Source organism: Lissotriton helveticus, chromosome 4_1 (assembly GCF_964261635.1).
Source record: "Lissotriton helveticus chromosome 4_1, aLisHel1.1, whole genome shotgun sequence".
In the NCBI taxonomy this organism is placed as follows: Eukaryota; Metazoa; Chordata; class Amphibia; order Caudata; family Salamandridae; genus Lissotriton; species Lissotriton helveticus.
In genome coordinates this window covers 161,358,914-161,503,092 of record NC_136063.1, presented here as the reverse complement: position 1 = coordinate 161,503,092, position 144,179 = coordinate 161,358,914, and positions in this window count along the sequence as shown.

Sequence of the window (144,179 nt, the reverse complement as noted above, 5' to 3'; positions counted from 1 at the left end):
GAATTCCAGCAGCGAGGGTGCGGTCCGAATATGAAGAAGGAGGTTGTTCCAGGACTTGACCATGAGGTAGGAGAAGGAGCAACCTCCAGTGTGGCTTTGATGTATGCGAGGGGTGTCAGCGAGGTGAAGGGAGGCGGAGCACAGGAGTTTGGAAGGTTGGTGGAAGTTCAGGCAGAGGCTGATATGCTGGGCCTTGGTTTTCCAAGGTTTTGAATGTGTGGATCAGTGTCTTAAAGTGGCATCTCTTCTGAATGGGGAGCCACTGGAGCTTCCTGGGATAAGAGGTGATGTGGGTCTGCTCGGGGAGGTCAAGAATGAGTCTGGCCACAGAATTCTGTACAGTCGGTAGTCTCTTTAGGAGTTACAAGGTGATTACTGCATAGAGTGCGTTGCCGTGGTACAGCCGGCTGGCGACCAGGGCTCTGGTGAAAGTTCGTCTGCTGTTGGCCAGAAGCCATTTGAAGATCTTGCAGGGCATGCGAAGAGTGAGAAATAAGGCGGAGGAGACAACGTTGATCTGGCTTTTCATGGTGAGTTTGCTGTCCAGTATGATGCTGAGGTTGAGAGCATGGTTGGTTGGCGTGGGTGAGGGTTCTAGTTTCGAAGGCCACCGGGAGTTGTTCCACTGGGAAGTTTTGATCCCGAAGATCAGTACTTACATGTTTTCATTGTTCAGTTTCAGGCAGTTGTCTTTCATCCAATCGTGATGCTTGTCATACACCTGTGTAAGTTGTCCCTCGTCATGGATGGCTCTTCTGATAGCGAGAGGATGAGCTGGGTGTCTTCGGCATAGGATATGATGTTTAGTCCATGGGTTTTGATAATGTCAGCCAGGGGGGTCATGTAGGTGTTGAACAGGGTGGGGCTCAGGGGTGATCTTTGAGGGATGCCACAGATGATGCTCTTGTCTTCGGAGGTGTAGAGAAGAAGGCGGATTTTCTAGGTTCTGCCTGAATAAGTTCCTCATCCGTGCCAGACCTGTTACTAATTGCACTCCGGACAGCATCTACCTCCAAGAGGAATCACCAACACAATGCCTAAGTATAAGACAGTGCTCTGAACGGCCCTAAAGGGACACAGTTAGCTCTATAATCTCTGTACAGAACATGATGGTGCCTATTTGTAAAGGTATTTTGACATACTTAAAGTAGTACCCCTATAGCACTCTTGTACATATTCTTACATACCTTTGTGATTTAACCCCAAACATCCTAAATGTGACTACAATTGGATTATTCAGGAAATATTCATAGACAGTTAACACATTTAGAAATCACAATGCCATCTTTGCACTTTTTTGGGACACAGGGCTGGGCTGGGAACTGAAACCAGCCCTGGCAAACTGCTCGATGCCCCCCCCCCCCTAGTGGGGAGAGAGGGTGCGGCTGAGCTGTTTGCTAGGGCTGGTTTTGGATGATTTTGTTACAGGGTGGGGGGGGCGATATTGCCAGCCCCTGGTAATGAAAACCACCCCCCCCTGCCCAAAACCGTCCCCCACTATGGCGGTCCACCAAGAAAATGTCGGCTGCCCACTACAGCCAGTGGTGGGACATTTCAGGGCCGACTCACAAAGGCATTAGAAGCACGCAAAAGAGTACTCCTGCTGTAGGGCTACTTCCTGTAATCCTAAATGCGTGAGTGAATTGGCCCCTTAAAATACAGAACAAAAAAAGACACAAGTGCACACCGATTAAATACATAAATGATATACATGCAGGGTAAAGATAAAACACATAATGTAATAAAAACACACTTCTTTCTAAATATGTATTCTTCTTTAAAAGAGGCAGGACATCTAAATGCTCAGCATTTCTACTTGATTTCTGTTGCTGTATTGTGGGCATGTGCAGCTCCTAATTTGGACTTCTGCCTAAAATGTAACCATCAAATCAAGACCCACTAAACATAATGGCCAAAATGACATAACTTGAGATTAAAGGTCCACTTGTAATGTGGCGACACCATAAAAAAGAAACTGCAGATTAGTTTAAGCTTAGAGAAAGTAAAAGACAGCAAAACACGTCAGCTGTTGTATGGAACTCTACTGTGATTATTCATATGAAGAAATGCCATAAAAGGGAATAAATAACGAGAAAGAAGAATACATGCTCACGAACGTGGTTCTTTTAAATGACTTTGGAATATTAAAATATGAGAGACTCCTACATGTTTCCCACAGAGAACTAGTTTAGCCATGTGGGGTACCTGGCTTAGAAGGAAGAGAGCTAGCACCGTCACACTGTACTCCTGCTTCATCAATTTTGGAAACTTTCTGTACAAACAGAAACACACTTTACATTTGTGTTCATTTGCATTTCGGGACATGTAGAAAGCGGAGCATTCACAAAGATGTGCATGTAAATACGCACAGATTTAATTGTTAGAGGGCTGTCAGCTATGCAGTGATTATACACCATAGCTTATGCATATTCACTAACCTACCTACAGCAGTTATACTAATATACAGAAATATATCACCCTGCCCTGCACCAGAAGGAACACCTTTCTGCACCAAAATAATAATTTGAGGCATTTTCCTCTTTTGATGTGTGCTGTACAATGCAGCACATATAGAAAGAGGGGGAAAAAGAGAAGAAATACAGATATTTCTCTTCCTTACGCCTCAACTGGGGAGTTGTAGCATTTTGACCCATTTCCAGGTCAACCAGTAATGGTAAATCGGGGAAATCGCCAAAATCCATGGGTGGATGTGTGGAAGTGCCACAAACGTACCAGCGGTCTGAAATATTTATAATGTTTGAACCTTGACTTCACAAAAACTACTGAACAGATTTACACTAAATCACAAAAAAACCCACTTTCTGTCTCAAGATCTAGCTTTCTGCCAAATTTGGTGTAATTCCATTCAAGCATTTTGGCTGTAGCACTGTACAACATACTTATGGAAATTTGTATGGTGAAAATGTGCCCCCCCCCTTTTTTTTTTTCTTGGGCCCCACATGACTGATCACCTCCACACTCCAGGAAGGAGCTGAGGTGGATGAACCTTTTTTGCAATAAAGTGCACATTGGTGTCTCTACGGGGCATATTACCAACGATTAGAGAAATTTATCGCTAACGATGCTTAGCAACAAATTTTTTAACGCTAAGCATCGCCGGAAATTATCGCAGATAAACCTTGGTATTACCAAGGTTTATCGCAAATGCGATAAAAAACGGCCGCAATGCATGAATATCGCTGAAAAGTCAGCGATATTCATGCATTATCGAGCTAATGCTCTTAGCCATGTTATCCACCTCCCATTGGATAACATGGCTAAGAACTGCTCAGGGCAGGTGTTAGCTTTTGGAGATATTCGCGCTTAGCGCGAATATCTCCAAAAGTTGGTAATAGGAGATAGCGATGTTAGCGGTCGCTAACATCTTGGCACGCCCACTTTGCATGTCATTAGTGATAAATATCACTGACATGCAAAGTGGGGCCCAAGATGGTCGCTATCTCCTACTAGCTGTCACTAACTGGTGTTAGCGACAGCTAGGTAATAGGGAGATAATTTTATCTCCGCTTTCTTGGCTTTTAAAGCCAAAAAAGCAGAGATAAACCCCCTTGATAATATGCCCCTACGTTTGTTGGTCTTTGCGCTAGTATCTCCATCCCCATTGGGTGTTTGACAGCAGGTTGGTGGGTGCCTCTTGTGAACATGCAGCGTGCAAGCATATTTACTTTGTTAACGGGTGTGTGAGTACATCTTTTGCAAAATCATTGTTTCCCAGTTTTTGGGAGATTCGAGTTTGCTTATTCTGCAAAGCGAATGAAAGTATCCCTGGCCACGCGACACCCGTCCAATGGGCACACGTTTCCAAAGTACAGAACACAGGGGCATAATTACCATGTATACTGCAGACGGAAATGGCATGTGGTGTGCTCAGCACGCCTGTGCATTGTGCCGCACACACAACCTTACCCAATGGTGCTGAACAAATCTGCCCCCCCCCCCCTCCTCCTCCGCGGCCGGTCCTCGGGCGCGCACTCATTAAGTTCCCTCCTTCTCGCGCTGTCATTCCTTTTCTGCTTATCCAGGGCCTGGGAGCAGTGAAGCTGCGCGCGAGGACGTCTTTCTTTAAACGCTCCCTGAGTCTGTCCTTAGCGCCGGCGCGGGCCAATTACAACCGCCGGAGTCAATGAATCGGAAAAGCTCATTAATTGCTAATCCATTGTTCATGACTCCTAATTGCTCCGGGCTGAGGAGGAGACAGCTACGAGCCTGTGAGCGCTGCGCGCGCTCAGCCGGGCCTGGGAGCGCTCAGGTCTCTGGCCTGCAACAGGGGCTTTGGAGAGAGCATTTAGAATACCTTCACAAGCACCCTGCCATCTAGAACAAAATGTCATGCTAAGTTACACAGGTGCATTAAACTGAAGGTACTCAATGTACACAACACATCAAACAGACCCATAAACATGCATTTGACGAGGACGTCATCAGCCCCCTGCGTATGCATAGAGGTTACACAATATATGGACCCAGCACTGAAAGATGCTGACCAAGGAAGACCCGAAAGAGCACAGATTGGTCATTCTACTTCGGAAAAAGGTAAGATATTAAATAGAGCACACATCAGGTGCGCATGTCGTTGCACACAGACCGTGTTGCATCATTTGCTACAGGCACTAACCTTAGATGCACGATTTAATCCAAAGCATGGGGGCAGTGCCTGAGGTAGAGAGAATTCCGGGCACATTCATTGGCTTTCCTTAAAATATTAGCATATGGGCAGGTACAACAACCCAAAGCGCCTTCAACTGTGATGAAAAACAACTGCCAAACCCAGAATGAAAGCCGAGAGGCAATGCAAGAAAGGAAAAGGGCCATCACCATGTCCTCATCTGTGTATATCTGAATCGTGGAAACCACAAAACCCCAATGTAAGAAGGACAACCCTCATTCAGGAATGTGGACATTACTATAGAAGAGTGCACAGTGAAACAACTCTTGCAGACGACCCACAAGCACACACCACGCAGGTGCTCTAACAGAACTAGAAGTTGGCCATCAAAAAGGTACAATAAGTTGTATGAGCTTGATGGAGTGTTTCCCTACCAAGTGCCTGCTGCACATGGCCCTGGGCAGCAGACAGTGAGTTACGAGGGTGCAGGGTTGGGTTGTAGGGCCTGGCTGATGGCCACTATTGGTGCCCAGAATCCTTTGCACACAGGCTAACCAGAGCTCGTCTGAGCGATGAGTCCAAAGCCCAAGGATGCAGCGCTCAGCCTAAAGCTAGGCCCAGGACTTTCTTTCTCTGGCCATGTGTAAAAAGGAATCTGAGAAATCACTGACATAGGAAGTTATTCTTTATTTAGGCCATTGAAAATCCCCTTGAAATATTTCAGGCCAAGGATCATTATAGCCATGATCTAAAAAAACAATGGAAATTTGCTAGTTATGGTGAACAACATAACCTTAATTCCTCAAAGCGGTGCTCATAAATGAGGTGATGTATCACATCATAAATACCATAATTTGCCTTAGAGATGCTCCTATCGGAGCTCAGGTATCTGTGATTAAAGCACAGAGTAAATTTAAAGGCCAGGTCAGGTCTAAATCCCAGAGCACACTCGGATTGGACTACGATCATGCCCATTCACTTATGGGACGGAGGGAGTTCAATGCCTGACCCGGTGAAAGATATGCCCTGCCCTTAAAGTGCGGTCAAACATTCAGAATCCAAGTAGGAGGGCCTGTCCGAAGGCCATGTCCTGCACCCACTTACAACATTATACCTCCATGTCACCGGTGGATGATAAAGGCACTCATCAACTTCAATAACAAGGACCAGGAGTTTGGGATAGACAGAAGATCAGGAACCGCTTTCAACTCAACCCGCACAGCCACGGCTGATGCGGACCAGAAACAGCATCATACTGAACGTGAACTTGTTACTGAGAAATAAGCATATCCTCCAAGAGGTTGGTGACCCATTACAACACCGTCCTGGGTCTAGTCATAGGTATTAGGTTGCCTATAGAAATTGTCACAATATCTGTTAATATACATTCCTTCAAGGCGGTGTATCTATATTAGATCTTGTCTAGAGACAATTTTTGTTGTCTCCTCAGCCTCAAGTAATAAAAAAGCATCGATAAAAAATATGTAAATATATACATACATACAGGGACTTTGGACCATCCTTCTTTATTCATTCAGCCACTGGCTCTTTTGAGCTAGGACGACGGCTGTTTTGCGGATCACGTGATTATCCACCTAAAAATTACACTTCAGTGCCAGTGATGATGGGATAATACTTTGCCAATTACCTCTTTCTTTCCATTCTTTAGTCTTTTATTATTGATTTTAGTTGTTGTGTGGCTGAAGTATGTGTAAAGGTTACACTAATTTAAATACCGTGGTGCCTTATCTTTACCTCAAAAGGATTCATATTTCAAGCAATGTGCATTAAACTAAAAAGGTTTCCTACAGGTGTTCAAAATGCACCTGCCAGCTAGAAAGCAGTTCTATTACTATTATGTGCAAATCAACATTTATTTTAAATATAACATTTTTATTACAAACATATGGATGCCACAGTTAAGTTGCATCATATATTCTATACCAAGGCCAAGTCTATTGGATTTGCCTATGCTTATTGTCACCAGTTGCAAGCAGAGGTCAGCTCAGGCAGCCTCAGTCTCAGCTTTTAAGGGGTTCTAACCTTTATTTAGCAAACTGTTGACGTCATCTTCACGGGCCAGAGAGAATCGCAGCAGGAGTGAATGGATACACCTACACCTATATGTTGACGCCCATGGTGAACTTTAAGAACCATGGGTGTGATTCACAAAGGTAAACATACACTTTGGAGTACGTTTATTACTTTTCAGCATTCGCAAAGGTAAACTTAGACCAAAAGTCTAACTTTACTACTCTTTGGTATTCACAAAGGTAAGTTACTACTAATGAAATTAGACTTTTGGTCCAAGTTTACCTTTGTGATTACAGAAAAATAGTAAAGTTGGACTTTGGTCTAAGTTTACCTTTGTGAATACCGAAAAGTAGTAAATTTACACAGAAGTGTAAGTTTACCTTTGTGAATCGGTCCCCAGGATCCTGCAGTCAGTGCCTCACCCCCTACCCCCATAGCTCCCTCTTGCGGATGCTGCCATGTCCGGGTGGAGATAGGAAGGGGAAGGATGGAATAGCCAAGGCTGCAACATGCATAATATCTGTCTAGTTTTGCGAGGTTTTCATGCTTTGGCCTTTCCGTATGTTGGAAAATATGAGTAGATCTCTCATTCCAATGGTCAAACATGTCGTTTGGAGGAAATCCCACACAGTAATTGCCACAGCCCAGGTACTGATAGTTGCCAAGTGTGGGACTTGACACCGAATTACCTCAGTACTTGTAGAAAGGCTCCTATTTGTTCTGTGAAATATATCTTATGCAGATTATTTTTGTAAGTGTCAAGCCTACGCACAACATTGATTGCCTCATTTGCCATGATGCTCACAGGTATGGGACAAAGCAAAAAACGTTGCAGGCTTAATGAAGCTGTGAAGTTTTTGTTAGAACTTTGCAAAGGTTGTAAGCAAACACAACTTCACACACCCCTAGTTCATGGTTTAATTGTGTTGTTTTAGCATGTGTAATTTAGGGGGCAGACACCTGTTTTGGGTCATGGGAAACTGCTATCTGTAGAAGTATGTACAGATGATGTTTCAGGCATCTTTGTATTTTGTGCAATTAGTCCTTCTTCACAGTTATCATTACATGAAAGTACTGTCAGAGCCCCTGAAGTTCTCTTGCCAGTGACAGCCAGACCCTCATCTTGTCAAGTCACTTGGGTTGATGAGGAGAACCTGCTGTCTGTGCCTGTCTTTCATTGGTTACTTCCAATGAAATATTTGGGGTTTCTTGCCTTCCTCTTAGAACAACATGAATACCAATATGCACAAAGCGGTAGTCAATGTCACCCTATTACCCACAGCCCCTTGAAATGAGAAAATAAGACAAGCAGTTCATTTGTTACACCCGATAGGTGAGGGCTGCCCATCAATACACCTTTCCCTGCTAGGAATGAATCACCTGCTGTCGATTTCTTGCATTTCTTAGTTAAGCTGTGTGCAAATGGGTTTTGCAAATGAGGCTACACAAGTGAATTGGTCAAATTAGCCATCCGAGGGTCATCACCATAAATCTACACATGTCCAGATATCTCTCTCAGTCCAATCCATGACGGACAGTCAATCCCACCGGATGTGTGTTGCGTATATCTGTGGATGTGAGAGACACTGGCCTGTCTCCCACGAGTAAGGGAAAACATTGTGTTTGGTCCTTGAAGCATTTCCAAAACAAAACTATATAATACTCACACCCGGAGTGTGGGTATACAAAACCCTATGGTAGCATGAGGGAACCGCATATTCTTTTACCCCGCATGCTTTTATACAGCAGTCACTACCCGACTGCGACGTTACCATGCGTTAGTTTACTACACAAGTTGTTACAAAGACTTGCTTTTCGGGGCACTGGACTTTGGAATAGTATAAACAACTCTAGTCTACACAACAGTAGGGAAGGTGTTCGACTTAACAATCCAACACCAGTCCAACAACATGCCCCCTACAGCAAGTCATTGTAACGACTTGCGGGTTAAAGTAACGGGTGGTAACATCGCAGTTTCGTTAGTGGCAGCTTTGTAGAGGCTGGTCGTTATTGAGACTGCGGGTTAAAGGATGTTTCCCAAGAGCCATATGTGGTGCTTGCACCAGTATCTTTTCTTCATGGATATCATAGACACGGAATCCAAAGTTGCAGAGTTTCATGGTATTTTAAAACTAGTATTTTCGTCTTTTCCATCAAAAACTGATGAGATGTCCTTTCCCAAATTGTTGCTCTTCAAGCCCACGCAGATATTAGTTACACACTCGCTTACGATATCTAAGGTGCCTTGGTAGATCGCATAATTCTTCATCATGCGGTCTCCCTGCCTTCATGCACACTAAGACAATCAGTGATAGAGACTTCAAGTAGCCTATTACAGACAAAATTCTAAATTTCTCTCAAAACTAGGGGTTTAATGTTATACCACCATTCTGAAGCTGTTCTCCACACCATCATCAGAAGACACACTAGATCAGTGATTCTTACAGTTTTGACTTCTGTGAACCCCAACTAAATCACTGCTGGAAGATGGGGACCCCAGCCCTAGCAATTTCTAGGATTTGAACCTTAAAATAACACAAAACATAAAGAACCATGTATGCATCAAACAAATACACAAATGATGAAATGTTTTTTAAATCGCAAACAAAAAATGTAAACATTTAAATATACATTTTAATGAGAAGGATGGAGCTTTTCAAAATGTGCTTTTATTTTTAAGAGACAAGATGATACGCTAGACTCTACCATCTCATGTTGTTTTTTTTGCTGGCAATACATGTTCTTTGTTTTGTCATTGCATATCAGTGCCTCAATTGAGCCATCAATAGTTGGTATTAAATTCTGTGTGGTGTGGTTGCAATGCCTCCATGAATGAATTATGCTAAGTGTACCAACTTAATTTTTAGCCTTCAGTTTAAAATTCCTTCACATTTACAAGAACATTTATATTTTATCCATTGTCTATTTTGCTTTTTTTGTGTACTAATATGCAAATAATATTACATTTTCTAAAAAGTTGTGATCCCTTGAGTAGGTTTCTCAGATCCCCAGGTTAAGAACCGCCGCTTTAGATGCCTCAGGAATATTGTATATCGTCTTCCTACCCAAGTTTGGGGTTGCGGAAGATCTCACAGGTTCGCCCTCCTCCCCTTGTGTCCTCTTCCACTGAAGAAGAAGCCTTCCAAAAGGCTGTGTAGGCTCACTCTGTGGAAACATTCTGTGGCAGGAATACAGGAGCCTCAAAGATAGGATCAGGTCTGCTTCCATTTCTGGAGGCGACTCTAAACATGCATGCCCTAAACTTGAGAATGTAGAGTTTTCCCCTTATAAATTTGCTTCTGAAGCGAGGGTGATTTTGCTAGCGGCCAGTTGATGGGCAGCCTTTGCATCTTGGCATCACAGAGTTTCAGTAGACCCCCTACTTGCGAAATTAGTTAAACTTTGCAGTTTAGCTGTCTGAAAAAAGGTTTACATTAAGAACTGTCAAAGGCTACTTAACAGCTATTTCTACTTCTATCTTCGACTGACCAAGACCATATTGTTATAACTTCCAGTACATGCTGGATTCCTATAATGGTTACATTTCTTTTCCAAGTTCCCACTGGACGTGAATCTAGCTCTGATATTCTTTTTTATGGCAAATGTTATTAGGTTGATTTTCTTTATGCTATAAACAGAAAAAGGAGTCATCAACACATGGAGATGAACTAAAAACAAAACTACATTGACCACCCCTGGACAACGCTTCCCTTTACAGACCAAATTGGGAAGCAATATAATAATTAATGCAGACAAGCACATCTCTGTTCTACATACCAGGTTGACATTCCAATATTCTTAAAAGGTTATTTGTTTGGGATCTTCAAATGGTTGCCTCAGAACACCAGATGGACTGTCATGCAGGCCCTCATCACTAGCAGACTGGACTGCGGCAACAATCTTTACGCTGGAATCACCAAACTGCTTCATTTCTTACTTGGAAGAAGGCATTCTCTTTGGCAGTAACCAAAGTAGGGTCAGAGAATTGCAGGTCCTTTCAGCCCTCATTCCATGTATCCTTTACTCAAAACATAAAGTAGTGCTTAGGCCTAAAATGTCTCCCCTAAAGCAGTGACATAATTCCTTGCAGCTCAGGTACTTCTTTATCATCATCCTTTTCATCCCCTCACCCTTCCAAGAACTAGGAGAGGCTGCACAGACTAGATCAATCAATCAATCAATCAATCAAAGCATTTGTATAGCGCACTACTCACCCGGGGGGTCTCAAGGCGCTAGGGGAGGGGGGGTCCGCTACTGCTCGAATAGCCAGGTCTTGAGCTGCTTCCTGAAGGCGAGGTGGTTCTGGGTCAGGCGGATGTGGGTCGGGAGGGAGTTCCAGGTCTTGGCGGCGAGGTAGTAGAAGGACCTTCCCCCTGTGGTGGCTCTTCGGATGCGTGGGACGGTGGCGAGAGCGTGGCTGGTCGATCGAAGCTGGCGTTTGGGAGCGTAGAAGTTGAGGCGGCTGTTGAGGTATCCTGAGCCTTGGTTGTGCAGGGCTTTGTGTGCGTGGGTGAGGAGACGGAAGGTGATTCGCTTGTTGACCGGGAGCCAGTGCAGGTCTCTCAGGTGTCCGGAGATGTGGCTGCGGCAGGGGATGTCCAGGATGAGTCGTGCTGAGGCGTTCTGGATCCGCTGGAGTCTCTTCTGGAGTTTGGCGGTGGTTCCGGCGTAGAGGGAGTTGCCGTAGTCCAGTCGGCTGGTGACGAGTGCCTGGGTGACCGTCTTCCTGGTCTCGGTGGGGATCCATCGGAAGATCTTGCGTAGCATGCGTAGGGTATTGAAGCACGATGAGGAGACAGAGTTGATTTGTCTGGTCATGGAGAGGGAGGAGTCCAGGATGAAGCCCAGGTTGCGTGCGTGGTCCGTTGGTTTGGGTGCGCTGCCTAGGGCGGGGGGCCACCAGGAGTCGTCCCAGGCGGAGGGTGAGGATCCCAAGATGAGGACCTCCGTCTTGTCAGAGTTCAGTTTCAGGCGGCTGTTCTTTATCCATTCGGCTACCTCTTTCATCCCTTCGTGTAGGTTAGCTCTGGCGGTGGCGGGGTCGTTGGTGAGGGAGAGGATCAGCTGGGTGTTGTCGGCGTAGGAGATGATGTTGAGGTTGTGCTGGCGTGCGATGGCTGCGAGGGGACTCATGTAGACGTTGAAGAGGGTTGGGCTGAGCGAGAAGCCTTGAGGAACGCCGCAGATGACTTCGGTGGCTCCTGATCTGAACGGGGGGAGGAGGACTCTCTGTGTCCTACCGGCGAGGAAGGAGATGATCCACTCCAGTGCCTTCTCCTGGAGTCCGACGTTGCTGAGGCGCTGTATTAGGGTGCGGTGGCAGACTGTGTCGAAGGCCGCGGAGAGGTCTAGGAGGATGAGGGCCGCCGTTTCTCCGTTGTCGAGCAGGGCTCGGATGTCATCGGTTGCTGCGATCAGGGCGGTCTCGGTGCTGTGGTTGGCTCGGAAGCCAGACTGCGAGAGGTCGAGGGATCCGTTCGTCTCGAGGAAGGCGGCCAGCTGCTTGTTGACGGTCTTCTCGATGACTTTTGCGGGAAACGGGAGCAGCGAGATGGGTCGGTAGTTCTTGAGATCGGTGGGGTCGGCTGATGGCTTCTTCAATAGGGCGCTGAGTTCTGCGTGCTTCCAGCTCTCCGGGAAGGTAGCGGTGTTGAAGGAGGTGTTGATGATGTCCCGTAGGTGGGGTGCGATGATAACGTCAGCTTTGTTGAAGACGTGGTGGGGGCAGGGGTCGGTCGGAGATCCGGAGTGGATGGAGTTCATCGTGCGGATGGTGTCTTCGGTGCTGATCGTGTTCCAGGCGCGGAGGGTGGTGGTGGGGGGCGGCGGTTCGGTTGTGGCGTGCGTCGGTTGCGTGCTGAAACTGTTGTGTATGTCCGCGATCTTGTTGTGGAAGTAGGAGGCGAGGGAGTTGCAGAGGTCTTGCGAAGGGGTGATGTCGTTGTTTCCGGCGTTGGGGTTGGAGAGCTCCTTAACGATGTTGAAGAGTTCCTTGCTGTTGTGTGCGTTGTTGTCCAGTCGTTCCTTGAATGCCGTCTTCTTGGTGGTGCGAATCTGTTGGTGGTGTTTTCGTGTGGCGAGTTTGAGGGCACTCATGTTGTCCGGGGTGGGGTCTCTGCGCCAGGTGTTCTCAAGGGCTCTGCAGTTCTTCTTGGAGCACTTGAGTTCGTCGGTGAACCAAGGGGCTTTCTTGCTGCCGGGTCTGCTAGGCGGGGTCCTCAGAGGGGCAAGGTCGTCTGCGCAGTCGCTGATCCACTTCGTGAGGTTGGTGGCCGCTTGGCTGGGGTTCGTTGCGTTGGTGGGTGGGCTCTTGTTCAGGGAAGTTGCGAGCTGTTCGGCTGTGATCTTGTTCCAGCTTCTGCGGGCCACCTGTTGCTGATGGTGGTGGATCGTGGATCGTGGTCCTTCTGAAGCTGAAGTGGATGCAGCTGTGGTCCGTCCAGTGGAGTCCGGTGGCGTGGCTGAAGGCGATGTCCTTGCTGGATGAGAAGACGGGGTCGAGTGTGTGTCCGGCGTAGTGGGTGGGGGTGGTCACCAGTTGCTTGAGACCGAGGTTGGCGAGGTTGTCCAGCAGGGTGGTGGTGTTGCGGTCGTTGTTGTTCTCCAGGTGGAAGTTGAGGTCCCCGAGGAGGATGTAATCAGCGGAGGGAAGGGCGTGCGGGGTGATGAAGTCGGCGATGTCTTCGCTGAATTGTGTGCGTGGTCCCGGGGGTCTGTAGACGAGGGTGCCTCTGAGGGTGGTCTTGGGGTCGATGTGGATCTGAAAGTGCAGGTGCTCAGCGACAGCGAAGGTGTCGTCGGTGTTGGTCGTGATGCGGATGGAGTTCCTGTGGATGATGGCGATGCCTCCTCCTGTCTGGTTGATGCGGTCCCTCCGGATGATCTTGAAGCCGTCCGGGATGGCGATGGTGATGTCGGGCGCTGAGGAGGCGTTCATCCAGGTTTCCGTGAGGAAGGCGACGTCTAGGGTTGTGGTGTTGATCAGGTTCCAGAGCTCGACGGCGTGTCTGTGAACGGAGCGGGTGTTGAGCAGGATGCACTTCAGGTGGCTGCTGTTGTTGCTCGTCGGGGTCTTGGGCACTGCTGGAGTGGTGCGGGTCCGGATGCAGGTGAACTTGCATGAGTTGCAGCAGAAGGGTCCGTGGGTGCGTCTCGGGGTGGCATGGTAGCAACCCGGGAGTCTGCCGGCGTTGAGTGCGTAGAGTTCGGTGGCGTTGTAGGTCCTGCGGGTGGTCTGGTGTTGGCGGGAGCCAGGGGTCCTGGCGCTGGGCGCGGTCCGGTCGCGGACCGGCGCAGACGGGCTTGCCTTTGGCGCGCCTTCGGCGCACAATCGGCGCGCCCGCTGCGCTTGCGCACGGTCGCCATTTATGGCGAAGTGCAGGGAGGGAGGGGCAGCTGGGAGGCGGGGAGGAAGGGGGCGTGGCTACACTCCCCGGCGGCGGGAATCGGCAGCGGGGAGCGGGTGCAGGGGTCAGCAGCACAGGAGGGGGAAACCAGGTACAGAGGGCAGCACGGGGACAAAAATAAAGAAAGTATCAGGGCACAGACAGTAAAAATACAATACAGCAGAAACAGGCAGACAGTGGTACACAACGCGGAAGTAACAACAGGCGGAGGGCGGACCCGAGGGCGGGAAGGCTCTGCGAGGCAGGCAGAATCGGCACAAGCAGCAGCTGGTGGCCGTGCGGCGCGGGGGTGTCCTACAAGTAGGTCACCTGTTAGACGTTCAGTCAGTGCATTCACAGGGCACAGCTATTCAGAACTGATAACAGCCTGCTTTCAGGTCTTAAATGGAGTAAGCTGGGCAGAGGTATCAGAAAAACAATTGTGATTAAATAGATCCCACTGACAGTGAGGCAGGCAATGAGGTAGGAAACAAACCCCCCATTAAATCCCACTCAACTATGATCTTTCTAGAAGTGCCCAAGGCCACTAATTGGTCCACTCTGCACTTCCTTACTAAACATTATTCTTCACAGAGAGACAAAGGAGAAAATGTTCAGTTAGACATGGCAGTTTTGCAATCTTCCTTGGTTTACATTCAGTTTCAGTTTTAATGGGGTGGTAAGGAAGTTGTTCAAGCAAGAATTGCTCTTTTGGTACTGTTTTTTCTGATAGATGATTACGCTCGTGCAAATTACTTACCACCATCTCATCTCCCCTCTCTTTTTATTTTAATGGCATTACCTCTGATCTTTGCATCTCAAGACTCTGTTAAGACACGGATGAAACGAATGGCACCTGCATCAGAGGTACCTTATATATCGTATGTATTGCATGTGTAACTGCTGGTGGAGTTGCACGGCTCCACATACAATGTTATTGAGCACCATCTGATGCTGGTGATTTCCTATTACAAAAAAATCCAGGTCCAACTGGGTGCTTGCTGGCAAGTTTCATCGGTGGGAGCTGTATCGTCCATCAGAAAGAATATTACCAATGTAAGTAACACCCTGTCCACTCTAATGAATCTCACTTCTTACTGTCTCTAACTATCTTATCTGTGCCCGACGCACCAAGCCCTCTTTTTTATATACTCTTCTTGATCTGTCTAATTTTTTTATGTGGTTTCTTCCTATCTAGTCTTTCCTTAGTCTTTCCAGCATGGTTGTATTCTGGTTCTATTCGATTTTTATCGTTATGATCATGCTTATTCTGTCTCTTGGTAAACCTTTTCTTCCATTCCACTCCTACACTCCTATATAGGGTTCCCCAGGGGTCTGTCCATGATTCCCCCATCACATTTCCATTTATTTTCCATTATTTTGTATGTTGATGTCACATTCTACCTCTGTGCCAGGGCTATACATTTGTCATCCCCTTTTCATATTTTTCCTCCACCTCTCTGGCATCCATTTTAGATAGTCTTTTCATACACGGCAATTGAACACTTAAGCCGAGATTCTCTTCTTCCTGCAGCTTCCCCTCATTCCTTCCCACCATTCTCAATTTTCTTTTGTTCCTCCCATCTGAGCCTTTCTCTTCAGCTCACAATCTATGCCATCAATAACACTACACTCCTTCCCCTTCTCCCGGACCTACTTTCTAGCAGCTGCAACACGGACATGAGGCAGGCATGCCGAAGGCGCATCAAAGGTAAGCCGTCTGCACCAACTGCGCATGGACAGCACCCAGCACCAAGCACGGGGTACCCTAGTCCGAACACCGCCCATCGATACTCCACATCACTCCTTACTTTACTAGGCCCAGGATGCCATTACCTCAGCTGCTGCTGTGCCGCACCTCACTTTACCGTAGGAGCTTTCACCTTGATCCACTCTCAGTTCTCCAGTACCCATCCACTCACACCCCTTATGCAAATACTAACAATGCCCTCAACATTACCTCCCAAAACACATGCCACACAAGCACCAATAATGCCTACGCCCCCAACCTACACCACACTCCACAGCAAACCCCCACATCAACACCCACTCACATGTATACTTCTCAATACACATTCACTTAGCCAACACACAACCGAGATATGGGACCTGCTGTGCAGCAAAGCACTCGACATCCTCTTCTCTTAACCACAGAGACCTGGCTCAACCACTCATTAGCTCCTGGAGTTACCATGGTAATCCCAGCAGGCTACAGGATCGCTCAACAGGACCTCCTTCACAAGCCAGGAGGACGACATGCTGTCATCTCCAAGGAATCCATCAAATGCAGAACATCCACAGACAATGCCACCCCATTCATGGGACACCTGCACATCAAGCTGCAAAACTCTGAAAACTTCACCCTGAATGGAACCCTCACCTACTGACCACCCGGACCACGAGTCACCTTTACCAACCTCATCACAGAGTTCATCGCTCCACTCACCATCAACTCCAGAGCCTACATTCTCCTCAGTGACCTCAACTTTCAACTGGAAGACCAAAATGATCCTTGCTCCACAGCACTCCTCGAAAGCTTGAGCAATGTCGGACTCACCAAGCTAATCTAAGAACTAACACACACAGCAGGACACGCACTGGACCCTATCTTCATCACATGCAACAGTATGAAATACAACTCCACAACACGGCTCACAGGGACCGACCACTCCATCATCCACTTCCAAATCAAAACACCTCAAGTCAACACCCTTACCAGGTTCAGCATTCCAAGCTGCAGCTTGGGCAAAATCACAGAATCAGACTGGGTCAGGGCCGTCAGCACAGATCAAACTAGCCCCACAGACAACCTTAACAAGTACATCAACAACGTCAACAACTTGATCAAGAACTGTTCGGACTCCCTCGCACCCATCAAACCCAATAAGCATAGTAGATCAAACAAGCAGGACAGCCAACACGGACATGCACAGAAGACCTGAGACACCAAACAACACCTTAAACAGCTAGAAAGCAAATGTAGTGCCAGCCACAACATCACCAACAGAATTACATACAAGGCTGAACTCAGACGCTATCACCAGCAAATAAGACACCTAGAAAAAAGCACTAGTGGTTTTCATCGAAGGAATCTCCAGCAGCTGTAAAAAGATCTTCTTTATCGTCATGGATTTCACCTCACCCGCAGCCACTGTCAATAACATTACTGCCTCCCAACAACTCTGCAACAACCTATCCAACTTCTTCCACAGCAAAATCGCAAACATCTACAGAACTTCGCATACCAACCCAACCCCAAAGAACTCATTGTTAACCTACTCACTACCAACCAAGATGGCCACCAGACCGAAAAGACAACCTTGCCCATAAATGACATAGCAGCAATCATGCAAACCTGCCACACAGGGGCCCCACCTGACCTATGCTGTACACCACATCTAAAACCAGGAAACATCACCAATCAGCACCACCCTGACCCACATCAGTAACACCTCCTTCATGTCCACCACTTTCCCTGATGAATGGAAACTTGCAGAAATCAAGCCCACTCAAGAGACCACAGCCAGCCTAAATCAACTGAGTAAGTGCCGACCCATCGCCCTGCTCTCCTATCCATCCAAAGTGCTTGAGAAGGCCATCAAGCAAGCAAATCACAATCCACTTCGAAAATCACCATCCTCTAGACAACACTCAATCAGGATTCAGAAAGAACCACAGAAATATAGGGGGAGGTAGGTGTTTGTGACAGCATACAATCTGAGTATGTAGGAATATAGAAACCACATTATTTATTGCTTTATGTCCAGGGCAGATTCCTTAAACATGCAAGCCCGATTGTGCAGACATCAAGAGCCCGTGCCTGCTACATGCTGAGCCAGAGTATGAGGGGAGACTGTTGAAGCATAGTCTGCAGTTTTTTAAGCATGGTACATGCTCTGTATGCTGAACATGGGGTGAGGGTGCGGACTCTTTCACTAGGAAAGGCCTCATTTAAAGATCTTGTTTTACTATTTTAACATCAACACTAAAAGGTTGTTTCACTAACTAAAAAAACTTCTTTCCAGAGAAGCAGATATCCTTTTTAGGTCTCGCTAGACGAAAGCAAAAGCGAAGCTTTTGCTGTCTAGCGAGACAACTTATGTTATCACTTTTGGGGGAATGTGGACAGCAGACTGCCACGCGCTTTTTCTGGCAGAGATTTGACCTCGTGGGCGCGCACGCCCAGCCCGGCGCCGTGCACGTCCCCTACCACAGATTCCCTGAACACACACATGCACACGCAGGCAGGAAGGCGCACACACACACACACGCGCATCCCTCCCTACTCCCCCCCCCACTTACCGCCCCCCCACAGGAGCGCACCTACACACACTCACATACAGAGCCCCCCCGGGCCGCCGCCGCCGCCACCGCCGCATACATACAAGCGCCCCCCCCTCCCTCCCTCCCCGCCACCGCCACCACCGCCGCCGCAAACATACAAGCCCCCCAGCGCCCCCCAGCCCCACTTACCGCCATTCTAAAGTCAGTCTTGCAGCCTCCGCGGGGCTCTCCCTCGGGCATGGGAGCCCCACGTCACCAGCACTGCTTCTCTCCGTGGGCGCGTGCGCGGGCTTCCGAAGACGGAAGTCCCGCCCCATGGAAGGTTTCGGTTTCGTGCACGTCGCCCTGCCGGACTAACCATGCTAGCACGGTCAGATTGCGCTAATTGTTTTCAGGTCTGCGAGTGGCTTGAGTAACTGAGCTACCGACTGAGAGTAAGTGAGGGCATGGCGAGTAGGCTAGGGAAGCGACTGAGTAAGCGAGTGGAGGAGTGAGTGTATGGCGTGAGTGAGCGAATCAGTGATTGAGTACATGAGGTTAGCGAGCGTGTGAGCATGGGCTGAGTAAGGAAGTGAGTGGATAGCTGGAGCGAGGGCACAAGGAACAAATTGAAGGACTGAGTACTTGGATGCGCTGACCGTGGAAGTAAACACCGGGATGGTGAGACAGCCGACGCCGTGTGTGAGTGACAAAGATAGTGAGGACGTCGTTACTAAACGGAGGAGCGAGAGGCGCTAGTATCACTAAATATGAAAAGTGAACTATCTCCAGGCGCTGGCTGGTTGAACTGAACAAGAAAATAAAGCCGCAGGTTCAGGGGTGCAGGCGACAAGTAACCTCTCTTGGCATTCTAAGGAGTGACTGCCATGCGCGGGAGTTCAGAGACGAGTCCCTCTGCTCCTCGTGCCCCGTTAGCTGGGCGTGGTCCGGCCCTTTATCATTGACATAATACTGTTTCGTCTCCTTAAAGCACCCGCAGCCGCCGAGCCTCCTCGACCTCAGAGCGGAGACGCGGTGCAGGCAGATCAAGTCTGCGAGACTGCTGCATGGAGGGGCGTCGGCCTGCTCACAAGCCCTACGCCTGCCCCTGTGCTCACTTCAAAGCTGAGGCGCCTTGATGCGCCGGATGAGATCAAGGCACCTTCGTGTTTCCAGACCGTGCGAGGCGCCAACCGTGCCACACGTGGGATCGCAGCAAGTGTATGTGAGGGACACCAGCGCTATGCGGGAAAACTACAGCGACAAAACGACATGTGCCCCATCTGTGTGCCCATCTATCTATCCACCCATCCATTCATCCGCCCATTTACCCCTCTGTCCATCCATTCACACCTACATCCATACAAATGTTCATCCGTCAAGTGTTTCTGACCGTCTGTCATAGATGTATTAGTGTTCGTATTTATGCATTCATCCAGCATGCAGTCTCATTCCAGTGTTTGTCATTGTTCCGCCCAGTCTGCAATATCCACCCATGCAGCCAAACAAACCGTAGTCTAGTATGTCTGTTCAGCCATTCTGCAATTTATATCAATCCATCATTCAAACATCCATTCAACATGCTTTACCCATTCTGCCTGACCAGCTCTTCAATCAACAATATCTATCCCTCACGCCATCAGTTCATCCATCCAACCATGCGTGCAATATGTAGGATCGAACCAATGTGGTGTTCTGTAGGCAGTATGGACAATCTACCCTATCCACCCAATCAAACATCCGTCCGTCCGTCCATCGATCCAGCCATCAGTACATCCGTCCATCCATCCATCCGTCCGTCCATTCATCCATCCATGTATTCGTCCGTCCGTCTTTCCATCCATCCAGCCATCTATCTGTTCATCCAGTATGTAGTATCCTTCAAGACAGTTTGTCTGCTCTTTCTACAGTATCCATCTAGATGTCAATAAGCTGCACCAACAAACCCACCACATCTGGTACCCTTTGTTCAAACTACAAAAACCATCCGCATAGCCAATAAGCAATATACATCCACTCTGTCTGCTCTCTGGCCACTCCATCTATCCATCATCCCATCCATCCATTTACTCATCCTATCCATCTATCGCCCTCACTCTGTCTATAGCCCTCACTCTATCTATAGCCCTCACTCTATCTATAGCCCTCACTCTATCTATCGCCCTCACTCTATCTATCGCCCTCACTCTATCTATGTATCGCCCTCACTCTATCTATGTATCGCCCTCACTCTATCTATGTATCGCCCTCACTCTATCTATGTATCGCCCTCACTCTATCTATGTATCTCCCTCACTCTATCTATCTATCTATCAATCACCCTCTATCTATCTATCTATCGCCCTCACTCTATCTATCTATCGCCCTCAATCTATCTATCGCCCTCACTCTATCTATCTATCGCCCTCACTCTATCTATCTATCGCCCTCACTCTATCTATAGCCCTCACTCTATCTATAGCCCTCACTCTATCTATCGCCCTCACTCTATCTATCGCCCTCACTCTATCTATGTATCGCCCTCACTCTATCTATGTATCGCCCTCACTCTATCTATGTATCGCCCTCACTCTATCTATGTATCGCCCTCACTCTATCTATGTATCTCCCTCACTCTATCTATCTATCTATCAATCACCCTCTATCTATCTATCTATCGCCCTCACTCTATCTATCTATCGCCCTCAATCTATCTATCGCCCTCACTCTATCTATCTATCGCCCTCACTCTATCTATCTATCGCCCTCACTCTATCTATCGCCCTCACTCTATCTATCTATCGCCCTCACTCTATCTATCTATCGCCCTCACTCTATCTATCTATCGCCCTTACTCTATCTATCGCCCTCACTCTATCTATCAAATGGTTAAAATAAGTTCTTCAATGTTTCAAGCTTTATTACAAATGTCACAAAAAAGATGTTAATATTTCACTTCTGTTCTTGTATTTTCGTCACAATAAAATACACTGAACATAATCACAAAAGTTGTTTACAAAAGTTTAAGCTATTGCCATTACAAATTACAATAACTTTTATTTAAGTATTAATTATTAAAAAAAATAAAAGCCATTGTTATTTGTAATATCAATACATCCAAGTCACGTAAATACAACACATATTGCATTACAAATGCTATAGGTGTCACATTTGCAAAAGTAAAAACTATTGCCAAAGCTATTAATTTCGCTATTTTCAAAACCAACACATAAATAAAAAAATTGTCATTCACAATACCAATAGCTCAAACTTTCCTAATGCGAGACCTATTGCATTGCAAATGCTTGTTTTAGGTCGAAGCCACCCAGACAGCAGAGCTGTCTGGTTGCAAAGACATATTAGGGACATGCTAGAAGCTGACCTAAAAATGCATTCGCCCATTGCTTACCATTAGCTTTGCCTTTTGGAATTTGCATGCTTTCTGTTCTCTGGTTTTGTTTGTTTTTGGCAGTCCAGTTTGGATTAGTCCATTCTGTGGAACATTGCCTCTTTACCATCTGAGAAGCTTCTTGTATTCTTTCACAACTGTTCGCTTTTTGGGAAATCTTTTTTTGTGAAGCACTGCATGTGAATGCATGTTTTAAAGATGTCTGTCCTTGCATGCTTGTCCTCCCCACTGCTCTCTGTATGGCTTCTGTAAGGTGTTTTGGGGATTCTGCAGTCACTTTTACCAGAAGCTGTTTTGTTTGTTACCTCAGTTTTTGAGGCACATATTTACGCCTGAAAGTGTATGTTTTGTTTAGAGGCCACTTTTCAGTGTGTGCTTCACTAGCTGCCACAACATGCCTTCCACTGAGATGCCAGAAGATGTCATTTTGTGTTTACAACTGCTAAGGTTTGTATGTCAATTAGCCAGTGAAAAGAGCATGGTGTTATCTTTATAGCATGCAAACAAACATCCCTGGCAAATTTGCTGCTTGACCAGGGACAGTGTTTCCTGTTTCCACTTCTGTCTGCATTCAAAGTTCTTAATGCTGGTAATAAAATGTGCTTCTCTAACTCGAAAGAAAGCATCTTAGCACAAGTTGTTATTTCTTTGGGAAATCTACTGATAATTTGCAGTAATTAACATTTCTGTTTAGCTTTCTATTGGGATGTCTTTCTGTTGGATGCTTAGGCACTGTGAGAAAGCTTTCTTTTGATCTCTTGGAATGTGCTTTCCACTATGTACATAACTGTAGCAAAAGCTGGATAACTCTGTTACTTTCATTTATTGTTTGGCAATTGAATATGCTGATTATTATCCTTCTGCATTTAATAAAAAAATCGCTTAAATGCATATCGTTTTGTTTTCATGATGGTAGCTTTTTCCTAATGCACTCCTAGCCTGTCTTTAGTGCTACCCTGCCCTAAACACTAAAATTACTCTCTACACCCTTTACCACTACCAACTCCTAAACCTGAAGAGTACCCTTTAACACTAGCGACCCCAAAACAATACAATTACCCTCACCACCCTTCACCACTGCCCACTCCAAACCCTAAAATTACCCTTACTACCATGTACCAGTACCCGCCCTTAAACTGTAAAACTACCCTTATCACCCTTTGCCAGTTCTCACCCCTAAACCCTAAAATTACCCTTACCGCCCTTTACCACTACCCACCCCACAACCCTAAAATTGTCCTTACCACCCTTTACCACTACCCACGCCTAAACCCTAAATTTACTCTTACTGACCACTACCCACCCCTAAACCCTAAAATTACTGTTACCGCTCTTTACAACCACTAACCCATAAACCCCAAATTTAGCATTACCGTTGACTATCTCTGCTCTTTCTGTGTGTTTTGTTGCCCACCAGAAAATATTATTTTTATGGTGGGGTTTCCAGACAGCACAAGTTATCTGGATACAAAAGACATATTTTGGGCTTTCCAAGAACATACAGGGGCTTGGATCCCAACCATTGTTTACAATTAGTTTCTTTCCTGTCACTCGATTCGCTCTACCTCTGATTTGATATTTTTTGTCCGTTTTCTGTTTATTCCTACCATGAAGCATAGCCTCTTTAATCATATCTTAGATTGACTCTGTCCTATATATGTCCTCTGCTCATTTTTGGGTTTCGCCTGCCGAAGGCTGCGCTCTGCGCAGCTCTTCAGCGCAGGTGAAATCCTATGTCGTCAATAAGGACTCCTGGAACGTCCCCCGGCTCTCATTGGTTAGCTCCATAAATGGAGGCTAGCCATTGGGTGCCGGATCTGTCCATCAAGGCTGGACCAGATTCGGGGGCGTTCCGGAGATTTTTTCCCAGGGCAGAGTTACGTTTTTTGCCGTTCCCTCCCCTTTCACTGAAAGTGAATTCAGATGCGTTGTCCATTCCCGCCCCCTCCGTGTGCCTTTCCGCCCCCTTGCTGTCCTGTGCACGTTTCCCGCCGTCCGTGTCCTCTCCCGCCCCCTCCCGCCGTCCGTGTCCACTCCCGCCCCCTCCCGCCCCCTCCCGCCGTCCGTGTCCACTCCCGCCCCCTCCCGCCCCCTCCCGCCGTCCGTGTCCACTCCCGCCCCCTCCCGCCGTCCACTCCCGCAGCCCGTGTCCTCTCCCGCCCCACTCCCGTCGTCCGTGTTCTCTCCCGCCCCCCTCCCGTTCGTGCAACTCGAGTCAGCTGTGCCCATCAGCGAAAACAGGCAAGAGAGAGACTCTGAAGTCGGCAGTCAGGTAAGTTTTCTTTTTTTTTTTAAACTTTTCTTTTTAATGCCCCCAGCCTCTCATTCCAGCGCTTCCCCACCAAATCCCCCCCAACCCCTCCGCAGCCATTGTGCTGGATGTTGGGTGCGGACACAAGCAGACGACTGGAACCCATCCACCCACTCCCACGGGACTCGCACAGAGCACGAGGAGAATCCATCCACCCACCCCCAGGGGACTCCCCCACGGCACCAGAACTCATCCTCCCACTCCTAATGGACTCACCCACAAATCCGATAAAACTCCATCACCCACTCAGCGTCAGGACTCACCCACCCACTCCAATGAAACTCACCCACAGCTCCGATAGAACCCATCCACCCACTCCCACGGGACTCACCCACAGCAACAGGAGTCTTCGTCCACCCTCTCCATTGGACTCCCCACGGCACCAGAACGTAGCGTCCCACTCGCAAGGGACTGGGACTTACCCCAAAGTACCAATTTAACCCATCCTCCCACTCCCAAACGCCTCACACACAGCACCGACAGAACTCAACCACCCATTCCCATAGGACGCAGCACAGCACCAGCACATACCCGCACCTCCCACGGGACTCACCCACAACAACTGGAGAACTCACCCATCCATGTCCATGACTCACCAACTGCACCGCCGACTCACCTGGAGAACTCATTCGCCCACAGCAAGAGAGGGCTGTGTCGTCGCCCACATACTGACCGATAGGATAATTCACCCACTGCCATTGCGCCCACCTACTGTTCACGCAGGACTGACGCCCCCGAAGGCTCACCCAACACCCCATCTCCACTCAGGGGAGGTCTCCCCACTTCCGCGTGCACTCACCTAGCGCCTTGAGTAGCTCATCGAAGTTCTCCGAGTGCTTCATCTTCCATTTCCCGTTGAAGTTTTCAGGATGGGTCCGGGGCTGTGCGAGGCCGAGGGCTGGTGGCAGGTGCGCCCGGGGAGGTGCCTCCTAGGGCTGGCTTCTCGTGCCCTGTGGCGGGGGTCTGTGGGCGCAGCACCCTGATATCCCTCTGTGGGCACCCTTTCAATCACCCGAGCACCAGCCCCTGTCTGCGGCAGGGCGAGGACCTGTGCCTCTGCAGTGCGGGCCGCTCCCCCGTCTGATCTCCGTGCTGCGGTGCTACAGTCACCGGTCTGTGCTGCCCGCAGCCATGCCCGCTGGCTGCTTCCTGGGAGAAGGCGACTCGGCGTGGACGCTGTACCCTCTACCGCGCTCCAAGCGCCATGTGTCTTTTTATTCCTCGCCGAGCCCCGGCCTCCCAGCTCGAGTCCCTGCCCCCTCGGGGAGGAGCCCGCCAACAAAACCTTTCTCCATCCCACCTGTGGAGTTTGATTCTCCCCACCCCCTTGTTGTCCCCCTCTGCACCCTCTCCCCACCGAAAAGAAAATCTATCTATTTTAAGGTGACACTTAAGACTGCGGGTGGCTGCTGTGTCTGCAGATCGCCCTGCTTCCTGCGGCGCCTGGTCAATTAATGTCTTTTCTTCCTGGTGAATGCCTCGCCTGCCTCCCGGATTCCTTCTCCCCCCCGTCTCCTGATGGGGTTTATTCACTCCTGTCATTTCTGCAGTTAATCTGCCCTCGAGTCTTGGCCAGAGCTTACCCTGGGTGGCCGGTCTGGCTGGGGGCTAATGGCCGGCAGGAGCGCGGCTTGACGACTGACTCTGCCCCAACCCAACAGACTATGAGGTTATGGAGACACTGGCCGGAGAATGGCTCTGATCTAGCCCTGCAAGCACTTTTTATCACCATTAACTCGTAGTCACTACAGTCTTCAACAGCACAGTCAGTTAGCTCAGTACAGGGGGGTAGTAGCTCTGTTAGCGCCTAAAAGCAGCACTATTTAGCATTCGCCGCTAAAGACGTCTGACATCCACACATAGGTAAACACAATTATCTAGGCACGTGGCTTTTTACTCAAATGACTAAAAGATGTAATTCATTTGCACTCAAATAAATGAGTGACTGAAACCTTTATATCGAAGGCAGTGAAGCGATTCGCCTGTAGTCGTCCCTGCTAAAGAAGATAAGCCTTGGTGGTAAGAGGTTTTGCGGGCACACGCGAAGTGCGGAGTCAAGCCTCTGTAGTCTCAGCAAAGAGGCCAAAGACTGTACTTCTGACAATCTGCGCTGCTTCCGATGCTTCCTGGCTTATTTTTTTTGCAGTGAGCTCATGAAGCGGAGGCCAGAGGTGACTCGGATAAAAGCATGACCCAAAAGTGATCAATTTAACACGTGGCCTGGAGGCGGGAGACTCGACACCTAAACACGGAAGTGAATCGGCAACTCCAAACCCTGTGACTTGTGACACCTCAGTCTCCACTAGTGCCCAGAGTAGTGCTTAGATGTCATTCCTTTGGCACTACGGTCCAGAAAAGACGGATTTGACCGAATTCGGGTCCCACTGCTGTATGGAAAGGGGCTGCACTAGAGGGATTACATAACACGACGTGTGGCGCTTTTGATCGGGCAGTGTGTGCTGCCCAAACACTGGGCTGTGTATTGTGTAGATAACTTTTATCTTCCCATCTGGTCGGTCTTTTTACTCTTCTGATATCGTTTTTGGGTTTCGCCTGCCGAAGGCTGCGCTCTGCGCAGCTCTTCAGCGCAGGTGAAATCCTATGTCGTCAATAAGGACTCCTGGAACGTCCCCCGGCTCTCATTGGTTAGCTCCATAAATGGAGGCTAGCCATTGGGTGCCGGATCTGTCCATCAAGGCTGGACCAGATTCGGGGGCGTTCCGGAGATTTTTTCCCAGGGCGGAGTTATGTTTTTTGCCGTTCCCTCCCCTTTCACTGAAAGTGAATTCAGATGCGCTGTCCATTCCCGCCCCCTCCGTGTGCCTTTCCGCCCCCTTGCTGTCCTGTGCACGTTTCCCGCCGTCCGTGTCCTCTCCCGCCCCCTCCCGCCGTCCGTGTCCACTCCCGCCCCCTCCCGCCCCCTCCCGCCGTCCGTGTCCACTCCCGCCCCCTCCCGCCGTCCGTGTCCACTCCCGCCCCCTCCCGCCGTCCACTCCCGCCCCCTCCCGCCGTCCGTGTCCACTCCCGCCGAATATGCGAACTGCAGGTTTCACATTGAACTCCACGGAGCCACTCAACAAATGGACCTAGGCTGGAATAGGCAAGGGGTGTTGGTGCCCAAGCCACGGTCTGTATAAGAGGCAGCAGTTAGGACCCAGAAGAAAGCTTTCTGCCCTCTATCGGCTTCTCCCTTGGCATCATATTATCCAGGCAGATTCGCTCTGAAGCAAATGCATTGGTTTCGCGCGGCCAATCAGAATACTTCATGCTAAAAAAAAAAAAAACACTCAGAATTATACGCCCCCTCCCGCCCCCTCCCGCCGTCCGTGTCCACTCCCGCCCCCTCCCGCCGTCCGTGTCCACTCCCGCCCCCTCCCGCCGTCCACTCCCGCCCCCTCCCGCCGTCCGTGTCCACTCCCGCCGAATATGCGAACTGCAGGTTTCACATTGAACTCCACGGAGGCACTCAACAAATGGACCTAGGCTGGAATAGGCAAGGGGTGTTGGTGCCCAAGCCACGGTCTGTATAAGAGGCAGCAGTTAGGACCCAGAAGAAAGCTTTCTGCAACAGGATGTACAAAGAAAAAGATTAGAGCGATCCAGTGGTAAGTTGTTGTTAGTTTAAAGTCGACGAGGCAGCCTGCTCCTAGGGTTCTAACAATACACTTCGAAAATCAACTAGTGAGGCACGGAATGCTGCTATGATTCTATGGTGGACTGGAATTCTCTTAGCTAGGAAGAACGATAGGTTGGTGCTACCCGATCTAGAGAGAAGCAGGTCATATTTGTGAGAAATGTCTGTTGGATAAGCATTGTATGTTGTCTAACGGGAGGTAGCTGTTAAAGCAGACGTGCTATTTCAAAACATTGCATTTACTTAAGACTAGCATTGGGCTATTTTTCTCTGCCTTTTAATGTTCGGCCCTCTGTTTTGCTATCCCTGTGTTTCAATAACAGATGCTGAGCTGCCGTCTCGTGAATTATATACAAGCACTAAGCTGATAATTTGAGTTTTTGTCTCAGCGGCAGGGCAGCTGGCCCAGCGTTAGGAGTTGGGCAGTCGTTGTGCATACGTGAGAAGTGATTGCTCCTATGTTTATTTCTCTTTGGTGGTGCTGACCCAGTGTATATAGGTGGAGTATTGCACTGTTTCCCTGCTGCAGGCCACATTGTTTTACCGACACATGCTTTCTTGTTATATCAGTGTATATTCAAGGTCAGATTGGGGTAGGAAATAGGCCTGGGCACTAAAATAAAGGTGGCCCATTTGGCGATTAGATGGCTAAAAAAAGTGCCCTAGGTTATCAAATCGGGGCAGTTTTGAACTTATAAAGATAGGTGTATATGTGTATTGCAAGGTATGGAACACTGCATGCATTTGTGCTTGCTGCAGGCTCAATTTTGTCCATGTAGTGATGTCAAACAACGTGATGCTGATCTTTAATTTTAGTGGGAGAAAATGTCTTTATACATTTGTGCCTTAGGCCTAGGTGATGGGTTGTCTGTGAGCTTAGTGTTAGACGATGATGCCATTGGGTACTAGGTGCCGGGCGCTGCTGCCCTTAGGTTTTAGTGTCAGATGATGTGTTGATATGCCTGAATTTTATTGGCAGACTAGGTTCAGCCTGTTTTACCGGCGTGCATGATGCACTGCCATGCGGCCTCTTTCCGTGACAGTCCTTGTGCCACTGTCCTCGAGCTTTGTGTGACGCAGTGCGTTACTGCTTCTGAGTTTCACTATGAGGCACCTTACTCCCTCAGTCCCTCTGTCTTTTAGTGCGGCTCACTGTACAGATTTCCGTTGGTTACAGTCGCCGCGAACTGCTTTGTGGTGCCTGGGTCACTCACTGTGCAGATATCCGTGGGCTTAGTGTCGTCAGGCTTTAGCTTGTACTCCCTGTATTTTAAATGTCTGTATTTTTGTAATGTGTCGCCTGTGCCTAAAGTCAGGCTGTGCTGCTTCTATTTCAGTGAGCACGCACTGTGCTGCGGTCTTTGCACTTCTATCTCGGGCGGCGTGCTGCTGCCTCAGTTTGGCGTGCTGCTGCTTCTGATTCTCAATGACATGAGTTGTCCTACTCCTGCCTCTATTTTACTGTCATGGCCTGCACTGTAGTCTCTGCCCCCGTGCGGCGGCTGACCTGCTGCTGCCGTCCCCAGCCCTCCTTCCTTCCTTCCTTCCTAATATTCCTTCCTAGTTGTACTTATTAGACCTTGTTCATCCATTCATACTCTCACCCACTAGTCCAGCAGCCCATCTATCCCCTCACTTTTCCATCTTTGCGCTCAGTCACTCACCCAGCACTAACTTGGCACGTGTTTAATCCCGGGGCCCTCAGGATTGCTGTTGGCAATCAAGCGAGTTGTAGTGTTTTCTGTATTTTGTTGCCAGTGGTAGTGTTTCCTCTATTTACGTGCAAGTGGTAGTGTTTTCTGTTCACAGTCAAATGGTAGGGTTTTCTGTTTAGCCGCAATTGGCAGTATTTATTTTGTTTACGTTCTGGTGGTTGTGTGTTTTCTGTTTTACATTCTGGTGGTTGAGTGTTTTCTGTTTTACATTCTGGTGGTTGTGTGTTTTCTGTTCACAATCAAGTGGTGTGTGTTCTGGTTAAATACAAGCTGTAGTGTGTGCTCTGTTTACGTATAAGTGGAAGTGTGCTGTATTAGCGTGTATGTTTTCTATTTGCATGCAAGGGGGGGTGTATTTTCTGTTTAAATTGGAGCGTTGGTGTTTTTTTTGTTTACTAGAATTGGTAGTGTCCTCCTCATATATTAGTAGTAGCGAGTTTTCTGTTTAGGTGGTAATGCAACTTTTTTTTTTGTTCTTTTTTTTTTATATCGGGAACTTGACCCAAAAGCATTAAAGCCCTTTATATCGTATCAGATTTTTTTTTTTAAACCTGGGGAGCCGGGATGAGCTGGAAACAACCCACACCTTCAGTGTGAGAGACATTGTGTATGAGAGACAGCAGTGTCTGTAAGAAAGACAGCAGTGTGTGTGAGAGAGACAGCAGTGGGTGTGTTCAAGGCAGAGTCAGCAGTGTGAGAGACAGCAGTGTGAGACCTTTTATTTATGTTTTGGTTTTTTAAACATAAATAAAACGAATTATTTGCAATGTCAATAGCATAAACTTTCTTAAATACGTGACCTATTGCATTGAAAATGCAATACAAATCGCATTTGCGAGAGATTAAGCTATTGCCATTGTAAATGACAATGCCATTTATTTATCTGTTTTCAAAACCAACACATAAATAAAAAGTTTGTAATTCACAATGCCGATAGCTCAAACTTTTCCAAAGGCGAAACCGTTGCATTGTAAATGCTTGTTATTCTTTTCGTTTAAGCACTCCATGAGAATGCATGTGATTTCCAGCTGTCTCCCTCATGTGCTTTTATCCCCCCTAGTCCCCTCTCCATGTGCTTCTCTCCCACCACCCACACTTGTTTTGCTCTCTACCTCCCACACTCCAAGTTGCTCTTTTACTGTGTGCTTCTGCCCCCACATTATGCGCTCTCCTGCACCGATGTTCTCTCCTGCTTGTTGATTCTCTCCACCTACCGTGTTGCTTCTACCCCGCCAACTCCTGCAACTAGCTCATCCATTTTTTTAAGCACTTTGAGCTCCATCTTAAAATAAAGGGGCAGATTTACAAGCCCCCTGCGCCACCAGTACGTCATTTTTTGTGACGTACTGATGGCGCAGGGGGCTCCTCCATATTTACAAGGACAGGAAAAGCCACCCTGCGTGACTTTTCCTCCCCTCGTAAATACGGCCCCTTCACACGCAGCATTATGCATTGAAGGGGCGTGCCATGGGTGTTGCTGTGGGTGTTCCCTCGCAACACCCTTGGAACAAGACACATCTTCAGATTTACGAGAAATCATAAATCGGGAGATGCGTCTGAATGCTACGCCATCCTAGAGGTGGCGTAGGGAGGCGCAACGAGGAGAAATGTTTTAATTTCTCCTCGTTTTTCCTCTTTCAATGCGTGCTGCATTCTACAGCCCGCATTGAAAGACGAAAAAGCCTTTTGTGATTTTTTTTGTGCAGGAAGGTGCCCCTTCCTGCACAAAAATAAAAAATAATCTCCCCATGGCGCAGGCATCCTGGCACCATGGTGCAAGGGTGCCTGCGCCGGTGCTTCGCAGCTGTTTCTGCACCAGCGCAGGGGAGAGCACAGGAATGCGACATATTCTTGTAAATATGTTGCATTCCTGTACTCTGAAAGTGTGGCGCCGCCAAAGGGCTTGCGGTGCCACGCTGCGGCACTTTCTTGTAGATCTGCCCCAGAGTTTTTGCGCTACTTATTTCAATTTAACGATCCATCTCGGATTTGTAAATAAAGAGACAAAACAGTGCCTTTTGTAAGTACGTGCATGTGTGTTGAAAGCGTGACTGCAAAATGGCGCAACATTCTCGTCATTAGGTCTTTTTTTTCACCCTGGTGCACAGCAGCCGTGATGATGTTCAACGTGGCTAAAAACATTAACAAAGCCAATATGTCTCATCAGGGACGCAACCTATTGGTTTTGTCAATGCCTGTTTAAGTGTCTCACCAGCTGTGACTGAGTCATGTTCACTTGCATGCCAGACCACTGAATTACTGCAGTACTGCAGTTTTGGGTAAAGAAAATTGTTTCTTTTTTCCACTAGATAGCCCCTTTAATGGGGGTGTCATTCAAAGTGTGAATATAACGGTGTAATGACAGGATCAACGCGTGGTTTCCTTGCTCACACCTCGCTTGTTTGGAGTCTTGCAGTCTGCATGACGGTGGCTGAAAGGGATATGAATTGTTGGGGGCCTAATACAGGCTGCAATAGATCCTGCAGGAAGCCTGGACTCAACCACCCTCCACAGACGTGTATTCTAGAATGCGACGCCCTGGTTGGACAAAGATTTATATACATGCTTGCTCAAGGTGGGTGCTGCTGTGGGTTATAAAAGAGACAGAGGGGGTGGAAAGGACGCCCTATGGCCCACCGAGGCTTTAACGTCGATTTATTCCTCTCACCATTCGAAGGTGCACGCAGGTGTCAGTACCCATGCGCACGTAAACATGCAGCCGCCATTTTCATTTTTTTATTACCTTTCCCCCCCCCCCCCAAGTATGGCGTCACTCAGAGTGGTAAACAAAGAAAGATAATTTAAAGCGTGGAAACATGTTTTCAAAACAGAGCCACTTGGAGCAAACGGCCTTTCAAAAAACGAACAAAAATATATATTTCTTTGTAGTGGACCTCGATGGGAGGAGTGGGATGCATCAGAGGTGTCAGTGAAGAAGAAGACAGTACGAGAAAGCAACGGAGGAGCTTGAGGCAAAAGAAGGAAATATATTAAAAAATATATAAATAAATATTATTACAATTAAAACGAATCAAAAAAAGTCAGGTTGGAGAACACATTGGTGGTAGAGGGTGCAACAAAGAGCACACAGGAAGGTGGCAATATTTTAGGGGAAAGCAGCACATAAAGGAGAGAGCAAGAAAACAAATGCACTTCAAGGAGTTCTGGAGGACAAAAAAAGTAGTTCCCTGCGCTGAACTTCAAGGAGAAGAGGAAGACTTTGGCGTGGGAGGAAGTGATGAAACAGTAGCCGGCCTGGATTGACATGGCTGCATTCCTCCATGCATGGAGAGTAGAAGGAAGTGCCGTCTGCCAGAGACCCACCACCCCATCCAACATTTCCTTTCACTACCTTACCTCACTGTGTACCTCACCATTGGTGGCAACCTCACCTCTTTCTTCCTCACTGCTCTCTTTACCTGATCGCTCTCTTTACCTCGCTTATCATTTTACCCCTCTCTCTCCCTCACCAGCCACTCTCTACTTTGCATCTGGCTATGCTTCTCTGAGTCCCACACTTCTTTGTTCACCTCATAGAAATGGCCAATGAGGACCCAGATATTTCAGCCAATATCCGCCCAGCTTCACTACTCCCTGCAAAAATCTTGGAAAAGTGTGTAAACACACAACCTAACACTTCCTTAACAGGAGGAGCGTCGCCCCACTGGCTCAGAGCCAGCAGGTGAAAAATAAAACGATATACTATAATTGTTTTATTTTTCATTTGCCAGCTCTATCCAGCTTGTGCAGGGAGGGCCGGCCGGGGCCATGGAAGGGGGAGGAGGACTGGTTTGTGCACTTATAAGTGTGCATATGTGTTTGGCTGGCCGTCTCAGTCCTGCCAAACACATATGCGCACTAAAAGCTTCTCCAACCCGGCTTTATTGAACAGCTGAGTTTGGGAAACAGTACAGACTCCCTGTCCTGAGCAGAGCGTCAAGCCAGCCACCTCAGGCCAATCCCTGTGCTGCTTTCATAGCATGAGAGCAGCATGGGAATTGCACAAGGAGTCTCTGCTGCAGAACACCGAGGCGTGAAGAGCGATTACCCCCCCTGCGCTCCCCACAACCTCTTCATTGTGTCGGCCACCACTGCCTAACAGTAACAACGTACCACACCCATCGCAGTCCGGCTTCCACTCCAGTCATAGTACGGACACAGCGCTACTAGAAATCACGGGAGCAATTAAGCTGAGTCTGGAGGCCGGCCTTAATGTGGCTTTGGTACTGTTAGAGGTGGACCACAGTATCCTGTTAAAAAGGCTGGACCACTTGGGTATGGCAGACACTGTTCTCGGTTGGGCTCTTTCCTGGATAATAGAGAGTAGGGTTTTTTTACTTTTCCTACTTTTATAGAGCGCAAACGAGTACTTTACATGTGCACCAGTGGCGTTACAGACGGACACATTCATTTTTGTTAGGCACTGGGAGATTAAGTGATTTGCCCAGAATCACAGGATGTTGAGCGTCCCTGCTGAGACTCAAACAGGGTTCCCCAGTTCCGAGGTTGACGTCTCTAGCTGCCACGCCACATCCAGGCCCAGACTGGCCATAGCGGGGATCGGGAAATCCCCCAGTGCGCCGCATGGGTGGGGGCCGGTTTTGGACCTCTGGGGGCCGTTCTCGTTACAGGGCCAGTTTTGCAGCATAGCTGCAAAATCAGCCCCTTCCAAAATCGGTCGGAAACCGGTCCCGGCACAGAGCTCGGCGGCACCCCCAACCCCCCCGAGTGGGGAGAGGGGCCGGCCAAGCACTTTGCCGGGGCCGGTTGTGGTTCCCAGTCCGGCCCTGGCCACATCCTCTCCTTGAATGGTTGAAAACAGCTGATGGGGGGTGCCTCAGGGATATGCCCTGAGTCCCACCCTTTTTACCATTTACCTTGCCCCACTGGCGTTTCTGGTGGAATCGTTTGGTATTAGGATTATTTTCCTACGCGGACGATACATAGATACTATTAACCTACGAAGGAGACTCGGCCACCACCAAAGAAGCATTCACTTGCTGCCTGAAAGCATTCTTGGCTCAGAAAGAATAAACTCCAGTGCAACTCAGATAAAACCGAGGTCTTGTTGTTCGGGCCAAATCCATCTCCTGGTTAGTTGGGGGCTTGACCTAATAACGTTCCACCTCCATCGCCCCCCACAGAGGTGGCAAAGAATCTGGGCGTATTGTTCGATGCTAAGCTATCTTTTAAGGCCCAAAGTCTCCACAGTGGTGAAATCCTGCATGTGTGTTTCTGCTTATGCTTCGAAAGTTCTTGCATCTGATCCCATAGGAGGTACTGGTGATAGTGGTGATAGCACTGATACTTACCTGACTGGATTATGCCAATGTCCTTTATCTGAGTATCCCAGATTTTCTAACTCACTGAATACAGGTAGCGCAAAATATGGTGGTTCGTTCACTGTATAAACTCCCTACACATTCATCTATATCACTCTTTGGTGAAAAGCTGCATTGGCTACCAGTGCGAAAGCGATTAATATTCAAGCCATCATCTCCTACTCATCAAGCACTCTACAGTAAGGTCCCAACCTACCTGAATGAAAGGCTTAAGGCTTACAGACCCGGAAGAGTGTTGTGTTCTAGTCAGGCCGGGTTCCTAATAGTACCCGCTACAAATAACAGCATAGAGGGGGCCCTTCCTTTACAGTTTCGGCTGCAGGTCTATGGAACCAGCTGCCAAGACAGCTGACAGCAATAATAGAAGAAAGTTGTTTCAAGAAATCATTAAAAACACATATTCAGGAGTTAGAATATTGGGGGCATTGGCTCAGGTTTTCGCCTCCTTTCTCCATCTGATGCTAAAGCACCGGGACACTCTGGGAGTAGCTGTGCGCTATATAAAATCCCATCATTCATTCATTCATTTACCTGCCTACCTCTACCTTTCTGTGCATCCAACACACTCTAATGTGCCTCTCTTGCTACCTTAGCTATCTCTTTATCTCACCACTCATTGTAACCTACCCTTCCCGTCTAACTACATTTTCTTCTCTGTATCTCCAGCTCTGGCTATTTCTCTATCTCACTCTTTAACCTTACGTATCTCTCTACCTCACTTTTTCTACTTATTTATTTCCCTCTCTCTCTCTCTTCATCGTTCTCTCCAGCTACAGCTCATTTCTTTATTTACCTTACTTCTCTCTCCATCGCACCTATCTCTCTACCTCATCCATCTGAAACTTGCTTCTTCTTTTTCATTGCTCTAGCTGTCCCTTTTTCCTTACCTCTCTCTCTTTTCCCTGTCTCTCATTCATTTCCATTTCTCTTACTCTAAGCTCATCGGATGGTCTGACTCAAAGCATGATGAGCTTGAAAACAATTGGGGCCTCATTTACAATATTTTGCCGCAGGGCAGTGGCGCAAGCCTTCCTGCTTCACAGCCCTATGGCAAAAGAAAAGGGCAGAAATGTGCTGTATCTATCAGATATGTCCTCTTTTCCTGCGCTGGCACTCGATTGGCTGTCATGTGCCAATGCAGGCATCCTTGCACCATGGTGCAAGGGTGTCTGCGTTGCAGGGATGATTTTTTTCTACAGAAAGGCACGCCTTCCTGCACAAGAACAATCAATGGGAGCAATTTCCTCTTTGTATTTGTGCTGCAGAAAAAGAGGAAACAACGGGGAGCAATAATGTTATTTATCCGAGTTGCGCCTCCCCTACGCCACCTCTAGGCAAGTGTAGGTTTTTGACACATTCCCAAGTGTACAGCTTGTTGTGAATCTGGGCGTGTGTCAAACACCATGGGTGTTACGTGGGTACATCTACCGTAATCCCTACAGCACGCCTCCCCATCATAGTGTGAGGCAACGCGGCAACTTGCACGCGTTGCCTCACTCCATATCTACAAGACTATGAAAATCCACACAGGGTGGCTTTACGTGGTGTTACTTTACCTTTTAGGGTATGAAAGGACAAGTAACCTAACACTGTGCAGACAAATCTGCCAGTCAGTATTTTATTTGTATTTTCGGACACCTGTGCTCAAGTTCTTTTTTCCACCAGGAGAATGAAAAATGTCCTAACAAACGTAGGGTGAGCATTCTCCAGTTCACAGATGTTCTTCCCTAAAGTGACTAAGGCTGTTGTTATAGTCTTCGCTTGTAAGGGCCTTCAGACTGAAACCCCCCCCGCCTTAACCCCTTCTCTGCGGCGGCTATTCCGCCGCAGTGCTAAGGGGGCGGGGGGGCCGCGTGGCGGGCACATGCTGGTGACAGAACCGCTCCATCACCAGCCGCGGTTGCGCTGTGCTCATGACGGAGTGGTTCCGTCACGGCCCCGCCCGCTCAATGGAACGCTCAGCGCAGGCGTGGAATCCGCGCCGCGCAGGCGCTCCGGGCGGGCCGTGACGGAACCGCTCCATCATCAGCACAGCGCGACCGCAGCTGATGACGGAGTGGTTCCGTCACCAGCAGGGGAGGGGTTAATGTTCTTCCCACATTTATACACCCAGATCCAGGTCCCATTATATTATTGCTACCAGGTTACTCCTGCATTAACTGTGTGAAGCATTTACTCTGCATGCATGATATGCACTGTAACTTTCTTTTCTCCTGGGAGGAGCCTATAATGGGTGCTCGTAACCAGTGCTTGTCCATAGGCCATTCTTTTGTCACTACTAGGTTGCCCGTATAGCCCACTAATCATGGTTCCTTTTTACCAAAGGATCTGCTGATCTTGATGGACCCTAACGAGCATTGGCATGGCCAATTGTCAGCACAAAGGGCTAAATGTTATTTGTACAAGCAGGCATTAGGTCATAGTCTACCTGGTGTGTGAGTTACCACATTTGTTTCATTTTCTCTTTGCTTTTGGGCCTGTGAGCCTGATCCTGACTTGGGGCCTGGTCTCCCTGTAACCAGTGCATGCCTACGGATTGCCCCTCGATATTTCCTGGACGACTGACTGCAGTTGCATCTCTTTCATATAAGCGGTTACTCTGTAACTCCTGGAGAGACTCTTTAGATCGTTTACAGCGGAGGCCTGCGCCCAGTGCGCGGCCCAGGCTACTCCTACGTCGCTCCTGCGCAGCTTCTTTATATCGCTTACAGCGGATGCCTGCGCCCAGTGCGCGGCGAGGCTGCTCCTCCCTTGCTCCTGCACAGCCTCTTTACATCGCTAACAGCGGATGCCTGCGCCCAGTGTGTGGCGCAGACTGCTCCTCCCTCGCTCCTGCACAGCCTCTTTACATCGCTCATAGCGGATGCCTGCGCCCAGTGTGTGGCGGTGACTGCTCCTCCCTCGCTCCTGCGCAGCCTCTTTACATCGCTCATAGCGGATGCCTGCGCCCAGTGCGCGGCGCAGGCTGCTCACCCCTTGCTCCTGCACAGCCACTTTACATCGCTCATAGCGGATGCCTGCGCCCAGTGAGCAGCCCAGGATACTCCTCTGCCGCTCCTGCGTAGCCTCTTTACATCGCTAACAGCGGATGCCTGCGCCAAGTGAGTTGCGCAGGCTGCTCCTCCCTTGCTCCTGCACAGCCTCTTTACATCGCTAACAGCGGATGCCTGCGCCCAGTGCGCGTCGCAGGCTGCTCCTCCCTTGCTCCTGCACAGCCTCTTTACATCGCTAACAGCGGATGCCTGCGCCCAGTGAGTTGCGCAGGCTGCTCCTCCCTTGCTCCTGCGCAGCCTCTTTACTTCGCTAACAGCGGATGCCTGCGCCCAGTGAGTTGCGCAGACTGCTCCTCCCTCGTTCCTGCACAGCCTCTTTACATCGCTAACAGCGGATGCCTGCACCCAGTGCGCGGCGCCGACTGCTCCTCCCTTGCTCCTGCACAGCCTCTTTACATCGCTAACAGCGGATGCCTGCGCCCAGTGAGTTGCGCAGACTGCTCCTCCCTTGCTCCTGCACAGCCTCTTTACATCGCTCACAGCGGATGCCTGCGCCCAGTGAGTTGCGCAGACTGCTCCTCCCTTGCTCCTGCACAGCCTCTTTACATCGCTAACAGCGGATGCCTGCGCCCAGTGAGTTGCGCAGACTGCTCCTCCCTTGCTCCTGCACAGCCTCTTTACATCGCTAACAGCGGATGCCTGCGCCCAGTGAGTTGAGCAGACTGCTCCTCCCTTGCTCCTGCACAGCCTCTTTACATCGCTCACAGCGGATGCCTGCGCCCAGTGCGCGGCCCAGGATACTCCTCTGCCGCTCCTGCACAGCCTCTTTACATCGCTAACAGCGGATGCCTGCGCCCAGTGCGCGTCGCAGGCTGCTCCTCCCTCGCTCCTGCACAGCCTCTTTACATCGCTAACAGCGGATGCCTGCACCCAGTGCTTGGCGCAGGCTGCTCCTCTGACGCTCTTGCGTACCCTCTTTTCATCGCTAACAGCGGATGCCTGCGCCCAGTGAGTTGCGCAGGCGGCTCCTCCCTTGCTCCTGCGCAGCCTCTTTACTTCGCTAACAGCGGATGCCTGCGCCCAGTGAGTTGCGCAGACTGCTCCTCCCTCGCTCCTGCACAGCCTCTTTACATCGCTCATAGCGGATGCCTGCACCCAGTGCGCGGCGCCGACTGCTCCTCCCTTGCTCCTGCGCAGCCTCTTTACTTCGCTAACAGCGGATGCCTGCGCCCAGTGAGTTGCGCAGACTGCTCCTCCCTCGTTCCTGCACAGCCTCTTTACATCGCTAACAGCGGATGCCTGCACCCAGTGCGCGGCGCCGACTGCTCCTCCCTTGCTCCTGCACAGCCTCTTTACATCGCTAACAGCGGATGCCTGCGCCCAGTGAGTTGCGCAGACTGCTCCTCCCTTGCTCCTGCACAGCCTCTTTACATCGCTCACAGCGGATGCCTGCGCCCAGTGAGTTGCGCAGACTGCTCCTCCCTTGCTCCTGCACAGCCTCTTTACATCGCTAACAGCGGATGCCTGCGCCCAGTGAGTTGCGCAGACTGCTCCTCCCTTGCTCCTGCACAGCCTCTTTACATCGCTAACAGCGGATGCCTGCGCCCAGTGAGTTGAGCAGACTGCTCCTCCCTTGCTCCTGCACAGCCTCTTTACATCGCTCACAGCGGATGCCTGCGCCCAGTGAGCGGCCCAGGATACTCCTCTGCCGCTCCTGCACAGCCTCTTTACATCGCTAACAGCGGATGCCTGCGCCCAGTGCGCGTCGCAGGCTGCTCCTCCCTCGCTCCTGCACAGCCTCTTTACATCGCTAACAGCGGATGCCTGCACCCAGTGCTTGGCGCAGGCTGCTCCTCTGACGCTCTTGCGTACCCTCTTTTCATCGCTAACAGCGGATGCCTGCGCCCAGTGAGTTGCGCAGGCGGCTCCTCCCTTGCTCCTGCGCAGCCTCTTTACTTCGCTAACAGCGGATGCCTGCGCCCAGTGAGTTGCGCAGACTGCTCCTCCCTCGCTCCTGCACAGCCTCTTTACATCGCTCATAGCGGATGCCTGCACCCAGTGCGCGGCGCCGACTGCTCCTCCCTTGCTCCTGCACAGCCTCTTTACATCGCTAACAGCGGATGCCTGCGCCCAGTGAGTTGCGCAGACTGCTCCTCCCTTGCTCCTGCACAGCCTCTTTACTTCGCTAACAGCGGATGCCTGCGCCCAGTGAGTTGCGCAGACTGCTCCTCCCTTGCTCCTGCACAGCCTCTTTACATCGCTAACAGCGGATGCCTGCGCCCAGTGAGCGGCCCAGGATACTCCTCTTCCGCTCCTGCGCAGCCTCTTTACATCGCTTACAGCGGATGCCTGCGCCCAGTGCGCGGCGAGGCTGCTCCTCCCTCGCTCCTGCACAGCCTCTTTACATCGCTCATAGCGGATGCCTGCACCCAGTGCGCGGCGCCGACTGCTCCTCCCTTGCTCCTGCACAGCCTCTTTACATCGCTAACAGCGGATGCCTGCGCCCAGTGAGTTGCGCAGACTGCTCCTCCCTTGCTCCTGCACAGCCTCTTTACTTCGCTAACAGCGGATGCCTGCGCCCAGTGAGTTGCGCAGACTGCTCCTCCCTTGCTCCTGCACAGCCTCTTTACATCGCTAACAGCGGATGCCTGCGCCCAGTGAGCGGCCCAGGATACTCCTCTTCCGCTCCTGCGCAGCCTCTTTACATCGCTTATAGCGGATGCCTGCGCCCAGTGCGCGGCGCAGGCTGCTCCTCCCTTGCTCCTGCACAGCCTCTTTGCCTCGCTTACAGCTGATTCCTGCGCCCGGAAGCAGCCCCTTTGTTCATGCATGGGCACCATTCAAATTCAGAATCCATGATTAAATAATAAAAATAAGGTGAACTGGACCTGGCACTGGGGGTACGTTAAGCTTAATAAATAAATAAATTAAAAACAATATTGTGTCACCCTCTGAGTATGAGTCAAACAGCCATTTCCTATTGAGCTGTGTCACACAGACCTCTCTAGCAGGTACCACTCAGTGCCTGGATACCCTCACAGGTGACAAGTAGCGCTCTACAAAACTACTGATTGATTAATTGATTGAACTATTCCATTGCTTGGAATGCCGCACCTGTGGTCACTAAGGACATGGTCTAGGCCTCTGACCTCTGGTTGGTAAGTATTTTCATTCAGTCAGTTTACGTCTCTAACTCAAATAATTATTGGTATTGCAAACTTTGGACAAGTCTTACCAGGGCTAAGGTCACTTTCTTTCACCCTAGGTGGTATGCACTACCCGTCAGTCAGTTCTTGGACTAGCTTTACCAGGACTAGTGTCACTTTCTTTGACCCTAGGTGGTATGCACTACCCGTCAGTCAGTTGACGGTCCCTAGCTCGATGGTCATTGGAAGCAAGCATTCCATTGCATTAAATCCGTCTCTGCACACTTTGGACTAGCCTTACAGGACTACGGTCACTTACTTTGACCCTAGGTGGTATGTACTAGCCTTCAGTCAGTTGACAGTACCTAGCTCGCTGGGTGTGTAGTCTCTGGTGCAGACAGCCACGGTGCAGCGGTGTGCGCGAAGTGCTGACGCGCAGTTTTTGGAGAATCAACACAAGATGTTCCGAAGCAGACGCAGCCGGGGAAGTGTTGCTAATACACCACTTCATCAGATTTAAAAACAAACACTTAAATGATGGCTCTTTATCGCTCGGGGCTTTAATGCTAATAGAGTTTTTGTCTCGGAATCCCATTAGGTGTCCATGTTCTCTCACCCCCTTTCCTTAAGAGTTCTATTGATCCAATTTCCTCAACGCGCCAACATGCCCAATAAAAAGAAATCAGTCAATAATGACGAATGGACGATTGGAATCATTAAACCTGTTGGCCCGTGGATTTGAATACTTTATGTGAACAGAGTTTACCTCATATGCAGTGCAGCGGGAGAGAGGGGAGCGGGGAAGGTCTGTCCCGGTACAGCTTACCATGCCGCAACACCCAAGGCGAAAGCATAGGGCCTCGCGGAGAGCATCTCTTTTCAATGCATCCGCCATAGGATGGGCCAAGTATGATAGATTCACCATATGATCGAACAGGCCTAATGTGATAAAATGGACCTCACATATGACAAATTGTCCATATGAAGGAAAGGACCCTATGTGATGGAATGCACCATGCATAATGTGCATGTTATAGAATGGACAACACATAAAAGAATGGGCCGTGTATGAGAGAATGGACCACACGTGGAAGAATGGGCCGTGTAGGAGAGAATGGATCACACATGAAAAAATGGGCCATGTATGAGAGAATAGGCCACACATATGAACCACACATGAAAGAATGGGTCATGTATGAGAGAATGGATCACACATGAAAGAATGGGCCATGTATGAGAGAATGGACCACACATGAAAGAATGGGCCGAGTATAAGAGAATGGATCACACATGAAAGAATGGGCCGTGTATGAGAGAATGGACCACACATGAAAGAATGGGCCATGTATGAGAGAATGGATCACACATGAAAGAATGGGCCATGTATGAGAGAATGGGCCACACATATGAACCACACATGAAATAATGGGTCATGTATGAGAGAATGGATCACACATGAAAGAATGGGCCATGTATGAGAGAATGGAGCACACATGAAAGAATGGGCCATGTAGGAGAGAATGGAGCACACATGAAAGAATGGGTCATGTATGAGAGAATGGACCACGCATGAAATAATGGGCCATGTATGAGAGAATGGATCACACATAAAAGAATGGGCCATGTATGAGAGAATGGGCCACACATATGAACCACACATGAAAGAATGGGTCATGTATGAGAGAATGGATCACACATGAAAGAATGGGCCATGTATGAGAGAATGGAGCACACATGAAAGAATGGGTCATGTATGAGAGAATGGACCACACATGAAAGAATGGGCCATGTATGAGAGAATGGGCCGCACCAGCTTACATGTCTTACATTTTGGACATACGAACCATACATGGTAGGAAAGGCCAAAAATGATAGTATGGGGAATATATTGTACGGTGCGCCCTATATGATATACGAACGATTGGGTCATATATGCTAGCTGATACCAGAGGAATGGGAAGCGAAGTTAACAGAATCCTCCGCACCTCTCTCCTCGGATCCCAACACGGCGGATAGAGAATTTAACGGTTGGCTCACCCACTCCTTAGACAGTCTTGTCCCACTAACCAGCACCCTTAAACACATCAAAAGGATCAACCCAGCTCCATGGTACACACCCTCCCTGAACGCACTAAGGAAGGAGTGCAAAAGGACAGAACGCATTTGGAGGAAAGATAAGTCTATGAAGGAGAAAGACGCTTATCAGTTATCCATGAAAGCGTACAAACTAGCACTTCGTAATGCCAAAAGTGCCTTCTACGAGGATAAAATAAAGAATTCCTCCTGTTCAACCAAGGAGACCTTCCTTATCCTTAAAGAGCTCCTCCATGTCCCTGACCCCCCACAAAAACCCATGGACCCCAAAGCAGCAGAAGAAAAATGCGTCAATCTAGCTACCTTTTTTGACGAAAAAATTTAAAAAATCCTTGCCTCTCTTCCCGCTGCTAAACCTGACACCACTGGGAAAATTAAGGACCCACCATCCTTAAAGAGGAATTCCTCCGCGAAACCCGACACACCCCATCTGGCGTTATTCGGCCCGGTTACTATAGAGGAAGTTGCAGCAACATTTGCGTCAATCAAGAGTGACGCCCCCAGTGACCCAGTACCCATAAGATTTCTCAAACATATCACCCATACCATAGTGCCCCCGCTGACCGACCTAATCAACACCTCTTTAGCCCAAGGTGAAGTCCCTTCGAGCTGGAAGGAGGCGGTCGTGAAAGGGCTTCTTAAGAAACCATCACTAGACCCTGAGGATCTTTCTAATTATAGACCAATTTCTCTCCTCCCCTGGATAGGTAAGGTCGCAGAGAAACTTGTAAATAAAAAGCTGTCTCAATTCCTGGAAACCAACCGTCTCCTTAAGAACTCTCAGACGGGTTTTCGAACAGGCCATGGCACTGACACCGCTCTCCTCGCAGCAGTGGAGAAGACCAGAGAAATTCTCGATACAGGAGGATCAGTGGCAGTGGTCCTCCTGTATCTGAGCGCGGCCTTCGACACTGTCAGCCACCAGGTCCTAACCCAACGCCTAGAAAACATCGGAGTGAAAGATACAGCGCTGAAATGGCTCGCGTCCTTTCTTTACCAACGCTCTTTCCAAGTCTGGGAATGTGAAAGCCGCTCCTCCCCCATCCCCCTCCGGTGTGGTGTGCCACAGGGCTCATCACTAAGCCCCACGTTATTCAACGTGTACATGGCCCCACTGGAGGAGTTGGTCTCTCCATTTGGAGTCACCATCGTCAGTTATGCTGATGATACTCAGCTGGTGGTAACTCTCTCTCACCCCAAGCTAGAGCCTTCCAATCTCCATGACTGCCTCTCCAATATCCATCATTGGATGAGCGACTCCGACCTGAAACTAAACGGGTCAAAAACGGAGATCCTTCTCCTAGGGCATAAAACACAGAACTTACCCCCAAACATCTGGCCCGCATGTATGGGTGAACCCCCTGCCCCTAAGATGGAAGTTAAGAGTTTGGGAGTATGGTTAGAGAAAGATCTCACCTTCAGAACACAGGCAAGGAAAACGGCCGGCACCTGCTACGGCCTACTAAGATCATGTAGAAAGGTGCTCTCCCTACTCCCCTTCCAGTCTCGACTACTACTGATCCAAGGCCTAATTGTGTCCAGGTTGGACTACAGCAATGCCATTTACTTAGGAGCCCCGGAATCCACTCTCCAAATATTACAGAAAACCCAGAATGCCGCTGCCCGACTGCTCACGAATACCCCAGCCAGAACATCAGCCAAACCCGCACTGAAAAAACTACACTGGCTTCCGATCAGGGAAAGAGTGAGATTCAAGGCCCTATGCCTGGCTCACAAAGTTCTGCACAACGCCGGGCCACCAATCCTCAGCAACTGGATCACACCCTACAGACCTACTAGAGCGCTTCGATCGGACCATGAAAACCTTATTGTGGTTCCCAGGGTGAAAAAGGCCCGCGCAGGAGGCCGCCGTTTCTCAGTCCACACAGCAAAACAATGGAACGCGCTCCCCTTGAAACTCAGATCAGAACCTAACCTCCTGCGCTTCAGGAAATCTCTCAAAACCCTTCTTTTCCCTTAATCCACTCTCACCCCCGCACCTTCATCCATCAGGACCATGAGGTTTAGCGCTGGGATACCCGTGGGTGACTACGCGCTTTATAAAAACCTAAAATAAATAAAAAATAAATAAACAGACCAAATATTCCTATGGGCCATGTATAACAGAAAGGCAGACTGTAATTGAGTAAAGCGTGAACAGTACACCGACCATACATTAAATGGCCCTGGTTCGTTTTGATTCTCGTCACAGGAACTCGATGCCACAGTTTAAACACACAAGAATGACTAACAACAAGAGAGGATAAAGAATGGAAAAATGAAACGATTGTCGAAGTAAAACATCGCCCTGGCACTGAAAAACGTGTCTTTTAAGGCAGATCTGTACACGGGATCAGATCAAATACTCCGTTGGCAAGAGTGCCAACAGCAGAGGTGGGCGGAAGCACTATGTGAGTGACGGTTGACCAGACCAATAAATAAATCGGCTGACCCAATCATTTCACACATGAATATGGAGGTTATGGTGACAGAGGTGCAGACGAGGAACCTGCAGTTTTTGGCGGTGTATCCACCAACACCGTCCTGTGAAACAGACCAGAAGTGCTGTACCCTGTGTAAAGTGCTATGTTTCTAGCACAACACACAACGTGGCAACTCCCGGTACAATAGATGTGACGCCGCAAGGGGAGGCCCGCCTTTCTCTGTCACATCAGAGATTCCCCGCCTGCTCCAGACAGGTGTTTATGTGTTTCCCGTGGCAAAGGCACGGCAACCGACGAGGTGATCAGGAGAAGGGAATATGGAAAGTGTAGGGTTCCGTTCGACGGATGTTACTCTCATTAATGTCAATCATGTTTAGGCCCATGGATTGCACCGTACTCCATTATTCAGTGGCTGCGTCAGCTGGAGCTCAAGGACCGCCTCTTTCACACGCCCTGCGACTGCTGGGGCGGTGGGGGGGGGGGGGAGGTTCAGCAGTCTGTGATGGTTATGGCAGTGTCTAGTAGGCAGGAGGGCCCAGTTCTCCCAGCATGTGCAGGGATCTGAAAAAAAAGATACATTCAACTGCAGGTAGGCAGATTCAGCCCTTCATCCTTCTCAGGTGCGTGAATTCAGTACCACTACATTCGGTAATTGTAATGTTTGTTATTTACAGTATCAGCTCAAAATAAATGGATATGTAAGAACAAATTAGCATTAGTCTGGCAAGTCCGTCCCCTACACAGCTCGCCTCACTGGTCCTGGGATGGATTACGTCATGAAGGAGCGGCACATCCTATGCGGCACTTGTCAGAGTGAAACACAATCAAGTGATGGACGGAGTAGTTTAATTAACCTCAGATACTAGCTGCTACTTGGGCAGCATTCCAGTCAATCGTTTTATGCCCTGTGTGCCCAGGGAGACAGGGACCAGCCATAGACAATCGGTCTTGCATGAATAGGGACAATGCTGGCAAACTTGCCAGGTCATGCCCTCTTTAAAAGGACTCACACGCATCTTATTTATTTCTTTATTTAGAGACCAAACCATTTCGATTGGCCACGTTTTCTTAAAATAATAGGTAATACATAAGGCTACACAAAAGTGTAAGTTTACCTCTGTGAATAAGGCCTTAAGAGTCTGAATGAGGAGTAGTTGCCCCATTTGTATGGATATCCTAGGCGAAGACAACCACACATGTAAGATGAAGCGTAACATGGAACTCACTGATGAGGCCCACAAAGCCGTAAAGCAGATTGCTATTCCATGCTTCCTCTGCAGAGGTCATGTGGCCTAGTGGTTTGGGCTGGTACATCAGATCTTGGACACGCCACGACTGATTTACAGATGGTTGATTTCTGCTTCTAGTCAAACAGGAAGGCTAAAACACGATGGAAGAAATGGTAGCCCCGAGTAATTACCAGTGGCTGAGATTAAACTGCATTGATTACATTTTGTGGAGGTGCCTTTCACTAGCATAATGTGCATATACTGGGAGGAACCTCCATGGGAACATTGTGTGGCCGCTCAATGTTGAGATTCCAGCATCTGGCAGAGTCAAAGGCTTTAGGGCGGGCGACTCCTGCGACTTGGACCACAGGTCTGCAGTGGCCTAGATTAAGCGCCTTGAAAACATCTTCTCCAGGTAAACGAGCTAAATTTAGGAGCATCCATGTAATCCTGCTACAGAGGATGAATTGACAACAAGCACTGGGGCCTTGCAGACAGTCACATGCTGCATGATCGAAGGAGTTCACACCAAAATCAAGACCCAAGAAGAAGCTAGGATTATACCTTTTTTTTTTTTACAGAGAAGTGGACAGTTTTTAATTTCCTTCCTTCATGGAAAATTCTAGAAAGACAATCTAAAAAGTTATCTTTAGATGTTTAAATGCCAAAGAGCCAAGAGAGACGTCACTTAAAAATGTTCAACAATCATAGGTGTGCTTCATCATCCATGTTTGTATTTATTTATGTTTTACCACAGCACAGACATTATCCAAAAGGACATTACAGCACTTTACATAGAGTACAGGCCCTGTTATATTTCACTTCTTAATATTTTAATTGGTCATATGTAGGACATGTACATAATATGATATTTAGACAAGGGGATCCAGTCACAGTAGTGAAGGACCACATTATGAGTCAGTGTTGGCTAAATTATGTGTTACAAAAAGGCAAATAATGCATCAGATGGTCTAGTAAATTCATAACGGTGTGGAAAACTTAGCTGCCGCAGAATCACAGAGTTACAGTAGCCCTAGATAGGTTTCTGAGGTGTTGACAATTTCAGAAACTGCAGAGGTGGCCACCAGTTTGTTTCAAGAGTAAGTGATTTTTGAGGCAGGTATTGAAGAACATGAATAACAGCTTCTGCCTGATACTTAGCTGAATTTTCTTTCTATGTCTTTCAACAAAATCAGAAAAGGAGCAGGTTTTGTGTCAGCTTTGTTGCAGGTTTTTCAGCTGGAGATTGTAGTGCCACAAAAGCTGTGTCTATCTGAAATGTTTAGTTTGTTTTTCAGGTAGTGGGGAGTTCTTAGTTTCAGAGCTTTCGATATGGTGTCAGTGAAGTATCTGACATGGTTTTCAAGAACTAACATCTAGCAGAAACTCGGATCATTTTCGGTTCAAAGCATGTAGCAGGGACTTGTCATTGTGAATGCAAACGCAGAAAAGCCTATTTAGAAACACAATTTTAGCATTTATGATAGTTTTGCCGAAAATCTTTCTAGGTACGTTGTCAGTGAGGAAACCCTTTCAGTGCTTTTGTGACATACAACCATCATATGCATGCTACTAGAAAGCCATATTTGAATTTAGTGTTGGAGAAGTGCAACATTTTACTGTACTTTATATTCCTGAGCCAAACAACAGAGGAGGTGTCCAGCACAGGCCTAAAAGGACTGACGTATGCCAAATTATCAGGATATACCCATAAGGCAAATTTACATGCAGTGAACCTAATTGTAAAGCATTTGTAGTTGGTAGTTGTGCTGAAAATCAATTGTCAATGGTAATGCACTCTACCTATCTGGGAACCCCAAACTTTTAGAAGCTTCACACCCTGGTGGAAGGGCACAAGTCCTAAAAAACGAAGTGGGGGAACGTTGATGTTTCAACAGGAAGTGACGTCACGAAAGATGGGTTGCACCATCAGACTCATTGCCTCCCCATCGCTCACCCCTTAGATGCGATTGCATCAGAGAAGCCAGCGCATGAGAAGCATTCTGAATGACCTCCGATCTCGCCCCAGAGAGGCCATAGAGTGAATGTGTGGCTCCATTTGCTCCAGTTATCGAGCTCCCGGTAAAATCAGTGGGGGGGACGCCGTCCACCCGCGAGGTACCCTGACTCGAGCCCTGCTGGTAGGCAAATAGACTCCACTTTTGGAGAATATATTGAAATTGGACCGTGTGATATTCGGAGGGCGTGACTTCCCCAGGTTACAATTGCTGCGTACCATCTTCTGGGTGTACCTAACTAACCCCACCAGAAGTTCAGCCAATAGTCACTAAGCAGAGACACTCTGGGGCCTGTCATAATGGTATTAATGTGTACAAGAGGTATTACTCCTGCAGGACTGTACTACTAAATATCGACCCCAGAATATTGTGACACAAGAATATAGAGGATAAAATATTGAAAGGTAAGTGTATATAGGGAGTTTAGATTTACTATTCCTAACTCCACATCTATATACCATGAAGGTATATGTACCGCGTAGGTACACATATGTGGAGTTAAGCATACAAATCTAGACTTACTTACCTGTTGATATTTTTTCCATATTTTGTGATCAATATTGTGTCACATCTTTAGTCAGGGGTGGCATATTTAGGGGGCACAACCATCATATACTCAAGAATCCTTTTGTGAGCTGGTGCCGTAGTTTGGCATATAGATAATTATGAAAATATGTGCTCTTGTGGGCCAAAAGAGTTATTATTAAAAAAGGAAGCCACCTAAATCCGAACATTAATTTGGGATTAGTGTAAAATGTATGGACAGAATTCACAAAGGCATCAATGAGTACATGTAGTAGTGCTGATGTAGTACTACATCACCAGCCTACTCGTGGTATTATTAGTCCCTAATTCCACCTGGCTGAAAATTCACTTTTGTTGGGGCTCAGACTGCTGTAGCATATGCTTGCAACCTTACGAATCCCACGGTTGTACTAATTACTTGGAGCCCTTTACTACACCTTCCCTACCACCACCTCCAGTCCCTCTAGACTACCAAAGACCTAACTCTGAGTAGGAATGAACTACTTTGATACAACTGACTCATGAGCTGTTAGCAGTGAGACCTGCAGCAGTGCTGTATATATTTACCAGTTGTTTTATAAACAATTTCCCCCAGTACAGGATCAAAATCTGAGCCTATTTGCAGTGCTTTGTTGATGAGTATGATTTATGCTATTATATACTTGCCAGAATTATGCAATTTCTGTCCGCTGCAAATTTAGTTACCAGTTCATCCCTATTTTCTTGCGAATCCTGTGCTTCTGAATTCCCTGATCATGTTCAGGCAGAAGAGGAGAACTCTGTGCAAACACCTCCAGAGTTTGTACAGAGTTTGTACAAACACCTACAGTGTTTGTAAGTCAGAATATCACGTTTAAAATTATATTGGATAAAGAAATGCTGTTTGTCTTTTTCGGCCAAAAGGGTTATTTTGATAGGTTTGCTTGCATGTTTTAAAACTGCAACAGTAGGACACAGCGGGAGACCTGAACAGTGCATAATTTGTCAAAACATAAGTGCCAGGGCTCCAATCAGGAAGGATCCGCAGCTTTGTACCCTGCATTGCCACTGCCAGTGTTGCCAATGACAGTACCTACACAACTACTAACCAGCTCACTGCTACAACTATGACAATTTAGATTTTTCACAGCCCGCTGGGCAGAAAATCTAGATTTTATTAAGGACACGGAGGCTAAGATTATGCAAATCTCCTTTATTGCGTAACTCACAGCAGCAACAATGAAGAGATCTAGAACGTCAAGAAACATTCCAACAGAGTATATAGTCCGTGTCCACACAGGGATCTCCCTTCTTTGTTGCTGCTGCTCACAAGATAAGTACTTTTATTTTATCTCTGCATGGGGTATGCTTTTTTTAGCTGGTTTGTACTTCGCTGTGGGAGCTTCATGATTGGGTGATTGTTCCACCTTTCCCCCTCCCCAACCTCTATGCAGCACTGAAATTCGTTTGCTCATGTTTTTTTCCTTCTTATTGCGTGGCTTCCCCGACTGTCGGGTGAGGTGCCGTCTTCTTGCTCCCCCGCCCTTCTAATTATGGGCTTGCCCATTTCTTTGATTCCCTCATTGGGAACTGGCGGATTCTGTCTCGCCGTAATCCCCGCATTGGGACCTTGAGAACTTCGCTCTCGCCGCATTGCCGTATCGTGCTTTCCCCCTGGAGACGGGCTGAGGCATTCTCCCCTCCACCCGCCCCCACCCTCTTTCCTTCGCTCTTTCCTTGACTCTTTCAGGCCGAGGAAAGCCCTTCTCGGATGGGACCCGCGTATTTCAAACGCGGGTCCCGTGCTAAGAGCCACCGCTCCTCTCGTCTCCATGGCGACCCTGCGGCCTCTCCCAAGATTGGCGAGGCCGCGCGGGGTTGCCACGGGGTCGGGAGTCAAAGGAGTTCTCCGTTTTAGACCCCGGAGACCTCCTTTGATGTGCCGATTTCTCGAGCACAGCATTTTCTGCGCTTGTGGAGGTTCTCTCTTACCACCGGCGAACTGACTTCAAAGCTCCGCTCACATTTTTTTTATTTTTTAAAAGGAAGAGTCATGAGAGTAGAGGAGGGACAAATAGCTCCTTACTGATACAAACAGAGAAAGGACTTACATAACCGAGACAATTGAGAATATTCCAGGCCGCCGAAGCTATAAAAATGGCTTGGGCAGCAGGTATTAGTTGTTTTGAATGTATACTGAATTAATAAACAATTGTTGTTCTGCGCATCTCTAAATTATACAGACAGTGCCACCATGTGGCAGCTGTCATAAGTTTTGGTGTTGGCAGTTGAGTGCCGGTGCCGAGTACCGGAAACCACTGGCTCAAATTAAGTGCTGGGCCTGAAGCAATGTTTTATTTGTCAGCCTAGTAGATGCCCCGTCATGTACTGGAGTCAACAGGTGACATTTGACTTACCACGTCATTGGTGTATTTTACTGTGCCATATACTATAGCCTTACTGAACAGTTGAGTATGCTCATTGTGGATAAGTCAATTTGACCATGTTTTAGGGGTCAGAGCACATACTCTGCGGTCTCGATGGCATTTCCCCGGTGTGCAGAGTTCAATAAAACAACAATAACATTCAGCAAAAAATGGTGGTGATCACTCAAAAAAATATTTTCTCACAGGAAAACATGGATACACCAGCTTTCCCAAACAGCAACACCCAGGTGCCACATAAGCTTCGCCCATACACATTGTGCAATATGTTTTTTACTTCACCTGGTGCAAACATCTGTGTACAACCTAGCGGTCACCATTTTGAATCCTGGAACTTTGGGTCTGCCTTTTTATCCTTCCAAGGGAAACAATGTAGGTGACTGAACAGATGTTTTTTCATGACCTCCAAGCTGAAACTTGAAATGTATTTGTATGATTTGGGGAGGAACTCAATGGCTTTTGGCACTGTATTTTTGAAGCTGTTGTGAAATCGGGCACTACAAGCAAAAGTTGAGAAAAGAGCGGAAAACAAATCGTCAGGAATTTAGTGCTCATTCCCATAAAATATATTATTTTTTTACCCTTTTTGCCTGGCTGAGCCCACATCCTCTCTGCAGACTATGGGCCATATGAACACATTTTCCTATAGACACAGAATGGGTAACCCTTTGATACATCTGGCCCTATGAGAGCAGTGCCTCCAAGAGCGTGGGGGAAACTTTTGTAATCAACAAAATGTCATTATGCCAGTGGTGCCAGAAAGCGTGAGTGCTCCTGCCTCTGTCACCCCAATGGGTGACCAAGAACTGGAGAACTAAAAGCAAAACGAGCCTGCAGCTGAACACTAATAACAGCTCTTTGTTGAAAGGAGCACTTCCCTCCGCACTAAGCATGCAGTAGAAATAGTGCAGTATTTGCAGTCCGATAGGTATATCATAAACAAGGCCCCTGGTTTTATGGTATTTATTATATTGGCACTGCCGTCTGTATTCATCCATACTCATTTTCAGCTCATGTTATCAGGATTTATCCATATTTGTTTTGTGTTTTATGAAGAAATGATTTTGCAACTAGTATATATAAACATCACGTACACTCCCACCTAGAACGCTGGTGGTTTTATAACTAAAGCAGTTATATGTAATGCAACAGTACACTTACCTTTGAAGAACGTTGTAATACAAACACAGCAGCTTTTTCAAGAAATCCTTTGCCTTTTTTTTAACTCTTCATACTCTAAATGTACCTAAATATTGGCCTTGAATCATGAAAGACTGCATGGAGAGTCACTCATACGACGAACTTCTGTATATTTTCGTTTTTAAATATAAATACGGACAGCAAAACACATTGGTTTATTTATGTATTTATCTGTATATATCAGTAAAAAACATAAAACTGGGAGACCAAGGGCCTGATTTAGAGTTCGAAGGACAAGCAGGGGCGTAGTTTCAGCGGGGTGTTTGGGGTGTTACACCCCTTAATTTTCTGGTAAATAGTTGGGTACAGGTGCTTTCAGTCCGGTATGGTGAGGTGTCTGTGGGATTTCACCTGAACTTTCTACATAGAGACAAAAACACAAACACTCCCTCTCTGTTTTGAAAGCCTTCAAAAATAAAGTTAGTTTACAAAATTTTACATAGTACCCCTACCAATCTGCATTCCTGTCCCTTTCCTCTGCCCCTAAAGCCCCTCTCATGCACCCTGCTTGTTGTCTATAATGTAGTTTAACATTCCATGGCAGCGTGAATGTTGGAAAATCTGAAGCCCACACCCGCACAATCTTACTGACCAAGCGACGCCTCTGAGGAGACAAAATTCCGTCACAAACGTGACAGATATCCTGTCCGCCCTATTACAAGTGCATTACATACTATGGAACTCGTGATATAGTGGACAGGATATCCGTGAAGTTTGTGATGAGTATCCTGGCCTCTGAACTCTAAATTAGGCCCTTAATCAGTGGCTGCTTCTCCACTACAGAGGAGGAGCGTCGCCAATCTGCCAGCAGCCACAAAAAAAAATGAAAAATAAAACGATAAAAACCCCTTGATTATCGTATTTTATTTTTTCTCTCAAAGCCAAAGCTTGGGAGCGGGGCCAGGGTGATGACAAGCTGGTGGATGAATCTTGCACTGCAATTCAGTGCGCATGACGGTTTGGCCGGACCTCTCAGCCCTTAATGGTAAGCTAGGCATATCATTTAAATCATACTTGTAATAAAGTTGTAAATATAAATAGACACCTATTGGCTGTGTGAACATGGCCCAAATTATTGGTGGGGCCCAGCCCCAGGGAGGCAGTTACCAAGCTCTGAGGGGCCTCTTGACTGCGAGTGCTGTAAAAATACAACACATAAACCAGATACTATCACACAGAGAAATGTGAAAAGAACACTTAAAAGTCATTTAATCTATTGCTGTTTCACCATGCATCTTTCACATACAATAATTGGTAATTGAGTTTATGTTTCAGTCAAATGTCAACATTTAAAAATAAAGGGGAGGGAATCTTGGAATTGGGCACTTATAAAATACGGTGGGGCATATTTACAAAGAAAGTGACTGCACGCAGCGCTAGCCATCTCAATCAATCAATCAGCCGTTTGTTAAGCGCAACTACTCAAGGCATTGGGGGAGGGGGTGCAGGTTCAGTCCATTAAGGAGGGGTTCTGTCGAAGAGCCAAGCTTTGAGGTTTCTTGCGAAGATGGGAAGCGATGCAGTCTGTCTGATGTGGAGCAGAAGGGCGTTCCAGGCTTTGGCCGCAAGGAAGGAGAAGAAGCGGCCTCCCAATCTGGCTTTTCTGGTGCATGGGTCCACGGCATAGGAGAGCTGGGCTGTTCGTAGGTTCCTTTGTAGTGCATGGAATTTGAGTATGCTGCTCCTGTGTCGTAGAAGGACTTGTGTCCTTGGGTGAGCATCTTGAAGGAACCTCTAGCCTCGATGGGGAGCCAGTGGAGTGTGCGCAGGTGCTTGGAGATGTGGCAGTGCCTTGGCAGGTTGAAGACCAGTCTTGCAGCGGCATTCTGGATGTTCTGTAGCTTGCGGGTGAGATTTTTGTTTATTCCGGCGTAGAGTGCATTGCCGTAGTCAAGTCGCCTGGCGACCAGGGTGTGAGTGACAGTCTTTCTGTGTTCGAGGGGGATCCATTTGAAGGTCTTACATAGGCAGAGGGTGTGGATGCAGGAGGACGAGAAGGAGTTGATCTGGCGGTTCATTTTGAGCTCGGAGTCCAGGATTATTCCCAGGTCGCGTGCGTGGTCCGTGGGGTGGGTGGGTTTCCGAAGGCGGGGGGGCCTCAGGTGTCGTTCCAGGAGTCGGAGTTTGGACCCATGATGAGTACTTCTGTCTTGTTGGTGTTTAGTTGAAGGCAGCTGTTTTTCATTCATTTGGCGACGGCTTCCATGCCTTCTCGAAAGTTGCGTCTGGGAGAGTTGGTTTCGTTGGATAGGGAGAGGATGAGTTGGGTGGGGTCTGCATATGACACAATGTCAAGTCTGTAGGTTCTGATGATGGGGGCGAGCGGAGCCATGTAGACGTTGAAGAGAGTTGGGCTGAGGGTGGACCCCTGAGGGACTCCGCAGGTGGTTGGTGTAGGGTCCGAGAGGAAGGGAGGGAGTCTGACCAGCTGCATTCTGCCAGAGAGGAAGGAGCGGATCCAGTCGAGGGCCTTGTCCTGGATCCCTGCGTCGTCTAGTCAGCGTGTTAGGGTGCGGTGGGAGACTATGTTGAATGCAGCTTAGAGGTCGAAGAGTATGAGGGCTACTGTTTTTCCTTTGTCCAGTAGGGTGCGGATGTCATCTGTTGCGGCGAGGAGGGTGGTTTCTGTGCTGTGGTTTTTTCTGAAGCCGTATTGGGAGGAGTCGAGGATGTTGTGCTCTTCGATGAATGTGGCAAGTTGGCTGTTGATGTCTTTCTCCATGACTTTCGCTGGGAACAGAAGCAAGGAGTTAAGTCTGTAGTTTTTTAGGTCGGTGGTGTCCGCTGAGGGTTTCTTTAGGAGGGGGTTGACCTCAGCGTGTTTCCAGTCTTCGGGGAATGAGGCGGTCGCCAGGGAGCGGTTGATGGTGTGGCAGAGCATGGGTTCGATGTTGTTGGAGGCTCTGTTGAAGATGTGTTGGGGCAGGGGTCAGTGGGGGCCCCTGGAGTGGATTAACTTCATTGTCTTCAGTGTGTCTTTGGTGGTGAGGGCTGGCCAGTTGTCAATCGCTGGCTTCAGAGTGTTGGGGTGCTTTGTGGTTGGTGGGGTGTCAGTATGTTGGTTGTCTTCCACGAAGTTGTCGCAGATGCTCTTGAATTTGTGGTGAAAGTAGGTGCTAAGTTTACCCCAGAGGTCTTGAGAGGGAGGGATGTCAGTCAACTCGCTGGTGGATTGGGCGAACTCCTTGATGATGTTGAAGAGTTCTTTGCTGTTGTGTTCATGTGAGGAGATTCTGTCTTCAATCGCTTTTTTCCTCATTTTTTTATGAATTGTTGGTGGTGTTGGTCGCGGCTCTGAAGTTGATGTGTGTTTCTGCGGCTTTGGTGTTCCTCCAGGCCTTTTTGAGGCAGCGGCAAGTGCGTCTGGACTCCCAAAGTTCGGTGGTAAACCATCTGGCTTTCTTGCGTGTTGTTGTTTTTCTTGAGGGGGCTATGGTTTGGGCACTGTCGGAGATTCATCTGTGCAGGGTTCGGGCTGCGGTGTTGGGGGTCATCGTTTTCCAGGATGGTTGGGGTGGAGTTGCTGAGTGAGGAGGTGAACTGGTCATCGGTAATTCTGGTCAAGTTTCTTCTTGGGAGCAGGTGCTGGTGTCTGTGGATGGTGGGTGTTCTGAAGGTGAAGTGAACACATCGGTGGTCAGTTCATAGGAGTTTCCTGTTGTGAAGAGGGGGTCGAGGGTGTGTCCTGCTGAGTGCGTGGGTTCGGTCACAATCTGGCGAAGTCCAAGGTTGTGGAGGTTGTCCAGAAGGGATGTGGTGTTGAGGTCCAGTTGGTTGTCGAGGTAGAAGTTGAAGTCTCCCAGCAAGGTGTAGTTGGTGGATGCCATGGCATGCAGGGAGATGATGTCCGTGATGGAGTTGGTGAACGGTCCACAGGGTCCGGGGGGTGAGTAAATGAGGGTTCCTCAGAGGGTGATGGTGGGCAGGTTAGAATCTTGATGCGTAGGTGTTCCATAATGTCTGTGGGCTCGTGTGGGTGTGTGCTCAGGCGGAGGGTGGATTTGTGGACGATGGCGATTCCTCTTCCTGGGCGGGTGTGGCGGTCCTTCCTGGAGATCTTGTATCCTGGTGGAATAGCGATGGCGATGTCTGGACCCGAGGTGGTGTTGGTCCAGGTTTCGGTGTAGAACGCTACGTCCGGGGTGGTGCTGTCGAGGAGGTTCCAGATTTCAGTTGTGTGTTTACGGAGGGAACGGACATCGAGGAGGATGTATTGCAAGGTCTTCAGTTCAGGTGTGTTCTTGCCGTCCGGGTGTGCTGGGTCCGTGTTCTTGGTGGTGCTGTAGGTTTGTCGGCAGAGGTGACAGCTGAAGGGTCCGTTTGTGTCAGCTGGTGAAGCTAGCTTGCAGTTGTTGTTGCCGCCTGGGTTGACTTCGTGGAGTGCCCCTGGTTCGTAGCACCTTGGGCGCGCCGGCGGAATGGCTGCCATTAAGGAGGGGTCGGGGAGAGCTGGACAGCTGGGAGGCGGGAGCTGGATTAGGCCGGTCGCGCTGGTCGTGCTGGGAGGGAGAGGCTGCGGGGGCAGCAGCGGCGCAGAATCGAGCAGGAAAGGGAAAAGGAGGGAAAGGGTGTAAGAAACGAGAAAGGGGGTAAAGTGAAAAAAAAGAAGAAAAGTGCAGAAAGGCAGAAAAGTGCAGAAAGGAGGCTGGAATTGAGGGTAGAAAAACAAGTGAAAAAACAAGTAAAAGGCAGAGCGAGAGAAAGGAGACAGAGGTCCACTGGACCACCAGGGATGAGGCGCAGGTAAACCTGCGGGTGGAGGAGGGCCTTGATCACCAACACTCGAGAGTGCAAGTGCGGGGGCAGCCCTCACTTAATGGTGGAGCTGCGAGGGTGGGAGACCAATTTCACTGACAATGAGTCAGTGGTCTTGCTCCTTGACTTAACACCATGCTTTGCTACTTCTGAAACGCAGGGCTGCACTGTATTTACAACAATACAGTGCAGCCCTGCATTTCCACCTGCGCTAGTGCTAATTTCAGCTGCCTAGCGGGGATATTATTGTTTATGTGCAGGAAGGTGTACCTCGAATTGCCGGATCACGTATTTTGCTTGTTGGAAATAATCTCGAGTAACTACGTACTCCATAAGTATTCCAACATTGATGCTGGGTCTTTCTTCTCTCTGAAGAATATTAACTTTGACAGATCGACAGTGACAACAATGCAGCCCTGACTGCCATCTTGCAACTAAGGTTTCATATATTGTGTCTTTCCGCATCAACCTCTATTCCAATAGAAGGGGCTTCTCCTGCAAAAATCAATTGTCCTGATGACGGTCTTATAGACTAATGCTGCAAAGACCGAAACGTCGACTCCCCCGTCATCTCCAAAGAAATTTATTGTCTGAAGAGTAACGTTTATTCACTGCTGGTTTACAGTTGCTCTCTGTTCATTTTAGGAGCTGATGGATGTTATGAACTGTCTGTTTAAATGACTGATACATCTTTTCATGAAATTTTTTTGCTGTTGGTTTATTCCTTCTTATGTATCCCCTTGAATCAATTTTTGATATACAAAATATATAAATTACTTCTATACAAATAGGACTTTACGTGTGCTTTCTATTCTTTATCCACATTTTGGGGGGATGTTGTTGTCCTGTGGACATGTCTGAGTTTGATCCTATTTGACTCACTCGCCTAATTGAATTGAAACAACCAAAATTGATCCAGAAACAAAATCCCTTGTAGACTATTTTTACATTGTACTTTTCATTGCCCAAGCCTACAAGGGTTTATTGGATTTCTCGGATCTCTCAACGCCTTGTAAATAAGGCGACGCCCCTATCACCACTGGAACGTCACAAAAAATGACGTTCCTGTGGCAATAGGGGGTTGTAAATATGCTCCACTTGTTCATTTATCTGAGTTTAATGCTGCTAAATGATCCTATAAAAGTGAGAGATGGCATGCATTTGCAGAGGTTCACGTGCCTCCTGCTCCAGTCACTTGCAGCCATGCTGATTACCTATTTAACCCCCATGGCCGTTCTTCCAGAACGCTGGCACCTAGCAATACACTGAGCTGGCTATGAAAGGGTTCTTTCTACAGCGGCTACGCCCCCTCTCCAGCTGCCACGCCCCCTCTACAGCTGTCATGTCTCCATCCCCTTCTCTGACATTACAGCGGGGAGTGGTCACAGACGAACGGGTTAACGAACCCAGCATCTATCAGCCGGTGGCAAGTAGCCACTAACCAGGAATGGCTTCTGGTGTAGGTTTCAGGCCTTGCCTCCACGACAGGTGGGCGCGAACAGCTGGGAAGGCCCTCGAATGCCCCGATGAACCTGCCACCACCCGGGGATGCCCTCAGCTGTCACCTGACAACACGTGCTCTATTGTATGACGGGGATTGCTTTGGACAACTGCTAATTTTCTCCACCTTTCATCCCCGGAAAATCGTCGGATCCTGTTCTAAATCCACATTTCTCAAAGCGTCTCCTGGGGCAGTTTTTGTATTTCCATGTGGATTCAGACAGGTAGCGCTTGTTTGTTTATTTATTTATTACAGTTGTGTTTCCTCGCCGTTTTTTACCCTGGAAAACTAATATTTCAGATTCTGCTTCTGATATTTATATCGACCCTAGTGTAGTCTTTTTTTAGAGGAAAGGCCACGCGCCTTATACCCGTATGTACGGTAATCACATGTGTAAAATAAAAAAATACCAGTGAAAGCGTTCGTGCGCGGCGTTGTGTTGTTTGAGGCCGATGGGATTATTTTTGTGGGGACTAATGGTAAATAAAGCGAGAAAGTTCTTTTTTGCAACCGAATTTCTGAAAAGGTAGTACCTGTACCGCACGTGCTTCCCTGAACAAAATCGTCCAGGGTGGGCCTGGCAGGAATTGTCTGAGCAAAAACCTTGACAGGACACGATTTTAGTTAATTGCCTAAGGGACGCAGAGTGAGCACGAGGATTAAAACAGTTTGAGCCTATGGCGTCTGTGAAGGGGATGGACGGTAGACCGTAGATAAAATAAGGATGTGCTTAATATGTTTAAAATTGACTTAGTATGTATGCGAGCATATGTATGCGAGCATACATATGTATGTTGAGATGTAGATATATATACATGCAGAAGTCAGATCGAACCATTTGTATCAAACAACACTGCTTTGCAGTATAAGGTGGTTGGACAAATTAATGTTTGTGTCAATGCAGTCTCTGATCGTTCCGTGTCAACTCCTGGCGCGTGCAACAGCTGTGGCGGTGGGGTGCAGCTGTGTAACCGAACAAAAGGGAATGGGTGCTGCCCCCTCCCCCCTATACAGACACCACTGTTTGAACCCGATTTTACTCTTTCACTCACCAGCCCAGGTAGGACCGAGACCACAAGCCTTTCGTTTTGTGTGTAAACGAGGCAGATCATGTGTTGTTTTGTAAACTGGATGGGGTGGGTGCCCCAGAGTTGAGGAGCACTGACTAAAAAGGAGCAGCCGCCCAATCTGCTTGAGTGTAAGTGAGGTATGCTTTGACCAGACTTGTTTAGGCTAATCCGAATGGCCAGTAACTACTTGCATGAAATGATAAGTACCAAATTATACAGCCAGGCTAATGTATGCGGCAAGAAAAAGCAAATTAGGAGGCATAATGTGGCCCATTCTGTGACAGTATTATTATTGTTGTATTATGGGCATGGCTTGGCGCTCAAAAATGATAGTGGCGCACGTATGAGATCCCGCGAGCCCTGCTCATTATCTTAAATTCCACCAAAATAGAAGACATAAAGATGTCCAATCCAGCTGGAATGAATTGTGTCTGAGGCTTCCAAACCTGAACGCCAACTAGATGCCACTCAAGTGTCAGATGGAGCTGGATCGAAGGCTCAACGTCTAGATTCCACGCCATAAGCAAGATGGCAGTGGCCGTGGCTCATTCATTACCCGCTCCTCAGTGGATCCACATCTTGCCCCTCCCCAAACTAAGGAAGCGCATCTTCAGACATAAATCGTGCAACTGCACAACAAAAAGGCAAACACTGATAACCCTCTGCTCATACACCGCTGAAATGTGGAACGGTTTTACCTACTGGCGGCCCAATTGATTACATTGAACACACTGGTTTAGTGGTGGAGTACTGCGGGCAGGCGCAGCTCAACATCTCTCGTACTGCTCTCTCGCCCGCTCGGGTCTACCTGCAGGTGCGTCGCTGGAAGAGGGACTGTCTCTGTCTGATTGAAGTGTGGTCTGTTTGGCTCCATTGCAACAATGACTTTGGTGAGTTTTGCAACAATTCCTTTGTTTATGGCTGTGTTCTTACTCTACCAGGTCCTTGCAGCCAGCAGCACCAATCCCCCTACAGTGCACTGGGCGTGAAGGGACGGACAGGAAGATTACTGCTCTAAAGTGCATCAGTTTGCTACATGGCATGCCTTTTCCTAGCCGCCCCATTTGAGGGATACAGTATGAGGGCCCGATTCACAAAGGGACTTCCGTGTAGTAAAGTTATGAGTGTAGAGTCTGTGCTCTAGTGGAAGTGTCTCCGCACTGACGCACCCGCATACAAAGATTCCAGCTTGAGTGCAGAGACTCCGCCACGAGTGTGGAGACTCCGCACTTGTAAGCTTACTACAGGTAAGTCCCTTTATAAATTTGTCCCGAAGGGCCTTGTTATGAGTTTGTCGGTCCGACAGCGGTGAGCCATCCACCGTATAATGAGTTGGGAGTGTTGCCTGTTCAGAGACCGCCGGCACCATTAGCACACTGCCGACTGCCAAGGTCGCAGTTGGGGGGAAGGCAGCCTCCATTGGGCGGTACAGAGGTGCAACACTGCTGTCCGTTTTACGAGTTGGCTTTCCCACGAGCCAACCGGGGCGGTCGGACCGCCGCCTAAAGTTTAGCGGAGACAAAGGATTTGGGGTGCATATCCTCATTCTCTTTCCGTACGCTCCGCCTGCTTCGAAAGACATTCTTGATAGCTTTCCACAGAATCCAGAAAGACGGTCACCCACGCACACATCACAAGCAGACCTGACTACAACAATGCACTCTATGCCGGCGTCATACAGAAATAGCTCAGGAAACTATAGAACGTCCAAAACACCACATCCAGACTGGTCCTCGACATCCCTACCACAGTCACATGACACAAAACCTCCGACAACTCCACTGGCTCCCTATCAACAAGAGAATCACCTTCAAGCTCATCACACATGCATATAAGTCTCTCCACAACAGTTGACAATGGGACTTATTAATTGTACATGAACTGTTTTTGTATTGATGTATTTAATGTGAATATACAAAATCTTTTTAACTTGGTGTGACTCTGAATTAGAAACCGTAATTTGGAATTGTTAGATAGCAGTTATAAGTGTAACAGAGCACCCTTTTAACGATTTAAAGTGTGTAAAATTCAATACAAAGTTTATAAATACAAATGTCTTTCTTTAAAAAAAAAATTTTTTAAAATAAAACTTTGAGAGGAACTAAAAATGATATTCTAGTGTGGCGTACTAATGTTGAGTAATTCTATAAGCATAAAGTAATAACAAATGATCCAAACGTGTAGGCCTGTTGGTCACTTATTGAAAGACTAATACACAGAAAGGAATTCTTTTTGATAAAATTGTTGATACCCAGTCCTTTCTGGTCCCTGGGAAACTCTCTTCTTTTTGAGATTCTTCGACTGAACCTCCACACCCAGACTATCAGCAGTCCCCTCCCCTGGCAGCGCCTTGAGACCCTCACGGGTGAGTAGCAGCGTTTTAAAAACCCTGATTGATACTCACCCCCTTCCAGTTCTTCCCAGCGGATTTCGAAGTGGATCCCTTTCTCCAGGTCCCCCAACACAGAATCATCTTCACCCTGAGGAATACGATCCTGTCCGCAACGAAATACAGGTAAATGTGTGTGTATCCCATACAGCCACTACAGGAACATGTGGGTCAGATTCCGGCAATGGGTAGGTGCTATTTTTCAACATATATCACGCATATGTGTGCAGTCGGAAATGTACACACAGGCATCAATATATATTGAAATATATTGTCCACCACTACAAGAACGCTGCTGCAAAACACTGCTGGCCCCTCAGCAAACTCTTAATACAGTGATCGGACAGCCAAAGGCGTAGCTGTCTCCTAGCAGCTGGAAAACCCTTGTTGGGTAGCTGTGCGCATTAGAAAACCTAATTAACATGCTAACGCGGGATTACTGGTTACTAATTATCTTACCAAATCCCAAACTATGTCGACTGAATCGTTGGTACCTGTCGTTGAGTAAAAGGTAATCTCGCAATAAGTCAATCAATTTAAGAACTTACACCATTCTAAATGACCACTGACCAAATTTAAGTTTTAAAGATTTAATATAAAGTCAAAGATAACTGAAGATACAAACTTCTCAAAATGAGATTCAAAAGGTAAATTGGTATCACTATAAACATGAACTTCTTGAATAATCTAAGTCTGAAGAACAAAATAATAAGTACAAGCTCAAAAACCATAAGGGTTGTCAAAATAGATATAAGTTGCAATCTCAAAGTCATTACAGAAAAGAAAATTAAGGTTAATCTGTCCCTACACTATACTAAGTGACATCCCTACTTAGCAAGATCTTAACCCTCTAGGTGTCAGCCGTGGTGACTTCCTAAGAAGATCACACACTTCTCTTTGTCTCTTCTCTGATGATGGGTCTCTCCTGATCAGCCTATCTGCCTACCCATCCGCTTCCTCAGGCTCCCAAAATCATCTGCTCTGCTCTCCTCCCGGGTCTCTTTCCCTAATACAAAATCACATTTCCAATAGAAACGCCCCTTGGGACGCCCCTCACGTGGTACATCTTTGCGCGGCAAACTCCATGATGGTACTCTTGAAGACCCTCGTTAAAGTTGACCTTGGTTCCCAGGCTTCTTCTCCAATGCGCTGATACCCCCAGAAATTCCTGGAAACTCCTACAGGCCTGCGCAAGGCGCCACTGAACAAAGTCCCTTTCATTCGAGCTGATTAGGACCCTCGCACCTGCATACAGCTCGTCCTGCAGTGGACCTCGAATTCCAGACTCCACCATATCTTTAGTCGTAAAACACTCTCAAAGCTCTGTGCTGGACACCTCGCGACCTCTTCTCTAACGAGCACATGACGATTTAAACGACATGACATTATCTGCTCTGGCCTACTTGATTTACATGCAGCAGGTCCCTGCACTCTTAAAACGTTAACTTGATTTAAACAGCAAACATTCTTAACTAGCATACGTTTCTAAAATAACACATCTATAAAGCATATACTTTTAACCCTAAGTTCAATAGTACATTTGGAAGAACCATGTCAACCTTATCTCACATTAATTTAGCAGCACGTTCAGGTTTGCTGTGAATTGCCCTAAGGCCTACACATTATACTGGATTTTAAAGTTACATTTAATTCGGACATGATTCTTTTAACATGAGAACATGAGGTTTTCACATATATTCCAACATTTCTACATTAATCTCACACCGTTATAATTATAGTTACTTCTACTTAACATTCTATACATTTCGCTACTGAATATAAAACACTTGTGTGCAAAACATGTTTAACTAACTACGTGCTTGTAAATATGGCGTACTTATACATTTTTTCCCAAACATGTGCTCTCTCAGTCCCCCCTTTGATGACCTTCAGGGGTCATCATCACCAAGACACCAAAAATGTAGAACCCTTCAAAGTGAAGTCATGGCTGTGCCACCTCTTTTCATAGCCTCCAATGCTTTCAGACTCTTATATTGAGTGTCCTGCATCGCTGTCAACTCTTCTTCCTGTTTCTTCATAGCTCTCTGCAACCTATTTGCTCTATAACATTGATACAAACGCACCAATCCCCACAAAGTGATTACACAAATCACTATTATGATGATGGGTTTCAGTATGTACCAAACGATACCCTTTCCTAAGTTGGCAAACCAACTTCCAACTTTACCCATTCCATGACCTACTTTTTCCCACACATTTACCTTTGCTAGGTCCTCAATTTCGTAGTGTATGGCAGTGATATTTTGTATATACTTCTCTAAAGGTTTTGAATTGTCTGGAATGTAAGTACAGCATTCCTGGACCTTCAAGGCCTTACAGACTCCTCCCTCTTTTGCTAACAGAACGTCTAGAGCAAGTCGGTTCTGAAGAACCATTGCCCTAATCGATTGCATCTCACCTTCTATCAGCATCAATGATCTTGCAGTACTAGCAGATAGCCTATCTACGACTGTAGCTAACCTCCTAATTTTTATGTCATTCATTATCAATCCTAAGAAAGGGAATGCAGCACCGAGTACATCTCCAATTACTTCTGCTGCACCCAGCCCTCGCTTCCATCTAGTTGATATTTCTTTCTTAGGCGTGTCTAAATTCTCAACATGATATATTTTAGGGAAGACAACAGCCAGATAGCATGATCCGTACCAATTATCTGGTAACTTCACATAGGCATTTCTTCCACATACAAAATATACATTTGGTATTGCTTGCATCCCTTTCATAAAGTTCTTAGAGTAATACTCCAATTGAAAGGCATGTTCACAATGGACTTGACCTACATAAAAGTTTTCATAATAAGAGTAACTCCTGTGTATGCACAGTTTTCCCCGTTTATCCTTATCCAAAGCAATTGGACCAATACTACCTTTTCTTTGATGTGCCCTTTCCTCCTTGGTCCAATCTGTTTCCCATTGTCCTGATGCTTTCAAAATCTTCTGCCTCCTGTATCTAGTATCTACCTGTGCTATAAACTTTTTCTCAACCTCTGATATTTGACAAGTCAGATTGTTTCTTCGAGCATGTGAAGTATCTAACGTTTTCCACGGAATAAACCATTTGTGTAATCTGTCTTCGCTTTTGTAATAGTCCCATTTGTTCAAATGCTTGAAATTCGGAACCTCTGGCAATGTCGAGTCGAAATTCGAGAAATAATACTCGAATCCTTCTCGTCCATAAAACATGCTCAACAATAAACTGCACGTTATTCCATATGTCAACGGAAGATGATGGTATCTGATACCCTCCTCCACTGAAGCTGGTAATTGCATACAAACGTAACAATCCTTCACTTCCATGGCATCAACATGTTCATAAAGCAATTTAGCATAAGCATTTGACTTGTAATTTCCCTGTGATTCATCTGTGTGAAGCCTCTTTATTTCTGCATCTAACAACGCTTTGTCTTTCTCATTGATGTTTCCCTTCTCCTTAATAATGGTAGTTTTCGGTGTTGATACTCCCTTATCCTCCTTGACTGCGGTTTCATCCCCCTCGTGTCCCACTAGGAATGAAACAGTTACCACTAAAATTATAAGAGAAACCACTACTCCTAAAAGTGTAACAGCTATACATTTTGCCCTGCGGTTCGGGTTGCCAGCCTCCATGTTCTCAAACAGTGTAGTTCTTGACTTTCTTCCAGCATTCACTTCTTCTCCTTTCTGAGCCAAAAGTCTTTCTTTCTCGCAATGTCTTTCTTTTGAACACTTGGAAGCTTGACAATTTATTCCCACAAAACAGTTCAAAGTCCAGTAGAGAATAGACAACCCTAGCCCTTCTCCATCCACTAAAAGGAAACCCCTACCATTTTTTCTCTTCTTCCACTCGGCGCTAGGTTATCTTGCAACAATTTTACAATTTCTTTTCAAAAGTCTTATTTTCATCTGAAGTTATGTATGACTCAAGGAGTGACACTACGTCTTCATAAATGTCCATCCGAAGTATCATTCCCTCAGGTTCTGGGCAGTTCGTACCACAGCATGGAAAGTCAACTTTTTCTAGGATTATTCTCCTTATTTCGCTCAGGACAAGTGGACGGACAAAATTGAGAGTTAGCGTTTTTTCAATTTCTACTCCTGGTACTATCAGTTCTACATCCACAATTACAAAGGGGTCCGTTCTAATCAAGATCACTTTCTTCACCTTTCCAGTTCTGCGCCCCTTTGAAGACATTCACAATATGGTATTAATCCACAACAATAAGCGCTCCTAGCATTTCTACTACTCGCTCAAGCATTTCCAAACGAAGAAGAGTTCCCTCCAATATTGGATATCGTGAACAGCAAACTGGAAACTCAACTGTCTCTAAAATCAATTTTCTTATTCCACTCAGGAGAGCAGGATGAACGATGTTGAGTGTCAGCAACCTTTCGGTCTCCGCTCCTGGCAGTAGAAACCTTATTTGCACTGTGATGATCGGGTCAGTTCTGATCAGTTCCACTTCCCTGATCCTCCCTGTTCTGTGTCTCCCAGACATCTGCAACGAGGTAGGTCCAGTCGGGAGTAGAGTATCTTCTACTAGGCACTCGCACCCTCCTTGATCTCCTAAGACCCTCCTCGGCTTGATCCTGGATATCTTCTTCTGGATCTGAGTCTTCGGATATAGGAGTAAGCGTTTCTTCCTGGGCCGACCTCAAACTTAGCCTTCTTCTCCTTGTTGGCCAAGTGGCAGCTCCAAGCCTTATTCTCCTATTCCTTGTCCTCTCACTTGGTTCTTGGTCGCTCTGATACGGATCTGAGTCTGAGTCGTATTCACTTCTGCTCTCTCCTTCAGTTGCGTCTTCTGTCTCACTGCCGTCCTGCCTTCGCTCTTCTTCTGAATCCGTTGCGTTCCCAACTTCTTCTGACACCCCCTCAGCTGCCTCAATCCCTTCTTGCAACTCTTCTTCCACTTCCGGGCTTTCGTCTGGGATGGGAGCTGTTCCCTCTAGAGGTGCTGGAACTCTTCGAGTATGGGAAGCGTGGATCCAATTTGGCAGCCCCCCGCACTTCACCGCGGTGTTCGTTATCAGGATTACCTGAAAGGGCCCACGCCAGCGAACATCTAGGCAGTTCTTCCGGACGTGTTTTTTAACTAAGACCCAGTCCCCTGGGTTCAGATCATGACACAGGTTCCTCGATGCTGGAACTTCAGCCGCATGCACCTGAAGGGACACAGAATGGATGGCGTCAGACAGTCCTTTACAATAATCCAAGATCAGATCATCTGTAATATTCAATAGGGCAGTAGTTGGAACTGTAGGAAGTCTCATGGCCCTCCCCATCAGGATCTCGTGGGGAGAGAGACCTGTCCTCCTATCAGGTGTGCTGCGCATGCTCATGAGCACTAAAGGAAGAGCATCTGGCCAACTCAAAGATGTGGATGCCACTACTTTAGCCAATCTATTCTTCAACGTGCCGTTCACTTGTTCCACAATTCCTGAAGCTTCTGGTCGATAACTACAATGCAGCTTTTGATCGATATTCAGTGTGGAGCACAACATCTTCACTATTTCGCTGTTAAAATGTTTTCCTCTGTCAGATTCCAAAGAGGCAGGCACCCCAAAGCGCGGTATCAACTCCCTGAGCAACAATTTAGCCACTGTGAGTGTATCGCACCTACGTGTAGGGTACGCTTCAACCCATCTGGAAAATACACATACAATCACCAACACATACCGAAGGCGATTGACTCTTGGCATTTCGATGAAATCTAATTGCATTCTATTGAAAGGCCCCCCCGACCTCCCAATGTGACTCAGTGTGACTGGTGTTCGTTTGCCTACGTTCAGTTGTTGGCAGGTAACACATCGCTTACATACTGATTCTGCTGCTATTCTAAATTTAGGGCAATACCAAGTTTGCCTAAACACTCTCATCATAGCATCCCTTCCTAGATGTACTGGACCATGTATTTCTCTCGCCATGGGATTAGCTAATTCTTCAGGTAACACATCTCTCCCATCTGCTGAAACCCAAAAATCCATTTCACTTCGCACACAACCTGCGGTTTCCCATGCCCTTTTCTCAGTTTCTGGTGCATTCTCCTGCATTATTCTTAAATCCTCCCAAGTGTCTACAGTTTCTAACATCATACTTAATTCAGTCTTTTCTTCTGCACCTTCTATTTCCACCTTTGAGAAAGAATAATTTTGCTCCGCACAATAACGTGCGACTTCATCAGCGTATCTATTGCCTTGTGACACAAAATCTGTATTCTTAGTATGAGCTACACACTTCACTATTGCAATATCAACTGGTCCTTGTAATGCTTCCAACAACAGCCGCACAAATTCTCCATTTCGAATGGGCGAACCAGAGGAGGTCATGTAACCCCTCTGAGACCACAACTGCCCGAAATCATGAACCACACCGAAACCATATTGGCTGTCCGTGTAGATGGTGACTCTCTTTCCGTTTCCTGCTATGCAGGCACGAGTTAGGGCAATAATTTCTGCTACCTGTGCGGAATGTACTCCTTCCAGGCAAGCGGCTTCCACAACTCCAGTAATGGTACAAACAGCATAAGCTGCTCTCAACCGACCAGTATCGTCTCTTAAACATGAGCCATCAACAAAATAAATTTCATCGGGGTCTGACAATGGCTCATCCACAATATCTGGTCTGGGTTTCGTGCATAGTTCAGTCACATCAAGGCAATCGTGGTCTTCACATCCTTCGCCTTCTATTACAGTAGGTAATGGCATCAAAGTAGCAGGATTCAAGACAGAGCATCTCCTGAGAGTCACGTTCTCTGCGGCAAGTATAACTTGCTCGTAGCGCGTGAGCCTACTATTGGTCAGATGCTGCGTCTTCGTCCTGGTCATTAGCAATTCAACTGAATGTGGTACATACACCACCACTGGATGTCCCATCACAATACTCTCGCTCCTTTCAATGCTGACACCCGTTGCAGCAACGGATTTGAGACATCCGGGCAACGCTGCGGCTACTGGATCTAATGTAGCCGAAAAATATGCAACTGGTCTACGGGCATTTCCGTGGGTCTGTGCCAAGACTGACAAAGCACATCCCTCTCTCTCACAGCAATAGAGTGAAAATGACTTTTCGTAATCTGGCATTCCCAGAGCCGGAGCACGACACAAATCGTCTCTCAGCTGTAAAAACGCCACCAGACATTCTTCATCCCATGGTACCGGATCACTCACCTCCTTGTGCGTCAGTTTCTGTAAGGGCTTTGCTTTCAGTGAAAAGTTAACTATCCACTGTCGGCAGTAACCCACCATTCCTAGGAACATTCTAACTTCTCTATGTGTTGTAGGCGCATTCATTTTCATTATCGCCTCAATCCTCTCTGGTGACACCTTACGTTTTCCTTTCTCTAACCGGTGCCCTAAATACTGTACTTCTGTAAGACAATACTGCAATTTGCTCGGAGATACCTTATGTCCATTTTCGGCTAAATGGTTCAGTAAGGCAATTGAATCTGCTTTGCAAGCTTCCTCTGTCTCTGACGCAACAAGTAGGTCATCTATGTACTGTACCAGAACCGAGTTCTGCGGCAGTACTAGATTTTCGAGATTCTTCTTCAACAACTGGTTGAAGATGGATGGGCTGTCTGTGAATCCTTGTGGGATTCGACACCATGTTAAAACGCGATCTTCCATTTTAAAAGCAAAAAGATACCTGCTCTCTTCATCCAATGGGATTGAAAAGAAAGCCTGGCAAAGATCTATCACTGTGAACCATTCTGCTTGACATGGTATTTGAAACAGTATCACTGATGGATTCGGTACCACGGGACAACATGAAACGACTATGTTGTTAATTTTTCGTAAATCCTGAACTATCCTAAACTTCCCGCTAGGTTTCTGCAGACCCATAATCGGGGAGTTACAAGGACTACCCACGATTTCTTTCAGTATTCCCTGTTGAATCATTGACTCGATCACAGGCTTTATTCCTGCAATCGTTTCCTGTGACAATTTATATTGAGGCGTTCTTGGAAACTCAACATTTGGTTTTACCAATATTTTTACCGGCTCTACCCCCTTAATCAATCCTATTTCTTCTCCTGTGAAATCCCATACCTCTGACGCCACTGCATCTCGTAGGTCTAGGGGAAGATCTTCTATTGTCAGAGTAGGATATAGTTCTACACAAGATTTCGAATTGGCCACCTTAAAAGTAGCATCTTCGTCGGTAGTCTGTACCTCCACTCCTTGCGGGGTGCAGTATATGGTGCAGTTCAATTTGCACAACAAATCCCTTCCTAACAGACATACCGGACTCGAGTCACAAACCACAAACTGATGTTCGTTCATGTGGTTTCCAGTTTTCACAGACACTGGTTCTGTCAAGGGACTAGTCATTCTTTTATTTGCGACTCCTACCACCTGAATTGTTTCCCCTGACATTGGCAAGTCTGGAACCACCGCTGATCTCAGAGTCGAACGAGTAGCCCCAGTATCCACTAAGAACGTAGTGGGACACCCTGCCACTTCTGCCTCAACAAATGGCCCTCTTTGATCCACTTCTAGGACTGCCCCAAGGGTACAGTCCTCTTCACTGCTCACCCGTTGTCCTGTCAATGGATCAATGTAATAACACTTTTCTTCCTCGATAAACAGAGGCATTTGTTTAAAGACCTTTCCCCCAGCTGCTATCTTCGGTGGCTGTGGGAATTGGGCCCGTGGAGCCGAAGTCCCCCCTTTGGCCCCCTTACTGCTTGGGACTGTCACCTTTTGCACTGGGTCTTCTTGGACCTGTTCTTCTACTTCTAGCTCTCCATTTTCAGGGTTAAAGGGACACTCGCGTCGCCAATGCCCCACCTGGTGACACTGATGACACTTTGTCGTTTTCTTTAAAGTGGCAAAGTCTATCCTAGGTCTCTGTCCTTCCTCATTGTCCTTATTCTGACCGTTTGGTTTTCGTCCCATCCCCTGTTTCTGCTGGCCACCCTTCCCAGCGGACTGCATTTGCACCTCCATCAATTTCTCCTTTAGATTCTTGGCTTTAGAATCTATCTCGTCACTGCAGTACCTCGCATAACGTAAAATCTCATCTAGTGGTTTGTTCTGCCAACAGATTAAATGTTGCTGTATCATCAAACAAATATCAGGTCTCAACCCCAAGACAAACTTTGACACAAACTGTCCTATATCTTTGGGATCCATTACATCAAGTCCACTGTATTGCTTGAATGTTTTCAGCAACCTCTCATAAAACTCATGCACGGTCTCCTTCGGTTCTTGCCTTGTTCGATCTATCTTTACCCAATCTATATCCTGAGGTGGTACCTTATCTTTCAGCCAAGCTATTACCCTTTCATACTTTCGCATGACAATCTCAGATGGTCCATTTGTTCGAGCATCCCTCAATGGTTCAGCATTTGGCCATTCGACACTAGTCTTACAAGGGGTCCACAGATCAGATGGGACCACAATGTCAAACAACGTGTTCAAATCAATCCACAATACTTTCGAAATTTTAACAAACCTCTCTACCTGCTTATACCACTCTACTGGATTGTCCCGCAACTTCGGAAATGAGTTGGTGAATGCAGCTAAGTCTCCTCTACTCCAGGGCACATGTACATAATTTCCATTTGATATTTCTCGCAAAGGGAATGCCTCCATATGCATTACCCTTCCCTCTGGGGTCATCACATTTGTACTTCGTCTAACCGTGCCCTTTTTCGACCACCTTTCTTCCCATTTATCCAGTTCTCTCCACACTCGTATCCCAGCTATCAACTCCCTTATGTGAGTTTTCAATCCAGTAGTCCTCTTCTCATCTAGATCTTGGTCTGAGTATTGTAACCTATGGTTACTCTGTAGTGCCCTTGTCCTAGATAAATCTACAGCATACCTGTCGGCCAAATTAGACAGTTTCTCGTGGAATGCTCTAGCTCTCCTAGTAGTATCCTTCGCTATGAACAGCAACTCATCTTGTTTGTACAAATCGATCCTTTCTAAAGGCACCGTTCCTTCTATAATCTCGTCTAGATCGGATTTTAGGCTGGAGACATCAAGCCTTTTAACCTTTATCGCAGCTTTCAGCACCTCTGGTCCAGATGTACCTTCTGCCTCCCTCCCGTCCCAGCTCCTAGCTCTGCGCCTAGGCACTGGTGAGTTAAAGGGAGTTCTCCCCTGTTCCCATCTCTCTAGGTCCCATGCCTTTCCATCTTCTCGGGGTGGATGATGAAATACTTCCTTGTTTCTCATTTTTCCGCCTTCCCCGATCTGCCTGTTTTCTCTGGGTGCATAGTAAGGCATCCCATTGCTCCCCCTCTCTTCACTGTTTCCCTGTGATTCTTGATTACTCGAAGCATGGCGGGACCTGTCACTATTCTCCTTTCTCCAATGTTGAACGTCTTCCCCGAGTGTATGATGAAGGCACCTAAACCTATTCTGAAAAGCCCGTACCGCCTCATCTCCTCCTTTCCCCCAGAGACGGGACATTTCCTCACATTCTACAATCCTAGTATTTTGTTCCGGCTGTTCTCTCTGATTTGTAGGACATGCATCCCCTCTATTCTCCTGACTTTGGCCTTCCCGGCCCTGACTACTTTCGCTGGCCCCACAATGAGATACTGTCCCATTGCCCCTGGTATCCCACTCTTGTTCCGTTCTTGTCCTGTTACTCGGGGATACTATGGACCCGTCCCATTCCCTCAAATCAGCTCTTAATTCTGAATAGGGTCTTGGCCGCGGTCCCCTTAGATCCATTGGTCCTCTCGGACCTCCCTGTTCTGAATTGGGACCGACAGTTGTGTCTAATGGGGTGTTCCATGTTACCGAACCTGGCAATTGCTTCCATGCATTTGTCACGTTATTCCTCCTTTCCATCTCGATCCTTTCTCTATCCAATTGCCTTTGTTGTTCCCCCCTATCTCTCTCAGAATTATAGATCGAAACTATGGGTCCTATGGTAACAGGCACTTGAAGAGCGTCTGGCAATCCCACAGACTCAACCCTTTCTGTGGTTGGCGTTTTCTGCACCACAAACCTTCCCACTACACTCTGTACAGTGTTGTTTGGAGGTGTTTCTCCACTTTTGATAGGTGTCCATTCCGATATAGGGAGTGGTGTATATCCCTCTATGTCATTCCCATCTTCCCTTGCGAGCCCTCTATCTTCTATCAACTCCACTCTCGGAGGTGGTCTATCCATTAACAATCTGTTTATCAGATTGTCCTCCGACTCGCTTTCCTCGTCTTCTTCCATGAGGTTTCCTCCTCCTGACACCTCCCTCATCGGATACATTTTCTCCACCTCAATAGTCTGTACCCTCCAACGCTTTTCCTCCTCATCCCATTTGGAATCTCGCACTGCCCTTACCGATCGCGTCAGCCTTTGTTGACGCCTGTTCAAATTTCGGTCGTGTGCAGCCTTAATCCATGCATTAAGAGCCTCAAACTGTGTTGGTCTGGGCGAGGGTTTCAATGAGGACATGGTTGCTTTTAGCCGATGTAACACCTCTAATTTAAACGTCCCGTACCTCGGGAACTGCATTTCCTCATTCCCTTCCGTAAGCTTATTCCAAGCCCCAATCCATAATATCGTATGCAGCCCAACATTCGTTGCCATATAATGAGCTGGCGTACCCTCCGGCGGAGCCTCTTCCCCGTAATAATGTTCACTTCGTTTACGTTTAAAAATCCCTTTCAAACACTTAAAACACTTCATGATTTCTCTTTTCTCTGCGTTTGTTTACTTCCTGATGACACTCCACCAATCTCGGCGCCGTTCTCACTAACTGGCCTATCCGTACGCGACTTTCCTCCGACGTCACTCTAGCCACCCAACCAGAGCGCGGCTCTAGCTAACGTCACACCAACCGCTCAATCACAGCGCGGCTCTAGCCGACGTCACCCGTCCCCCTTCGCAGCAGTTCCCCTCCTTTCTCAGCTCGTCTCCTCGGTCATGCACGCGTCCCATTCATACTCCGAAAAATGATTACTTCCGTCCAAGCGATCACCTTTCTTTGACTGTACGCCCACAGTCTTTCTGTAGTTGTCACCTTAACTTGGCGAAATGTCTTTCCGTTTACTTCCAGACAATCGCCTTCTCCGATAGGTTACTCACACACAGTAACTTTCGACCAGCGTCCGTTACTCATACACTCACTCTTACACTCCCCCTATCTTGGATCCACGGCGGTCAATGGTACCTCGTGACCTCCGTACTATGGTCGACAACTACCCTGGATGTTCGATACACCCAAAACCACTTAAGCTCTGGCCTGAACTTAAGATTTCACCAGTTCACCCGTTTACCAGGTTACCAGCTTACCAGGTTGCGCGCGCTCACAACCTTCTCTCATTCACACTACAGGCATTCAACTCCGCAAGACATTACCATACAAATACAACACAAAACACCGCAATCTGTTCACGCATGACCCTTTTTATACTCACTCTCCGATACTGCTGCTTTTCTCGCACCGTCTGCACCTTTCGGCACACGATTCTTCCGCTGCTCGTCTCTCGGCGTCTCGGGCCTTGGGGTAAACTAACCTCTCTAGATTACCTTCCTCAAGAAGATAACCATCCTCACTCTGCTACCAACTGCTAACGCGGGATTACTGGTTACTAATTATCTTACCAAATCCCAAACTATGTCGACTGAATCGTTGGTACCTGTCGTTGAGTAAAAGGTAATCTCGCAATAAGTCAATCAATTTAAGAACTTACACCACTCTAAATGACCACTGACCAAATTTCAGTTTTAAAGATTTAATATAAAGTCAAAGATAACTGAAGATACAAACTTCTCAAAATGAGATTCAAAAGGTAAATTGGTATCACTATAAACATGAACTTCTTGAATAATCTAAGTCTGAAGAACAAAATAATAAGTACAAGCTCAAAAACCATAAGGGTTGTCAAAATAGATATAAGTTGCAATCTCAAAGTCATTACAGAAAAGAAAATTAAGGTTAATCTGTCCCTACACTATACTAAGTGACATCCCTACTTAGCAAGATCTTAACCCTCTAGGTGTCAGCCGTGGTGACTTCCTAAGAAGATCACACACTTCTCTTTGTCTCTTCTCTGATGATGGGTCTCTCCTGATCAGCCTATCTGCCTACCCATCCGCTTCCTCAGGCTCCCAAAATCATCTGCTCTGCTCTCCTCCCGGGTCTCTTTCCCTAATACAAAATCACATTTCCAATAGAAACGCCCCTTGGGACGCCCCTCACGTGGTACATCTTTGCGCGGCAAACTCCATGATGGTACTCTTGAAGACCCTCGTTAAAGTTGACCTTGGTTCCCAGGCTTCTTCTCCAATGCGCTGATACCCCCAGAAATTCCTGGAAACTCCTACAGGCCTGCGCAAGGCGCCACTGAACAAAGTCCCTTTCATTCGAGCTGATTAGGACCCTCGCACCTGCATACAGCTCATCCTGCAGTGGGCCTCAAATTCCAGACTCCACCATATCTTTAGTCGTAAAACACTCTCAAAGCTCTGTGCTGGACACCTCGCGACCTCTTCTCTAACGAGCACATGACGATTTAAACGACATGACATTATCTGCTCTGGCCTACTTGATTTACATGCAGCAGGTCCCTGCACTCTTAAAACGTTAACTTGATTTAAACAGCAAACATTCTTAACTAGCATACGTTTCTAAAATAACACATCTATAAAGCATATACTTTTAACCCTAAGTTCAATAGTACATTTGGAAGAACCATGTCAACCTTATCTCACATTAATTTAGCAGCACGTTCAGGTTTGCTGTGAATTGCCCTAAGGCCTACACATTATACTGGATTTTAAAGTTACATTTAATTCGGACATGATTCTTTTAACATGAGAACATGAGGTTTTCACATATATTCCAACATTTCTACATTAATCTCACACCGTTATAATTATAGTTACTTCTACTTAACATTCTATACATTTCGCTACTGAATATAAAACACTCGTGTGCAAAACATGTTTAACTAACTACGTGCTTGTAAATATGGCGTACTTATACATTTTTTCCCAAACATGTGCTCTCTCAAACATAACATAACAGTCGCAGACACGATCCTTCAGCAGCCGGACCGCCAAACTCGTAATAAGGCCTTACAGCCTGATTCATGTAGGTAAATTGCACTCGCAAAGGGCCAGATTCTGAGAATCTGGCCCTTTGCGAGTGCGATTTTTGCATTTGGTATTCATGATACCAAATGCAAAAATCGCTATTTAAGAAGTCGCAAATATGCGAGGAATAGCATTTAAGGAATCTCTATTAGAGATTCCTCAAATGCTATTCATGACACAAAACAAAATAGCGATTTTGGACTTTTGGGGCCGCTATTTACCGAGAGGTCAGACCTGTCGGTAAATAGCAAAAACTCAGAAAAATGCTTTTAAAAGCATTTTTCTAAGTTGCATGTTGCACACACACATGTCCTTTGGACATGTGTGCGCGCAACACCTGTTCAAATGTGCATTTTAGGGGTGCTACAGGGCGTCCTTTGGACACCCCTGGCACCCTTAAAATCGCTATCTCATTTGCGAGTAGCAAATTGCTACTCGCAAATAAGGGATACTCCCCATTCATTCCTATGGGCCTCTTGGCCCATAGGAATGAATGGGGAGTATTTGCGAGTAGCAAATTGCTACTCGCAAATAAAGAACATGTAGGAATCGCTATTTAAGTAGCACTTCCTACATGAATGCCGTTTTGCGTGTCCTCAATAGCGAATCGCTATGATTCGCTATTAGGGACACGCAAAACGGCATGTACATGAATCAGGCTGTTAGTCTCCATTACTCAAGTGCAGCTACCACCAGCTCTCTATGCCCGAGCCTAGCTCATCATTTGTCTACACTGAGGCTGCCTTCCTTCAGGATTATTTAAGAGCAGGCTCACATGACCTTCTATTCCACATTCACATTTTGAGCACAACTTGTTATTAGTCTGGGAGCTAACCCACCAAGCATCAGCTCATACACTCCCACAGCTGCAGACCTTCGTATTTCTTCCTATTTCTACAGTGTTGTGCTTATCCTTTCAGGTAAACAGGGTGTAATGGTGAAGAACACGCAAGGGCCACCCTGGGCTCCCAACTACTCACATTTGTTTCTGATGTGAACATTACCCTAGTTCTCTTCTCTTGCCTTGGGTGGCGGCACTGTCCTCCAAGCACTTTTGCTGCCATGGCCCATTACAACAAATAAGGCTGCAGACTATACTTGCCTAATTCACTTTCTCCACCAATAAGAGAATATGGCAGGGATGAAGGAGCACAAACACCACAAAGAAAACGATATGAAAACCAGCCTGTAATGAACTCAAGAGGTCACCCTCCCATTTTAGAATTACCAGTTAAGGACAAACCTGGAAATAAACACAATGCTTGAGCTATACTGAAAACATTGAACACAGTATACGACACCGCATAATGCAGCAAGATGAGCACGGATCTGTTACAAGTTGTAATAGCTGGAATCAGGAAAGAGCTAAAGGACCTCAATGTAAGGATCAACAATGTGGAATCCAGAATCAGTAACACTGAATACATAAATAACCTGCAAAACCGACAAAAAGACCACAGTTCTTCAGTGTGGGATCACCAACCTCTAAGACCACAAGAGGAGGAGTAATCTTAGAATTGTTGGCCTCCCGGAGAATCCTGAACAGTCTGCCCAGTCAGCAATTGCCTTCTTAGAACATAAGATTCCCCGGACTCTTAATTTGAGAATTTGACATAGAACTTGCTGATCATGTACCAACCTTCAGACCCAAACACCTAACAACTCCCAGACCACTGTTCTTCAAACCCATCAGACATCAACATTCTGAATAAATCTTGACACAAATATGGAAAACAAATTTTTTTATTCCATAACTCGAGACTTTGCAAGAGACACAGTTGCCAGAAGAAAGTTTCCTGGCCCTCCCCAAATAGTTGACTGAGATGTCCATCTAACACTCATTTGTTTGCCCCTCGCAATTTAAAATCATCCTCAAAAGACAAACATGTATTTACTCTGAATCATTAGAACTGGAAACCTTCATTCCAAATAAATTAGAGTCTGGCATGGAAGCCTTATGAGAGAGCCTTCAGGTGCTATGATGTGAAGAAGTCCTGACATTCTAAAAATATTCAAGAAGTCTAATCCTCCCTCTACAAAACTAATGATAACATCTCAAAAGTAAAAAGCTTAGAATTTCTAAACAATGTTACTCTATATAAACTTTCTGAAATGGGCAAACTTGAAATGAATAAACCCAATGTTAGGAGAGAGATACTTGAAACTATCATGGATGGTTTCTTTGGCAAATCCCCTGACCCAGATGGCTTTCGAATGTTTTGTGACACATTCATTGATCCCTTAGAAGCGAACCTCAAACATTTCACCCTCACTGGTGAGGTTACCAGAACAGCTGCGAGGAAACCACTGTGGTTATTCAGAAAGAAGGTAAAGTGCATCTTGACCGAAAGAAATACACGCCCATGTTGTGAATTAACTTTGTAGTGAAAATAGACACTAAAGTGGTAGCGAGTTGGCTGGAAAAAATAATTACAAAACGAATCAATAAATCTCAGTTTGGCTTTTTTAAGGAGAGACTCACTAGTGATAACACCTGCACTTTCTGCCATATTACAGAAACATATTGTCTGTCCTAATCACCTTCGGCAGCCATTGCCTTAGACACAGAAGGCCCTTGATATGGTTGCTTGGTCTTATCTCAGGGCAGTTCTTCAGAAACTCAACTTAGTTGACCAATTCATTACCATGGCGTTGTATGCCAAACCAACAGCAACTGTCAGAATAAATGGTGAATTTTTAGAAACATTTGCACTAGCCCAGGGCACAAGACAAGGCTGCCCACTCTCCCCCCTCCTGTTTCTCCTAGCCATTGATCCTCTATTATAACTAATAAACCATTGTAACAATAGCAAACAAGTTGACTTAAAATTTGGTACAATTAAGACAGCCATTGTAAGTTACCGCCTCTCTGTACCATTGTACTAAGAGGAAGTACACTATGCTGTGAGTGTGAGAGAGCTCCAGAGGAAGACAGAGGCAGTAAGTAGATAATACTAACTCTCTTTTTGTGGTAGTGTGGGCGAGCAGTTAAGTTTATCAGAGGACAGTGCTAAGCATTTGTTGTACACACAGAGGTAATAAATGAGACAAATACTCAATAATAAATCAGAGACAAATATTGTATAATAATAACAAGGCTCTTTATATATGTTTTGAGATGCAAGACTTCAAATCAGAGATATACTTTGTACCGCTCTAAAATACTTCAATAAATACCTTGTAAGCTGTGGTAGTCAGAATAAAAAGCAATGCAGTTCAAAGTATGCAGTACTTTCAGTATCTAGGCACACGTCAGTCGATACCCTCAAATATTTAGCATTGCGGTCAGCGGGGGACGCCCGGGAGTCATATAGCTTTAATGGAGTTCAGTACACTGACAACACCATTATTGTTGTGGTCGCCGGCAGCAGGTCACTGTAGTTCTATGGAAGCACCGCCAGCCTAGCTGTGGAGGTTCCTGAGTTAAAGGTGAAGTCTTTGATAGTGGAGTACCGCTGACGCAGTTACCCTTGCGGTCACTGGAAGGAGGACTCTGCCGGCAGCGGTCGGGCCACAGGTGGGTTACAGGGCAGACCGTCACGGTGGTCATGCCAAAGTTGCTGCTTCCACTGTCAGGGCCACCAGCAGGAGGGTATAGGCTCTCAGGAGCAGGGCTGTTCCCAGCGTCGGTCAATGTGCTGAGAGGATACCAAGAGGTGATGAAGGTGTGGTGCAAAGTTTATTTTACAGTGGTGAGTCGCATCAACACAATTGCTGGCCCTCAGCCACCCTGATGCTTTAACGGCGGTCGCCGGGGAATAGCGCCTGTAGCACAAATTGAGGTCCTTGTCAATTTGCAGACGGCTGGAGGGCTCCAGGGGTTTCTTGGAGGTTTCACAGGTGTCTGGAAGGTAATCAGGTTGCAGAGGTGGATTCTTGAGCAGCGGCTGGGGTCTGTGCAAGTTTCTTCTGCGTCGGATCTCAGTTATTGAACTGCAGTGGTCTTCCGTTGTCTTTTTGTGTCCGGCGCATCTGATGTCAGGTTCTCAGGGAGCCACCTAGATACTGAATTTAGGGGTATTTTCAGGGGTGGCTAGGTATTAGCAAATGGGCTGTCCACCTGTAGGGTGCCTACACCCTCTTTATGCTCACCCCACGTCAGGGTGGGCATACACTGACTCATCCTCAAGATTGCAGATAGTGACAAGTGGGGTCTACCTCACCTGCCCCACCTGAGGGATGGTCCAGGGTGATGGTAGACCCACCACCTACTTTACCTAATTCTCCCGTCAGTCCTCCCGCCGAAAGTGGAGCAGGACTAGGGGTTCACATCTGCTTCTAACAGCAGAGGGCTGGGTTGCAGGGTTCAAAGGCAGCATGTCCTTTGAAGTTTATGCTTCTGTATAGACAGATCCTGAAGGGGGGAAGATGTGACCACCTCCACCCAGAGCAGGCATTGTCTCTGGATCCGGAGAGCACTGGCTCTATAGCCTGGGGTCCATAAACATGACTGGTGATGGCAGGCTGGCTAAAGCTAGACAGGGACAACACCAATGGTAAGTAGGTTTCAGGGGACCCTCTTGCAAGATTATCTGAGTAAATGTATTAATACATCGAATCCTGTCATCAGCCAGGATTTATTCAGATCAGATGTTTGGTATTAAACATCTTAGAAATTAGTAAAGCCATCATGGAGCTAGGAAATTCGTTCTGACAAGTATCCCGCTCATGCACTCTATATGGTTTCACTATTCACTTACAACAACCAGAATGGACTGGACATTGCGGGGGCATATCTGGTCATGCAGACATGCCCTCACACAGGATATAGTGCACCCTGCCTTTGGGTGGAAGGCCTGTCATAGGAGTGTCTTACCTATATTGTATGCACTGGATGGGTGGCAGGGCTGGGTGCCAGGTCGACTCTGGTTTGTTCTGCCCCTGGACATGCAGCCTGCGATACAACACCACCTGGTCCTGGTGTGGGTTCCCTGGGGGACCTTTTTCTGTTCCCATGCCCTGGGTACCAGGGATACCATTTACAGGGGCTTACAGGGGAAACAGGAGTTGTGACAATCGTGGTACAGTTTTTGGGAAAGGAGATCTGGTACTGGGAACCTGGGTACCAGGGACCCAGAGCACTTACAGGTCAAAATGACATCAGGCAAACAGTAGGGGGCTAACCATGTCAAAAGAGGCACTTTACTACAGCCATGTATGAGTATGCTATTTTAATTTTGTCTAAGGCAGCTGAAAAAGCAAATACAGCAATACTAGACCTCATATAGAGGTTCTCTAGTTCCTCAGTATACTGTCTAAACAAGTATAAATTTGAAGTTTTACCTCTAAACACCCTCAGTCTTCCTAATTGTGTTAAACACACTGGACCGCATTGGCAATCCAAACACATTAAATAACTGGGATTATGCTTCACTAATGATTTGCAGGAGTCTGCCAGATTTAACAAACAAAAAACAATAACCAACATTAAAGAATCCATAGAATCCTGGGGCCATATGTATCAAGATACCCATTTGGGATTCCCAAATAGCGATTTTTAAGAAATCGCTATTTGAGAATCGCAAATGGGTATGTATGTACAAAATCGCATTTTTTTTGCGATTTCTTAGAATTCCTTAATTGCGATTAGCAAATTACGAATCGCAATTAAGGAATACTTTCCCATTCATTTCTATGGGCCAGGAGGCCCATAGGAATGAATGGGAAGTTATTCTCAATTTGCGATTCGCAATTTGCTAATCGCAAATTGAGAATAATTTCAAGGGTGCAGGGGTGTTCAAAGGAAACCCTGTTGCACCCCTGAAATATGCATGGGTGCACATGTGTCGCACATACATGCCCTAAGGGCATGTATGTGCGTCACATGGCACTTTGAAAAATACAATAATGTGCATGTTTTAAGGAATTCGGAACTTACCACCAACTAGAAGTTGGTGGTAATTTGCGATTCCTTAAGGGCGATTTGCAATTTTTTTTTGCTACATACATTGCATTTAAGGAATCGCAAAATTTGCGATTCCTTAAATGCAATTGCAAAATAAGGAATCGCAAATTTTGTGATTCCTTATTTTGCATCAATTTTGCTTAATACATTCCATTTAGCAAATTCGCATTCGCAAAGGCCGAAATTCTGCGAATTTCGGCCTTTGCGAATGCGAATTTGCATGATACATATGGCCCCTGGTCACCTAAATGATATCCTGATAGGGCAGATCCGAATCCTTAAAAATTATGATCACACCAATAATTACTTTTGTGTCACGTATGATCCTAGTCAGACTTTCAAATAATTTTTCACATCTATCAATAAACTCACTTCCACCTTTCTGTGGAGTAAGAAAAAAGCTACAATAGAACACAAAAAACTGCACAGAGTTTATAGTCGGTGCGAGGGGTAGGGGTGCAGAGTCCCATACTGGTTCAACTATCAAATTGCTTTCCTCTCCACACAGGGAAGCCAGTGGTTCTGGACCAAGGTGTAAACCAACAATGTTGGCCACAGACTGAAGGAAAACTTGCCTCACTATTCCACATAACCTCGCTCCTAACAATGAACCCTATAAACACACTACACTCTAAACAAATTATCCTGGATGCGGTCAGAGATATTATTTAGTAGACAGAAAGTTCACCAATAAACTCCAAAACGCCTCCTTGGTGTAACTATGGAGAAATTTAAAAAAATGCCATAGACGCAACCCCTCAACGAGAAATATCCTGGGTGAGGAAAGGTTTTTCCCTCACAAATGCCCTACTCTCACCCACTGGCCCCTTATCTTTTGCTCAACTTTAAAGTACATTTTCTGTTCCCAAGTGGGCCTTTTGTAATTTATGAAAATCAAAGCGAAAATCTCTAAAATGAGCAATATGAAACATCACAATATTGTAAATCTCTTTCCAAAATTAAACACATACTCAGCCACATAGTCTGGCAAATTGAACACTTCTTTAGAAGAATGGGAAGTTAACTTTAAGTGTATGCACCCTGAATATCATTCTCAGAAAATCAATGGGGCACAATATCAAAGACAAAATATCGGGAAAACATATTAAAAAGTAAGTAAGTCTAGATTTCCTATACGTAACTTCACGTATATGTATATTCAAGGTATGTAGATGTAGAGTTAAGAATAGTAAATCTATACTTCCCTACATGCACTTACATTTTTACAATTTGTCCCTCGACATTCTGTCCTGGATATCCTCGAACCACGATATTCTGGGTTATTCAGTAGTAAAATCACTTTAAGAACTCTTTCATTGGAACTCCGCCTAATGAAACCTGACCTAAAATCTGCAACAAGCCACTAAAGAAAAAGCTCATTCCTTCACTATCTCAGTCCAAACTCTTCACGATCCCTAAAACCTCATGGGGCTTATTTATGAGCCCTTGAGTCACTTTTGCGCTACTGGTGCTTCACTTTTTGTGATGCACCAGCTGCATAAAAAATATGCCTTCTTGCACCATATTTACAAAGTGACGCATCTAGGTAGATGCGTCACTTTGAAAACCCCTGCGCCACACTATACCTGCGCCAGGTATAATGTATGCAGCGGGGGGGGGCGTTCAGACGCAAGTAATGGTCATAGAAGTGACGCAGTGAAATCAATAAGATTTCACTGCGCCACTTCTAGGACGCAAATTCGTCAATATCTTACACCTGCCTCATGGCAGGCATAAGACTGACACAGGCACATTTCACCTGGGACTTACCCATGTGTAATGACCCTAGAGTTGCGTCACTTTTGTGACACACTACAGCAATGCATACTTTTTGTGCCTCCCGATAAGTCGGATATACTGACGTATCTGTAACTCCTTGCGACAGGATGCGTCATACTGTAAATATGATGCATCATTAGTGTCGCAAGGAGAGCGTAATCAAAAGTGACGCATCACTGTTTTCTCGCAGCGATGCGTCACTTTTCATAAATGAGACCCCTTGTCTCTATACAAACTAGTAAAACTTAATCTGATTGACTCTGACTCTTGATGGAATTACAAAGGTGCAAAAGGAGACTCCGAGCATATCTTCTTTGCCTGTAGTACATTCAACAGATATCTAATTGTCTCTCATTGATCTCCAAATTGAACTAGGATTCCCATGATCATTCTAGATCCCTATCCAACTTCCAAACCTCTCTGGCTTACGTCAAACAACAGTAATCTTTTAGGCACTCTGCTGCCAATCGGTATCAAATTCATAGTGGTAGACTTTAAGTCAGCCAACCATATCTCCTTTCACACATGGTGGGCATGAGACGACTGCATACGTGGCATCTCCCTATCTTACGTCAATCTCGAACACAAAAGAAAAGGTGGACATTCATCAATGACTACATAGAGAAGTCAACATCCAATTGACTCTGCTATTTACATTTTACCAATAAGATTTCCAACAACATACTATCCCACACCACTTCCCTCAAGCAGGAAGCAACCATCAGCCTCACGCTCTTCTTTATCAATATCCTTTTTCTAATCTCTACTTGTTTCACTTTACTTTCTTACTCTTCACAAGGTACTCTGATCTGATCCATTAATACAGTTATAGCAACCAGACATAACAACAGCATATGTTTTCCCGCATGTTTTGAGTCAACACTTAGCGTCAAGATCATATGTCATCCCAAATATTACATCCATGTTAAGTCACATATGAATTTGGTTCTCATACGGAGATCTGCTGAATAGCCCCTTGTGGCTCATGGTACTTGCTGCACCTGTAAAGATACCGGCAATTACCTTTGTTTGAACACTGCTGGAATCACACCATAATGTTCAGATATATTGAACGTGCACCCTGTACCTTGTCTTTTCTGTATGCTCTGGCTTTTTCCCCTTAACATCCCAATAAAAACGTACTTAAATTATTGGTCTTTTATCATCGTTCCTTTATTAATTTTTCACACATAAATACTGTCTAAGCAAAGGTTTCACCTAGTTAGTGCTGCTTTACCACCTCAATACAGCTAACAACCAGGGCTCGAGTCAGGGTACCACACGGGTGGACAGCGTCCCCCTACTTATTTTACCGGTGGACGCCGTCCCCCCTGTCAAAGAGCTTGACTTCACTTTTTGGACGAGATTGGAGCTCACAGCACGCTGCTCACGAGCTGGCTTCTCAGATGCAATCGCATCCAAGGGGTGAGCGAAGGGAGGCAATGAGCCCTAAGGTGCAAGCCACCTTTCGTGACGTCACTGCCTGGCGTGACGTCACTTCCAGTGACAGCGCCCCCACTTCTTATTTTAGGACTTGTGCCCTGCTAACAACAACTAAACGTGCCCTGTAAACATTTGCAAAAAGTTTGCCACAAGGTGCCATTACGGGTGTCACTTTGATTTTTGTAAACTTTTATTTGTTTGTTTTTTAAATTAAACTTTTTTCTTGAAATCTGCAAATGCTAGATCACATGTTAAGAGCAGTAGAGCCATAATTCTACAGACAACAAGGTAGCTGCAGAGTTCCAGTGGCCCTATACACCTGGTTCATGTTGCTCCAGAGTGGAGAGTCGGTGTTGGGTATTACAGAGTCCTGCGCATAGAACTTTAAATCAGATGTCTTTTTCTCTCCATGCTGTCCCCTAGTAGGTCCAGGTGAGGTTGGAAGTGGATTATTACCGGAACTGGGTGGTTTAAAAGGTTTAAATGAAAAAAAGCTTGTTTATCATCTCGGGTAGAATATTGTCAGATAATGCTCATAGGACAACTCTGTTTCGTTGTGTATTGTTCCTGGAATTGGGCCTTCGACGCTGTGCCGGAGAATATTGACTTGCATTATCTGCATACAGATTGTTCACTTTGATGTCAAAAGAGTCTTTTACTGGTCCCAAATTGTTGTGATGGATCCTTTTGTAAGTTTTTTTTTTTCAAATTTCCTAAAATAACATTGTCGAGCTGATAATGGAGGCACAGTGCCGAAAAAACAGGCAATTACCTTCATCTGGGGCATAATTGGCATGTTATTTCTAGCCAAAAAGACATTTTAGCTTCTTGGCTTCTTTTAGAAGTTGCATTATCTTGGCGAACAAATTGTCTTCTAATTATCCGGTAACGGCAAATATAAAGAGCATGTATACCGCATTTAAATGACAGTCTATAAACCCGTAGATATGAAGCTTGTTCTCTCGTACATCATATTGCAAAACTATGTGGAGGTATACTTAGTCAACATGTTTTCAGGCATTACGTTTGTTTCTGGTGAGAGAAGGAATGCCACGAGGATGTTCATTACTCCTAGCAAAATAAAGGTTTTGCATTGAGGCGCTCCATGTCCCCCAAACAAAAAGGAAGTGTTTCCATTTTTTCTTGTACTTTAGTGCTGGCTAGTGGTAGTGTTCTAAGGCTGTTGGCTTCACAGCTAAAGATGTGAAAGCCCTTCTTTTAGTAGTGGTGTAAAATTGCTAATTTGGTACAATGTTGGAAAAAAGGATTAGGATGGACATGCAGGAGTAGTGAGAATACTAGACATTTGGATTCTGAGTGTTGGTCATAAAGATAGGACAATGCATCATTATAGGTGTATTTATATATGGGCGATGTTGTGTCCAGTGGTCCAGGGAGTGGAGGAGGGATGTGTTCACAATGTCGGGGATGAATTTCTTGATTCCATAGTTAGAACTTGAGGGGAACTTTGCATATTGTTTGTTCGTTGATTCCATTGGATGGATGGGTTTGAAAAAAGAATATGAGACATTTGTGTTGTGCTCTTTGTTTAGTGTGAGTCATCCATCTCGATGTCGGTATTCATATGATGGATATGTGTGTGTGTAATTTGTTTCTTTCGGATTGTTAATCCATAAAACGAACATCAGAATACTCAATGTCACAAATACATCAATCAAATAAAATCCAGATTCTTTTAAAATTAACAGACATGATCTAGTAGAATCAATGATACCACAGCCCCATGGCACATGACGTTCCATATTAGAATTCCTAAGGAAATACACTCTACACAGTATAAGGCTGAAATAGAAAAAAAACAGAAGCATCCTTACGAATACCATATCACATTGAATACAAACTAGAGAATCAGAGGAGGAAAGATCCCATTGGTTTATTAAGTGGTAAAGATAGCTACACAGTTCTTGCATAATTCCTCCAAGAATACCAGAATCACCTCCTATGTGTCTGTATTTAGTATCCTAAGGGCTTTTCCAAGAGACCTTATACCTAAAAGTGGACACATTAGAATAATCTATTTTCTCCCTGGGAACCTGTATGCCTCACCAAAGAATACAAAATGAACAATGTAGGATGTGTTACGGGTGGTAATATAAGATTCTCATGGTAGTCCCACTTGCAAACCATTGCAATAATCCAGTTTGTTAGCACGTGATTTTGGCCTTTAATAGACACAGAGTGGTTAGAACTCTTTGATACATCAGGACCGACCGCATGGTACTGGAAGAGTCATCAAAGTTTTCTTAAATTGAGGAGCTGGTCACGTGGTGCAGGCAATTCTATCCCACTGATAGGTTGAATTTCTTTAAGAGTGCCATAGAAAGTCAGGAGGAAAGAGGATGGGCTTGGGAGGGTAGCATGGGGCTGAGAATGTAGCGACACAGATGAGCTCTATCTTTGGTTAGTTGAACTTCAGGTAGCCAATGGCCACCCAGTTGTTGTATCTACGTCACATGGCACCATTCCCAATTGTATTGTGACGCACCACAATCCATCCCTTCCCATCGGTATTTCCTTGTCACCCCATCCCTGCATTCCACACCTGACAGCTACTCTTGACCGTTTGGTCAGTGACCACTTAGCCAGCACTTCTATAGGATGTGCCTGGGGCTTTATGAATAAACTTCCTATTTTACACTATCATTGTCTATGTTTATATCTACACCAGTGCTTGATAGCACAAATATAGTTGAAGATATTTGGTTGAAAGCGGCATCGAAGGAGTTAATATCACTATACTGGAAGAAAACCTTAATGGCACTCTAGATTACATACGGCACAACCCACAAGGAATATATGGGATGAATAATGGATGTACAAAGAGACATTCTAGAACACAAACTCAGCCTACAAAGCCACCCTCCAGTACAGCGTTGTGGTATTCTCCTCTTCATATATTTGTAACTTACATTCAGCCATTGTAATGTGTTTCTGTGCTATTCTTTCTAATATTGTAATATGACATCAAACTGTCGGAATCTTGCTAGCACCAAGCTTCACTATAGAATGTATGTATTTGATTTACTGACAGACTTGAGCTTTACTGTAGGTGTTGTCAGCAGGCTGGGATGTTAATACTTGAATAAAATATATTATATCCTTAATACCATTGCCTCAGGAGGATCTTTACAATGGCGACGAGCTGAGGATTACCCATCTTGGACTTTTATTTCACACCTCAACGCTACCACCTCTCAAGAGAAGACGTTTGGGCAACATGTTCTTATTTCATCTTGACATTTTATAAGAAGAAAACTGGAACCACCCATCTTTTGGAACTTTTGGTATCGTATTTCATGCATTTTGCGTTTAAAAACTGTGTAACTTGTAACTGATTCCAAGGATTAAGATTATCACTTCATTGTGTGCGCTCCACTTTAAAGGATTTGATTACCGCTTCATTGCGTGCGCTTCACTTTAAAGGATTCACACGTAATTGTTTCCCAACGTTTCACGCTCGTTACTGAACTCTGCATGAAAGAACATTTTTTTTTCTTATTCAACCCTTTATGTTAGACAATGTCTACGCCTCATCTATTTTAATCGTGACTTTTGTGCTCAATTTGGCCGATTGCTGAAGCGTGCTGTATTCTGTCCCTGTTTCATTTTGTGTGATTTGCCACCTTTCTCTACCTCATTTTGACCTACATAACGAGTGACCTGTATTTGATTCAATGCACGGTGAAGCGGGAAGTGGCCGTTGGTGCCTACATTTCTACCACTCCCGCTTACCTTCAAAAGATGTCCCGTGGCTCTGGTTCCAAGCGCGCTTCTCTTGTTCTTTGATGTGCCTGCTACACTACGCAAATCGTTCATGAGACTTGGAGAAAAACACACGCGTCATTTCCTCTTCCTTCTCAACACGAATGTAACTATACTGTTAACCTGCATACAGAGTTTCCCTCATTTCCTGTTATTTTGCTTCTAGACTGCTAACCATTCCAATTCTTTTGTTCAACTTCCTGCCCTCTTTTAACTTAGAACTTGGAACTTTTGACTGCTGTGTTAAGAACCAACCTGGATGCAGGTTCTTCATTGAAGATTCTATTCATAATACATACATTCCAAGTTATCTTTTCTTCATGGGAAATTCTCTTTTGGAACTTTATACATAAAGACCTATGGTTTCAAGCATAAAAGAGTTCCAATCAGCATGTGAAACATTCCTTCATTTCTTCAATTGGATATTTCATCTCAGTGATAAGCACACTATTTTAAGTGTTTATTTTTTTGCTTGTCAAATTCATCTTAGTGACAAGCACACAATTTTTGTATTCATTGTTGTTCTTTGTTCTTCGTTTATATATTGTGACAGACATTTCATACTATTCTCTTTTTTTACAGGTGTATATTTGCTCCACATTCATAATGCAAAACGTTCCTCCTCCTCCATTCTTCCTGATGCGTCCAGGTGAACCTAATATTCCTTGGGAAAAGAGGAAAAATGTCTTCTCACACTGTTCTCGTATATGTGGAGTCTCTCTGGGTGCGGAAAGAAAAATGTCTCTTCTTCTTCACTGTTTAGGTCCTGAGGGACAAGAGATTTTCCAACATCTTCCGGATCTTCCAACACCCGAAGCTGATAATTTAAATGATTATAAAATATGTTTTAAAAAGTTAGATTACATTTTCTACCCAAAGTGTCTACTGTGCTAGAAAGACATCATTTTGGTAAACATATGCAAAGACTGGGAGAGAGTGTAGAGAATTATATTACTGTCTTGAGGAAACTTCCCTCAACTTGCAATTTTGGGAGAAATTACGAGGAGAGGTTGAGAGATCAATTCATGTTAGGATGCTCTCTAGATAAAGTCAAAGAAGCTTGCTGGGAGAAAGATAATTCATCCCTATCTGAAGTGATTACAATTGCCAAATCCTGTAAACACACAAAAGCATGTGTTCCAGAACTTAAAAAATGAAATGGTGAGGTTCATAGGGAAGACAAAGTAGAAACTGTATACGACTCTAAAAGCAAACAAACTAATGTGACCAATTCCCATCTTCACAAGTCTGACACTAATAAGTTTGCATTTGATAAAAATACCTATTAATTCTGGCAAACATCAAGTTACATGTTACCGATGTGAAGAACATGGGCATGTAGCTAGTTTTAAGGGCTGTATTGGATGGAAAGCAAAACACACAAGATGATGAACGGAATGTTGCACAATGGCAAAACATTCACCCCCTGTCACAGATCTGGGTTTAATTTATCGTTATTTTGCTCACCAAGCCACCCCAGTTCATACATGGCCATATGCAAATCAGTCTTGACCCTGTACCTGATGGGAACAGTCCAGACCAAACTGCCAAGCCATGTCTTCCCTGGACCGGAATCAAGCATCCTAGGACCGGTTTCTGGCTATCAGCCATCTTCAGCCAGGATAGCTTGATTCCAAAAGAAATAAAATGCACATTTAGAAGGAACTGGTTGACACAATTCACAACATGGCAAGTCCTGGGAATGACAGAATATTATGCAAAATTCACACCTAACTTTGCTCACAGAACACAGAACATGAGACTCCTACTAAAAAAGGGTATTCGTTTTGAATGGCATGCTGAATGTGAAAAATAATTCATTTTAGTTAAACAGATGTTGTCCAAAGCTTCCTGTTTAAGCAGTTTTGAACCGGGTCATGATATTGGGATGTATGACGTTACAACACATAAAAGAAAAACCAAAGGGGATGATGGACATACAACGCATACTTTTACAACGCATACCTTTACAACGCATTTTTTTACAACGCAACATCCATTACAACGAATTTTTAAAAACTACCTTTACAACGCATTCCATTCCAACGCATACTACCTTTACAACGCATACCATTACAACGCGTAACATTACATTGCATGTATGGTAAGTATTGGATAGTGTAGGGGTAAAAATTACTATTCTAACTCCAGGGGGTGCAACAGTAGTGTAAGTGTTGGATAGTGTAGGGGTAAAAATTACTATTCTAACTCCAGGGGGGTGCAACAGTAGGGTAAGTGTTGGATAGTGTAGGGGTAAAAATTACTATTCTAACTCAAAGGGGTGCAACAGTAGGGTAAGTGTTGGATAGTGTAAGGGTACTATGCATTGTAATGTTATGCGTTGTAATGGTATGCGTTGTAGTGGTATGCGTTGTAGTGTCATGCGTTGTAATGGTTGAGTTGTAATGGCATGCAATGTAATGGATAGTGTGTTGTAAAAGTTTCATTGTAATGGTAGTGCGTTGTAAAAGTTGCGTTATAAAGGTTGTTTCCCTGATATTGTCATCATGACTGATGCCAGTTTTGCAGATTTAGGTGCTGTCATGCAGCAAAATAATCAAGGAGTTGAAAGAACCATTCTGTTCTTTTCTAGGACACTAAGAGGATCTGAACTTAATTAATCTGTAGTGGATAAGGAAGCTTTAGGCATATTTTGGGCGATAAGGAAACCATGAAAGTTCTAGTGGGGATGCAAATTCACTGTCAAAACTGACCACAAACCGTTGAGGGAGATCTTTGAAAAAAAGGGTCTAGACAATATTTCCTCACGGATAAGAAAATGGGTTGGGGCTCTTCAACCGTTTGACTTTTCTGTTGTGTATGTTCCTGGGTCGAAAAACTATTTGGCTGATTACTGGTCTCGCTTGGTGGACATCAATATATACAAGAGTGAGGCAGTTGAAGATGAAAGTGATGAGTTGATGAGTATGCTGTGTGCTTAGTCAATGAGAGTGTGATAAAAAGGGCTGCGTGGGAAGATAAATATACTATACTACAATCTGTTCTTAAAAGAATTGCAGGAAATTGGGACAAACACGCCAAAGTGCATAAGGATCTCCATGGTTTCTTTCATGTACAAGAGGAACTAGCTTGTCGAAATTGTATTTTGTTGAGTGGTACAAGATTAATACCTCCAACCTCATGAAGATCACAACTGTTAGATTTTGCTCATGATGGACATCCTGGAATCTTCAAAACCAAATAGATTCTCAGACAAACCTACTGATGGCCTGGGATGGACACAATGGTTGAGAGAGTCGTTTGAGAATGCGGTGAATGTAGCAGGTGTGATAAGATTTTGAAACCTTGTGCCCAACCAATCACCTTAAGATTCCTTTCCAAAGAAGTTTGGGATGAGGTAGTTATCGATATTTTAGGCCCCATAAAACAAACAGTAGAAAAGAAACAATACAGCATTTCTTAATAATGTTTTTGAAAGAGAAGGTTTTCCTTCAAAACTACTTTCTGACAATGGTGTTCAATACACCTCAAAAGAAATGACTACATTTTTGGATGACAAGAGTATCGTACACAAAAGGTTCTCTCTCTATCACCCAGAGACAAATGGGATCGTTGAGAGATTTAATCGAGTACTCAAAGAAACCATTCAAAGAGCTTTGTCTAATCACAAGTGCTTGTATTCTGAAGTAGAAAACAAGGTTAAAAGCTATAGATTGACTCCTCATTCAACGACAGGTAGGACTTCTTTTGAGCTATTTCGCAAACAAAACCTTCCACAATGTTATGTCCATCCTGGATATCCAAAGAATATTCTAATTCCATGTTTGAGGAGGGTGACAAAGAACGTATTGAAAAAGAAGTTAAGAAAATGTACATGAATAAAGAAATGTTTGACACAAGGAAAGCTGTTAAAAAAACAGTTGTGAGGGTTTGTGACTTAGTTAGGTTTGTAATCCCCGTAAGGGTAATGTCCTTGCTGGATCTAAGTTTCTACAACCAATGAAAGTAATTAAGTATTCAAGAATGCAATTAGAAATGAAGACCATAGAGTCTGGAATCTAAACAGGGTTGCCAAACTTGTTGTATTTCCTTCTGATGCTTCTGCAAAAAGTGATGACTTGCTCAAACAGAAAGGTTGTAGAGACGTTGTGAAACGAGAAAAAAGTACCAGGCCACATGTCAAACCAAAATATTTGGATGATATTGTACAGCGTTAAAAATGTTTTTTGTCGGGTTAATTTGTTGTTATCGGAAGGGAGGTGTGTGGTATTCTCCTCTTCATATGTTTGTAACTTACATTCAGCCATTGTAATGTGTTTCTGTGCTATTCTTTCTAATATTGTAATATGACATCATACTGTCGGAATCTTGCTCGCATCAAGCTTCACGATAGAATGTATGTATTTGATTTACTGACAGTTAGACTTGAGCTTTGCTGTAAGTGTTGTTAGCAGGCTGGGGTGTTAAGTCTTACTTGAATAAAATATATTATATCTGTAATACCATTGTCTCTGGAGGATCTTTACACGCGTCTTCCTCTGTATACTGAAGTGGTCTTAAACCATATGTTAACTGGTTTTTCTTTGGATATCACTTCATCACTTAATCGCAACATGCAATTCCTTATCCATGTAATTCCACAGATCTCGTTCTTCTGTTGAGCATGCACCAGTTGATACCACCTCTTCAATGAATCACAGGAGTGTGCACAGATGAGAAGTTAGCTGAGTTGTAACTTGGTGTTTTTTTATTTTTATTTCTCAAGATATGTCACTTCACTAAACTTGTCGAGTTTAAAAAAGGACATCTTTGGCGTCCCTTTACAACGTCAGAAATGATTCCAACTGCTGCTCAGGGAGCCTTTCCAGATCCTGTCAAAGTTCAGAGCTCCCTTGTCCCAACGTACCATGTTTCCTCAAAGGTGAATAAAGTTACGACAAAGCCTAAAATCATTGATCTAGAAGGCAAGGTGCTCATAGCAAAATCAAAGAGATGTCACTCAACACAAGGTAATACACCAGAGAGCTGTTGGCACGTTTGTTAATTGGCACTTTGATAAAATGGTGATATGTAGTTTTGTGCTATTGTTTAGTATTATCGCAATGTGATTTTTATGTGTTCAGATGTTTTTTGTGCTTTTGTGTCGCTTTTTTGGAATTCATTCTGTTTTGTATTCAGTTATGTTGTGTCCTGCTATACTTTAAATAAATTGTTATGTTGCTTTCTTTATGTTATTGCTTTATGTTGTTTAATTTAGAAATGTTAAAAATACTGCTACATTTAAAGCCAAAAGCAACACACGTCTTTAATGCAAACAGCTATTTAAGAGACCAACCAAGTTAAAACTGCAACAGAACCTGGTCTTAAATTAGCACCTTCAGAGCTTTATATGTGATACAGCCCTAGTTATAGGGGTCTGCACAGATTCAAATGACATTTTAGCAACTTTTGTGAATGGATATGGAAAACTTACAAGTTTCTCTATTTTGCAAAGTTTTTTCATTTAAGACACTCTTGTAAATAATGTGACTATCTTGACAGTTTGTCAGTCTGTACTCAATTAAACCTTCAAAATGGCTTGGTAGAAGATATAATTCAAAGAAAACAGTTACCACCTTATTCCGAATTCAGGACAAAGTGTAAAATCAGGAACACATGGATTTTGCTCCATACCAGGGTTTTGAATAGAGGTGTGTGATGTACCAGAGAAAGTTATGTATGTTTAAGCAAAATTGCCCGAAATGTTGTTCGCTACGATCTTGAGAATACATTTCTTGCTATAGAATACCTTGAGTAAGTAGGTAGGTAATCATTGTATTAAACATGTCAATTACAATAAGAACAAAAAATAAAATAAAAATATAAAATCATTACATAAAACAAGTCTACTTAAAAACATTGAGCACAAAATGATAACAATTGTATCCCTAAATCATAATAAAGCATGATCTAATGAATCACACAGATTTGATTGTGATGGTACGCATTTGCAACAAGGTGTAAGCAAGATCTTTAAGATTTGGATCCTGAACAATATGTTGGAGGTAAAGCATACTCTGTTGCAATGGTGACGGAGTAACATCAACATAATGGTCCACTAGCCAAATTTAGGTGCAGACAGCCTTTTGGCTCAATAATTTAGAGACTATGCTGTCTTCACATGAAAAACCCCTGCCACTGCCCTGCTTTACGAGGGCTGTCAGCAGCAGACCCATTTAAGCCAGGTGGCAGAATAAGAGTTTGGTTTACATTGCCCGTCACCAGCAGGAAATCCCTGGCTATAAGGGGCAGTGAAAACTGCTAAATGCACTCCACGCCATGAGAGTAATTTACTCCATCACACTGGTGGAGAAATGGGCCATTTGCCAGCTTATAAATCCAGCCCTTTGTTTTCACAGAAAAACAGCACTTGATTGTCTTCTCAACTGTCTGAATATTTGCCTCAGTGAGTGAGGTAGGTAGATATTTTTTCCTTAGAGCTGAGCAGATTTGGATGTGGGCTATGGTTTTATTTTTGTAGCCACAAAGCCTGCATCCATTTAAGGCTGTTGGCCGAAGCTTCAATGAACCTTTAAACTGACCAAACAGGATATACAGTATTCTTAATATAAAATGTTCTATTTTGCATGCAGCTCCAGATTGGAATGAAGGTGGTGTTGCCTTATTATTGAAAAGGAATCAATTAGTAGTTCTGTGTGTTTCTATTTGGGCAGAGTTGATAAATTCTTCATACAATTGTTCTACTTCAGTGTTTTCCTATTAGTTCTTTAACTCGAGTCATTCCAATCAACAAGTCATGCTGCGAAACATGTTCAGCAATCACTTTTCAATAGCAGATAAACTTAAGTCCAGATTGTTGCCCCTTTTGCTTTTAATTCACCAAAGAGTACCAACTTTAATGTGCCTGTTTTGGATCAGCTACAATCACAAACATAAATTATCATTGCAGCAGTACAAAGAGTAGTCAAAGATTTCAAATATAATTCAAGCCTAAATGTACAATGAAGTGTAGCTCTATATAGGTTTAGTAGGGATCTTTATGTTCTGCATATAGATTTTATCCAAATCTGTGACCCATTTCATATTAATCAGTAATCATGCATACAAGAACATAGGAATGAACTTAGAGTTGTATTCAGTCATTGGAGACCCAATAGCTCAGACACCATAAATATTTGAAAATCTTTTGACTGAATTTGGAATTATGATTGATTTCTGTTTTCTTGTCATAATATGATGAATCCAAGACAGCTTGTTGTCAATCATTATTCCAAAGTAGTCCTATTTATTCACTTTGTCTATGCATTTATGAATTACTTGACAAGATGCTTGAAGGTTTTACCTAAGGACATTACTATTGTTTTTGCAAGCTTCACAGTTAGGTAATTCTCAAGATTTATATGTGTTGAATTTTATCATTTGATATTGTATGCATTTTGCAGATAATGAAAAGATAAACACATTTCCCACCAATATCTTCATGTAAAGCAATTATAAAATGTAAAAGCAAATCTTCAGTTCCCCATTTTGATAGTTTATCTCACAATGGGCCGAGGATAACTATGTCAAAGGCTGTGCTATAATCTATATAGCAGACATCAGAAGAGATGTTTTTCCTAATTACTATATCAATAATGTAAGAGCTATACTGTTATTATAGTAGAACAGCCTGCTTGAAATCCTGTTTGGTTTAATTTAATAAGATATTGTCATTAGCCCATGCAGAGGATTTATCCAGTAGATATTTGGTAAATGTCTTGCCTTCACATTCAAAAAGAGCTATTAGGCAATAGTTTTTTGGGTTGCTTTTTAAGCCTTTCTTATGAATTTGGTGTATGATTTAGCCTCATCATGATGGCGGAATCAGCCCAGATTTTAACATGTTTGAGAATATTTGGAATAAGAATGACCTTCATACTATAGGGTCATATTATACTGCGGTAATAGGTATGCCATTTGGGCCACCAGCTCGTGAAAATCTCGATATTTTAACAACTTGATTATTTTTATTTTGCGTTATGCAAAGAGTAGTATTAGAATAAGGCACTATCTGATTAAGGGAGTTACATTGATTGAATAAAGATCCTTAATGTGCGCATCCCATATTTCCTTTGTGAAAAATAATAATTTGGTGTTTTATATGCATTGGTTCCATGTCCGATCATGGACCAGAATAGTTTGTAGTTACTTGATTTAATTGGTCCAATTAATTTAATCCAAGTTTCTTCTTGATATTTAATCTTTATTTATAGTTTGCCTGCATTTATATTGGCATGTTTAACCCCTTCTACGCTCATGACGAGCTCAGCTCGTCATGAGCGTAACCTGCGCTACGCGGATGACAAGCTGAGCTCGTCATGTAACGCGGGATTTTTAAAATCGCAGCGCGCAGCGGGAAAAGCGCTAGCGCGCAAGCGGTTAATATAACTGTCTTACTGTACTGAGCGAAAATATTTTTTAGAAGATGTTGTAATAAATGCTGATGCTGCCTTTGTACACTGATAATTGACACGGTAATATTATTGGGGCAACAAGTGTGTCTTCTAAGGTCATATGTATTATCTGATTTAGTGGAAATAAATGTGAAGATCAAATTCAATAGAAAATCCCAATCGGACACTCTGGCGTGTGATGTGTGATCATTATAATTAACATTTTCTGTTGTGGATGCTATAAACTCTTCTTTATTCAACTATAACAATATATGCTCAAGATCCCCATTCCTTCTAATATTCGTACATTTCAATACAAATACAAGATTATCATTGGAAGGAACATGTGTCTTATATTGATCATAGTTAACATACATTAAGATTTGCTTTGCGATATGATCCCTCTCTTGCCTGCGGCTGATTGTGAAGTTTCGCACACGTAGAGCGTCTTGATTTGTTTTGATTCTATTAACATTTTTGTTTCTATCACATTTCTAGAACTACAAAAAAAGCAATGGGCTTCATCTGTCCTTTTCTGGATATTGAGATATTTTGAAATATGTGTAGAGTTAATTTACAGGTATTTATGTTTTGTTGTATTTTAAAAAACATTTGAGAACCTGCAGCCTTTCCTTTACACTCTATGTACCGAGGAAGATCTTGGCTTTGTTCATATTACAAAACCCTTTACATTTTAGTCAGAGAAAGAGAAGTAAACACCAAGCTCCCTTTCAAAAGAATTAGCAGCAGTTTTTCAGAAGTCATTGCCTGACATTTGATCACTGTCTTTAAATACACAGCAAATTTGACAAGATAAAAATGGCCTCTTTCCTACTCCTTCACGTGTCAACTCCAGTATGGTTATTTGGGGTGCAGTAGCACCACCAGAATTCCGCCTCCTAGTGCCCATATGCATAGAAAAGCCCAACATTGCATTTAACAGCCTGAGATTTTGACTTGACTGGTTGTTATTAAATTGAATATTATGATGCTTAGTAAAGAAAAACAAAGTTGCAATTGGCAAAAGACAACAAGAAAACTTTTCAAAAGAGACGAAGTGGAAATCTAGGACTTAGACAAACTTTGCAACACCCCCACCAGTTTGTCGATTGCACCTAAAGTGAAATTTTTGTAAGCTCAGATCTGTCATACTAAAAAACAATATTTTGACATCTAAATGTCAAGCCAGTGATACAAGCAGAGGAACAGCAGATCAGCTTCTTCCGCTGTGCTCCAGGATATCCTGTGAAGGGGTACATAAGGAAGCATGGGTGGGCCATCCAGGTGCAGAAGGCTGCAGGAAAAGAAGAGTTCCAGAACAGTTATTACTTTAGATGCTAAGATTATGGGTTGAGTTTTCAGCATATCTAAGAAGAGAACATTGATTTATTGTAGCTACTGCAGATTCTTTGGCCCTTATCATGAATGGGTCACTATTGGATACAATAACTATTGCATCCAACAAAAACAGACACCAAGATGTTCTGTATTTATGGGATGTAATAGTTATCACCTAGCATGACATTTTGGGGTAAAAGATCCAGATTTTGGTGTCTGTGTACAATAATACACATGTTCTGGTAAATACCATGAACCCACCACCTGATAAATATTGGAAGGTTTGACCTGCTGTTATTGATCACAAAACGTACCGCACATATCTGAATTTATTGACCCATTTCTAATAATTGCCTTTGGGTTTGAACTAGCCCTACTGCTGGCTGGCACCTTGAACTTTTTGCAAACTGTCAGAATGCCTCCAAGGGGCATTGGGCATGGACCAAGGCACGGTCCCTTGCCTGCTGGGCAAAGTTCTGCACAGCATGAACAGTAGGCACAGGAACTGGATACAAGGATGGTCTGTGCACAACAGTACAGAGGGTATTATAAATATGGTAGAGGGCATGGGCCCTGACACTGCTCTGGTCAGTACCTGCCGAGTGCAACTACCCAAGCAGGTACTATGGACATGGGTACTGGGTACCGTTCTCGACCTGCTGTCCAGAGGCCACATCCTGTGCCTGGTGCCCACTCCGGGTACCTAACCATTATTGGCAAAATCAGCATTAACTAGGTCTTGGATCCTAACCATAACTTCACTTTTTGTTCTTTAAAGGAATACGTATTACATATATAACATGTGTCAATATGGTTATTTCACAAACAATGGTTTCAAACCATGTGCTTATTGAGAATGAAATCATAAAGATGATTTATGTTTTGGCCATATCTTGTTAAATCTTTAATAAGACTTTGCCACATTTGTAACAGCCATCTGTGGTTCACAACTGAACTACACATGTGAAGTTTGGCAAACACTGATCAGGGATTTCATGGTGTAAAATGTTCCAAGTCTTTTTTTAGTACTATTTTAACATGAGCTTCCTTGAGAGATTCCTGATTACAAAAACTTAAGGCACAATTTCCCCTAAACTGTTTAGATTTAATTTCAATAATATTGAAATGAATATATCATTCTCTGAGATCATTTTTAGATTGAAAATGGTGGAGTTTGCCTCAGCTGTTTGAGAAAAAACACTGTTATGTTGTATACTGTAGATTTATATGGTATAATGCTCACATAGCGATGTGTTACGTTGTAAATGTAAAATGCTCTTTTGAGCATTCTGTGATGAGTGTTCCAGGTCTCGCCAGTTGCTGCAGAGGTCTGGAACAATCACCATGTGTTGTCTGCATATATTGAGAAGTAAGGAAGACTTTGTTAAATCAGCTTGGCTCTGCTGCTTCTTCGACCTCGTCACACCATAACATGAATTGGCGACAAGGATGGGATTCAGGAGATGGGAGAGCCTGGCAAGCAGAATCAAGTAGTTGCTGACGACAGCACCTCTCACAGCGTCTTCAACTGCAGCAGTGATAGGGACAAGTAACGTACACAGCGGTGACACTTGTGAGGCATTGTTGGAGCAGCAATGTTGTGTCAGCTGGGCCTGGGACTTCATTTGGTGCAATTTTTTGGGGGGAGTTTATTTTTGGGCTGCATAGCCACACGATCCATTACATATTCGAATCAGGCACATGCGGCTCTCCTGATTCTGCTGTGGCTTTGCTCTGCACCCGGCTGCGGCTGGTTTCCTCTGAGTGCCCTGAACTTACTGCGGATTTGTTCTGCATGTGCTCAGTATCCCAGCAGCTCACGCGAGCACCATGCCACGAGCCAACGTGCACTCTATAGGCCTTATGTGCTACCGATTTCTTCAGGACTCGTGCAGAGAACGCTCTTTACTACAGTCGGCATGCAAACACGCAGGATCAATTCCCCGCAGCATTGTTAAAATATTGAGACACCTACATTTAATTCTTACTAGCATTATCTGTTTATATTGCCTTGATTTGCCTTCAGCTGCTTCACCATGAGATTGACGACTCTAGTCAAGGTTTCTAGAAACGTAGTTATCATATGATTGGCTCACTTATAAGCCTCCTGATTGGTCAATCTTTGAGAGTTTGGGATTGGTATGTTCCCAACAAAGTTGAACCTTTTGAGTGCTCACATGTTTGCTACCTGCAACAAATTACTTAGAAACTAATTTTCAATAGATATTTTTAACACTAAGCATATACACAGGAATCATTGAAAATGCAAATATTCCCACATTCTTTGAGGCAGACCCAGGGATACACAAGTTTAAGTGAAAACAATGGTTTAAAAACTTTAACAGCTATTTAATTGCTAGTAATGGATCAAAATGTGTTACTACAACGAAGCTGGCATTTACTTTATAACTGTTTAGGAGATGAAGGCCAAATGATTTTTGATCATTTGCTGCTTGCCATTCAGCCACCTGAGGTGGAATGGGATGTTTATATAGAAGCAACAAATAGAAAACACAACCATTTCAAAGATGTTACATACATAAATGTGGGGCGGCAAAGATTTTTCACATGTCGGAAACTCCAACATAAATCAATTGACAGCTTTCCACCTGAGATTTTGATTGAAAGATTGATAATTACTTTAGGAGTCAAATTGTGGTTAATTGTCATGATAAACCCATCCAAGAAAAGTTGCTGTGCTGCCGTTACCCCAATCTGTAAGAGACTATGGAAATTGCTAGCGGATTGAATGATAGGTGATGGCCTCGAAAGAATTGAACAAAATTAGAAACCTGGCCGAAGGAGAACAAGTAAACATTGTATTCTCTAAAACTAGTCTCAATGCTGAAGGTTCAAAAGACAACAAAAGATTTGGAAAGATGCCTACAAACCCTAATTCTTCCTATTTCAGATGTGGTTCAAACTCACATTTGCCAAATGCTAAAGGCTTCCCAGCCATTGGGGAAGCATGTTTAAAGTGCAGAAAGTTCTAGCATTTTGCCAGAGTGTGTAAGAACTCGCAAAAGGTGGCATTCACGAGCAAGGAAAGTACTTCTAAAGGACACGTCAAGGAAATAGAACAGTTTGATAGTAGGGTAGTTTTGCCTCGCAAAATGCATGAAACCCAACATAATGATTCCAGGGGTGGTGATCCTGTTTGTAATGTGGGAGCAGGTAATGTTGAGTTTGAGGTCACTGTGGGATCCAGTTCTCCTATCACCATCGTTACTGACAAATTGTTCTGGAAAGAATGAGGTGCGGTTCAATTAAGTCAGCTGGATATACTTACAGTGATGTTTGGTGGGCATACCATTGACATGATGGGTTATTTTCCTGAAACTATCGCATTTAAGGAAAGATCAATCATCACAAAGGTATATGTGGCTAAGAAAGGGTACAATATCCTTGGTTGAAAGGACCAAGGGGCATTTGTTATGATTTTGAGACCAGGTACAAAGTGCCCCCTCTAATTAATTGCCATACCTGACCTCTCCATTATTCCTCAGTCATTGGATGATCATGATGGGTAGGCATACTCTGCTGTTTGCAGACCATCTAGGGTTGGTCAAAGGGTTCAAACACAAAATAGTATTTTAAGATGGAGCTGTACCAATAGTCCATAAAGTCAGGCATATTCCATTGAGTGTCAAAAGCCAGCTGAAAGAGCATATTGACATTTTATGTGCAGAAGGAATCATAAGAGTCTGTGGATTCTTCTCAATGGATAGCGCCAATCTTTGTAACCAAGAAGAAGAATGGGGAAATGAGACTAAGTGTTGACTTCAAGTATCTAAATACCATTTTGGTGGATTGTTTTCCACGTCCCAAAATTTAGGAATTGTTGGTTCAGCTGGAAGGATGCCAAGGTGTTTACCACCTTACATTTTAAGGTAGCATATCACCAGGTTGGATTATGCGTGGAGTCCAAGTCCTTGATTGCGTACAATACTCCATTTGGTGCCTATAGATTCTTCCGCTTGCCGTTTGGCTTGCCCTCAGCAGCGTCAGTCTTTCCAAAGCTAATGTTGAAACTCTTTGGGAAGTGTAAGCAAGTGATGGCATATCAAAATGACATGCTAGTGCTCACCGATGATGAAGAGAGTCATCTGAAAGTGTTAAGTGAAGTGTTGAGTGTGTAGCAAGAGCATGGGACAACTGTGAAGAGGGAGAATTGCTGATTTGTGGTACCAGAAAAGGAATAATTGGGACATGTACTGTCAGGGGCAGGCATCAAACCTAAAAGCTATTTGGAGAATGCCATCAAAGCAAGCCCTGAACCTGTAAACAGAGAGCACCTAAGGTCATTTTTGGGGAGTGCGAGTATTATTCCCAGCGCCTTGAGACCCTCACGGGTGAGTAGCGTGCTCTATAAGCCCCTGATTGATTGATTGATTTATAGAAAACGTTGCCCTTCAAACTGATCCCCTCAGAAATGTGTTGCGCAAAGGTGAGAAATATGAGTGGAATGCCAGGGAACGTGAGGTATGTGAAAATTTGAAGAAGTTGATTGTACAAGCCCCTGCCATAATGTTTTCAGAGACAATGAAGAAACAGTTGTGACTATAGGTGCCAGTGGCATAGGACTGGGTGAAGTTCTCACACAGATGGTAGATGGTAAAGAGAACACAGTAGCATTCGCATCGAGGTGTCTGTCATCAGCAGAACGTAACTACAGCACTATAGAATGAGAAGCTTTGGCGTATGTTTGAGCCACCAAACATTTCTTAACCTACTTTTGGGGTAGGATGTTTTCACTTCTAACTGACTACATGCGCCTAGTGTATTTGTAATTAATTCGAGCCAGCCCTAGACTAGTCAGATTGCTGGTGAGAATGTATGAATTAAAATTTGAAGTAAATCATATCCCAAGGGCAAAGAATTCCAGAGCTGAATTCCTTTCCAGGTGTCCAGTAGACATTGACAATAAGGATTTAAAAGATGAAGATGTTGAATGCATTGTGGGAAGGATTGGCAGTTTAATTATTGCAGGGGGTTCAATTACTCTTCAGGAGTTTAATTTGTATTTAGATGCGTGTCAGATAACACATTGGAAGTATATCACCAATGATTGGCCTCAAGAGAGGAATGTTATTGGTGTGTTCAAATCCTATTTCAAAATCAAAGAAGAACTGTCTGTGGAGGGGAGTTTAGTTTTGCGGGAAGTTTGTTGGTTCCTCCAGCAGAGTTAAGGGTGAGATTGGTGAATTTGGCCCACCAAGGCCATCTAGGAATGACGGGCACCAAAAAGAGGGTGCAGATGTATTATTCATGGCTCGGGTTAGACAACCAGATCAAGGTAATACTGGGAAACTACATTAAGTATAGCGAGGCTCATTACGTGTTTTATGATCCCATTGTGCCCTGTCTACCTTCCCAGGGACTGTGGAAAAAACGAGGTATGGATTTTATTGGACCAATGTATAGCTTGCCAGCAAACATGAGGCACACCTTGGTGGTGGTCGATTATTTTTCCAGATCGGTGGCGTGCAGGTTTCTGAGGGAGCCTAACACTCATTCAAAGGGATACCAAAGGGGATGATGCTCACTCTACCACTGGATTCAAGATAGCCTGGCTGATGAGGATTATGAGTCCGAAACTGGTCCCAAGATGCTTGTTTCCGGTCCAGGGAAGATATGGCTTGGCAGTTCGGGCTGGACTGTTCCCATGAGGCACAAGGTCAGACTGATTTGCATATGGCCATCTGAACTGGGGTGGTGGAGTGAGCTAAAGAATCGTGATGGATTAAACCCAGATCAGTTGACTGGGGGTGAGTGTTTGATTTGCTCAAAGACTCCGTCCATCATCCCCTTTGATATCGCTAACACTCATTCAGTCACTGAGTTTTTGTCCAGTTTGTTCAGAAGAGAAGGCATACCCCAGGAGTTAGATACTGAGAAAGGGGTGCAGTTCAAGTCTCATTTTATGCGGATGTTCTTGAATTAATTTGACATCAAACATTTGTTGGTGGGGTTGAATAGTCCACATGGCAATAGAATGGTAGAAAGGGTGAACAGAATGTTGAAGGAAAGTATTCAGATTGCTGAGTCTTCTGGGGGTGATGTAATGAATGCAGTTCAAGACAGGTTGTGGAGCTATTGCAGTACACCACATTCTTCTACTGATGTGTCCCCGTTTGCACTGATGAGGGGTAGAAATTCCTCATCTAATTGTCGCCCAGCTGGGTTTTAGATAAAACAGCTGTCGATGGGAGGTTGCCTGAGTTGAGTGAGATGCGTTGCAGAGTGAAAGAAGTCCCGAAAAAAGTAAAGAAACATATGATACCTTAATCTATGTGACAGATTTGCAATTTTGAGTGGGGGATGTGGTGGAGATTAAATGGCCCCTAGGTCAAAGAAGAAATAATTCTAAGTTTTTGCTGCCACGTAGATGGTGAAAGTATCTAAGAATGCAATTTCGGTGAAAAAGTGGAAAGTAGGAAGTGGTGGAGCAAATGAAGTGCGGCAGTTGTCAGAAAAAAGGATGGGTCGTATTCACAAGTAGTTGGTGAGGCTCTGTCAATAGAGTAACATTGGATGAGGGTTGGTGGTTGAAGTATAAGTTTGAGATGGACAACCCAGTTTCTAGTCAAGTCCCAAGCCTGGTGCGACTAGAGGTGTTGCCTGGTTAAGGTGCTATTTCAACTAGAAGTGTGGACACGCCTGTTGTTCAAGATTGAAGTGGGTACCACATTAACCGCTTAATGGCGGCACAAATTCCGCAGCGGTTTAAAAGGGCCTCGCTCCAGTCCGGATGGTAAGAGGGACACGACAAGGCCCGGTGGGTCCCATACTGCCGGCGAAGGCTGCTGGGTGATGCGCGTTCCTGGGACACAATTCCTAGGGTCCAGGATGCTCCAGCATGTCTATGCTTCATTCTTTTATATGCCTACCGCAACCAGTCCTGCTCTTTGAGGTTGATTCCTCTTCACAGTCTTTCTTTGGCTTGCATTTTCTTTCAATTTGGGGGTCCGCCATTTTGTGCCGATGCTGTAACTCTGGGCCCACCATCTTGATTGCCTTGACCGACTCCTGGATCACTGCTTCCCCCCAGTCCACGCCTTTGGTCGCCTACATGTCCATTGCCCCTGGATGGCCCCATCTGGACGCCCTCTCCCCCCCAGACAGTAATGGCCACTAATGAGGTGCCCTTTTTTTTAACCCTCTCCTGGTTGTCCCCCCACATTGCCGAGATGACCTAACGCTGTGATTGAATTTGGCACTGGACTTAGTGACTAAGTGACCCCATCCGGGTTATAGGCCGGCTCACTTTAAGTTTTTGGGCCCCAACGAGGTACTTTTCTCCCACTGCCGCTCTGTCAGTACTAATTTGCTTCCCAGCCCCCTGTTCCCCTTCACCATTCCTCTATTGGGGGCTTGTTCTTCTGGGTTTGACTATGCAACTGTAACTAATGTAACCATGAAAAACTGTTATTCTTGTTATTCCTGACCACTGTGACCCGAGCAACATGGCTGATGCCCGGTGGAGCTGTTGGACACCTAAAGAGGAGATCGGCCCTGGTCCACCTTCCCCCCCCACCTATTCGTCACCTACCCAGCCGGACATTGGGCACAGCACTTCCCGTCTCCCCGCTGTGTCTCCTTCCTTCCCTACCCCCTAGGAATTACCGTAACATTGTTTTCTTTGCCTGTGTTTAACTATGCTCTGGAAACGGATGTAATTTGTAACTTGTAACTCAATGATCCTCATGTAAAGCGCTCTGATACCTACGGGTCTAGCCAGCGCTATGTAAAACTCTTCAAATAAAACAAAATAAATAAAACTTACAAGTAAACTAAATGTGCCAATTGGGTGTAAGGCAATTTTGCCATGTTTACAATACAAAGCATAAGCACTTTAGCACTGGTTAATAGTGGTAAAGTGTTTAGGAAACAAGGGACCCCTATATCTAAATAGACTAGATAAAAACATAGGGAAAGTAATACAATAAGTAAAGGTGTATAACCAGCTAAATGATGCAAAACACTTCTATATCTCTCTAGAATTCACGAAACCACCCTATTATTACAAGTATATACACACCAATGTATTAAAAAACATATTTATTTTATTCTTTTATAAAAAGCTCATAATAAGCTATATTTTGTTGAGACCTGCTGCACTGCCTCCATCATCTCTACGTCTATCGTATATGTATTACATGTAATCACGTTGGTTTCAATCAAATGTCCTATATGAATTGAATGAAATTAATAGGATATATAAATGGTTTAAACAAAATATAGCTGATTATGAGCTTTTTTATAAAAGAATAAAATAAATATGTTTTGTAATACCTTGGTGTGTATATACTAGTCATAATAGGGTGGTTTCGTGAATTCTAGAGAGATATAGAAGTGTTTTGCATCATTTAGCTAGCTGTACACCTTTACTTATTGTAATAGTGGTAAATTGTGCAGAGTTCTAAAAGCAAACGAAAATGAGCATAGAAAACAGGAGGGTGAAGGCAAAAACTTTGGGGATGACCCTGCAGAAAGGGGCAAGTCCAACAGTATTGATAGCTCAGGAGTGTGATTTCCATTTAGACTATGTGCATGCCTTTTTGAGGTTGTCTTATATTACTTTATTAGTACCATCCCTCCTAGACCACACATTCCTCAAACCAACACAAATGTTTTCTTATAGTATTCACTCTATTCCATCGTCCCCTAAATTTTGTAAGGAATAATTGCAAAAAAAACAAGACTATGATAACTACAATATGCAGTGAAACGTGCAAATGTATGAAAACAATTTAAATGGTTTCTACAATTTGAAAATGAATGAAAGGTAGCAGTGAAGTTAAGGTTACTCAACTCATTCAGCTAGTATCAAAATACCTTTGAATTTCAAAAGTAAAAAGTGCCTGTACACAAAGCAATAGTATATTTAAAAAATGAAGTAGCCCTACAGTATTATGGAATGAATTGATTACAATTTCACACAAGCCATCCTCCAAACCATCATGGAGTTGGGCACATGGTTACCCTATGGCTTCGGGCAACTGACAAGGCAACCATCTTGAATAGGAGTAAACTTAAGCCTAGCCATGCCCACAGCTTTCGAGGAATGGCCTCTTTCAGGTACATGAAGAAGAACCCTTTGTTTGACATCCTTCTCCACATCCATTCTTTCCTCTCACTGCTGTCCTCCTGGGCTGACTCTCTATGCATGCTCCAAGACATCCCTCTGGGCAAATGCGGACACTACAGGAACAGCCTGAAGGAAGGTGTCCTGAACGTTCGGACTGCAAATATCAGAAACACACTGCTTGTTGCCTTCCTTTCCAGGGACGTGAAGTCCCACTCACACGCTACTGCCTCTGGTAAGTTACCTGTCCAGTCATAGTACTGCTACCAGCAAGTAGTGTGGTAGCTCTGCTGCCTGTGTCCAGTGAGGGACAGCTGGATTGACTGTAGCAAGTACATCATTCTGCTGTCTGGAAATTTTGAGAGATAACTGCTGTCTGATGTACACTATCAGCTGAGCAAGGGATGGCTCTGAAAATGTGGTGTGTTCGTCTTCCTGAACGGGTGTAGTCCCTGTCCTCTTCTGAGAATACTGCCCAGAATGATTGCAGGAGCGGGTGGCTATTCCTACTCCCTTTCACTAATATCCATCTCTAGAGCTGAAGATTTCTGAGAAAGTAAATTGGGAGAAGAGTTACAGTGTTTGGGCTTCAGGGACAATAGGGGCACCAGAGTGTGAGACACCGGCCTTCCTCAGGGTGTTAAAAGACAGCACCCTTCTGCTATGGTGCTGAGGCTGCAACGCACCTGACTCTAGGCTGCTTGTGTGGATGCTTCGCTGCTTCAGGACATCAGCAAATGGCTAGGCCCGACAAGGTTGTGCATGGGTTGGGGTGGTTGAGAAGGCTGAGAGCGCAGAACGTTACTAGCCTCACTCCAGAATTTCAGAGAAAAAAAGATTGCAGTATCAGCATGCTGTCAGTCTCAAGTACTAGAGTCCCAAAAACACGTGTGCAGATATATCTATCTACACACACATATTACCAGTTCCCTAGTCTTTCCTTAGTGGCCAATATTACTAAAGGCACACGTTGGTCCAGGTGACCTAGTCCATGAAGCACCTGAAGAGATAAGAACACCTAGAAACTGTGACCAGGGAAAGTGAAGGGATGTTTTACAATTCACAGACAAGAGCAAAGAGCAACTGCGCTGGGCAGGATTCATTCATGGAGGCATAGGCCTGAGAGCCAAAATAACAGGTGAAGACATGTGTGTGCTTAATGGGGGGGGGATCACATAGAAGAGCAATGATTAGGTGGAGGGGTTTTCGTTGATATTGAGGAGGGGTTTTATATTATGTATTGTTATGCAGCAGAATTATCTTGTGTCACATGATGTTACATAATTTTGGGGGATGGCAAAAAAGTGGTATGCTGTGCTAAGTGACTTTGATGTTATGCTGTGGGGTGGGATGTATGGTAAGTTATGCCACTCCATTATGTTTATTTAATGATCTATGATGTGTTTTGTGGTGGTAGAGTATGTTTTGTAATGACATTGTGTTGTATGTATATGACATACCATATATGTATATGTTACGCCATGGTTTTGTGTGGTATGTTATGCTATGGTGAAGTGGGAATATTGGGCTGTGATTTTATGTAGTTTTAATAAATGTGCCAATATCCTGAGCTCTGATCCTAGACGGCGACTGAAAACCTACTGATTTTGCTGATTAACATATTCTGATTCTGTACTGGGCCTAAAGCACTATGACTTGTGTTGCTTCATATAATATGCTGCACTCTGATCCTTTACAGAGCATGAGACCCTATATGTTCTGATACTATATATAATAGTCGGAGCTCTAGCCCTTAAGCGTGACTGAGGCCTACTGGGTTCAGCTGGTAAATATAATATTTTGAGCTCTGGCCCTGTGCAGAGCCTGCAGTTCCTTAAGCTTTAAAGCAGGGAGGATCCGTCAAAGCTCCAATTCTTACCCTGAGGTACTATGAGGTCCGTTGATCCTGTATGCTTATTTGTAACATTCTGTACTCTGATTCTGGACAGAGCCAGGAGCCTTATTGGTTCTTCCACAGTATACATTTTCCCGATCTCAGATCCTAGACTGACCTACTGTCCCGTGGGGTCTTCAACTGTATATAGGATTGGGGGCTCTTATTTAGACACGCCCTGAAGTGGTATGGATTCTGCTGATGTGTATAATGTTGTGACCTCAGATCATGAACAGTAATTTATGTCCTGAGAGTTCTATAGCTTCATGTGATATGATAAGCTCCAATACAGGACATAACCTGAGAGTTCTGTTCGTTTTATGTAATATTCTGAGAAGTGATCATGTAGAGCCTGTGCTCTGAACATCAACAGAGTCTGGTGCATTATGGGGTTTTGTACTTAATATAATATTCTGTGTTCTTACCAGAGTCTACTGTCCTGTGAGTTCTCCTACTGTTTCTAGTAGTCTACGGTCTGATTCCAGATAAAACCTGCAGCCTTATGGGTTCCGCTGGTGTGTATAACACTCTGAGCTTTGATTCTGTACAGAGCTTGAAGCAATGTGGGTTCTGCTACTCTGTGTTGAATTATGAGCTCTGATCCTGGACAGACACTGAGGTTCTACTGTTTCTGCTGCTGTATATAGTCTAAATGAATGGATTAAAATTATCATGTCTGCTTTATGCAGATGATTTGGTGATTTTTGACCAGACAGCGATGGGCCTTCAAAGGAATACTGTGTGTTAAAGTCCCTAACTGTAAACGTGGATAAAACTAAAATCTTGTGTTTTGGAAAAAGAGATTTAGGTTTTAGTTGGTATCTAGGCCCCTTAAAATTGGAGGTAGTAAAATAGATACCTTGGGGTCTAGTTTGAAAGCTCCTTAAAGTGGCAAGCACATGTGACAGCCCAAAAAGCAAAAGCTTTCATGTCATTGTATGGGCTGAAAAGATTTAATAGTGAGTTTGGTAACATGTCGCATAGACCTGTGCTACAGGCGTTTAATGCAATGATCCCTCCTCAAGCCCTGTATGGTTCTGAAGTACTTTGGCTTGGCGGCAAAGATAATTGGGACATTGAGGAGGGTAAATGCCTGAAATCTCTACTCTCGCTTCCCAGCTCAGCAAAGGTCCAGGCAATTAGATTAGAGCTAGGTACGACTTCATGGAGCGTACAGGCCCAAATAAATGTATTAAGGATGTGGAGTCCACAGGACCCAGGGGGAGGGGGGGGGGGGTCAGGTCTCGCTCTGGTGTAGGAAGGAGATCGAATCAAGTGATTTAAAATGGGCCAAGGAGATAAGAAGGAAATTGATTAACGTTGCAGGGAACTTAAAGGTGAGATTCTGCCAACAGGCACTTCAGGCTGAATTTTCCAAGAAGGAGCTCAGGACTCAAGGCCTAGAGCTGTCTAGAACAATTGACCAAGGCTATTTGAGCGGGAAATCATCTGTTCAATTTATGACGACAGCCTGGCAATATGAGTCTTGTTACCCTTATTTGGACACCCTCCCGAATCAGTGGCTTACATCTGAAGTTTTAAGAGTTAGGATAATCCTTGGCTGTCAAATCAGAGGGAGAAGGCCATTAGGCTCCACCCGGATAGGAATTGTAAATGTTTGCTAGGCAATAAGGGTGACATGGTGCATATTTGGTAGATTGTATGGCGCTCATATCTCAGCGTAAATTGCATTTGAGGACTCTTTTTGTAAAATAAGAAATAAGGTCTCGGGCGCAGGCGATTGACTTACTCACAAAAATGCCTAATCTAGAGATTGCTATCGCTATTGGAATTTATATGAAGTCTGTAAAAAGCTCTTAGCAAAACAATGTAATAGTTTTAGATTTATATAGGATTTTAATGATTTTATGACGATTATTTATACATTTTAAAATAATATGAATTAAATCTTCCTTCTTGGTGCCGTATGGGTAGAATTTTAATGAGTAAGTACGTTTTTGTAACTATTTTGTGAGCCCTAGATTGAATTGGACATCAAAAAGCATATCCTGGACAAGAATGCATTGATGAATATGTTGTTTCTTATCGTGTGTACTGAATGTGTATTTATCTCTGTTTTAATGTTTATATCGTGGGTATTGCAGTTTAAACACTAAGGTCTAAATAAACATTGCTTTTGACTGACTGACTGACTAGTCTATGCTCTGATCCTGTACAGAACGTGAGGCCCTGTGGGTTCTGCTATGTATATTACAGTCTAAAATCTGATCCTGTATAGAACCTGAGGCCCTGTGGGTTCTGCTATGTATATTACAGTTTGAGCTCTAATCCTGTACAGAACCTGAGGCCCTGTGGGACCTGCTACTGTATATCACAGTCTGAACTCTAATCCTGTACAGAACCTGAGGCCCTGTGGGTTCTGCTATGTATATTACAGTCTATGATCTGATCCTGTATAGAACCTGAGGCCCTGTGGGCTCTGCTATGTATATTACAGTCTGAGATCTGATCCTGTACAGACCCTGAGGCCCTGTGGGTTTTGCTACTGTATTATTAGTCTGAGACATGATCCCATACAGAACCCGAGGCCCTGTGGGTTCTGCTATTTATATTACAGTCCGAGATCTGATCCTGTATTGAACCAAAGGCCCTGTGGGTTCTGCTTCTGTATATTTATTACAGTCTAAGCTCTGATCCTGTATTGAGCCTGGGACCCTTTTAGGTTATGTTACTGTATTTTACTGTCTGAGCTCTGAGTCTGTATAGAGCGTCATTCTTGTACGTTTTGCCGCTGTGTGTAGGAGTATGAACTCTGATCCTAGGCAGATCATTGAATATAATATACTGATCTCTGATCCTAAACATACCGCGTGAGGCCGTATGGATTCTGCTACTGTATTTATTACTCCGAGCTCTGATCCTGTACTCCGTTATTTTCCTCACCTAAGATTATCCTGGCCTGGGCGACTCTACAAATAACATCAGGCGACAAACCGCTGTTCCTTGCCAGACACATCTGCGCATTTGAAACGCAGCTGAAATTTCTTTTTCAATAAAATCCAATTCCATCTGCCGCGAAATGTGTGCCCATTCGATCGGCGGCCCGACTCCGGGCTGACCCGGTAATTGATTGTAATTTGGGAAGGTGTTCATGAAGTGCGCGAGTCAATCGGCCGCCAGCTCCCCAGGCCGGCTCTTCATTATGAGCTGAGTGGAGTTATTGCTGGCTATCGCGTTTCCGCCTCCCTCAGGGCCTCCCTCCCGGCCTGGCCAGGCGCGGTGCCTGCTGGGATGTCACCCCGGCATCCAGCCAATCATCGGGCCTTGCCCACCTTCCTTCCGGACCGCGCGCGCCCTTTGCAATGCCTGTGTTCACTCTGTAGAATCCAATCCAAGTGTGTGAGAGGTGGGGCCAAAGGAGGATTATTTATTTTATTGAATGCGATTTTCTATAACGTCAACATTACCCGAATGTGTCAGAGTGCTTTACAAAATAACCAGTTGCGATACATAAGGACTTTGGATTACACGAGTTACATAAAAGATACAAACAAGAAAAAAAAATTGCAAATGTACAAGTTGTAAAGTCACACAGGGAAGAGATACAAATAGAAAAAAATTGCAAATGTACAAGAATCACATAGGAATGGTAGTGAGTACAAAGGTCTACTACATATACTAGTGGTTAGAGTTATCTCTATATACATATATATACAAATAGTAGATTTTCTCAGGATTCCGTTTTGCCAGCGATTCAGCTTGGACAAGTATATGTGTATGCAGGACAAAGGGTTGGAGGCCACGGTATGTGTGAAGTAGAGGTAGTGTGGGATGCAGGCTCATGCTTTATTTCACTTTTTGGAGTTTTTTTTTCATCTTTTATTGATCAAGCATACATCTTTACTATTAAAATGCAAACCCAGGTTTTCAGCAATAGCTAATTAAACAAACCCAAGATCTGTGTCACCTGTTAGATCAAATAATGTTCATCTTTATTACTAATGGCAGTTTATGATTAATAGCACAGGGCCAGATGTACTAACAGATTAGTCACCAATTATTGTCGCACAATGTGAGCTGACGTTTTGAGACTAGTCTTTTTTTTTGGTAATGTATCCTATGAACGGATAGGTTGCATCACTAGATTTCCAGTCACGGGGCGGCAGAACGACCTGCCTAGTAAATATTAATTTGGCATGTCACTATTTGCAACCACCTTTGATGTGCTACAAAAACAAGCATGCAAGGAATAATAGTCCGCCATCTCTGTGTTTATATTCCCAAAAAAAGAAAAACATTTTTAAAAGAGTGCTTGCCTACATAAAGAAACTTGTAAGTAAAAAATTCCCATATGGCAGCATATTGGGGAAAGTAAGAAATGCTCCTCTGCATCACTGCCTGGCCCTCTTGAGGTCGCCTGACATGATTTTCAAATGAGAAGCTGTCCAATTGTGGCTCCTTCCAGGAGTCAGTAACTGTTCAATGGACTGCAAATGCAATAAAAATCTATTGCTACATACTATTTCTAATCGGAATTAGAAGGGTTCCACTTCTTTCACTACCCTTCCTAACAGTGATTTGGGATGGGTTAGAAATGCTTTTTCGCAAAATGGGGTTTGTATACAGCAAAAAGCCATTTTGCTGTTGCAAACCCATGATTTTAGGAATCCAAGGGTTTGCAGCTGCAAAATGGTATTGCACTTCAGGCCCTAATTCCTTTATAAAACCTAATTCAATATAAATAGTTCCTAAGAAATGTATTTCTATATTTTAAATTTAAATATTGTGGTCAGGCTACTGTGTCCTTTCTACTTGTGTAAATTAATTGCGTTTTACTTGTGAGTATAAACACTATCATATGTGCATTATTACTGCTTGTTTACATAGTGACTAGTCAATATCTATTATTAGTTAATTACAAGAACAGGGTTAAATTCTGATTTGTGTGCGAGCATTTGTTTGCACAAGGATCAGAATTACGATTTGTTGACTATTATCACACCTTTGCAGTTTTCTTCTAATATATTCTGGAGGTTCAAACATACTGAAATTTAACAAGGTAAAATGCCTGTAAATAAGAAAAAAATGGAAAAACATTGGTGTGTTAAAAATCGATTCCGTATGTTATGCCTCTTTTGAAAGTTAGAAACTCCAATAGGAGGTATTTACCACAAGGTAAATTCTTCACCACAAGCTAATGGTGTTTACCACATGTTCAGAAAAAATATGTGTTCCACTTCTACAAGTTAGGGGCACCTCAAGCGGAATAGGCTCCTTTCGAGGACGTTGAAATTCCACTAACTTACCAAGAGCATCAGCTCTGGTTTAAAGGCACCCTACAACATCAAAATCACATTACCAGGCTCGGTCTACTAGGTAGACCAGGAGCAACATGGCCGGTACTAGCTAGCTATACACCACATCCTGCCATAGAACAAATGACGGGTCCAGAACTGTTAGCTCAGCTAAAACAATTAATTAAAATACATAGACAATTGGTACAATATGTCATGCGGACTCTAACAGTCCAACCTGCTATAGGGATTCCACAGCACACCCCTCATCAGGGGAACACAAACAAAATTACACCACAGACTATACAATCAGTCATTGGTAAATTACCCGCAAAAAGGGAACAAATTCCATTCTGGTTAGCTCAAAAAATTACTCAAATAGAGGCAGTATTTCCCGATAGTACACCTCATGAGAAACATAGGATTTTAACAATCTGTTTACCAATGGGGATCGCACCACACATGGAGGTTGTATGACGTTTCAACGCATGCTTTTACCACGCATGCCTTTACAACCCAGGTATTACAACGCAAGTTGTTACAACGACTTGCGTTGGGGGGTGCTGGATAGTGGAATAGTTTAATTTTCTATTCCATATCCAGTCCCCGTGGATAGTAGGGAAGGTGCTGGATAGAAAATTAAACTATTCCCTATCCAACAGCGTCCTCCAGCGAAAGTTGTTGTAACGACGTTCGTTGTAATTCCTGCGTTGTAATGGTAGTGCGTGGTAAAAGTTTTGTTGTAAACGATGTTCCTCCACGTGGAGGACTGTGACACTTGGGTACAGTCTTTGCTTCAATCTACACAAAAACACATGGTGTTCCGTCTATGGCGGTAATACCTGACGTCCTGAAACAGATTCAAAATGAATACGGACCAGAACCTGCCTTGAATCTTGGTATGAAATTACTAAAAAATTACAAACAGGTCTCGGCTATCTTATTAGCTAACATCAAAGGTGAAGCAGCAACCGTGGCAATCCGCCAAAAATTAAAAGAACTTGATATTACTGAGAAACCGTATTAATTAGCTAGAATAATTGAAAAATCTTATGAAGAACTAGGAAGAGATAGTGTGGGTGGGAAACCAGTAAAACCTGAACTGACAGAAAAACCTGAAAAAGTTTTTTATCAAAAACAATCTCACTACACCTAAAAAGAAGTGGGAAAATAGTAGACAGTCACTTCCTAAAGAGAAGCGTTCTCAATCCAGAGGTAGATCTCCTCAAAAGGAGCACTCTGAAAAGAGGTATAACCTTAGAAATAGGGATAATTTAAGAAAACCTGATAGATATCAAGATACTGATACACGCTCCTCTCGTACCTTTCAGATTTGCTCGCAGAAACCCCGAAAGAAGAGGACGATCAGAACACAAAGAAGAACGCGTGAAGTCCAAAGACGATCAACACATTCCAAAAAATAAGAAAACTCAATTCACCAAAAAGAAGGTAGCAAGTATTAAAATCAGACATGCCGAGGATCTTGAGGATACAACTCAAGAACGGGGAGTGGGCCCAGACAATGCTGGACAGTACAGCAGAGGTCACCATAGCTCGCAGGATCCTGAAGGATCATCTGGAGAGAGTGGATCTGAATGAATGCCTTCAAGTTGAAACTGCGGATACCAGGGTTAGTGTACCACACAAGTTATATAAAGTCACACTCCGAATAGAGGGGGACATAACTAGGAAAATAAAAGCACTCTTTTGGGAAAAACTATCAAAGGGTTATGACATTCTTCTGGCTGAAAAAGACTGGCCACCTGAATTTGTCAGGGATGCCCATATGGTGAAGAGATCATTATGCCAGCCTTCTCAAATCATATTCCTATTCATAAAAAATACAACTATGCCAGAAAATGGGCTGTGGCTCAGGCTCCAGCATTATATAAAAATCATGTGGGATGGGAAGAGGACTCTACTCACCATAAGATCCAGTTAAAAAATCAACCGACTGCTCAGAGGCAGAATCCAGTTAAGCAGGAAGCTAAAAAACAGGTCAGGGAGATCTTAGATCAACTTGAATACCAAGGGGTGATTGAAACATGCTCCTCGTCCATGAACAATCCTTTGTTTCCTGTCTCCAAACCAGACAATACATATCGTCTAGTCTTGGATTACAGACATTTAAACTCCTGCTGCAAAACGTTTGCAGTACAAAATTCACACAGCGCAGCACTAATGAATAACATTGTTCGCAAAAAAAAAACAAAATAACATTAGATATTTCAAACGGTTTCTACTGTCAAAACATTGCACCTCAAAGTAGGTACTTGACCGCTTTCTCAATAATGGGGACAGAACTACACTTTTGTCGTCTCCCCCAGGGATTAAAGAACAGTCCTGGATTATTTTCAGTCAGAGTAACAGAGTTACTACAAACGTGTGATGATGAGGCAATATCATATGTCGATGACATCTATCGTACAGATGATGATTTGGACAGGCACTTGACCAGGGTGAACACCATAATACTTGGATTCGCCTCTGAAGGGTATGAATTCAACTTTAAAAAATCAAGAATTGCCCACCTCAGCGTCCTATTCTTAGGAAAAGGACTTTCAAGTGCAGGCAAGAACTTGGCAGCAAACTTTTTTGAAAAATGTGCACTGCTCCAACCTCCAAAAACACTGAAAAACTTACAGACAGTTCTAGGATTCCTGAATTTCGGAAGAACTTACATTCTAAACGACGCAGAGAGGTTTAAACCTCTCTACGAATTAATCAAACCTGATTTCAAACAAACTAATTGGACACAAAAACACACAGAAATTTTGCGTTCAGTGCAAACAGACATGATAGCAACAAAACATTTACAAACACGCGACAACGTACGCAACCTTGTAATCCGAATCATCCCAGGAAGATGCGGATTCACATACTGAACCTTTAATGAAGGTGAAAAGGTACCAATAGCTTACAAATCACACTTGTACACACAAGCGTGAAATGAAATTCACTTCAACAGAAAAAATTCTGACAGCGGTTCAGACTTCAGTGGCAAGAGAAAGAGCACTCGCACAGGGAAAACGCATACAAATCGTTACTCTTGTACCTGCCTTAGAGGCAGTGACAAAGGCAAGCATTCCAAATGCAAAGCTTTACATCCAAGATGGATACAATGGGTTAATTCTCTTACTACGATAGACGTTGAATACGTTTTTTCTCCAATACAAACAAGTATGTCCTCTGCCCACTGAAATTCTGCCTCTAGAACATTACGGCTGTATAATATACACAGACGGATCAGTACAGCCCGCAATTGGGGGAAAACAAGCTTATAGAGCAGCATGTGCAATTGTTAAAGGTTGCTGGCGCAATGGTAAATTCAGACCTATTGTCACAAAAACTCAATCACTAGGAGACTGTACAGCTCAGAGAGCTGAACTCCAAGCTTTCAAGATGGCGCTGGAAAATACCGATCGCAAATTCCCCACACTCATAGTGTGCGATTCGTATTACTGCGTCCAGTCTTACAATGAATATCTGAAGAACTGGGTTCAAAATGGTTTTAAAGACGCAAAAGGTGGCACAATCAAGCATAAAATGCTTTGGGAACAAGTTGTTCTTTTGTTGAAAGAATTACAAAAGACTCCCGTGATCCATAAACTGAGTCATCAGCGTGATGGCGTTCACGTTGAAGGGAATTCTTTGGCTGATGAAGCCGCGAAGGCAGCTGTTCCAACGGCTTCCGTAGCTGCAATCACTCATTCAAAAACAAAAATAGACGGTGAAACTATGCTCGCTGTCAATGCCACGAGCAAAAGCAGCGGAGCTGCGTTACCTCTAAATTATCCACTCGAGCATACATACATAATTGATGCAAACTGTGTTCCTTTTGCTCAAATCCCTGGAGTGGGGGATAGGGTAATTCCAAACAGGAACCGGAGAAGTGCTCTGATTCACGAAGCACATATGGGAGAGGGTCTGATACATCAAGGGGTCTCTAAATCTCTACTAGAATTAAAAGAGATGTACTGGTGGCCAGGGATGAGCGCCCAATTTACGAATTTGGGATTAATTGCGATGTCTGTTACAGAGATCACAGCTTAGAGCACCGCTAGATACCGGACTAAAGTGTAGCCAGCCCAGTACAGACACCATTGTTAGATAGCATTAGACTTTCTACACGCAGACGTTACCATGGACGAATGCGATCCCACAAATATTAGGACGAGATTCATTTGGATGTGGCCTCAGCACTCGGCAGACGCCCGAACTGTTATAAAAGCGTTGCGAGTCTTTATCGGCACATGCGCAGTCAGCACGCTACAGGGTCCTGCGTTTAGCTCTAGGGCTTACAAAGAGGCCATGGCTAGCTTGGGCGTTGCATTGCGGTTTTCAAGTCCATTCCATCCTGAGGGAAATTCGGTTGTGGAGAGAAAAAAAGTGACATAATGCAATCTATAACAGCTAGGGTATTAGGTTCGGGTGATGGGTGGGTCAAACATCTAATAAATATCCAACGTAGTCTTAATAACCTGCCAAGAAATTCTCTGGGTGGAATCACCCCATATGAAATCCTTTTTGGTACTAGAATGTTAGTTGAAGACCTCGATCGTCATACTTCAGTGGTGGAACAAAAACCCTTTGATATCAAAGATCGTTTGGCTGTTTTACAGGACTTAAATGAAACAAGAAGAAGTCTAAGCAACACCAGCGAAAAGCCAACGACCACTGAAGAAAAACCACCTGTCCCAGCAAGACCTGTCTGGATTCAAAGATTGGGGATCTTGTCAGAGAAAAAATAGCGGACAAGAAGGAATTTGGGCCTTCTTACAGAAAACCAGTACCTGTATTAGCAGTCCACGGATCAAGTAAATTGTTACTGCCGCCCCTTGCTGGAAGAAAGGAGAACCGGTCTGTATCAATTGACCTGGTAAAACCACATCATGTGGCCGATAATAAGTAGTAGGCCCAAAGGACTCCCAAGATGTAGCAGACAACCAAATCTTGCTACTATCCAAGAGGTTCAAACTAAAAGACTCATCACCTTTGAAGATTCTGCAGTAAGAAAAGAAGGACTATGCAATAAAACCATGGAACTTGTGCCTCTTGAAACCCAAATAACAGTTCGTCAAGACAATCCCGTCTACAATGAAGTAGCATCTGACTATATAAACATGTCAAGGGACCAAGCAGCTCCAGCGATTTCGAATAATCCGGATGCAATACCAACAATTGACAGAACTGCCTCTGGCTATTTCATCAACTTTGATACCTTTTCTGAGGATCCCAGTGAACCTGAAACAGCACAGACAAACAAAACTTTCAAGGAACAATTAACGGAACTTGGTCAAGAGCTTGCAAATACATATCTGGTTTCACCATGGGTTGAATTTTGGATTGGGTTAGGTGTATTTTATCTCCTTCTATAGCTCATTCTTGTTTTAAGTTTGGCAAAGCTGATAGGTGGCAAATACATTAAAATGGACGCAGCAAGTAAGAACATCAACTTGCTCCTGAAACCACACAAATCATCTCATCGTGAACAACGAGACCTGTCATCAGTAAACATCACAGCGGTTCCTCTACCTGGTGGAATAGCATGGGATAGAACTGATTATGACATTTATGGCCCTGTTGAGCTGCTGAAAATTCCACACCAATTTAAGGTTTCCTTGAGTGATTTTGTTTCACCTAGTACATTTTCTGATGATTGGGACTTTGAAACTGTTAATAACATGATGGCAGATTTAGAAATGTCAGCGAAATTTGCAAAACATGAATACTTAGAAGGTTCATCAAATTATGAAGAAATGTATTGTTTTACTCATTGTGGTCATCATTATTTGCACAAATCTGCAAACCCTAGAAATGTTTTAACTTATAAGCAATGGAAACATTGTCCAACACCTCCAAAAGGTAGCTCTAAAACATTCTATAGAAAATGTCCATATATTACAGGTTTTAATGTTACAAACCCAGAAAGTTTTTACTTTAGAAATGTTAATAAGACAGGCATGAAAAGTATGTTGACAAATACTACTAAACAGATTTATTCTGCGTCCTTTTATGCTCAATTATCCACATTAGGCTTTAACTTTTGGAAAGAAAACATTGAGACATAAACTGTTTGGGGCACAAAAGACTGGCAGGTACAAGGTTTAGAAGCATTGTTCAGAGCCTTCATCATCTCAGAACAAATTATGTTCTTAAATGAAACTGTTCAACAGACATCTTGTCTTGGCCTGGCTAAGATAGAAGATTTAAACAAACCGTCCATACCTAAGCCCACACCTGATAGTAATAGAACTACAGATGAAGAGGTATACGTGAATTATATTTTACGACAAAACAGAACAAATCATTATTGGGAAAAATGGTTAATCTGGCCCACAGACACGAATAGCTGTCAAGATAGATTCCTGAACAAGACACAAGGGTTTACAGTAACACGGCCAGATCCAATATATATTCAGAGACAACATCCAGGGATAATAACAACTTACAGTGCAGGAAAACTGTGCCTTTAATGGTTACAAAAATCTACACTTCCGGAGATAAAACAACACTTAACTTTACTTAAAGATGGCGTTGATTTATGAGAATTCTTACTTGGTCCTCGCAAACCAGGTCATAAACGTTTCATATATGCCGGTATATACGCTGCTTACAATGAAGCATGGAAAGTCACGCAAATGGAAACAGCTGAAATAATACGAGAAGTTGATCATATTAATTTAGAGAAAGCACTCTCTGTAGTTGGCAATGGGTTAACAACTCTGTCGTCCAGAATTTATTCTTTGGACAGCATTGTATCCTCTGCCATAGACATAATGGATCAGAACTTGCTAATGTTACAACATGGCCAGTCTCAATTACGTTCTATAATGCTGTAAATGTAAAGTGATACTTGTATAGCGCACTACTCACCCGCAAGGGTCTCAAGGCGCTTGTACGAATACTGCTGTGGAACCCATCCTGGCTTTCCCTGTGAGGTGTCCACTCCTGGGTACCCCCAAGGTGGAGGCCAGGCATCCTTAGCGTTGTGGGGGCTGTTGTGGAGATTAAGCAAGCTATTGCCCAGAGTTGCAGAGTGGGACTCCATGATTGGAATAGGCACCGAGGCGAGAATTATCAGGTCCATGGAATTTTTGAGCCCAAGACCCGCCGAGGCGGGGAATTGAACCCTGGTCCCGGGCTAGACCACTGCATCAGGGTCTGCCGCTCTAACCATTGAGCCACACTTCTCCACTCCAATGCTGTTAGGCTGGACGTTACAAAACCTTTGTTCTGGCTCTGTGCCTTGGCATCTAATCATTACTACATCATTGTTTACTTTATTTAACCTTACAGATAAACAAATGTCTTTGGCACAGAGGGGAGCAGACTCTACGGTGCTGAGCATAGAAAAACTGGAGAGATTACCATTGACTGTTTCTGAGAAACCATCAGTTGAATGGATCATACATGGCACCATCACGATACCAGTGACGATTTTCCAGTTTCAATTTTGCTTAAAACATATACCAGCAGGCCTGTATGTAAGGTTGGGTAAAGAATACATAAAGTCGACCTGGGATTTACCATACACACACAAATGTTGGAGTGGGGAAAAGGAGGTATTTCTTAGTGGAAAAAAACTGTAAAACCACACTAAGCTGTACACATCTGTGTCAAGGCATTAATTTACATGGAGCCTGTGAGGGTTCATCAAACAACTTATCATGCCGACTGCAGGGTTCCTCGACAGCGGTGATAGATCCAATTTTTAGGCAGCTTTCCAATGGAAGCTACATAATGCTCAATGATCACGGTTGTTGTGGAATGATGCCAGGGACAGCATATCTGGTTAGTGTGTCAGCCAGGGTCACTTGTTGTATGCAAGTATTGTTTCCAAAAACTAAGACAGACGGGGAGTTGCCGCTATGGCCTTCACTGGAAAATCTCTTCTATACGAATTGATACTTTAAGCAGAATGAAAGCCATTCTTTTACAAAAAACTGTGCCACTGACCTCGTCCAGAGAGATGTATGATCTGCAAGTTGCAAGGTCCTCTGCAGAGATACATGCATTATTATCAACAAACTGCCCAATACATTTCGCAGAAATGTTAGGTCGTATCTTAAACATGTCTGATACCAGCGGTATTGTACATGTATTTAAGACGATTTTTTCGGGAATGTTAGCAACCTTTGAAGCAGTCCTGGGCATTTTTCCTAACTTCGTGCACTCTGTGTTCGGCGTCCTGCCTCTCATCTTTGGACTCGTAGCAGAGATCCTATTTTTATTCCTCCTGCTCCGTTATGGCAAATCCGGCCACCAGCGATACACAAATTACCATGAAGAATGCTCTCCTGGCCATGCAGTATCGTGACAGAATAACACAGATCCTTGACTTGGCTCGTTTGAGAGATCTGAATACCCCATGGTTCCTGTCATTTAGACCAATCTGGCAAGATTGCATCTTACCTGTTCTACGATGCCTGCTTTGTGGAGAGGAATGCTTGTTAGATGTCTGTCTAGCACTTCCATCTGCAATGCCAACGCATGTTGACGCTTTACTGAGTCCGGTGACGGCTCATGTACTGTGTTGTCCCCAAAGGCTACCAATCCTGATGACGGCATTCATTGAGGTCTCACCGGTAATTACAACTGAAGGTGAGATGCGCGGACGAACAGGCACACAGGTACCATCTGCTGCGAACATTGCTAATGCGACTGACGCTGACGGCGTTGTTTCACATCTGTGTACAATCGACCTTCTTAATGAAGTGGTTCAACTTTCATCTAATTTGAATTTAATTTGAATTTAAAATTATTTATTAAGCGCACGGACACCGGCGGTTTCATGGCGCTATAACTGGCAAATAACATGGTGAAAGGGTGAAGCTAAAAAAAAAGGAAAACTGAGAAAAAAAACTAATTAAAAGGTTTGGTAAACAGATGGGTTTTTAACTGTTTCCTAAATTGCAGGTAAAGAGTGGAAGCTCTGAGTTCTGGGGGTAGGGAGTTCCAAAAGAGTGGGGCGAGGGTCGCAAATTTTGATCCTCCCCATTTCTTCCTCTGAAACCGAGGGACTGTAAGAAGGGATTTGGTGGAAGAACGTAATTCCCTAGTAGGAATATAGGGTGTAATCTCAGTTGAGATGAAGGCCGGTGCCATGTCCAGTCGAGCTTGAAAAGTAAGGGAAGCAAGCTTAAACTGGACACGTTCGCGGACAGGAAGCCAATGTAGGGTTTTGAGGAGGGGGGTGACATGATGGAACTTTGGCAGCTTGAACACCAAACGTGCCGCCTGGTTCTGGATCTGCTGTAATCGCCTTAAGCTATATGCAGGTATACTGGCATATAGGGCGTTCCCATAATCCAGGCGGGATATGACCATTGCCAAAGTAATCAGTTTGAGGGCGTCGAAAGAAAAGAAACGGGACACCTTGCGTATAGTACGCAGTGAAAGAAAAGAAGAAGATACCACAGAACTAACCTGGGAGTGAAGGGTGAGCTGGGGGTTGAGTTTAATGGCTAGTGTTTTTACTGAGGTGGAGGGAACAGGAGGGGACCCTAGGGAAGGGGGCCAAAACAAAGAAGACCAGGGACTGGATGAGCCACCCGTCAACACCAGCTCAGTCTTGTCTGGGTTGAGTTTCAGATGGTTGTGGCTCATCCAGTCTCGGATATGAATCATAATAGATTGAAAGTTAGAGACAGAAGAAGAAGAAGAAGACAAGTTAAAGACAAGTTGGAGGTCATCCGCGTAGTTGTACACGGAGACCTCCATCTGCTGCAAAGAAAAAATAAGGGGGGCAATGTAGAGGTTAAACAAAAGGGGGGAAAGGGAGGAACCTTGGGGGACCCCGCACTGAACTTTCCGGAAGTCCGCAGTGAAATCACCCAGGCGAACCGCCTGAGTGCGGTCTCTCAGGAAGGAGGACAACCATACCAGGGCGGTGCCCCTGATCCCCGCCGCTCCGACACGGGAAAGTAAGATGGTGTGATCAACCTTGTCGAAGGCGGCTGAGAGATCGAGGAGGACCAAAGCCTGAGTCTGGTTGGTGTCCATTCCCTCCCTGAGGTTGTCCAAGACCGATAGTACTACGGACTCTGTAGAGTGTGCGGGGCGGAAGCCAGCCTGACGGGGGGCTAAGATCCCATACGTCTCCACAAAAGAACTCAGAGTGCGGGTGACATGGCGCTCGAGTACTTTTGCCAAAAACGGCAAAAGGGAGATAGGGCGGTAGTTGGTAGGGGCCGTGGGATCTGCACCCGGTTTCTTCAGGATAGGGACAATAATAGCTGATTTCAATGGAGCGGGCACAACGCCCTGAGAAAGAGAACTATTGAGAAACAGAAGAGGGGGGTCAGAGCAGGAAGAAAAAATATGACGGAGAATATGAGAAGGGCAAGGATCAAGAGGGGAACCGGATTTAACTAACGGGATTAAGGAGGCCAGGGATTCCTTGGTTAGAGGAGGGAGGGCAACGAGTTGTCCCTTGGGGGGGGGGCACTGAGGATCCACAAAGGCTGAGGAGGGAGGGGGGATATTAGCTTTAATGATGGCAATTTTCTGAATAAAAAAATTATTAAGGGAGTGACATAATTCCAGAGAGGGGGTGGGCTTCAAGGTGATTCTGTCGGAGAATGCCAAATTGTGCACAATCGAGAATATTTCCCTCGATTGGTTCTCCGCAGCGAGGACTTTGGAGGAGAAATAAGTTGTTTTTGCCGCCAAGATAGCCTGTTTATAATGGGCCAGGATGTTAATAAACTCCGATCGGAGTAAGGGGCAATAGTTTCTCCTCCAGGCACGCTCCGCTCTGCGTACCGTTAGTTTGATAGTCTTAAGGTCCTCCTTAAACCATAGGTTAGCGTCCTTCTCCCGCTTTGAGGTGACCCGCCTCATGGGAGCGATGGTATCGCATCCTGAGGTGAGCCACTGATTGATGGAAGTAACCTGGGAAAAAGTAGACAAACCTTGTAGTGGGGATAAGAGGTAGTGAGTAGATTAGATAGGTGGCCAGGATCTACTCGCCCCCAAGCCCGAACCCAGACATTTTTAGGAAGTGAGGACTTAACCGGGGGATGAATGGGAAGGGTAAAAGAAATTAAGTAATGGTCCGACCATGTACAGGGTGAGATAGAAATGGACTTCACCGGGCAATTCAACGACCAAACCTGGTCTAAGACGTGTCCTTTAACATGGGTGGAGGAGTGAATATGAGGTATGAAATTTAAAGATTGGAGCGTGTCTGAAAATTCCTTAGAGGAAGGGCATTCTGCAGGGTCAGCAGGCCAAAAGTTAAAATCACCCAGGAGTAAAATGGAAGAGTTATTAATAGCAATCGTGGCCAATACTTCCAGAAAACTGGGGCGGAACTGTAGGGGCGATTTGGGAGGGCGATAGATGAGTATACAGGTAAGTGGGGGGGAAGTGGAGGTAGTGCGGATAGCCAGGTACTCCGTAGTGGCAATGTCCGGCAAGGTGAGAATTTGAAAAGGGACATCGGCACGAGAGATGACCGCTACCCCTCCCCCAGCCCTCCCGTTGAGTCGATCTGAGCGTATGGTAGACAATTTCTTTGCCAGCCTTGACGACTTAATGTTTTCTCCTGACACCGAGAATAACTTTTGAAGTTAGCACACAGCGTTCTTTCAACTCTGAAATTCGACCTTCACTTTTTTCAAAACAAATGCTTCTAACTTTGGAACTGTATTTTCTCTACGATTTGATTTGACTTTTTCCAAAACAAAATGGACTTTGGCACACTTTGCTTAAAGTAGAACTATTCTTAGAGAACAAGAATTCTTTGAATACTTCCTAGGAACGTTATTGACCTAATCCACAGACCAAAAATAGCTTGTATATTCTGCAATGGGATGGTCTCGAATTTTTTTCCTTCTGTGACTAAGAGCCATTTCATTAAATGTAATTTTCGTGATTCATTCGGTTAGCATTGCTAATATCATATCATATGCTTACAATGAAATCATTGCTTTTAAACGCGTACTGTACAAATGCTCATTTTCTGTGTACAACCATATTTTAATGCATTTTATGTATTTTGGGTGGGATTGTAAACACATGCTCTAGATTATATGTTTTAGTACTTGAATTTAGATGAACATGATAACATGGAGTGGGTGTTGTGTAACATTTTAGGACCCTATTGTAATTTTCCCGATTCATGCCCTTATATAGGTATAAATCACTATGGGGCATATGTAGGTAGGCGTTTGCGAATCGCAAACAGCCTTTTGGTATGTAGGTGCCACTTAGCAACATAAGGAATCGCAAAATTGCGATTCCTTATTTTGCTCAAGCATTTAAGGAATCACAATTTAAATGCTATGTAGGGATGTCTTTAAAATTGCGATTTTGGCTTAAGGAATCGCAAAATACCGCCTACTTCAAGTAGATAGTATTTTGCGATTTCCTGTCAAAATGCATTTTTTTAAAAATTCAAAGTGCCATGTGGCGCACAGACATGCCCTTAGGGCATGTATGTGCGCCACATGTACTTACAGGCACATTCCAGAGGTGCAACAGGTGTCCTTAGGACACCCTGGCACCCTTGGAATTGCGATTCTCAAATTGCGATTTTCCATTGAAAATCGCAATTTGAGAATGTATCCCCATTCATTCCTATGGGCCTCTTGGCCCATAGGAATGAATGGGACACTCATTCCTTAATTGCGATTCGCAATTTGCTAATCGCAATTAAGGAATTTTAGAGATTCGCAAAAATATTGCGATTTTTTACCTACATTCCAGTTTGCAATTCTCAAATAGCGATTCCTTAAAAATCGCTATTTGAGAATCGCAAAATGTGAATTACCTACATATGCCTCCATATACTTATATAGGCATAAGATTCATTACCATATTTAGACATAGCTCATGCAGTCCAAATACGGCAGGGCTACTTCTACTAGTTCCGAAAATCTACAACAATTTCTTGGAAAACTCGGCTACAGCAGTTAGGGACTTCACCTTGCTTGAATACTGACTTGTCCAAGAACTCATGGAGTTTTCAGAGAACTGAGACTCTTTGATGACGTTATTATGTCCAACTTTACATCAATCTCGGCACCTTCAAGGTATAAATATGCCCACACTTGTCATAGCAAACACACGGTGGTTTGGAGTAGTTTGACTATCTACTTGCCCGACGCGCCCTACTACTGCAAGTGCCGAAGGAAGCCGACCCTCCAGCAGACGCACTGAGAGAGACGCTGCCTTTTCTCCTCCCGAGAAATCCAGCTCCGGTGTTTCCAAGCTACCCTTGCAGGTTGTTGGGAAACCGAGTCCTGAGCGTGACCTTCTTCATTCTAAATCAAGGTACGGAGCTGATTAGACCCTAAGAGAAATCTTGGACAGATTCTTGGCAAAAGAATACTACGTTTATGCTACACCTCACTTACTTCTTCCCTCGTACTAAGCTTAGGTTAGGTACATCGGGGTGGGCGTATTTTAGAAGCACCAGTTGAGTACTTTTAGCCTCTGTTATTTATGTATGTATGTATCTATGGGTTAGGAACCATACAATGCTCTTACAGTATTATTTTATTCTACTCTTTTTACTATATGCATTATATTTTTCAACCAGTCTTACGATTGTAGCAGTTCATTTCTTATGCTTGAGAAAGAAGACTGTTCAATAAATCCTTTTATTGAAAACGACCGTCTATCTATTTCTCTATACCTCTGGTGAAACGAAGCATGCACGATTGACTGACTGAAATATCTATCTATTGTTTCCACGACTCTGAAGATCAGTTTATTCTTGGGGAATCAAAGTTGTCATATTTATGCGGTTGTCAGAAACTAATCCCTTCTTGTGAACTCGAGAAAGTTTCGAGTGACCTCTGAGCTAGCTGGCACTTACAATTACGTTTAATATATTCGATAGAGACCTAGTCGACATAAGTCCTACGTCACATCTGTAGGATATATTATTCCAATGCGCAGAGCCTATTGGGAATATAGGAACTACACTACACAGTAATACGTGACTTTTCTGTCAACAGATGCGTCAAAATTTCTGACGCATCTGTCAATCCTTGCGCCATGGTGCGCCGTATTGAAAATACGGTGCATCCATGGTGACGCAAGGGTTTTGCATGGTGGCGCAGGAAAAGTGACGCATCTCTACAGATGCGTCATTTTCTTGTAAATCTGCCCCTCAGAGTACAACCCATCCTTGTCCTAGGTCTTTCCGTGTGCGAGTGCAGTAGCTGCTTCCTTTATCTTCAGAGGTTAAGGGGGTTTCAAGATCCTCATTTTAGGACAACAATGGGAGATGCAAATGTCTCAAGTATTCATGTAAGGCTCCCCTCTCAGTGCAAGTTACTGCTTTGTACAAGTGAGAATAAGAGTTGGTAGATAGTTTGTTAACATCTGCTTATTCAATACTTTGTCAGGTGCTGGAATAGGAATCACTTCCTCATTTATTGTTTTGGAAGCCAGAAGAAAGGGCTCTGCCTTTCTATAGCTACGTTGTCATCAAGGAAGTGGGCAACCATCGTGCCTTGGGTTCAGAAGCTAGGAAGAATGTGCAAGAAAGCCATCTTGGATTTGTATAATGATTTCACCTACTGTAAGTGAATGGAGAAAAGCATGATAGAACACAAAGTTCCAGATTTAAGTCTAACTGTAATTTTCTTTCATTTAATTTCAGGACTGGATTGGTGTTATAATGGTAGTCAGCCCCTCCATAGCAGGTTTAATGTGGAAACTTGGTTCAAAAACCCCTTCTGCCAAGTAAGAATCCGGAAAGGAGTGCTTACAGAGGGCCGTGTGGGCTATGTGAAAGACAATCAGAACATAAAACTTGCAGGTGCCACCAGAAGAATTTAAAGTCTACCTTGGCAAACTGGCTCCACAACATTGATTTGACACCGTCTCCAACCACGCCCTAGCCACCCTACTCCCCGACGCCGGCATCCACAACAAGGCCCTCGACTGGATAAGTTCCTTCCTCACTGGCAGAACTCAGCAGGTTAGACTCCCTCTCTACCTCTCGGAACAGACGGAGACCAACTGCTGACTGCCTGAGGGCTCCTCCCTCAGTCCCACCCACTTTAACATCTACATGGCCCCGCGCAACCATTGTCAGGAACCACGGGTACAACATCGTCTCTTTTTTTTTTTTTTTTTAATTTGTTTATTTGCATTTTCATCAAGGAAAAACAAACATGAACACAACAAATCGACATCATCGAGCATTGCATTTTACATCACGAGTCATAAAAGAAGAACACCCTCACTCCCTCCTCATATGCACAGCACATCAATACATCGCCTATCGCCCCATCACCTCCACTAAAAAACGCCTAGCTTGCAACCCTTGGAACAGTACTAGTGGGGTCCCCATCAGCATCTCTGAGACGCACATCCCTCTTCACTACTCCTCGCAATACCTTATAGCACACCTCTGTCAGGTCTCCACTTGTAGCCTCTGATGGCGTGGGCGTCCCAGTTATGATCTCCACGTGCTCAGCCTCAAGGCCCCCACCCGGCCCATTCTCCTCCCCTGCCTCAGCATCTATCCGCAGCAAGTGCCTTTCCATATAACAGGCCCAGAAGTTTTTCGGCCTGTTTCTGGGCGGAAGCAGATCGCTGTAGAGCTCAGTCTGTGTACAGCAATACGTCATCGTATGGGTCCAATGTTTCAATGTGAGGGGTGGCCCTCTCATCCATCTCATTGCAACGCACCTCCTAGCAATCAAAAAAGCCATGTCTACAATCCTCCTATGGGAAGGGTGCAACGGTTTGGAGTACCCCAGCAGAGCCCTGAGGGGGTCCGGCGTCAGCGTCAGCCCCACCGTGCTATTCACCTCATCATACACTTCCCCCCAGAAAGCTTGCACTCCCAAGCATTGCCAAGCAACATGGAAGAAGTCCGCAACTTGCGCACCACACCTTTCACACGCAGGAGAGTCACGCAGCCCATACCTATGAAGCCTTTCCGGCATGTAATAAATTCTGTTCAAGAACTTAAAGTGTACGAGCCTATGCCTACCATTTAGTGAGAGACGCTTGGTACTAGAGCAGCAGTACCTCCATACCTCCTCAGTCAAGTCAGTTTGTAGGTCCGTCTGCCACACCAACCGCGGTTTAGCATAGTCCGACGTCCTCACCGCCAGTGTTATGGAGTATAATTTGGATATCAACCTTGAAGGGGACTTGGCATCCACCACCCATTCAAATGCCTTTACTGACTGCAATTCCTCCATATCATTACCCAAAAGCGCCCAAAACCGCCTTCAGCGCCTGCCTCACTCTGTGAAATTCAAACTGGGCTAGCAGGCCACTACCAGTCCCCTCCGACTCCACTAGTTCCCAATTGCGTGCCACGCCTCCCTCAAAGAGATCTCCCACTGTGTGTATGTTCAGATCGTGTAGCGCTTTTTGTACCACCCTTTCCTTACATGGGGCTAGCCAGTGGGCCCTTTCAATTGCTGCCTTCGGCGTGTACAGCACACTGCATGCCTGCGCTTCCCTGATATTATACCAGACGTGAACAACCGAATTTAACGAGTGAAGCAGTCAAGTGCGTCTGTCTCATGGCTGCTTCAACATCATCTCTTACGATGACGACACCCAGCTGATCCTCTCTGATCCAACGAACCCAACACCACCAAACAGAACTTCCGGGAAGGGATGAAAGCCGTCACCACCTTGATGAAAGACAGTTGCCTGAAACTCAACTCAGAAAAGACAGAAGTCCTCATCCTTGGCTCTACCCCCTCCGCATGGAACGACTCCTGGTGGCCCTCTGCCCTCGTAAATCTGCCCACTGCAACGGACCACGCTCGAAAGCTCTGCATCATACTCGACTCATCGCTCACAATGAACCGCCAGATCAACGCCGTATCCTCAACCTGCTTCAACAACCTCCGCATGCTCTGAAAGATTTTCAGATGGATCTCAACCATATTCACAAAAACCATCACACACGCACTTATCAGCAGCAGACTGGACTACGGCAACGCTCTTTACGCCGGAATCAATAATAAACTCCTTCACAAACTCTAGACTGTCCAGAACACCGCAGCCAGACTGATCCTCGACATCCCCCGTCGCAGTCACATCACCCAATACCTGCGCGATCTCCACTGGCTTCCAGTCGAAAAAAGAATAACCTTCAAACTCCTAACCAAGCATTCACGGCCCTTCACAAAACTGGACCCGCAAATCTGAACAGTTGCCTCTCCTTCCACGCACCCAATAGACACCGGCGATCAGCCCAGCTCTCTGTGGCCACCGAACCTCGTATCAACAAGACTAGAATGGGAGGAAAGTCCTTTGCCTATCTCGTAGCCAAAGCCTGGCACACCCATCCACCTCTGGCAATCTCCCACATTACCCCAGGTCAGGAAGGACCTTCATTCCTGGCACTTTGGATGACCCCAGCACACTATGGAGTCACATCCCTCCCCCTCCAGTGCCTTGAGACCCTCACAGGTGCGCTTTACCAACCCTGATTGATTGATTTATTGAAGTTGCCATACTGTCCGTTCTTACACTAGACATCACAGTATATCCCTCCACCTAGACCCCTGGTTTATCAGAATGTCCTAGAAAAACGTTGCCTGTCAGCATAAGTACATGAACCGAAGACTCATCTTCCAATGATCATTTCCTGGGTAGGTATCCTTTCCAGTCAGGGAAGTAAAGTAAAGTAAAGTCCACATTTGTAAAGCGCACAATCACCCGTAAGGGTCTCTAGGCGCTGGGGGGCCGTCGGGAAGATTAAGCGAGCTATTGCCCAGAGTCACATGGTGCTGGGCTACCCTGCCGCCGGAGCCGGGGATCGAACTGTGGTCCCCAGATTCCAGCGTCAGTCGCCCTGGGAAGTGGAGACAACCTCTAAATAGTCAAGGATCACACATTTCTTGATCTTCATTCTCTGTGTATACTTGAAACAAAATTGGAGGTGGCTGAATGAATTGGTATTGGATTGGATCCGAAATGTATGGTTATAGCTGGGAAATGTATAAAAAAACTGGATGACCTTTGCAGGTGGAAGATAATTTCAACCGCAATGTCACAGAATTAATATTTTGGGTAAGAGCTGGCATGACACAAGTAATAACCATGCCTTATCCCCTGAAGTGTATTCTGGTGTATTAGATCTGTGTAGATAAGTAGTTTGTTTAATTCTTTTCATAGAGTGTTTCAGACTTTCCATAATCGTTTGTCTTTGAGTCTGTAGATTATCCAGAAATCCTTTGGATCACAGGTATTTTATGGAGCAGAAAGAAAAGCTCTGGGGTTGAAACGATTCCCTTTTATTGCATGTAATAAAAGGGGATCGTTTAAATGTCACTGTGCATTATTGTACAAACACTCAGCTATGGCTAGATATAAAACCCAGTTATCTTCTGTGGAATTACAATAACATTATATATACTGCTCAGAAACTGATAAACTCTCACAGCATATCATTAATCTGTGGATGAAATTCAGAGGAAAGCCCTTGATTAATGCTAAGTGCTTTACAGACCGTTTTCCAAAAATGTGTAATAAGTGGTGGAGCAGCGTCATTTTGGCTCCACCCTAACACATCACAAATACGCGATTTAAATGTGCACTTAACACCTGTTTTCTATGTGGTCTAACAATATTAATGTAAAGTGTTGCAATTGACATCACTATTAAAGTGTATTCACTGTAGAATTAGAGAATTCAAGTATACTGTGTGCCTTAATTCATTAAATGGCATTTACTGTTTAGATGATGGAGTTAAAACATCCTCACACTATTAAAATGTATTTACTTTAGAAACAACAATGGATTTATGTAACGTGAGCACTAACGTTTCCTATTTGCATTTAAATGTAGTTCTTGGTTACATTTAAGTTATTTTACCTTTATGAACCGGAACATGAATCTAATGTACTGACAGTTTTATTTGTTTTGTGTGTCAATGTGCACATGATATTAAATATGCACCATTGTTTTAAAACACTAATTTACATTACTAGGCCTTTATTTCGTTCTGCATGAAATGCTGTTTTCCATTTTTGTGTTCATGTCTTTTCCTTGTAAGTACATTCATATGGTTGAATAGTTTTAGAATAGATACAACACTGTACTAGTGACAGAGAGAGAGAGAGAGAGCAAGAGAAGAAGACATTGACAAGGAACATGGAGAGCTGGAGCGCCAACTGAAAGTTTCCATTTATTGATGATGCAACGTTTCATAGGTGACAATGGACAATACAGTTCCCATGTCTGGCCTGGAAGAAAATGTTGATGATTCAGCTTACAACGTGAGAATGGAAAGGACAATGAAGCCACTGATGATGGGAATAAAGGGGTGTTACTTTGGAGATTCTGATACAAATAACTGGAGTTCACATTGTCCAAGGTTAAGCCACTTTTCCGTTGGACTTTGAGAGGGTTAGACCTCTATGCTTATTCCCTTTGACTCTTGTAGAGTTTGGGTTAGGCTAACACTCATTTCCATGACCCAAGAAGACTCTTGACCGAGCTTCTGACATGATAACACCTTCCAATACCTTTCCGCACTTTCCTATTTTTCTGTATTTCCTTGATTTTTGAGATCCTGTAGGTTTTAAACCATCCTCCTTAGTTTGGACCTTATTCGGATGAATTTAGACTACCCCACGTATAAGAGATGGAATCAGAAACAGCACCACATTCTGTTATTAATCTTTTATATTGCTGTGACTGAACTTCTTGTCTGCTTCCTATTGGTATGCCTACACTTCTTTAGAGGTTGGGATTTTCAATTGGTATTCTGTAGTTTTACAGAATGGTACTAAGATTTGTTTACGTTAACCTCATTGCTAACTTGTAATAAACCTTCTTAACTATAGTCACTGATTCTTGGTCATTATTGTGTAGCCAAATGAGTTGCACTGTTAGTTGAACTAAATTGAGTTTCTGAAATGCTAACTCCCTTTACCTCTCAGTTGACAAAGAAAAGGTCCATATTATCACAAATGGTAAGTCCCAGTGCTGCAGCCACTTGGTAGCCTGTATGATGGTTCATCAGTGAAGTGAGGGAGTTAGGGTGTCCCATTTAGAAATTGCTCAAGCCCAGTCCAAAACCCCTAAAGCCCATGGTTCACTAAATAGGATTGATAGGGTTTCAGTGGTTCGGAAACGAATTGTAGTAGTGGAGGTGTGAGTATTAATAGGGTTGCACATTGCAATTGCTTATGTTTAGCTTGCTGTATTTTGCAGTGATTTTGTGGTGTTCTGCAGAGATGTTGTAAGTTGTGTGAATGTGGCGATTAATGCCGAGAATTTGTAGCGATTATCGAATCTGACGTGGCTTGAGATCCAGGGATAAATTGTAAGTTATCAGTGAAGACACTAGGGCCTCGATTACAAGTCTGGCGGTCCACAGACCACCAGACTCGCGAGGGTGCAGTGTTGGCGGTCTCCCGACCGCAGAATTATGATTTGGGTGGTCAGCTCGCCACAGCCCTGCCGCGGCCACCAGGCAACTGCCATTCTCTGGCAGTGTTGCAGCAGTCAGGAGGCCGCAGTATGCTTGGTGGGAATGCGGTAGTCCTGCAAAGCATAATATGAGTTTCCTCTCCGCAGGTGGGTGTCACTGAGGTTCCTCCTCTATAAACACTGTGGCGGGGAGGAAGCAGAAGGGTCCCCCCAGGGCCCCCTGTGCCTCCTATGCATGGGAATGCACACAGGGCAAATGTGCCCCCCTGGGTGCATGCACCCCAGTTCCTGCACGGCATGGACTTTTCAATAGGAACTGTTTTTTGTGTTCCCATTGCGGTGCACTGTGGGAATTTCAAAAGCCAGCTCACTAGACAGGAGGAAACTCTTAATCTAACGGGGGTTCTGACCACACCTTTGGCGATGTGGCGGCAGGGCAGACCCGGCAGCGCACCGCCACAGTCATAATCGGGCCCTAGATGTAGTTGTCTGCTGTGTTGTGGTGCTTGTCGTAAGACGTAGTCGACAACGCTTTTGAGATATGGACTTTATCTTTGCGTGATTGAGAGACATGGTTAGTAACTCAGTGCACAGGGAGGAACTGTATCAACCTGGGTGAGACCCCGCTGGTTGAGGTGTCATTTGAAGGGAATGTCAGGGTAGGTCTGAAAGTGTCGCTACGGATCATTATCTGTGTGTATGAACATTTCTTTACAGGAGCAGACAAAGTTAATTGTTGAAGTTGATTGCATTTGTTTGGTGCGTAAATTGCTGAGAGAACACATTTTTGAGACTTGTAAAGGAGGGTGAGCTGCTACAGAGAGTGGGATTAATGTCATAGAGTGCTGTGCTGGTATTGGTTGGTTGGTGTAGAGCCACGCTGGTTTTGGTTGGACACGTCATAGAGAGCCGCGCTGTTATTGCTGGTGAGGTGAAGAATCATTTCCTGCTTTAAACAAAAAGTAATTTGTGAATTTTGCATATTCTTGATTGAAAATGAAATTCTTTAAAGTAGTACAAAATCTAATGTGGGAGATATGACTGTACCTGTTAGAAAGGGGGAAGAGGCACCACCCAAAGGTACGCTAAGTCATCATATGGCAACAGACGTGGGCTTCCATACAAGTTTTTGGCTTGAACAATGGCATAAGATCACTGAGAAAGATGGCCTTTGATGTTTCCCCCTTACGGCACATTTAATTTGAGAATCATTGAACATTTAAGGACTACGTTGCATGACATGAAACAGCCTCCAAGACCTACACTATATGAAGCACTTAATGCCTGGGAACACACAGCCCACCTTAGGCAGAGAGAAAGTTTTCAAGAAAGGGTCAGGAAAGCCATAAGCGTAATGTAGTTTTTTGATGTTTGACTGCACCCCTAGAGTAAAACTGGTTAAGTTTCCCTAGTGAAGACACTTCGTTGGGTAAGGGACGTGTGGATTTAGTGGAGGAGTCCTATCCTTGTCCCCCGTTGGGGTCAGGAGAGGATCTCTTCCATGACAGATACTTCTTTATTTTTGAAGTATGGGGGAGGTGGGAGTGTGAATGGGGATTGTTTGAATGTTTTTTTTGTAAGGTAATGCACAGACCATGCGCTCACTCACTCATAGCTTCATATGCAACAGCCCGCTATAAGCCCACATTAACAGCAGATGAATGACACAGACCCCATAGACTCCACTGGGCATCTCTGTGTTCTATATGGAATGTCCAGGAACTTTTGGATAAGATCAAGCGAGGTGAGGTGCTGAAGCAAGCCAAAAGACTACAAGCAGACATTCTCCTTATACAGGAGATGAATCTCTTGGAAACCAAAGTCCTGTGCTTGGCCAGATATGGATATACACTGACATTCCACTCTGAGTTTGTGAGGGGATCACGAGGTTCCGTATTCCCATTCACAGCAGAGTGCCCTTTAGTCCACCAGGGTGTGGGTTGATTACCACGCTAGATATGTGCTAGGTACTGGTACACTGTTGGAGAGTCTCTCACACTTGGCAGTGTATTTGCACCCCCCACCATTGGGGCAGTCCTTTGTTGACCACATAATTGGTTTATAGAGAGAACTGCCAGGTGGTCTCTCAGTGTTAGGGAGCAATTGGAATGATGTAATACAGCCTGAGACTGACTGATGGCACACCAGGGGAGGCGACATGGGAAATCAGGGGTCCAGGTTGGGGTTTCTGGTGTCTGCGCTGCACTGGGCGGATGCCTGGAGTGATACATTCCGACTGAAGTAGGATACACATATTACTCAACTTTTCATCGCTCCTTCTCTAGGCTCAATTACTTGTTGGTACCAGCTGGATTCAAACACAGAGTATATGAAGTTAACATACTGCCTAGAGGGGTATACAGCCACTCCCCAGTGGCTCTTTAGCTTCATGTGGGTCCGGAGCGCCCACCTTTTCAATGGCACCTATCGCCTTGACATCTTTGGAACCCTGCATATAAAGTGCTCATACACCAGTCTATTACAGAATATGTCTCCCTTAATACAGAAATGGCGTCCTCCAAGCCAATACTATGGAAAGCCATGAAACCAACACTCCGAGGGGGGGCTAGAAATCAGCTTTTGTGTGGGTGAGCTTAGGCGTAGATCCCTCACATTGACGAAACTTGAGGTGCAAATGCAAACACTTGAAGAACGTAGCCATGAGAGGGGCAGTAGGGTGACATGGAGGCAACTATGCTAGACACAACAGGTATACCACCAACTGCTCCTAGACAATGCAAAACAAGCATGGCAGGCTTCACAAAGCTGCATATATCAACAGGGCAACAAAGCAAGTAGGATACTGCATCGGCTTTGCCAGGCCACGTACGCAAACTCCCCCGTCCCAGTTATACAGGATGTACAAAGAGGGGTGCTGTCCGGCCCTAGGTGGTGGCACAAAGCTTTGCTGAGTACTTTAGGGAGCTTTACGCCAAAAGAGATGCAGTAGAAATAGAACAAATCATTGACTTTATTGAGGCTCTGCCTCCCAGTTCTTTGACCGATGCTACCTGCACACAGATGGAGGAGCTGATCACGGAGGAGGAGCTGTCTGTGGCCCTGGCAGAGTTACGGGCTGGAAAGGCCCTGGGGCCCAATGACTTCCCCACTGACTTTCTTAAATCATATATACCCCAACTGGGAAACTTTTGTTGGGGGTGATGCATACAGGGCTTGCGGAATCAGGACTTCCACCAGACTGGAGGTACGCTGAAATAGTCGTATTCCTTAAGCCGGATCGTCCTCTAGACGTACACTCATCCTACATCCTACAGTCTGATCTCTCTCCTCCATGTCGAGGTTAAGCTTCTTGCTAAGACCTTGGCCAGTAGGCTGATAAAATATACGACTGACTTGGTTCACCCCGATCAGGCTGGCTTTAGGCCTCACCATGCTACATGCCAGAATATCAGACAAGTTCACAATAACCCGGTCCTGGCGGACTGATTGGGTGGCCGGCAGCAGTACTCTTAGGTCTTAGCTGACATTGATAAAGCCACTGATTACATTATCTTTTCACTACTTAAGCACATTAATCTAGGACCCAAGTTCCTTTCATATATCTGACTATTATACACTGAACTAACCATTTCAGTTCGAGTATCTGGCACGGTCTCTGTTCATTTTCAGATATGCCAGGGTACCAGACAGGGATGCCCACTGTCTCCCCTGCTGTTTTTCCTGGCCATGGAGACGTAAGCGGATTGGGTCAGGGTTGACGCTCAGGTGCGGGATATGAATGATCTACAGGGCTGTCTGATAGAATAGCCTTGTATGCTGATGTTTTATTTTTCTTTACTGGTCCGGCGACCTCAGGACCCGCATTTTACAAATTATGCAGGTTTTTGGTGAGACCTCTGAGCTATATATGAATGCAAGGAAGTCTGTGTTATTTCCAATAGGCTAGACGGCTGGAGACATGGAATGGGCGTCAGGATTAACACTAGCTGTTCATGAGTCCAAGTATCTGGGGGATGTTTGTCTCTCCGGACCCAACTGTCTTGTGGACACAAATATGGCCCTACTACTATTGCACGCTAAGGAAGAGGTGAAGGCCTGGTCCTCGCTGCCACTGTCTACTAGGCTGATTGGCCATTTTTACAAATGTTCTCCTTGCCCCATATGGTATACCAACTCCATAACTACCCCTACGCTATCCCTCCATCATGGTTCTGACAGGTTAATGCAGTTGTGAGTCAAGTCTTATGTGAGGGAGGAGCATCCTGTATAGCTATCCGGTCCTGTTTTCAGGCCAAGTATTGTGGGGGCATTGCTGCTGTCGATGTGCAATTCTACTATGCAGCCTCCCACTTACAGATTATTAATGACTGGTGGTATAGTTCCCAAGATCATCCAGCCCACGCCACAGTGAGGTGGGCGATGGGTGGCACCTCTTCACTTGCCTTTCTCTACTGTGGGAGGGAAATGAGATTTCTCACCCCGGCAACCAGGGTAGTGATAATCATATGGAGACGATCCCTCCAAAGGGTGGAGTGGTAGGGGTGACTGATACAGGGACACCGTTGTGGCAGGGTATTTTTCTCCAACAGGCGGCCCAGCTGAGAGGGTTTAAAAAATGGGATGCTACAGGCTCAGGAGAAGTGTGGCTCAGGGGTTAGAGGCAGCAGACCCGGAAGCTGAGATCGGTCCTGGACCAGGGTTCAATTCCCCGCCTCGGCGGGTCTTGGGCTAAAAATTCCACGGACTCGATAATTCTCGCCTCGGTGCCTCCTCGACTCACGGGTTCACACTCTGCGACTCTGGGCAATAGCTTGCTTAATCTCCACAACGGCCCCTCGCGGCGGGATGCCTGACTTTCACCTTGTGTATACCCTGCTATCTCACAGGGGAATACCAGGAAGGGTTCCCTAAGCAAGCGCCGGGACACCCACTGCGGGTAGCTGTGCGCTATATAAGCTCAACTACAACTACATCTCCACACTAGGGTATATCATGCGGGGCACTGTACTTAAATCGTTCCAGGAGAGGCAAACTGAATATCAGTTGCACCATAGCCAGTTATACAAATATGTATAGCTGCGGCATGCCAAATTTAGGCCAGAGTTTAGCCTGCTAGCAGGCAAATTCTCACAAGATCACAAAAATGTATCAAAAAGTAGATGCAGGTTCTAATTCAATAGGAAAGAGTGTTCAGGGATGACAGTCCCAATATAGTCAACTGCTTTAAATGCCCCAGATGCAGGTAGGGGTGGTAAGAAATAATACACATACTATGGCTGGTCCTACTGTGATGGGTACCTCAGGTAGCAATCATTTGGGCTCGACAACTAGACCAATTCTTCAAACTCCTTTGGTTCCGACACAAGGGAATACTCCATGTGCTGCAAGTGCAGACCCTACATTAAATTGGACAGGGTGTGAGCCAACTAGAAGGTTTTCCGAAAGATCGCCACTATTATAATGCCCTACATGAATGTGCTTCCTAGCATTAATAATAGTACCCCCAGGACAGAAATAACTATGAGTTTGCCAAGTTCTGATAGTTCTCTTTTGAACTCACCTCATAATGTAAATTGTGGTTCTTTTAGCAGAGAGATTATTCTTAATACCCCAGTAGAATAACCTGGACTCACTGCCCAAGAACTCGATGATTGGTTCAAAGGTATAGACACCCTGGTTAGTAGTGGGAATCCCAGACCAACGGGAAGGAATATTCAAGTCCCACAGGGGGAAAGGACAATAGATGTGGCCAAACAGAAACTGGAATTAGACTAAATGATACTTGGAAATCTTGACATGTACCAATGAAATGCTTACCGAGATGATGAGTTATTGTTCATGTGTAAAGTTATTATTAGACGTGCTGCACAAGCTCAAGAAAGGTTGCCTGAATTTGCTCATAGATATGAAATTGACTTGCAGAAATCCAAAGCTTTGCAGAGGAGTTACAGTTTAAACTTTAATGACTGAGATCTTGCTAACATGAGACCCTCAGGAATGAAATTAAACATTAAGGAATGAATTGCCTATGTTTGAAAATGGAGTGAGCTGGGTAGATGGGAAGGCAGGTGGATAAAAAAAAGAGCCAAAGAAAGTCAGGTTAGAGCTGCCTACGTCTGGAATTGAGGAGTAGGAGGTTGAGGATATACACATGCTTCCGGTGAGAGAAGTGCCTGGTGGAGGTTATGTCCACATACCCTAGAGCATTACTGATCTTGCATCATTCACAAAAGATTTTCCGAAATTGAGAGAATGATACAGAGAAGTTGACCAGTTTGTAAAGATATCAAGGGTTCCATTGATAGTTCTGTATACCTTATTTGAAATTGTGGTTCCAGTTGACTTGTGGGTAGCATGCAAAATTGCAGTGGAGTGGCCTAAGAAACAGCACAAGGCATCCAGAATCAATGGCTCCGAGGATGAGGCAAGATGGCCGCTGTAGCTTTGTAGGAGACAGTCGCTAGTTCCTCTCTCTCCCACCCTTGATGGAATCGGCGTGATTAAGGAGATACGGGGATGTGGATGTTGGCTAATGTATGGTCCCGACATACAGTAGGCCTATGCTGGACTTCTTTTGTGAATAGAGGGGCTGCTTTTCTTGATTACTGGAGAGAAGTAATCTCTGCTTCTAAGGCAGCTCTCAAGATGTCACAGAGAACGAGAATGGATAAAACGGACAAAGACAAGGATAAAACACCAGGGCTGACTAAAGCCCAAGCAGTGAAGGAGGGTGCGATCCCAAAATTACCTTTAAACATTCCTAAGAAACAATCGGATCAGACTAACCGCTCCGCCAAACTAACCTTGCTAAAGAAAACGGAGAAACCAGAGAGGAAGGCGGAAGCTAAACCGGAGACCCGACTCACAGCGAGCAAAGCTGCGAGAGAGACAGCCCCAGAAGCAGAAGTAAAGCGAGCACAAGCGCTTACAGCAAAAGAGCAAATGCGGCAGTCTACATTACCGGAGTCATTTACAGCAAAGGCACTCCCGACGATTCAGGTACAAGCGCCTGACTTTCAACAGCCTGATGCAGTTAGTAGCGATGTGATAACACAGCAGATTGAGATGGAGGCGCGAGCCTGGAGCTCGGTAAACGGGCTGGATACTGATGCCGGAAACGCAGCACGGCAGCAGACCGCGAGGACGCAGAGCGTCGAGGGCTCGGTTGCCCGGCAACCACGGAAGGCCGAAGGAGACAGCGCGCAGAATGCAGGCGCGAGCACAGAGCTGGAAAAGACGAGTGAGGAGAGCGGCAGCGGTAGTTCAAAAGGTAATGCCCTGGAACAGCTCGAAAAGCGTAATAATTCCCAAATGTTGGATGCATTAAGGAATGTTGAACTTGGCTTGAACAGTAGAGCTTTAACCCCTAGAGATACAAGTTGGGGGAGCGCACAGAGCCTTAAGGATCTGCAAGACCTTGTAGCAGGCCAGGAGGATGGCAGAGGAGGAAGAGATAACAGGGGTGCCAGGGGTGGCTCGCCTGAGTTCTTTTCAGTTAATGAGGGCTCTGATACTACGGATATTAGCGGCCCAGAGGACGAAGAGGAGGAGGGTACTAGTACGGACCTGTCAGATGACTCTGAAGCAAGTAAAAGTTCCAGGGACCAGACGACTAGGAAGAAAAAGAGAGCTGGAATGAGAAAAGACGTAAGAGGGTCTAGAAGCAGTATGGATAAAAAATTGTCATGGGACTATTCCGCAACGTCAGAGACATATCAAGAAAGAGATCCAAAAGAGGGTGAAAATGGGGACACAGGAAACTCGCAAAATGTGACATTAGAAATGTTGTTTGGTACATTGAAACAGATGCACTCCGAGGCTAGAGCTGAAAGCAGAAGAGCGAAAAGAGATACAAAGAAGTTACAAGCCTCTATCAGAAGAGTAAGCAGGAAACAGGATGAGGTGGAAGTAAGAGTAACCCAAGTTGAAGAAAGGACTAGCAGAGTGGAAGATGAGGTAACAGACTGGAAAACTTTTAAGGCAGAACAAGAAAAGGTGGTGGTGGACTTGCAGTGGAAGTTGGAAGACTTCGAAAACCGCCAAAGGCGTAATAATGTAAGACTTTTGGGACTAGAGGAAGGGAGAGAAGGCCAGGACCCTAGAGGGTTTGTGATAAAACTATTGTCTGAAGCTTTTCCAGATTCAAAATGGCAATGGGACATCGAAGTTCAGAGAGCGCATAGATACCCTATGTTTCTAAAGAAAAACCGAGTGGGGCAGGAGAAGGCATTACCAAGAGCTATCCTAGTCTTTCTAGGGAATTACTTAGCAAGGCAAGAAATAATTGACAAGGCTAGACCTGATGCTAGAATGACTGTGAATGGCAGTACCTTCTTCGCCCGCCCTGATTTTTGCCATATCACTGTTGAAAGAAGGTGGAAGCTAAGGCAAATGATAACTCCATTTCAAAAGCAA